This window comes from Muntiacus reevesi, chromosome 2, assembly GCF_963930625.1.
Source record: "Muntiacus reevesi chromosome 2, mMunRee1.1, whole genome shotgun sequence".
Taxonomy (NCBI): domain Eukaryota; kingdom Metazoa; phylum Chordata; class Mammalia; order Artiodactyla; family Cervidae; genus Muntiacus; species Muntiacus reevesi.
Window position 1 is genome coordinate 120,196,608 of NC_089250.1, and position 119,499 is coordinate 120,316,106.

Here is a 119,499-nt window from a genome sequence, read left to right on the forward strand (position 1 = left end):
TAAGGGCAGTGTTCTGTGCCCTACCTTTTCATTTAACAGTATTTTCTAGAGAAATTTCCATATCAATATATAAAAAGGTTTCTTGACCTTTTTTGAAAATACCTGCCACTATATGGATGAACCATTGTTTATTTAATTAAGAACCCACAAATGGACATAGGAGTTCTCAATATTTACTGTTAAAAACCATCTTATAGTAAATTAAATTACAAACACGGAATTTTAATTTTTAATTTCAATTTTAGTTTTAATGAAACTTTAATGAATCTTAATGAAATTAAAAGACGCTTGGTCCTTAAAGAAAAGCCATGAACAACCTAGAAAGTATACTAAAAAGCAGAGACATTACTTTGCCAACAAAGGTCCATCTAGTCAAAGCTTTGGTTTCTCTAGTAGTCATGTATGGATGCTTTTGAACTGTGGTGTTGGAGAAGACTCTTGAGAGTCCCTTGGACTACAAGGAGATCAAACCAGTCAGCCCTAAAGGAAATCAGTCCTGATATTCATTGGAAGGACTGATGCTGTAGCTGGAGTTCCAATACTCTGGCTACCTAATGCAAAGAACTGACTCATTGGAAAAGACTCTGATGCTGGATAAGATTGAAGGCAGGAGGAGAAGGGGAAGACAGAGGATGAGATGGTTGGATGCATCACCGACTCAATGGACATGAGTTTGAACAATCTCCGGGAGTTGGTGATGGACAGGGAAGCCTGGTATGCTGCAGTCCATGGGTTGCAAAGAGTCGGACACGACTGAGTGACTGAACTGAACTGAACACAGCATTTTGTCTATATGTAGGAACATCTGTCAGATACATTCTCAGAAGTGAGACTGCTGGGTCAAAATGTATGGCACTTATAATTTGGCAGATATTGCCACATTCCCCTCTTTGGGAAAGGTGCCATTTTGTATCTGAACCAGCTATACTTGAGCTGCATATATATGTGACTCTCCTACACGACTGCTTTCCCACGGTCTCAGCAAATATGTTATCGGTCTTTTGAATTTTTGCCAATCTGATAGGTGAGAAATGCAACCTCAGTGTGGTTTAGGTTTGCATTCTCTTTTTATAAGTGAAGTTGAACATTTTTTCATATGTTTGAGGGCAATTTGTATTGCTTTTTCTGAAAGCTATATGCATGCCTTTCAAACATTTTTCTGCAGAAATTTTTTGCATAAATTGTTGGTCCTTGACTTCTTAATTTTCAGAAGTTCCTTGTTATTAATTAATGAGAGAATGGCTTTGTGATCTGAATTTGCTGTACCTCAAGGCTTGTGGGATATTAGCTCTTAGTTCCCCAATCAGGGAGCAAACCTGGGCCCCCAGCAGTGAAAGTGCTGAGTCCTACCTATACTGGGCTGCCAGGAAATTCCTTGAATTGCAAATATTTAAAAAATCCCAAAATAAGCTCAATTGACACATAGTTTACATACAATAAAATGTTCCTATTTTGAGTACAATCTGATGAGTCTAGAAAAACATACACACAACATGTAACCAGTACTGCAATCAAGATAACAGAACAATTTTATCATACCTAAACATTCCACTTGTCCATCCCCAGGAGATCTCCAGCCACTACTCTCAGATCCAAGAAATCCCATCTCTTCTTCCTCTAGCTATAGATTTGTTTTTCTTAAATTTTATATAAATAGAATGTACAGTATGTACCTTTTTGTCTGGCTGCTTTTGCTTAGCAGATTGTTTCTGATACTTAACCATATTGCATATCAATAGTTCATTTTTTTCTTTTTTCCCCCTTTTCCTGCATAATATACCACTGGATGGATACCCAATCATATTCATCCATTTACCTGTTGATGGATATTCATATTGTTTCCATATTCTGACTAGTATGACTAAGAATAACATGAATGGCTTCCCTGGTGGCTTAGAGGGTAAAGAATCTGCCTGCAATACAGGAGACCCAGGTTCGATCCCTGGGTCTGGAAGATCCCCTGGAGGAGGAAATGGCAACACAATCCAGTATTCTTGCCTGGAGAATCCCATGGTCAGAGGAGCCTGGCAGGCTACAGTTCAAGGGGTCACCAAGAGTTGGACACGACTGAGCAACTAACACTTTTACTTTCATAACATGAATATTCATGTATAAGTCTTTGTGTAAATATATATATATTTTTTCTCTTGGAAGTACAATTCCTGTATCTTATGGTAAGAATATGATTCATTTTATATATTTTTAAAAACTGCCAAAATGTTTTCCTATTGGTTTTAGCATTTCATACTCCTATCAAAAACAGATGAGAGTTCTAGTTTATCTTTATAACCATAAATACTTGGCAGTCTTTGTAGTTCTAATTGACCTACTGGGTATGTAGTGGTATCTGATCATTGTTTAACTTTGTATTTCTCTGATGATTGCAGATAGTGAGCATCTTTTCCTATGTTTTTTGACTGTTCATATATCTTCTTTGGTGAGGTTTTTGTCCATATTTCACCAGGCTTTTCTCTTTTTCCTTGATGAAAGAGTACTTTATATATGTTGAAAACAAGTACTTTGTCAGGTTTGTGTATTACAGATATTTTCCCAGGTCTGCGACTTGCTTTTTCATTTTCTTAATGAGGTCTTTCAAACAGCAGTTTTACATTTTTTTTGAAATTTACTTTATCATTTTTTCCTTTATGATTTATGCTTTTTGTGTCCTATCTAAACTCTATTTGTCTACCCCACGGTTGCAAAGGTTTTCTCTTATGTTTACCTCCAAATGTTTTATAATTTTAGCTTTTTTGTTTAGTCTACAATCCATTTTTTAATTATAGCTTCATCAAGATATAAGTCACATACCATAAATGTCACCATTTTAAAATGTACAATTCAATAATTTTACTATATTCAAAGAGTATACTACAAAAGTTTTGAACATTCTTATCATCCCTCAAAATAAACTTCACATGGGGTCAGAGGGAAGGCATATGTTCCTCTTTAGGAGACACTGAGAACCTTTCTCCAAAGTGTGTGTGTTGTGTTGTTAAGTCGCTCAGTCGTATCCGACTCTTTGTGACCCCTTGGACTGCAGCCTGCCAGGTTCCACTGTCCATGGAATTCTCCAGGCAAGATTACTGGAGTGGGTAGCCATTCCCTTCCCGACCCAGGGATTGAACCTAGGTCTCCTGCATTGCTGACAGATTCCTTATCAACTGACTGACCAGGGAAGCCCAAAGTAGCTGTATTAACTCACTTTCCGACCAGCAGTGAGAGCTCTAATTGCTCTATATCCCTGCCAGCACTTGGCGCCTCTGTGCTCAGCTGCTTAGTCATGTCTGACTCTTCGCAACCCTGTGGACTTTAGCCTGCCAGGCTCCTCTGTCCATGGGATGCTCCAGGCAAGAACACTGCAGTGACTTGCTATGCCTTCTTTCAGGAGATGTTCCTGACCCAGGGATCGAACCCACATCTTCTGCATTGCAGGTGGATTTTTTTTACCGCTGAGCCACCCAGGGAAGCCCCAGTATTTGGTATTGCTAGTCTTTTTTATATTAGCAACTGTAGGGGTATAGTAATATCTCATTGTAGGTTTTATTAGCATTTTCTTGATGAGCAATGATGTAGAAAACTTCTGTTTGTTTTTTGTCCATTTGGTATCTCCTTTTTATGATGTAATTGTTTAAATCTTTGGCTAAAAAAATTGGGTTATCTTTCTTAAAAAAAAAAAAAAAGCTCCATATGTAATTAATAGCAGTATCTACCAGTTACTCCCAATTCCCCCCTCCTCAGGTCCTGACATCACTAACCTACTTTCTCTATTTGGGATTTGCCTATTCCAGAAAAGTCATATAAATGGAATCATACAATTTATGACTTTTTGTAACTGACTTTTAAAACCTAATGTAATGTTTTTGATGTTTATTCATGTTGTAACATGTATCAGTAGATCACTCCTTTTTATTCCTGAATAATAATCCATTGTAGGAGTTCCCTCATGGCCTAGTTGTTAGGATTCCTGCTTTCATTGCTGGGCCCGGGTTCAATTCTTGGCTATGGAACTGAGATCCTGCAAGCTGCTCAACAATGGCCAAAAGTAAAAGTCCATTGTAGGTATGTACAACATGTTGCTTATGCATTCATCAGTTGATAGACATTTGAGTTGTTTGAACAGTCGTGTTTAAGTTTTTGTATGAACATGTTTTCAGTTCTTTTGGGTATACACTTAGGAGTAGAAATGCTAGGTCAAATGATAACTCTGTGTTTACCTTTTATATGAATTGCCAAACTGTTTTTCACAGTGGCTGCACCATTTACATTCTTATCAGTAATGAGGGTTCTCCACACTCTTGCTAACATCTGTCATTTTCCATTTTTAATTTTTTTAAAACTTCATTGGCTCTACCACGTAGCATGTGGGATCTTAGTTCCCTGACCAGGGATCGAAACTGCACTCCCTGAATCGGAAGCATGGAGTCTTCCCTGGACCATAAGGGAAATCCTTTCATTAAAAAAAAAAAATTAAAGTCATTATAATAGATACGAAGTGGTAATTTATTGTGGCTTTGATTTGCATTTTCCTACTGGCTAATGATGTTGAGCATCTTTGTATATCTGTTTTTGGAGAAATGTGTATTCCAATATTTTGCCCAATTTTAAATTGGATTTTTTAAATTGTTAGGTTATAAGAGTTCTTTATATATTCTGGATATAATTGGTCCTTTATCAGACATATAATTTACAATCATCTACTTCCATTCTATGGTTGTCTTCACATTCTTGATGGTGTTCTTTGAAACTCCAGTGTTTAATTTTAATGATGTCTAATTTATCCCTACTTTGTTTTCTTGTGTTTTGGGGGTTATACCCAGCTTAAGGTCATGAATGTTTTTTTGTTCAGTGTTTTCTTCTACATGTTTATAGTTTTATCACCAACAGTTAGGTATATGATCCATTTTGAATTAGTTTCTTTCCATATGATGTGAGCTAGTTCATTTGCATGTTGATATCCAGTTGTTGAAAATACTATTTTTTCCCTTTGAGCTGTCTTGGCATCTTGTCTAAATCAATTGACCATAAAGGATTATTATTCTTGGACTCTCAATTCTACCTTATTGATCTATCTAGCTAAACTTATGCCAGCACTACACTATAGCTTTATGGTGAATTTTAAAATTGAGAAGTATAAGTCTGCCAAATTTGTTTTTTTTTTTTCAAGATTATTTTTGGCTATTCTGAGTCTCATTCATTTCCATATGAATTTTAGAATCATCTTCTAAATTACTGAAAAAAAAGTGAGACTTTGCTAAATAGTGTATTGAATCTTTAGAACAATTTGGACAGTACTGACATCTTAATACTGTCTTCCAATCCATGAGATTAGAATGTCTTTCCATTTACTCAGATCTTCATTAATCACCTTAAACAATGATTTTGCAGTTTTCCATGTACAAACCCTACATTTCTTCTGTGAAATTTATTCTAAATATTTTGTTCTTATTGCTGATATTGTAAATGGGATTATTTTATTAATTTCACTTTTAGATTATTCATCAGTAGTATATAGAAATAAAACTGATTTTTGCAAATTGAGCTTACATCATGCAACTTTTCTGAACTTTACTAGTTACCAGTTTTTAGTGCAATTTCTAAGATTTTCTATATAAAAGATCATGTCAATTATATATAAAGATAGTTTAATTAGTTCTTTTGCAATCTGAATTTATGTTATGTAACTACACAGGCTAGAACCTTCAACCTTTAATGTTGTTGCTGTTGTTTAGTCATTAAGTCATGTCCAACCCATGGACTGTAACCTGCCAGGTTCCTCTGTCCATAGGGTTTCCCAGGCAAGAGTACTAGAGTGGGTTGCCATTTTCTTCTCTAGGGGATCCCCTCAACCCAAGAATCGAACCCAGCTCTCCTGCATTAACAGGTGGATTCTTTATCACTGAACCACCAGGGAAGCCCAGACCCTCCCATTCAATATTAAACACAAGTGGGGAGAGAGAACGTTCTTACTTCTGATCTTGGAGGGAAAACAGTCTTTCACCATTAAGTATGTTTGTTACCTGTGGGGTTTTCATAAAAGCTGTTTATAGCCCGAGGAAATTTCCTTCCATTCCTAATTTGTTGAGTGCTTTTGTCATGAAGGGTTGTTCAATTTTCTCAACTCCTTTTCCACATCTATTCAGGTGAGCATGTATTTTTGTTCTTTATTCTATTAAATATGTGTATTAGGGAATTCCCTGGCTGTCCTGTGGCTAGGACTCTGAGCTTTCACTTTTGAGAGACTGGGTTCAATCCCTGGTTGGCAGAACCAAGATCCAGCAAGCTTCACGGTGCAGTCAAAAAAAAGTGTACTACTGTTTATAGTATTCTCTTAAAGTACTTTTTATTTTTGTAAAGTTAGTTGTTTGTGATGTCTCTTCCTTAATTCCTGATCTTACTAATTTAAGTCTTCTCAATTTCTTGTTCATTCTACCTAAAGATTTGTCAATTTTAATGATATTTTCAAAGGAAAAAGTTTTGGTTTTGTTGTCCCTATAAAAATTCTCTATCTCTTTAGTTTCTGCTTTGATCTATATTATATCTTCCCTTCTGCTTGCCCTGGGGTTAGTCTGCTCTTCTTTTCCTATTTTCTTTTCTTCCCCCCACTGTATTATGATATAATTGACATATAACTGTCTAAGTTTAAGGTGTACAATGTGTTGATTTGATACACTTATATCTGAATGCAGAGTTCCAAAGAATAGCAAGGAGAGATAAGAAAGCCTTCCTAAGTAATCAATGCGAAGAAATAGAGGAAAATAATAGAATGGGAAAGACTAGAAATCTCTTCAAGAAAATTAGGGATTCCAAGGGAACATTTCTTGCAAAGATGGGTACAATTAAGGATAGAAATGGTATGGACCTAACAGAAGCAGAAGATATTAAGAAGAGGTGGCAAGAATACACAGAAAGACTGTACAAAAAAGATCTTCATGACCCAGATAACCACGATGGTGTGATCACTCACCTAGAGTCAAACATCCTGGAATGCAAAGTCAAGTGGGCCTTAGGAAGCACCACCACTATGAGCAAAACTAGTGGAGGTGATGGAATTCCAGTTGAACTATTTCAAATCCTAAAAGCTGATGCTGTGAAAGTGCTGCACTCAATATGCCAGCAAATTTGGAAAACAGCAGTGACCACAGGACTGGAAAAGGTCAGTTTTCATTCCAATCCCCAAAGAAAGGCAATGCCTAAGAATGTTCAAACTACTGCACAATTGCACTCATTTCATATATTAACAAAGTTATGCTCAAAATTCTCAGCTAGGCTTCAACAGTACGTGAACCGAGAGCTTCCAGATGTTCAAGCTGGATTTAGAAAAGGCAGAGAAACCCATGAGATCAAATTGCAATATCTATAGGATCATAGAAAAAGAAAGTGAAATCCAGAAAAACCATCTACTTCTGCTTCATTGACTACACTAAAGCCTTTGACTGTTTGGATCACAAAAAACTGTGGGAAATTCTGAAAGAGATGGGAATACCAGACCACCTGACCTGCCTCCTGAGAAATCTGTATGCAGGTCAAGTAGCAGTAGTTAGAACCAGACATGGAACAACAGATTGGTTCCAAACTGGGAAAGGAGTATGTCAAGGCTGCATATTGTCACTCTGCTTATTTAACTTATATGTGAAATGCCGGGCTGGATGAAGCACAAGCTGGAATCAAGGTTGCCAGGAGAAATATCGATAACCTCAGGTATACAGATGACATTACTCTTATGGCAGAAAGTGAAGAGGAACTAAAGAGCCTCTTGGTGAAAGTGAAAGAGGAGAGTGAAAAAGCTGGTTTAAAACTCAACTTTCAAAAAACAAAGATCATGGCATCCAGTCCCATCTCTTCATCATGAATATACAGGGAAACAATGGAAACAGTGAAGACTTTATTTACTTGGACTCAAAAATCACTGCAGATGGTAACTGCAGCTATAAAATTAAAAGACGTTTGCTCCTTAGAAGAAAAGCTATGACAAACCTAGATAGAGTATTAAAAAGCAGAGACGTTATTTTACCAATGAAGGTCCGTATAGTCACAGTTATGATTTTCCCAGTAGTCATGTATGGATGTGAGAATTGGACCGTAAAGAAGGTTGAGTGCCGAAGAATTGATGCTTTTGAACTGTGGTGTTGGAGAAGACTCTTGAGAGTCCCTTGGACTGCAAGGAGATCCAGTCAATTCTAAAGGAAATTAATCCTGAAAATTCACTGGAAGGACTGATGCTGAAGCTCCAATACTTTGGCCACCTGATGCGAAGAGCTGACTCAGTGGAAAAGACGCTGATGCTGGGAAAGACTGAAGGCAGGAAGAGAAGGCGATGACAGAGGATGAGATGGTTGAATGACATCACTGACTCAATAGACATGAGTTTGAGGAAGCTCCAGGAGTTACTGAGGGACAGGGCAGCCTGGCATGCTGCAGTCCATGGGGTCGCAAAGAGTCAGACATGACTAAGTAACCGAATGACAACAAAATAGATTTACAGGGGCCTATATTTTAGGGCAAGTTTAGTGTTTTTACCAAGGCATGGCCCACTTAGGACACCAAGGAATCGATTAGGCCTCTCTGTTCTGGCTGATCAGAACTCAAGTGTGTTCCAGTGTTTTTGTGAGTTTGGGGAACCATTCAGCTCATAGATTTCTGGCTGGTCTTTATTCAGCCTCTTGAAGTTTCATTCCATATATGCACAGGCTAGTACTCAGCAAAGACTCACGGAGGTACCTGGAGATTTCTGGAATTCTTTTCTTGCATAATCCACTCCTCTCTGAACTCTGCCCTGCCGTTTCTAGTCACCTCAGTTACCCTGAACTCTGACTCTTCATCTAAACAAGATTGCTGGGCTATATTTGGATTTCTCTTCCTTACTCCATAGTTTGAAATACACCTCCAAGCAGAAAGCTGTGGTGATCACAGGGCTCGACTCACTTGTCTCCTTTCTCTCAGGTATCACAATTGTGTGTTGCCTGTGATTTGAGGTCTGAGGTCAGTTTCACATATTCTGTCTAGTGTTTTGCTTATTTGTATTTTGGTAGAATGCTAAATCTGGTCCTTTTTATTCCATGACAGCTTGAAAAGTGGAAGTCTGTCATTTGTTTTCACAATTTGTTTCTAGAGTTTTTGTTTTGTTCTTTTTTCCATACAGGAATGTCTAGATTTTATGTAATCAAATTTATTGAATTGTAGTCTATGACTTCTGGATTTCAAAGAACTTTAACATTAAAAGAGATGTCCCCACTCCAAGTTTAGGAGGGCATTCTAGGCCATTTCTTCATGCTGATTCTAATCTTGTTTTCCATGCAATTCATGTCCATGTAATCTTGACTTGAACCCTTCTAATCTCTTTGCCAGGTAATATTTGTCCTGCCTGTTCCCAGGGAAGTGGAACTTTATCTCAAATGTGTGAGGTGGGATTAATTTGGTATTTTACACATAATTCCCCCAAACCATTATTTTATGACATAAGTTAGATGTCCTGAATTCTTTTGGCCTTTATTTTTTATATCCAAGGCACCAGAAAGCTTTGGGAATTCTAAAACCCTTTCTATCAAAGTGGAATCTTTGTCACAAATTTTAAAAGCTTATTTTAGATTTCAAAGAGTTCTTTGATGTCTATACCAATTTGAAATAATTGACCTATCTTGACCCAGGATTGGGAGACAGGCCTGGATGATTGACCTGGGAAGGGCCATGAGGTACTAGAAAGTGAAAAGGGAAAAGCACAAAAATTAATATTTTAAAATATATTTCTACAATGTCCTCTGTCTTCTGTACTTTCTGACACACCAGCAGAGTAACCACCATCAAAAGAACAAATAAAGTTAGCCTGTCACTGTCTCTTCTTCATTCTGGGATTCACTGCCTTTTTGGGTCAGCTCACAAACCAGCCTTTCCAAAAACGTGGTCTGCAACATGACCTTGGGTCTGCATGAAGTTCACTACAGAGAAATCTTCTTTGGAAACTGGAAAAAGTAACAAACTAGTTGTGTGAGTTTATTTGTAACTTTTCCAGAATGCAATTCACCAGATCAGGAAACCTGTGTTACAATATTTAGAACCATTTTCTTATTAATGCTGTTACTCATCTTTGGATCAACTTCCTTTTGATGAACTTGGTTCTGTACTTCTTACTACCATAAACAAAGTCTCTCTTGCAGTCATTTACCAATATTATATCTTCAGTTTACAACAGAAAACTCCATTTCTTGATCCAAAAATTACTTATAATCAAGTTTGGTATTACCTGTCTTATTTGAAACATCAGTTGAATTTACCATTTTATATGCCTTTTAAAATATTAAGGTGCTTTTCCTTCCAGGGGCTAGATTTTTTTTCACTAGTGGGCAGACCTCTTCCCATTAGGAAAAGTGACCTATTAGCATAAAACTGAAGCAGGAAACTTATCCTGAGCTTGAAAACTAAGATACTGAGTGCCCCACTGTTGGCAGAGCTATCAGAGGATTTCCTGACTTGGCAGCACAGCCATAGGAGTCTCAGGCAGAGAGCCCTGCTGCTGGACTCAGAGTCTAAGGCAGCAACGGGACTCACCTCCCACCCAGCACCCCATTCTGGCTAGCTAACTGCCTAGCCTTTCTTTGCTGTCCCTGAGCAAGGGTCAGTAAAACCAGTCTGTGGTCAAAGCTGGCCTGCTACCTTTTTCCAAATAAAGTGTTACTGGAATACAGCCACACTCGTTCCTTGCCACATTATCTACGACTGCTTGCATGTGACAGTGACAGCGCTAGGCAACTGCAGCAGAGACCATATGGTCCAAAAAGACGAAAATATTTACCCTCTGCAGAAAAAGCTTGCCAAACCCTGTCCTAGCACACTGGAATTGTGGGGGAATTTTGGTATTCTCCTTTTTTTTAGGTTATTCCTAACTTGACATCAAGATGTGATTATTGCCCTCGAGCAACAGTTAGAACTGGACATGGAACAACAGACTGGTTCCAAATAGGAAAAGGATTACCTCAAGGCTGTATATTGTCACCCTGCTTATTTAACTTACATGCAGAGTACATCATGAGAAACGCCGGGCTGGATGAAGCACAACCTGGAATCAAGATTGCCAGAAGAAATATCAATAGCCTCAGACACAGAAATGACACCACCCTTATGGCAGAAAGTGAAGAACTAAAGAGTCTCTTGATGAAGTGAAAGAAGAGAGTGAAAATGCTGACTTAAAGTTCAACATTCAGAAAACTAAGATCATGGCATCCGGTCCCATCACTTCATGGCAAATAGATGGGGAAACCGTGGCAGACTTTATTTTTGGGGGCTCCAAAATCACTGCAAACAGTGACTGCAGCCATGAAATTAAAGATGCTGACTCCTTGAAAGGAAAATACGACCAACCTAGACAGCATATTAAAAAGCAGAGACATTACTTTGCCAAAAAAGGTCCATCTAATCAAGGCTATGGTTTTTCCAGTAGTCATGTATGGATGTGAGAGTTGGACCATAAAGAAAGCTGAGCACTGAAGAATTGATGCTTTTGAACTGTGGTCTTGGAGAAGACTTTTGAGAGTCCCTTGGACTGCAATCAGATCCAACCAGTCCATCCTAAAGGAAATCAGTCCTGAATATTCATTGGAAGGACTGATTTTGAAGCTGAAACTCTAATACTTCACCTGATGCAAAGAGGTAACTCACTAGAAAAGACGCTGATGCTGGGAAAGATTGAAGGTGGGAGGATAAGGGGATGACAATGGATGAAATGGTTGGATGGTATCACTGACTCAATGGACATGAATTTGAGTAAACTCTGGGAGGTGGTGATGGACAGGGAGGCCTGGCATGCTGCAGTCCATGGGATCACAAAGAGTCAGACACGACTAAGTGACTGAACTGAAATGATTGCCCTCAAACCTCTTGGCTTCTCCATCCTGGTTGACTCCCATTTCCTACTCGCTAACAAAACACAGCATCTTAGTTTGAGTAGCCCCAGAAGCAGATTCTGACATAAGGATTTAAATGAACATAATTTATTTCAGAAGGGCTCCCTGAAAATTCCATTAAAGATTTGGGAAAGTAAGATAGGGAAGAAGTCATATGTTATCAAGCAAGTTACCAGAGATCAGTCCCCTAAGGAACTCTAGAAGCCAATGTAGAACAGTTGGGTCAGCGTGCCACCAGCTGAGGAGTGAGGGAACTGGGATATTTATACACCCATTCCTGCATGTGATTAAGTAGAGGGCTGGGACCATGAAAGATGAACTCTGTGTCACTTCTGGACTGTTTTTGGAGGCAATTAGATACAAGTGCTAGCATTCAGAAGCCAGGCCAGCAAATAATAAAATGATAAAATTAAGAGTGTATAAGGTAAGGTATCAATAGCACCTGCTACAGGAAAATACAGAATACCAAGGTGACTACTTAAAGATCTTCAGGGCATAGGGGCTGGCTCCCATAAAAAAAGAAAAACAAAAAGTGCCTTGTGAAACATCTAGTTGAAGAGAAAGGAGCACATACTTCTGACTGTGTGATGCTGGCCAAGTTCCCTATAGTCCTGGGGGTTCAAGGTGCCCATCTGTAAAACTGAGGTGAATCTATTGCCCTCCTCTCTGACCTGGAGAGGGGCAGTGTTTTATATTACTTTACTATGGCAAAATTAATGCTCACCAATTTATTTAACATAGTTTCACTACGGGAAGCTCAAAGCTGAGTATACAGGGTAATGTCTCTTTAATAAGCCAAAAAAAGAAATAACATATTTCAAACCGCTGATAGATTAATCACTGTTGTTCCAGGCAAGGGGAGAAGAAAGGAATAAAGTCCAAACTTAGCTTGTGATGTACCTCTATACAAGCTGGGAGGGGACAGATGCGTTAGCCAACTGCTAACTAACATCCAGCTGCCAGCACACGAGTCAAAGCTCCTTCTCACTAGAGCACATTGCTAGGGAACGAAGGTACTGTTGTTGATGGGTGGGATGATCTCCTTGGAGGAGCTGAGGACAGGCTTTCCCCACTGCCAGTAAAAGACAAGCCCTTACCTTAAAGAAGCTGATGTCTAATAGTCTCCCAGACTATTTAGATCAGCAAAGGGCCGCCTGCCCAGACACTCAGTATTTACGGGCATGCCTTGTTTTATTGCATTTCACTTTATTGCACTTGGCAAATATTTGCATTTTTTTAAAATAAATTGAAGGTTAGTGGCAACCTTTTGTTGTCAAATGATGATTAGCATTTTTAAGCAATAGAGTATTTTTAAAGTATGTATGTTTTTTAGACATAATGCTATGGCACTTAATGAACGTAAAAGTTAAAGTCGCTCAGTCGCATCTGACTCTTTGTGACTCTATGGACTATACAGTCCATGGAATTCTCCAGGCCAGAATACTGGAGTGGGTAGCCTTTCCCTTCTTCCAGGGATCTTCCCAACCCAGGGATTGAACTCAGGTCTCCCACATTGCAGACAGGTTCTTTACCAGCTGAGGCACAGGGGAAGCCCATTGCAGTTAATAGACAACAGTATAGTGTAAACATAACTTTCATAGGTACTGGGAAGCAAAAAAAAAAAAAAAGTATCACTTACTTTATTGTGGTGGTCTGGAACGGAACCTGCAATATCTCTGAGGTGTGCCTGTTCTTCACATTTCTTATCAGTAAGCCTCCAGTGAGGCCCCTCAGCAGCTGAGCCAGAGTGCTCACCTGTGACAACAGACCAAATGATGACCTCTGGACTTACTTTGTATCTATATCAAAACAATTTTACCTCTAAAAACAATTTTTAAAAAATCTTTGCCATAAACATGTACATTAAAACAACTTCAGTCATAAACAAGTGGGTTTGAAAGTATATCAAACCAATACACAGCAAGCAGATAACTCATGAAACATCCAAAGATAGAGGGATTAAAATGTTGGAATATTTGCTTTTTTCCCCAGATAGAAACTCTATTATTTTTATTGATGCTATGAAATACTAAGTATATTTCTAAGAAATATTATAAAATACTAAGAAATATTATGAAAGTATTTTTTAAATCCAGAAGAGTAGAAATAGGAAATTTGAAACCCTTCCCAAAGCTAGCCAATTGTAAAGTTTAATGTGCTGTATAACTTTCCAGATTTCCTATGTATACATAGATTTCTATTTTTACATAGAAGAACTCACAGAAAAAATACTAATTTTTAATCTGCTTTAACTTGATAATATATTGAGGATATATTGATATATTGGCATACATTAAGAAATACAGATCTACCATATCCTTTTTAATAGTTATATGGTGTTCCATTGTGTGTTTATAACATAATTTAACCAAGCTACTCCTTTTTTTGAACCATTCTACTCTTGATGTAAAATGATTTTTCCAATTTGCCTATATATAGTAAATAGAACTACAAGGAAAATCCTTGTGCATCTCTCTCTGCTTAGCTGGGCAGAAGTTTCTACAGCATAAATTTCTAGAAGGGGATCGCTTAATCAAAGAGTATTCACATTCAATGATTTTGAAACTTTTCTCAACTGATAGATTGCATAAAATGATATGCCTAATCATAGAAGGTGAAGTCCAGTTTCAGCTAACACTGGGCGTTTTAACCTTTGGTGAAGTGTATTTTTCATGTCTTTTGCTCATGTTTCAATAGGGGTACTCATTTTTTATTTAATCTATATGAGTTCTTTATGTACCAAGGATAATTCATCACCAAGATATTGTTGACAGTCAAGAGTAATAAGCTCTTTCTGATGGAATGACCAGACACAGCATCACTTGCATAAATTTACATATCTAAAAGTTACAATGGCTTCCCTTGTGACTCAGTTGGTAAAGAATCTGCCTGCAATGCAGGACACCTGGGTTCAATCCCTGGGTTGGGAAGATCCCCTGGAGAAGGGAAAGGCTACTCACTCCAGTATTCTGGCCTGGAGAATTCCCATGGGATTGCAAAGCGATGGACATGACTGAGAGACTTTCACTTTCACAAGTTACAAAAGGAACTCAGTGGTGCCAGGATACAACATAAAGAGATTAGAAGCATTCTGCAGAACAGATGAGGGGTAGATAAATTCCCAGTTTTCCCCCAGATCATTTCCTGGAACACACAGTTGCAGAAGATAAATCTGTGCCTGGGAGTGGCATCATGCCCTGGAAAAGTCAATTGCCCTTCCTCCAAGACCAGCTTCAGTGTTGAAGCATTTTTGCATCGAGTCTGGTCTGAGCTGAAAGCTCCTTATTAATTTCGGGACAAAATTACATATACTCTCACTATAGGGTATGGTACCCCAAAGTCTGGGCCAAGTGTATCCTTAGCCTTCTTGCTGCATGCTGCCTAATCTGTAACATTAAAAAGTAATTGCTTAGGAGCAAAAGGGCAAGGGCAGAGAAGACAGGACCAGAGGGCTGTATCTCCCTTAATCCCCATCAACTCTCCTCAGGCCATCTTCCTCCCCTCCCCTCATCATTACTCAGATAGTTACATAAATGTTCTGTTGTTTTACAGTGAAATGTACAATTAAAAGCAACTTTGGAAAACTGCAGTTTGTATGAATCTGTAATACACTGTTTAAGTGAAAAGACAGTACAGCACTATGCACGTGTTGCTTGCAGCAAAGCCTCTTGTGGCCTCTTCTGGAGTCTCTAAAAGGTGACCTGGGTTTCCCAGCTCAGGTGGGCAAGTCTAGCTCTGGGGTTGGAAACTGGTGGAGAGAAATGTGAGGAAGAGCCTTCTCCTTGGCAAACTCTGGGAGCCTCCAAGCCCCCTTATCGTCTCTCACCAGTCACTTAAAAATGACAAATGAAGGGGCAGAGTATCTGCTCTAAAAGATACACTGGGTCCTGCCCTGCAGCCCCACACCTAGGCTGTCCTGCTCGTGCCTGTGGTAGGGTTGGGGGAAAAAAACAGGCAGCCTCTTCAAGTGATGGGTGTGTGGGCTAAGAGCCCCCTGACCCTGATGCCGACCATCTGCAATGTGCAGGTTTGGTCTTCAATCACTAACCTTGCTCAACCAGTCCATCTTCACTCGAGTTTCACTTTAGGCAGTTGATTTTAGTTCAGCCATTTGAACGTGGCTTTCAACATCATGATGGGTTAGTTTCTGAATAGAAAATTTGAAAACAGAAAGTCTTTGTTCCATCTTTTAAAAGTTAATGAAAATATATCTAACAGATATTAAACCATTTATTTCCCTGCTGCAAAGCTCAGCCTATCAAATTTTACAGACTCTGTGGAGATAAAGGTTCTTCAAGGACAAAGACATACTCTGGTTCTCCAATGGGCCCTGGCCAGGCCTGAAGCGAGCACAGGGAGTCTGCTTCCTGCAGCTGCCGCACCTCCCAACAGAAGACCAGGGCACAACTTCAGGTCCGCAGGAAACCACATGGGTTGTTCTGTTGCTATCTGACTGATTTCCCCCCTCTCTGTGGCTTCTGACTTTTTTCATTTTCAACATATTTTTGCACATGCAAGACCCCTTTTACAGATGCAGTCATTGAGCCCCAAGGGCTGCAGGGTCTAGGCCCAGGTCCTGTAGCAAGGTGTCACCAAGGCTGGGACTGAAGGTCGAACTCCAGGACCTCCAGGAAGCAAGAGGACAGGAAGCTGCTCTTTCATCTTTGCCAGGGGTTTCCAGCATTTTCCAGTTGTCCTAATACCAGAGGCGTCTCCATGTCCCTGAGTTAAGTGCTTCATGGAGATAAACAGCATGCCAAGATGAGAGGGGGCATAGGGAGTGGCACTGAAGCTCCTGTGCATAGAGGCCCACCCTTCCTTCCGGCCCCCCAGGGCAGGCTGCTGACCGAGGCCTCGGCCCCTGCCTGCTGCACTCCTAGCGATTCTGCAAAACCCTCTCCCTCCACCCCTGTGCGTGCCGCGGTGCCCTGGGAGCCAGCACCACCACAGCCATCTTATCCCAGAATAGCCTGTCCCAGAATCCGATGTCAAAGCTCAAATTCCTCCTCCTCCCTTGGGCCCTTCAGTTGGAACCATTTGTCAGAACAATTAATTAGTTATCCACGTGTCTATCTGTCTCACCACGGACTCTTCGAAGGCGGGAACTATTTCTTGTCTCTCTTGTAAGCCCAGCGCCCTAGAGCCCAGCAGCACTCCACTCCTTATCGTGGCCAGTTCCCTTTCTTGAGGAGCCTCAGCGCCACCCAGTGGCGGGATGGCTGTATGTACGAAGGCTACTCGCCGAGGGCTCGTCCGCTCTGTCCCCTGCTCGTGGACACCAGTTACTGCAGGAGATGAAGGTCATCAATGGATCAGCTTCTTGGCGGGGGCCCTCTTGCACTTTCCAATCAAGGTTAAAATGGTGTTGGAATGTCAGAGAAGCAGGCTCAATGCCTTTGCAATCCTTGGGCACAGAGACTTGGCTCTAGGTCGCTATATATGCCTGAGACTCACGTTGTTCTTCCTTCCTACTGTCCATTCTCCCTCCCCACTCTACTAAAATGCACTTTCAGGCTCAACTCACACACCACTTTTTTTTAAATTATTTTTTTAGTTGAAGGATAATTGCTTTACAGAATTTTGTGGTTGTCTGTCAAACTTCAACACGAATCCGCCATAGGTATACATATATCCCCTCCCTTTTGAACCTCCTTCCCATCTCCCTCCCCATCCACCCCTCTAGGTTGATACAGAGTTCTTGTTTGAGTTTCCTGAGCGATACAGCAAATTCCCGTTGGCTATCTATTTTGCATATGGTAATGTAAGTTTCCGTGTTACTCTTCCCATACATCTCACCCTCTCCTCCCCTCTCCCCATGTCCATAAGTCTATTCTCTATGTCTGTTTCTTCATTGCTTCCCTGTAAATAAATTCTTCAGTACTATTTTTCTAGATTCTGTATATATGCTCTAGAAGATGATATTTACCTTTCTCTTTCTGACTTACTTAACTCTGTATAATAGGTTCTAGGTTCATCACCTCATTAGAACTGACTCAGATGCATTCCTTTTTAGGTCTGAGTAATATTCCATTGTGTATATGTACCACTACTGCTTTATCTATTCATCTGTCGATGGACATCTAGGTTGCTTCCATGTTTTAGCTATTGTAAATAGCGCTGCAGTGAACAATGGGATACATGTGTCTTTTCCAATTTTGGTTTCCTCAGGGTATGTGCCTAGGAGTGAGATTGCTGGTTTATATGGTGTTCTTATTCCTAGTTTTTTAAGGAATCTCCATACCATCTTCCATAGTGGCTGTATCAATTTACATTCCCACCAACAGTGCAAGAACATTCCTTTTTCTCCACACCCTCTCCAGCATTTGTTGTTTGTAGACTTTTTGATGATGGCCATTATGACTGGTGTGAGGTAATATCTCATTGTAGTTTTGATTTGCATTTCCCTAATAATGAGTGATGTTGAGAATCTTTTCATATGTTTGTTAGCCATCTGTATGTCTTCCTTGGAGAAATGTCTTTTTAGGACTTTTTCCCACTTTTTGATTGGGTTGCTTGCTTTTCTGGTATTGAGTTGTATGAGCTGCTTGTATATTTTGGAAATTAATCCTTTGTCAGTTGTTTCATTTGCTATTATTTTCTCCCATTCTGAGAGTTGGTCTTTTCACCTTGCTTATAGTTTCCTTTGCTGTGCAAAAGCTTTTAAGTTAATCAGGTCCCACTTGTTTACTTTTGTTTTTATTTCTGTTACTCTACGAGGTGGGTTACAGAGGATCTTGCTTTGATTTATGTCCTCGAGTGTTCTGCCTATGTTTTTCTCATAGATGCAAAAATCCTCAACAAAATTTTAGCCAACAGAATTTAGCAACACATCAAAAAGCTCATAAACCATGAACAAGTTGGGTTTATTCCAGGGATGCAAGGATTCTTCCATATATGCAAATCAATCAATGTGAAACTCCATATTAACAAACTGAAAGATAAAAACCACATGATAATCTCAAGAGATGCAGGAAAAGCCTTTGACAAAATCTAGCATCCATTTGTGATTAAAACTCTTTTAAAAAATGGGCATAATGGAAGCAACCTAGATGCCCATGAGCAGACGAATGGATAAGGAAGCTGTGGTACATATATACCATGGAATATTACTCAGCCATTAAAAATAATTCATTCGAATCAGTTCTAATGAGATGGACGAAACTGGAGCCATTATACAGAGTGAAGTAAGCCAGAAAGATAAAGACCAATACAGTATACTAACGCATATATATGGAATTTTAAAAGATGGTAACAATAACACTATATGCAAAACAGAAAAAGAGACACAGATGTACAGAACAGACTTTTAGACTCTGTGGGAGAAGGTAAGGGTGGGATGTTCAGAGAGAACAACATTGAAACAAGTATACTATCAAAGGTGAAACAGATCACCAGCCCACGTTGGATGCATGAGACAGGTGCTCAGGGCTGGTGCACTGGGAAGACCCAGAGGGATGGGATGGAGAGGGAGGCGGGAGTGGGGATCGAGATGGGGAACACATGTAAATCCATGGCTGATTCATGTCAATGTATGGCAAAAACCACTACAATATTGTAAAGTCATTAGCCTCCAACAAATAAAAATAAATGGAAAAAAAAAGGAAGAAACTGGAAAGAATCTTAAAAAAAAAAAAAAAAAATGGGCATAGAAGGAACCTACCTCGACATAGTAAAGGCCATATATAAGAAGCCTACAGCAAACATTATTCTCAGTGGTGAAAAACTGAAAGCATTCCTCCTAAGATCAGGCACAAGACAAGGGTGTCCACTTTCACCACTATTATTGAACATAGTCCTGGAAGTCCTAGCTACAACAATCAGAGAAGGAAAAGAAATAAAAAAGGAATTCAGATTGGAAAATAAGAAGTAAAGCTCTCACTGTTTGCAGATGACATGATACTGTACACAGAAAGACCTAAAGATAGTACCAGAAAATTACTAGAGCTAATCAGTGAATTTAGCAAAGTTGCAGGATACAAAATCAATACACAGAAATCACTTGCATTTCTATACACAAACTGAAAAATCAGAAAGAGAAATTAAGGAATCAATCCCATTTACCACTGCAACAAAAAGAATTAAATATCTAGGAATAAACTTAACCTAAGGAGACAAAAGAACTGTACACAGAAAATTATAAGACACTAATGAAAGAAACCAAAGATGACATAAACAGATGGAGAGATATTCCATGTTGCTGGGTTGGAGGAATCAATATTGTGAAAATGACTACTACCAAATGCAATCTACAGATTCAATGTGATCCCTATCAAATTACCAATGGCATTTTTCACAGAACTAGAAGAAAAATTTCACAATTCATACGGAAACACAGAAGACCTTGAATAGCCAAAGTAGTCTTGAGAAAGAAGAATGGAGCTGGAGGAATCAACCTTCCTGACTTCAGATTATACTACAAAGCTACAGTCATCAAGTGGAGAAGGCAATGGCACCCCACTCCAGTACTCTTGCCTAGAAAATCCCATGGACAGAGGAGCCTGGTAGGCTGCAGTCCATGGGGTCTCTAAGAGTCAGACACAACTGAGCGACTTCACTTTCACGTATTGGAGAAGAAAATGGCAACCCACTCCAGTGTTCTTGCCTGGAGAATCCCAGGGACGGGGGGAGCCTGATGGGCTGCCGTCTATGGGGTCGCACAGAGTTGGACACAACTGAAGCAACTTAGCAGCAGCAGCAACAGTCATTAAGGCAGTATGGTACTGGCACAAAAACAGAAATATAGACCAATGGAACAAGATAGAAAGTCCAGAAATAAACCCATGCACCTGTGGGTACCTTATTTTTGACAAAGGAGGCAAGAATATACAATGGGGCAAAAATAGCCTCTTCAATAAAGGATGCTGGGAAAACTGGACAGCTACATGTAAAAGAATGAAATTAGAACACTTCCTAACACCATACACAAAGTTAAACTCAAAATGGATTAAAGACATAAATGTAAGACACCACTTTCTTCTATCTAGCTTATTCAGCCTAGATTCATGTTCCAGTTTTGCCCATTATCTGTTGTTGCGACTACAAGCAAGTTTACTTAACTTCACTGGCCTCTGTTTTTTTTATAAGATTAATAATAATTTTTATTGCTTACAACCTGCCCTGCTGGGTTGTAAGAAATAAATGAGTCCATACAGATAAAAGTATGTGCAAATGTTGTGCCCTGTTTAGTTTGCACTATTATTCCTCAGTCAGTTGTACCACCTGGGGGCAAGGGCTGGGTCTGATCCATGGCATCCTCACAAAGCTGGTATATGGCTGGAATTCAAAAGGTGCTGCACCTGCCACATGCATGGAAACAGTCAGTCTTTGACTTTGGTCATAGGGAGCAGTGGGGATGGGGAAGGCCCTCATCAGTCCTGGCTGTAGCACTTCTTCACTGTATATCCTTAGATGTGCCACACCCCTCCCTGGGCCTCAGTTTCCTTATGAGTGAGTTACAGGCCCATTCTGATCAGGGGCCCCAAGAATCCTGATCACAGATGAGGATGCAATTTTCCCTTTCTGAACTCTCCCTACCCTCAAGCCTTTTTCTTTTTTTTTAAAGCCTTTTTCTTAGATTGGCATGACTTGTAGTTTCAGGATAAGCCTTCCCTGCTCAGGGAAATAGATAAGAGTTGTATTCCAGAGGAGTAAGGGTTGAGAAAGGGAGGAGCAGCTCTGAGATGGGGGACTGTGCCTCCCCAAGAAGGGGGATCACAGGGAGATACCGGGGAGCAGACCCCTCCAACCTGAGTCCAGATGGGAAGCAAAAAGGGAATGGCGCTACCCTGGCACCCCAGGGAAGAGCAGAGGAGGGGGGAAAGGAACAGGAACACAAAAGCAACTTTAAAGCTTTTGCATCCTGTGTCTGCCCAACAACTATGTGGCTTTTCTCCTGACATCTAAGGGACTGAATACAAAGTCAAGTAAATGGAGTAATTCTTCACATAGCAGTGGGAGCTCCTGCTCTCTTGGAAAAAATGCCAGAATATTACAGGTGGGAAGCCCTCAAAGATTAAAAGCATATTCGATAAACCTGGAATTTTAATTAAATAAACATCCAAAGGCAAAACTTAACCAGTTTTCTTGGAGATGCATAAAAGCTAGAGTAAGAAAGCGTATGATTAGAACCTTGGTTGAAATTCTGAAAAGGGATACTCTAAATCTAAAGAGTTCTGGTCATGTTCCTGAAGATTGTTGACAGCAGGAAGGCCATGCGTGCAGGCCAGTAAATCACATAGGGTCCAAACTCCCAGCTCTCTTTGAGGAATCAGTTAACCCCTAATAACATGACCCTTTACAATTATACTTGTGTTTTGTCTTTAAAATTCTGCTTCTAAGAATCTCCTCTAAAGAAATAATGGTAGATGTGCACTGAAATTTCTCTTTAAGGAGATTTACATTAATGTTCTTAGCAACAGTCAACAACTGTAAGTAATCAAACAAGTTAGCCATGGGAGATAGAAATGAATCCATAAAATGTTACATTGGACAGCTATTAAAATGGAGATGGGAGAGAAATGCATGGGAGTTTGCAATATGGTTGGGCACAGTGACTTTTTTTTTTTTTTTTTGCTTATTTGTACTTTTCTGCCTTCCCACATTTTGTGAAATAAGGTTGTACATTTTTTGTAATCAAACAAATAATTATTAAAAGCAATTTATTTGTGGTTGAGGTCAACCGTCTGAATGCTCATCAGTAAATTACACATAGTCAATACGTGGCTATTATCTAGTGAACTTTCACTGCCAGCTTGTTTTCCACCCACCCTCTCCTTTCACCATCACAATACTCCTGGGGAGTTGGTATTATCCCAATTTTACTGATGAGAACTTAGACTCAGTGGGTGAGTGATTTGACCAAGGTGACAAGACAAATTTAAGGGAAGGAGGTATTGAATACCTTGACCTGAAATTTGGAGCTGCAGAAATGTTTGTTAGAAGAGCTTAAAATGCATCTTTTTGTTCCAGGAGCCAAAAAAAAAAAAAAAAAAAAAAAACAACCCTCAAAGCCATGTAGGAGAGTTATGGAGCTGGGACCCTGGAGAGTTTTACTGTGGCATCAGGTGGGGCACTGATAGTTTCCCATCAGGGTCTGTTATTCTTGCATATTTGAACATTATGAAGCTGTTTTTCTAGCTCAAAAGCAACAGAATCTGTCACTCCTGTCCTCTTTTCTGTTTCCCCTTTCTCCTATCACAGGCTACATTTATAAATCCAAAGAGGGCTCAGCTTGATATCAAATATAAATGTTAAAAATTTTTGGTCATGTGTGGGAAAACTGAAGATGGAGGAGGTGGGCAAGGTAAAAGAAGAGAGAGAAATGACCTCACAACTAAACACCAGCCTAAGTGACTGCCTCTGGGGAACCATCTCAAGCCCTATTCCCTAGAAGTCTGCAGCTTTCAGTAAAATTAAGTGTGTGAGAGAGGATGTCAGGAATATTGGTTTAAATGAGAGAAAGAGGAGAAAGACCTACAAAAAGAATAATGAAAAAAAAAAAGAAAAAAAAAAAAAAAGAATAATGATGCAACTTCCTTTCAGAAAACTTCCAGTCACTGCAGAAGGTAGATAACAGGGAATTCTGAGTTTCTCTTGGAAACCAGTAGCTTTTTTGATCTCTTCATTTAAATTTTAAAATATATTTCAATGTTACCAAAACAATATAAGCGTATTGTCCAAAAGTTGGAAAATAGAGAAGAGAAAAATAAGATTTCTAACCAATATCTAATGTAATGACTCTGTTTATATGTTATGAATTATCACCCAAATATACCCATCAGTTTCCCTGTAGTTATACCTGGTTTGAATCTAGACTTTGCCACCTGTGGGCTGAGTGACCTTGGATAATTTACTTCATGTCTCAGTTCTGGCAACTTAAACTGTCTATGGGGAAGGCCTGGGGGAGGCAGTGAAGGTATGGGGGCTGGAGGGGACCTGCACTTGGATGTGACACTAATAGAAAAACCACAGCTTTGACTATATGGTGAAAGCTTTACTGCTAAGTCACTTCAGTCATATCCGACTCTGTGCGACCCCATGGACAGCAGCCCACCAGGCTCCTCTGTCCCTGGGATTCTACAGGCAAGAACACTGGAGTGGGTTGCCATTTCCTTCTCTAATGCGTGAAAGTGAAAAGTGAAAGTGAAGTCGCTCAGTCATGTACAACTCTTAGGGACTCATGGACACAGCCTACCAGGCTCCTCCATCCATGGGATTTTCCAGGCAAGAGTACTGCAGTGGGGTGCCATTGCCTTCTCTGATACGGTAAAAGCTTTAACCATAGCTTTAAAAACCATAGCTTTGACTCTAGGTTTGTCATAGGTTTTTTCCCCAAGGAGCAAGCGTTTTCTAATTTCATGGCTGCAGTCACCGTCTGCAGTGATTTAGGAACCCAAGAAGATAAAGTCTGTCACTGTTTCCATTGTTTCCCCATCTATTTGCCATGAAGTGATGGGACCGGATGCCACAATCTTAGCTTTTTTGAATGTACTTTGCTAACAAAGGTCCATATAGTCAAAGCTACAGTTTTTCCAGTACTCATGTATGAATGTGAGAGTTGGATCATAAAGAAGGCTGAGCCCTGAGGAATTGATGCCTATTATTGACATTTGGGCCTGAATAATTCTCTTTTGTGGAAGCTGTCCTGCAGACTGTAGGATGTTTAGCACTATCTACCCACCAGATTACCCAAAGCACCTCCCTCCCCCAATTCTGACAACCAGAACCATCTCCAGTCACAGCCGGGTGTCCCATGGTTGAGAGTCATTGGTTCAGTGGCAAGATTCTGAGATCTCTTTTCAAGGGGCCATCTCTGTCTCAAGTGGAAACAGCACTGTAATTGTGATCATTTTCAAGACAAGCAGCATAAGGCACAGTTCTAGCCAGGGCATTAGTGACGGACAGGAGCTCAGATGGCTGGGTCCCTCCTTTCTTCCATCTCCCTGGGGACCTTACCAGTCTTTGCCAAGGGGGCTTTTCTGGTGGTCCAGTGATAACAAATCTGGGCAGAAGAATTTAAGGACATGTTCCTCCCTGTGGACTGGGAGCAAGCTGGTGACCTAATGCGAAATTCATGGGCCTCTGAAGAGGACTCTGGAAGGCTGGGTGACACCACCCTGTTCCCCAGATGACCTTTCTCTTCCCTGAGGCCCTGTCCTCATGCTGAATGGGAAGAAAGGAGCAAGCCTGGTAGTCATTCAACACCCTAGTCTGGGTGGGAGGTGGGGGATATTTCCCTATGCCGTTTTACAGCCAGGTCTGTGGGTTGAAGCATAAGTCCCCTGATACTTTCACCTACAGATAGGCACAGAGACCTCTTACCTGATGTCAACCTAGCCAGCCCTGGGGTTGTTTTCAAATGAGTCTTTCTCAAGATGAGGAACAGGGAGGCACCATTCTCTGAGTTCCTGCTACAGGTAGACCCTCGGTTGCGCATGTAACCCACGTACTCACTCATCCCTAGAGCTGCTCTGGCAAGCCTGGTACACCCTTTGGCTCCAACTCTACCTCCATGGGGTGGCAGAAACTTGGCCTCCTCTGCTGGTTTTTGCTGAGTGCCTGAACCCAGGCTTTATGATATCACCAGACCACCTACAGCAGAATCCATCTTCCCAGTGATGTCTCCACCTCAAACCAACACCAAAGGTCGAAGCAGTACCTGTGTCAGGAACCAGAAGAATGGTGAGACTGTCAAGGGACCCTGGAGCCCACAGAACCTCACTGCCCTTTTCAGTGGTTTGTTGGAGGAAAGAAAGTTTGGTGACAGGAAAGAAAAGCCACAGGGGATATTTCAAATTCATGAAATGCAACCACTTTCTAAACCCCTGGAGGGGCACCAGTTGAGTGGAAATGCTGAGAGGGTGGTTGGGATCAGACACGGCTGAAGCTGGAGGTGTGGGGTACAGATTGGCTGGTGTCCTCAGGGATCTTTGCTGTCAGCTCTGGCTCCTCCACAGTGTGAAGGGAGAGAGTGAGAAGCGGTCAGGGGCTGAGAAACAGTGGGGACAGAGATGGGGGTGGTGGTGCTGGGCAACAACAACCAAGCAGAGGCGTTTCCTCTAAGGGTGGAATACTTGGAGGGTAGGGTTGAGTGTCCAGTCAGGAAGGTGTGGGGTCACCAGGGGCATCTCTGGAAATGTATTAGTCGTGGTATTAATGGGAAGGAGAAGCCAATTCTGGTCTTGACAGGAAAAGGAATTTTGTTCATTGGAACAGTTTCTAGAGATAATCTTATAAAGATGTGGAGAAGATTTAGGAAAATGAATGAGGAATGGCAAATCACCAACTGGCATATCAACATCCCAGTGACTAGGGGGCTTAAACAATAGAAATTAATTTTCTCATGGATCTGGAGGCTAGAAGTCCAAGGTCTAGGTGTCAGCAGGGCTGTTTGTTCAGAGCCTTCTCCTTGGCCTATAGATGACTATATTTTCCCTGTGTCTTTGGGCAGTCTTCCTTCCATGTGTGCCTATGTCCTAATCTTTATAAGGACACCAGTCCTGTTGGATTCAGTTCAGTTCAGTCGCTCAGTCATGTCCGAGTCTTTGCAACCCCATGGACTGCATATGGCAGGCCTCCCTGTCCATCACCAACTCCCGGAGCTTACTCAAACTCATGTCCATTAAGTTGGTGATGCCATCCAACCATCAAATCCTCTGTCATCCCCTTCACCTCATGCCTTCAAACTTTCCCAGCATCAGGGTCTTTTCTAGTGAGTTACCTCTTTGCATTATGTGGCCAAAGCATTGGAGTTTCAGCTTCAACATCAGTCCTTCCAATGAACACCCAGGAATGATCTCCTTTAGGATGGACTGGTTGGATCTCCTTGCAGTCCAAGGGACTCTCAAGAGTCTTCTCCAACACCACAGTTCAAAAGCATCAATTCTTTGGCACTCAGCTTTCTCTATAGTCCAAGTCTCACATCCGTACATGGCTACTGGAAAAACCATAGCCCTGACTAGATGGACCTTTGTTGATAAAGTAATGTCTCTGCTTTTTAATATGCCGTCTAGGTTGGTCATAACTTTTCTTCCAAGGAGTAAGCGTCTTTTAATTTCATGACTGTAATCACCATCTGCAGTGATTTTGGAGCCCCAAAAAATAAAGTCTGACACTGTTTCCCACTGTTTCCCCATCTATTTGCCATAAAGTGATGGGACTGGGTGCCATGATCTTAGTTTTCTGAATGTTGAGCTTTAAGCCAACTTTTTCACTCTCCTCTTTCACTTTCATCAAGAGGCTCTTTAGTTCTTCACTTTCTGCCATAAAGTGTTGTCATCTGCATATCTGAGGTTATTGATATTTCTCTTGGCAATCTTGATTCCAGCTTGTGCTTCATCCAGCTCAGCATTTTTTGTGATGAACTCTGCATATAAGTTGAATAAGCAGGGTGACAATATACAGCCTTGACATAATCCTTTTACTATTTGGGACCAGTCTGTTGTTCCATGTCCAGTTCTAACTGTTGCTTCCCGACCTGCATACAGGTTTTCTCATGAGGCAGGTCAGGTGGTCTGGTATTCCCATCTCTTTTAGTATTTTCCACAGTTTATTGTGATCCATACAGTCAAAGGCTTTGGCATAGTCAATAAAGCAGAAATAGATGTTTTTCTGGAACTCTCTTGCTTTTTCGATGATCCAGTGGATGTTGGCAATTTGATCTCTGGTTCTTCTGCCTTTTCTAAAACCAGCTTGAACATCTGGAAGTTCATGGTTCATGTATTGCTGAAGCCTGGCTTGGAGAACTCTGAGCATTACTTTACTGGCATGTGAGATGAGTGCAATTGTGCAGTAGTTTGAACATTCTTTGGCATTGCCTTTCTTAGGGATTGGAATGAAAACTGACCTTTTCCAGTCCTGTGGCCACTGCTGAGTTTTCCAAATTTGCTGACATATTGAGTGCAGCACTTTCACAGCATCACAGCCTCTGACATTAAGATGTTTAATTGTGGCCAAGAAAATGTGGGTTGATGTGGCATGTGCCTTTTCCAGAGCTGGCCCTCAAACTTCTAATGTAACTCTCCACATTCCTGCATTGCACATCAGTGGCCAGATTCAGAATTCAAGAGCTCTGGGGACTCTGGAGTCACTGGATACAGACAACCTGACCCCTTAAATGCTTTTGAGAAAGCCACCCAAGAAGGCACCTCTGGGTTGGACTTGGTATGAACCAGAAAGAGACCTTTGCTGGGTTGAGACTAAGTTTTGGAGGTTTTTTCATAATGGCTAGCATATCCAGATGTCTTCAAGAAAATTAGAGAAACCAAGGGAACATTTCACGCAAAGATGGTCACAATAAAGGACAGAAACAGAATGGACTTAAGAGAAGCAGAAGATATGAAGAAGAGGTGGCAAGAATACACAGAAGAATTATACAGAAAAGATCTTCACAACCCAGATAACCACAATGGTGTGATTACTCACCTAGAGCCAGACATTCTGGAATGTGAAGTCAAATGGGCCTTAAGAAGCATCACTACGAACAAAGCTATTGGAAGTGATAGAATTCCAGCTGAGCTAATTCAAATCCTAAATGATGATGCTGTGAAAGTGCTGCACTCAATATGCCAGCAAATTTGGAAAACTCAGCAGTGGCCACAGGACTGGAAAAGATCAATTTTCATTCTAATCCCAAAGAAAAGCAAGGAAAAAGAATGTCAAACTACCGCACTATTGAGTTCATCTCACACACTAGCAAAGTAATGCTCAAAATTTTCCAAGCCAGACTTCATTCAACAGTATGTGAACCATGAACTTCCAGATGTTCAAGCTGGATTTGGAAAAGGCAGAGGAACCAGAGATCAAATTGCCAACATCTGATGGATCATTGAAAAAGCAAGAGAGTTCCAGAAAAACATCTTCTTCTGCTTTATTAACTATGCCAAAGCCTTTGACTGTGTGGATCACAACAAACTGTGGAAAATTCTTAAAGAGATGGGAATACCAGACCACCTGACCTGCCTCTTGAGAAATCTGTATGCAGGCCAAGAAGCAATAGTTAGAACCAGACATGGAACAATGGACTGGTTCCAAATAGGAAAAGGATTATGTCAAGGCTGTATATTGTCACCCTGCTTATTTAACTTATATGCAGAGTACACCATGAGAAATACCGGGTTGGATGAAGCACAAGCTGGAGTCAAGATTGCCAGGAGAAATATCGATATCCTTAGTTATATACACAAATAACACCACCCTTATGGCAGAAAGTGAAGAAGAACTAAAGAGCCTCTTGATGAAAATGAAAGAGGAGAGTTTAAAAGCTGGCTTAAAACTCAACATTCAAAAGCTAAGATAATGGCATCTGGTCCACTTCATGGTAAATAGATGGGGAAACAATGGAAACAGTGAGAGACTTTATTTTCTTGGGCTCCAAAATCACTGCAAATGGTGACTGCAGCCATGAAATTAAAAGATGCTTGCTCCTTGGAAGAAAAGCTATGATCAACTTAGACAGCATATTAAAAAGCAGAGATATTACTTTGCCAACAAAGGTCTGTCTAATCAAAGCTATGATTTTCCCAGTAGTCGTGTATGGATGTGAGAGTTGGACTATAAAAAAAGCTGAGCACAGAAGAATTGATGCTTTTGAACTGTGGTGTTGGGAAAGACTCCTGAGAGTCCCTTGGACTGCAAGGAGATCCAAGCAGTCAGTCCTAAAGGAGATCATTCCTGGGTGTTCATTGAAGGACTGATGTTGAAGTTGAAACTCCAATACTTTGGCCACCTGATGCGAAAAATGACTTATTTGAAAAGACCCTGATGCTGGGAAAGATTGAAGGTGGGAGGAGAGGGGATGACAGAGAATGAGATGGTTGGATGGCATCACTGACTCAATGGAGATGAATTTGAGTAAGCTCCAGGAGTTGGTGATGGACAGGGAAGCCTGGCACGCTGCAGTCCATGGGGTCACAAAGAGTCGGACACAACTGAACGACTGAACTGAACTAACCATATCCAGACTATCACAGCCACCAAAGCTATACATGTTTAGGGGGAAGCAATTTTCCAAAAGAAAACCCAGAAGCTATATATATTTTAAAAAAAGAGAAATGAAGTATTGGTCATGTCTTTTACCTTACAGCAGATAAAACAATATTTCTTTTATGCCTTCTGGATTCACTAACATGCTTAGCTACCAATTATAAAAATATTTTTCTATATATTTTCTAGGAGTTCATGTGGTAAGCAGCCTCCAAGATGACCTCTGTGATCCCTGCTCCTGGCACTCACACCATGGCATCGTCACCTCCTTCATTGTGCAGGAGTTGGTACAATGTGACCAAAAGAATATGAAAAGTGATGGTCTGTCACTTCTGATAGTAGGTTATACATGACTGTACCTTCCATTTTTCTCTCTTAGGTCACTCACTGTGGGGCAAGTCAGCTGCCATATTTTTAGGGCATTCAGATAAACCACGGAAATGCCCCTGGCAAGGAACAAGGTCACTAAGAGATTGAAGACTGCCAACAACTACCTGAGTGATCTTGGAAGTGGATCCCCCTCTAGTTGAACATTTAGGTGACATCTTGACTACAAACTCATGACAGACCCTGAGCCAGAACCATCCAGCTAAGTTACTCTCAGATTCCTGACCCACAGAAGCTGAGATAGCAGATGTTTGTGTAAAGCTGCTAAATTTGGGACTAATTTGTTATGTAAATCTAGAGAACAAATCCATTTTGTTGTTTGTTTTGTAAAATTAGTAAATCTTGGATCCATTTGAAACCTATTTTCATTCATAGTATGAGGTGTAGCTCAAACTGTTGTTTTTTTTTTTCAAATAGATAATCAATGGTCTTGACATCATTTATTGAATATTCCATCCTTTCCACTCTGATTTGAAATGCTGCATTTTAACTTATTAACTTACCATATTGTAGTGAGGTTCTTGATGTCTAGAGTCCTTTCACCAGGCTGGTACCCCCATCTTCTTGCTGCTGGGGTCCTTGACTGCCAACAGCTCACCCTTGCATCATTCTTGGGAGGGCTGACCTCGACTGATAGGAGCTGCCTTGCCTAGAGATGCTTGGGAGGTCACACCCCACCCCATGCGTTGCCACTGATGGACGGATGCAGGGGGTACTAGGTTGCTGATGCCTGGGACAACCTCTGTGGTGCCAGTCATGTTCCAGAGTCCCTGAGGGATCAGGCTGAGTCTCGGCTTCTGAGCCCACAGCCCTGCCTCTTCTCCTCGCCCATCTGGTCCTGCTTTTTCCTCACTCCCCGAGTTCTCCTAAGAGCTCTCCCTCAGCAAGTCACTACAGGAGGATCCCAGAGTCAGGTTCTGCTACTAGGGAACCCTCCCTCAGTCACATGTACCCAGGGCTCTATTTCTGGACTGTTTGCTCTGATCCGTTGATACCATTTACCACCTGGTCGCAGTATCATACTGTTTTGATTTGTTTTTGCTTTGGGGTGGTCTGATCCAATAATTATTTTGCCACTCAATATTTTTAATGAACTTTAAAAAACAATTGTGGTAGGGACTTCCCTGGTCGTTCAGTTGTTAAGATTTTCTGCTTTCACTGCAGAGGGTACAGGTTCAATCCCTGGCTGGGGAATGAAGATCCCACATGCTATGCAGTGCAGCCAAGAATTAATAAAAATTCTTTTAAAAATCATGGTAAAATGTACATAATATTCATCCTTTTAAACATTTGTAAGTACAATTCAGTGATAGTGAAAACATTCACAATACTATGTTTCCATGACCATTATCTACACCCAAAATGTTTTCATCCTTCCCAAGATAAATAATATCCATTAAATAATAATATCCACTTCCAGTTATCCTCCAGCCCTTGGTACCCTCTACTCTGCTTTCTGCCTCTCTGAATGTGCCAATCTAGGTACCTCATATAAATGAAATCATACAATATTTGACTTTCTATGTGTGGCTTATTTCACTAAACACAATGCTTTCAAAGTCTGCCATGTTGTAGTATATATCAAAATCCCACTCCTTTTTATGACTGAATAATCTTCCATTACATTTATATATCACATTTAATTTATCAGTTTACCTGTTGACAGATACCTGGGTTGTTTCTGCTGAACAGTGCTGCTATGAACACTGGTACACACACACACCAATACTCTGTTGGCGTCCCGGGAGGATGTCACACGTAAAAGGAAAGAGAATCGTGTGATTATTGCCCAAGTATTCATCCACCAATTATTAGCTGTAGCTAATCTTGTTTCCTCTTTATTTTCCCCTTGAACACACACACACATACATGTACATGCGCGCACATGCGCGCGATTCCTCTGTCTCCTCCCCAGCCACTGCTGCTGGGTTATTTTAAAGTAAATTCTAGACATTATATATCTTTAAGAAAAGGATTCCTTTAACATAAACACCATACCATTACTTCATCTTTAAAACAAATAATCATTTCTTTGAAACATCTAATATCTAATCAGGGTCAAATTTCCCTGATTGTCTCCAAATGTTGGTTTGAGTCACACATTGCATTCTGATGACATGACTTATACTTCCTTTAACCTATCAGAGTACCTCCTCCTTTTTTTTTTTTTTAAACCTAAGAAATTTTTTTAGATCCTTTGTTCATAACTTAACCTACTGTGACCATGTCACAAGTCCCAGGGTCATTGCTTTTCCCACCCTTCAGTAGACAGTGCTTTGGGTGTTCCCCTGGTGTTACACCAGTCTCACACCTCCACAGAGTGGTCAAGTGGGTCCCCATTTCCACCTTTAGTAAGTGTACCATTTGAAAACTTATTTCCTTGAGACCTTTTTGATGGTAAGTGGGGAGTTGGAATTCTCAAGGCTTTTTTGGTTTTCTGTTATTAAGAAATGACCTTTTCCAAGAAACCTGTTGGATGACTCAACAGGAGGCCCTAGGACTAATAAAAGACACCAAGTTGTTTCACAAAATGCATAATGGAACAAAGAAACACACATCACTTTAAACTATGGTTTAAAATATGAGTGAATTATTGAACTAGATGAACACCAGATATAACTATTCTCTCTATATCTCAAAAGTTTTATATATATATTCATGATGAACAGAAGTTGAAAAATTAGAGATATTTTGGTGACAAGTTATCATGCATTGAGTTGCATAAGGTGATTTTCCAGTTATAGAAGGATAGACTCATTTCCAAAGAAGTCTCTGCCTCCCCTTGTCTTTTTTTTTTTTTTTTTTTTTGGTGAAGTTGCTCCTTCCACTGCCCTTGATCAGGTATCTCACTTCCTCCACAGAAGGGACTCTCTGAATATGCTCTGAATTTTGTCTCTGGTTATTGGCCATCTTTGGGTACCTCCAGCTATGCCCCTAGTCTCTGCTGGGTTCTCACAGATTCATTTCCCCTAGGTGCAGGCACTCTTCATGCTAGCTGGTAGCAATCACTGAGGCACAGGAGACAAAACAAATGCAACACCAGGAGTCTCAAACCATAGGAAGCAAGGAGCTAACTTCTTTTTGTTTCCTCTTAGGCCAGAAGGGATGCTCCAGTGGCTTCTACTTGGCTTTTCCTATTACAATAGACTTGCTCTTTAAGTCAGGGAGCAGTTCCATGGCAGTCAGGTCATCTGCTCCATCTACACAATCAGAAACTGGGGAAATGACTGAAGATTGCTGCTTCATAGGGCCTGCTGCTGACAGGGGCCGAAGTTTCAGTAATCACCTGATGCTCTTAAAGTCCTGACTGGAGGACCAAGCTGGTGGTCAACACATCAAGGAATTGGTTCTATTGACTCCAGGGTTGTTGGTTTTTGTTTTTTTGTTTTTTGTTTTTTTTTTTTTTGAGGTTTTATTGAGCCAGGGTCGATTGTAACTGAAAGTTTTGGAGGCTCTTCTTTACCTGGCACAGATACCAGGCAAAATCACCACTAAGTTCTTTGGTGGAAAACTAGGAAATTGGTGCATAGTATATACTTGTGCTGTTAGCAGTGTCTTAAGTCTGGAAATGGGATTATGAGGGACTGAAACTCTAGTAAAACTAGGCCTCTATTCCCTAGATCCAGAGAGCATTCAATTACATAATTCATATGCAATTGAATTATGTTGTTCACCAAGTATTTCCTGCTCTCGGCCTTCAGGGCTCCTTGTTGTTTCACAGCCCCCTTGTGATTGGGTGGGGTACTACATGACTAGTTCCAGCCAGTCTGTTATGAGCGAAATGTATGTCCCTTCAGGGTCAGAACATCTATCTAATTGCTGATTTGTTACCCTCTAGATCAATTCTTTCACTTTTGAGTTTGGCAGTGTTCAAGATCATGACTACTTCATTAGCCTATATCCTGGAGTGAGAAGGTGTAAAGCGAAGAGGACCCAGCAACTTGCAGTACATATATACGACATAAACAAGAAGTAAACCTTTGTTACTTCATGTCGTTCAGATTTCGTCATAATCTAGCATACTTTGATTGGTACAAAAATTGCTGCTGGGAGATGGAGGTTATTTTAACAAAATCTGACTTTTGTGGCATTGACTTATGGGGCAAGGAAGATGATTGCGGAAGCTGTTATACATGAGTATATATGATAAAACTGTCACCTACAATAAACTGGAAGGAAGACAATGAACCTAGTAAGCTTGTAGCTTCAGGAGAGTGAGACTGGAAAACAAAATGTTAATAGCAGTGTTGGTCAGTGTTGGCTGCAGCCTGATATCCCCACATCCTTGAGGCACAGTGAGTGTTTGGATCTTCGTAGGAGGGAGTTGCTGAACTGGGCACAGCCTTGTGGAACAGGCCAGGTCTGCCTAGTGACCCCTGCCCAACCACCTGACCCCGTGGCACACCTGTGCCTGCTCGGTCACTCAGTCATGTCCAACTCTTGTGACTCTACGGACTGTAGCCCACCAGACCCCTCTGTCCATGGAATTCTCCAGGCAAGAACCCTGGAGTGGGTTGCCATTTCATCCTCCAGGGGATCTTCCTGACCCAGGGGTTGAACCTGTGTCTCTTGCCTCTCCTCCTGTTTTGGCAGGCGGTTTCTTTATTACTGAGCCACCTGGGAAAACCTGTGGCACACCCACCCCCCACCCCCAATTCATGCTGCGTGTCTCTTCCTCCTATTCTGAAGCTTGTTCCCATGAAGACACAAGAAGCTGCAGGTCTGCCTGGCATCTCTGTTTGCTTGTTGGCCAGCCTGGGCAGCCTGCAGAGTTGCAGGCTGCAGGAGAGCCGGTGGGAAGTGCCACTGGCTTCTGCCTATTGCCTGGCTTACCCTACAAGCTGCGGCCGTAGACCGCCATGCCTGTTATCCACCATGGTCTTGAGATGCAGCTCTTCCAGTGCTTGCTGAGGCCACGGGGGCAGCACGCATAGTGCAGGGACAGAAAGCACCTAGTAAGGCCACCCAGAAAACACAGCAACTAGGAGGTGGGATCCTGTGGATCTATTCTTCTCCCTCCCTCCCCTGAGGCAGACTTCTTGGCATCATGGTGGTTCCTACGGCCTCTCTGAAGATGTATTATGCAGCTGAGCAATCGCTGTGCTTATCACAGTGCTATGGCCAGCTCGCTCCTGCCTTCCCTCCCTCTTTGCCTGTCTCACTCCAGCTACCCTGGGATTCACTCCCCCCAAAAAGTGTTAACATCTAAACTTTTGCCTCAGACTTTTCCAGGGAAATCGAGGCTGAGGCAAAGCTCATTCTTCACACTTTGTTTTACAAAAATCACTCTGTGACATCAGTTTTGCTCAGCACATAGTCACTTAGCACCTCCTCCTGTTTTCTGGGCACCAGGAGAAACTTTGGGGATGCAGTGCTGAACACAACAGGTACAGTCCTTCCCCCAGAGCCTTTGGGGTACAGGCACCAAGAGAGACACAGGGAACAAATATCCCATTATCTAGAAAGCCAGAAAAGCAAATTCTAGAAGCTTTTATGTCTATTGCAGGTCAATTCTAAAACCTGTGAACAAGGAGAAAGGGAACAGTGGCTAGATTTATAAAAATTCTGCACACCAGATAATCTCTTTCCTGAAAGTCGACTACAGTAGATGGACAGGGGTGCTGGCGAGGTGGTATTTGGGTCATAGTAGTCATCTGAGAAAATATTGGCCTAAGACTCTTCTAGCAGCTTATGGGTCAGTCAACTCTGCAGACTGGAGGACAGGATACTCTGGTGGACTCAAGAGAAGATGACAAATTTGGAAGGTTAAACCTTGGAGAGGAAGGGATTCTCCCTCAGAGAGGGTGGAGCAGAAGCTGAGAGTCCACTTGTAACGATCTCTGAGCTTCCTTCTCACTCAGGGGTCCTGTGCCCCCACTGAGCACCTGTTGTCTTTTGGAGAATTTTATTCAAATTATTTGCTCAGTGTAGCAGGAGTTTTTTGGTACTCTGCCCAGGTCCTGTGACCCCCATTCACCAGTCCTGTGCACTCACCCCCTTCTAAGGGCTGGCATCTGGGTTTCCTTGTTCCTTGGAGTGAACTGCAAATGCCTAAGTGTTTCTGTCCCTCCAGAGCAGCCTGTAGCCAAGAACTGCTAGTGGAGGAAAGCTAAATTTCCCTTCCTTGAGGTTGGGTCAACTGTCAATGGTAACTTACACACCACACTTCCCCCCAGAATCAGGTGAAGGCTAGGACTTTGCCTAAGATGGTCCCTTTGACTGCCTTTCCCCTTTCCCACTCTGCTCACCCCACTCCCAGGACCAGTTGAGTCCTTTCCACCCAGTGTTCTTGGATCTGAAGTACCAGAAGTTTCTAATCAAAAGTGGCAAGGAGAAAAAAAAAAGTGGCAAAGGGGTTGTCTGGGTGGGCCCTCAAGAACTGGATGGTCTGGTTAGGAGCCATCTCTGAGCACAGGAGGGCTGAGACCAGGCCCAAGAGCAGGGTGGAGGGGGAGGCAGAAGGGTGGGGCAAGGAGCTGTTCTTCAATGGGATATCCTCCTGCTGATACGGCTCTCAGTGAGGCACATACGTGCTCAGACGAGCATCTGCACCCTTCTCAGGGGCACAGGAGGTCTGATGCACCGGGGAGGCTTTGTTATTGTGAGGCCAGCTTCCTCCTCAAGGCTTGGCTCCTCCCCCACTTCCTGCAAACACCTGTCTTTGTGTCCTCAGCAGGTGCTGGACCAGGATGGAGATCTGCCTCTGTCAGGGGCCTCAGGGGTACCCGAAACCTCACACCTCCTGGACTGCAGCCCCTCCGGGGACACTAACCTGAGGCAGGCACAGCAGAAGCCAGGATGGAGAAAGACGCAGCTCAGTTTTCTTCAGTGAGTTTGAAAACAGTGCTTAGGGATCCCCAAGCCCGGATTCTTTCTCATGGGGAAACATTTTTGTGCAAGAAGTCTAAAGGTCAGAAACTTGAACCCGAGGAAGCTAATTCAGGGCTTGGCTACTTGGGGGAGGGGTCTGAAGTTCTGATTGTGCTTTTTAATTAGACCTGGGATTAGAGGAGGCCCTGGGGAGGGGTGGGGAGAGTGTGGACGTACTTAAACAACTTTCAGGATTTTATGCTCGGGGTTCTGTAAAATCAAGTAATATTTTTATTTCAAGCCCCTAAATTAAGGTCATTTGCTCTAATTTAGGCTTTTCCAATTGAGAGTAGGAATCTGAGAAAATTTTAGCTGATTAGGGAAAGGCTAGGCAGCCTCTGGGAGTGAAAAGAGCAGAGGGGCAGCCTGGCTGGAGGGTCTGAGCTACGGGAGCGTGAGTCTGGGCCTCCTTTGTGTCAAAGGGCAGGGGAGCAGGGACCCCCTTTCCCCACCCATCCATGCTGGAAGTCAGTCCTGCACTCTTAGCCTGTCTCCACCTTCAGCCTCTGTCTAGCCCTCCCCGGAAGGCCCAGCAGCTTCAGTATCTCCAGGCAGGCATGGTCCCAAGCACAGCTCACCTGCTCAGAGTCCCCTGCTTGGGACTGCACCTCCCACGCTCGGACTCTGTCTTGGGGCAACTGCCACGCCCTGGGGTCCTCTCATCTCTGGGTGGCCCAGGCCTCCCCCAGACTCTGCCCTCCCTGTGTCAGTCAGCTCTGCTGGCTGCCAAGATTGCAGTTTATCCAAGGAAAGGCAAGGCAAGACCTGCAGCCAGGTGTCGGGGCTCAGGGGTTGGGATGGAGAGTGGGGCCTTGAAGTCAGGAAATTCCTTCCAGACTCTGGCTGGCTCAGGGGACCCAGGCAAAGCTGAACGACCGGGCCTGGCACAGACCAAGTCTCCCAGCAGAATGGATAGCTCTCAAGACTTCCAGGTGGCCCTTTTGGGGGACCCAAGGGAGGCTACCCCTAGTCCCTGGAATCATGTCTCCCACCTCCTGGTCTCTGAACACCCCCACCTCATCTTCTACTCCATGTTTCTTAACCTCTATTGTGCCAGGGACCCCTTGAGGGTGCTATGCAGCCTAAAATGAAGCCCTTTTCCAGAATGCTTTCAATGCATGAAATAAAATACACAGAATTACAAAGGGAACTGATTACTGTGAATCAGTTAATATTAATTAATATTAGATAATGAACTTGCAATGGAGTAATATGTGTGCTTCTTAATAAATCAGAAATAAGACCTAGTGGAGGCTTTAAGCAGGCCCATGGGCTTCCCCAGTGGCTCAGCGGTAAAGAATCTGCCTGCAATGCAGGAGACATGGGTGTGATTACAGGGTCAGAAAGATCCCCTAGAAGAGAGCAAGGCGACCCACTCCAGTATGCCTGCCTGGGAGAATCCTATGGACAGAGGAGCCTGGTGGGCTACAGTCCATAGGGTTTCACAGAGCCAGACATGACTGAAGTGACATAGCGTGCACATACAATTCTGAAGCAGTGATGAGCAAAGCCATTGTCTGCAACAACTCTTCTGTCATAGAAAAGGGGCAGTGATTTCCACCCATGACAGAGTCACAGGTAATAGTACATGGGGTTTTGTCCATGTTCATAATGAATGTAACGCTAAATTTCAGCTAGAGGTTAGTGCAAACAACAGTATCCTTTTTTTTCTCACCCAGTTCATGGATGCCTTAAACTCTACCTGCAAACTCCAGGCTAAGAACCCTGCTTTTTGCCTGGCCCCCTACCTCGTGGTATCTGCTTTTCACACTCCTTGCCACCAGGCTCCTCTCTGTGCCTCTTTGCCCCTCAGTATCAGGTATTGGACCTCCTTTCCCACCCCTTTCCCCCACTTTTCAGGGGCTCGAACAGGCTGGTTGAGGTCTGAATCCAGACAGTGCCCTGAGCAAGTTGAGTGTTGGACCACACCCCTCAGGCCTGTACTTGCCCAGGAGTCAGCAATAGAGACATCAATGGTTTAATGGATGGGAGGGGGATCTTACCTGTCTGAAGCAAGGTCATGGAGTGACAACATAGTGTGTGGCAGACGGTGGATAAAACATGGCAGCAGTCTTTGCTCCTGGGGGGCTGGTGGAAGGAGAGATTACCAGTTGCAGAAGAATTGACTTCAGGTGGGCTCATTAGTTACCAGGGAAACTAATAGGAGGTCACGCCCCTCACTGCCCTCTTGATGAGAACTATCACCAGCTGGGGCCTGGAGCAAGTACATAGGAAGGTCAATCATATGCCTAAGATCTACGTGAAGTAGGCACTGGTCGGGCAGGGAATGTACAGAGAGCAAGAGATCCACCATCTTGAGTGGCTTGACCATACAGAGGGTTTGCAAAGCAGTAGCAATGAACAAAGGAGACAGAGCAGAGAGCAGGAGGGAGGGCAGGAGTGTGTCCAGACGTGTGCACGGATGGCACTGACATAAAGACGGGGCTTGGTGCCTACCACTTTGTGTTCAGCAGCGTTTTTAAAAATCCCAATGCCTAGGCCACACCCTCGGCCAACTAAACCCGTCTCTGGGGTTGGGCTCCAGATGTCGTAATTTATTAAACTCCCAAGCGACCCCCGTGTGCCTTGGGGGCTGGATGTGAAGGTAGAAGACAGAGAACTGGGTGGGAAGAAAGAGATGAGGGGCCCTAGAAGTCTCACGGAGGTACATCTGTGTGCTCAGCCCAGAGCCCGAACTGGACCAAGTAGGGAAGAAAAGACAGGACAGAGGACTGAGGTACCCTGCAATTTTCTGCTGAGTTTGAGAACCCTAATGTGGAGGGCACCAGCCAACACCAGCCCCTGAGTTTGGCTGCCTGAAACTGCTAGCATCTCCTGGGATTAGCTGGTTTTGCGAAAGTTGTGAATGAGCACCTTCCCCACCAATGCACTCTCTGCCCTGCAAAGAACCAACCCCTGTGGCTCCTGAAGACAGGGGAGCTGGGGCCCCTGGAGGCGGTGGGGCTGGCCGTGCTTGGCTGCAAGCTCCCATGCCAGCTCACTTCCCCACACTGGGAAAAGGGCTGTGGTCCACATGCCTGCCTTTCCTCCTGTTGCTCCTCTGCCCCCTCCTGGAGGGTCTGGGTAGGGGTTCACTCTGCCACAAAATGGCCTGTGACAAGACCTGCCTGGGCCCCAGAGAGAGAAGGGAAGGCCTGCTAACCACCCCTAGCCTCAGCAACCAGGTGCAAGACACGGGGGCTGGCCCTGCCAAAGCCTACTGAGCTCCGGGCACTGTGCCAGGTGATTCAAGTCTCTTGTCAATTTAATCATTGCAGCCAGTGAGGCTACACTGCTGTCCCCATTTTATAGGTAAGAAAGGAGGCTCAGAGGATAAGAGCTGCCCAAAGTCACAGAGTTCCACACGGTGGTGCAGGCCTAGATGATCCCATTGTTCTCTGGTGATAATGCAAATGTTTGTGCTGTCCAAAATTTGCAGCTTCAGGCAAGACAGCCCCCGTTAGCCTGGGGCGCTTACCCTGAGGGTAGCATGCTAGTGTCCTCTACACACTTCTTTATGAATAAAGCAGTTTTAGTACCTCGTTCTGGGAGTGAGGAAAACTGAGTCTCAGAGATGTTGCTTGTTACTTCCCAGACCCTTACAGATAGGAGCAGCGCTGGGCAGATGTGAGAGGAAATTCACAGTGTTTACAGTTTTGGGATTCTGCTCCCAAAGCTGACACGTCTACAGTCACATCAAAAGACGAAGCCAATTTCAAGGCAGGATTTTCATTCAAAAATCTTCCAGTGCTACTCATGCCATGCTTAGATAAAGGAGGGCTTGTGGGGTGGTCACTGGGAACAGACCCAGACACACATCATATCCAGAATCACTCTTCACTAAGAACATCTCTAGCTTCTTGTAGATTTCCATCCTGTCGTCTACACCTGTGTGCTCTGAGCAGTCAGAAATTGCTCCGGACTGTCATAAGTCAAAGTGTGTACCTTCCTCCCTTCCTCTCGCCCTCAGAAAAATGCTCCACTCCATGGGGAACAGCTAAGGAATGTGGTTAAGATCAGCTAAAAAAAAATTTTGTAATAGTCTTTTCCTTCCTTTTATTTCCTTTTTTATCCCCATTCTCCACTCTCATGACCTCCTTCCCCACAGGAGGCTATTCTAATATATTTAATGTGTATTGCTTTCTATATATACATTTTTATAAACATGCACTGTTTGGTAGAGTTTGCTTAAACAGATACAGAACAATTTTTAAAAAATATTTACTTGGCTGCATTGAGTCTTAGTTGTGACATGCGGGACACTCTTCATTGCGGTGTGCATGCTTCTTTAGCTGTGGCACACAGGCTTAGTTGCCCTGCGGCATGTGGGATCTTGATATCCCAACCAGGGATCGAACCCATGTCCCCTGCATTGGAAGGCACATTCCTAACCTCTGGACCACCAGGGAAGCCCCCAGCTAAAAATTTTGCAGAAGAAAATGGTTTTTCCTGCTGTTCCAGCATATCACCAGAAGATCAGAAAAAGTATATAGTAATTCCTAGGGTAGATCGAGCCTTTCTGTGTGCCGATATTAGAGGGTTCAACTAGAAAATGTCAAAGGTGCCAAGGAATAAATTTCATGTTTTTTTAAAAATTGAGATACAATTGACATAACCTTATATTGTTTTCATGACATAACATTATATTATACAACATAATGATTCAATATTTGTATGTATTGCAAAATGATCACCATGATCAGTCTAGTTACCATCCATTACCACATGTAGTTACAAATCTTTTTCTTGTGATGAGAACTTTTAAGATCTAGTTTCTTAGCAACTTTCAAATATACAATACAGTATTATTAACCATCTGAACCCTACATCACAGGTCTTAGCTATTTTATAACTGAAAGTTTGTATTTTTTGACTACCTTCACCCAGTTCACTCACTCTAAACTTCATTAAGTCCAGTAGCAAATTCTTGATTTTGATGGGCTTCTGTGTGTGCCCAAGGTATGTGAAATACTTTGGATGCCCAAGGACCACCCACTTGAAGGGTTTTATTTTTAACACCCACGTGCCCTTCTAGGGTTTGTAATCACTTCTCTAGTTAAAGATTTGTTCTTTTGGCCTTATGTTTTCCGACTCATTGGAAAAGACCCTGATGCTGGGAGGGATTGGGGGCAGGAGGAGAAGGGGACGACAGAGGATGAGATGACTGGATGGTATCACCGACTCGATGGGCATGAGTTTGAGTAAACTCTGGGAGTTGGCGATGGACAGGGTGGCCTGGTGTGCTGCGATTCATGGGGTCGCAAAGAGTCGGAAACGACTGAGCGACTGAACTGAACTGATGTTTTCCATGACTTTTTGTTTCCTGAGTCCTCTCTCACATCTATTAACTGACCCTGACTCCCTCAACAGAAGCTTCCAGCTAAAGCGGGGGAAGGGACCACTTTCTGAGGGGTGACTGTATTACCCAGTAGCCTTGCCCGGGACGGCCGCTGTGACTGGTGCCAGCTCAGGGTGCGGCACACTGCTATAGTTGTTTGATGAAGGCATGGCACTAGGATGGGTATGAAGCTGAAGACTCCACGGCCGGACTCACTGAAATGATACACGTGGATCAGCAGGAATGGAACGTGGACTCAGAGGGGACAGCCCTGAGTGCCTGGGCCAGCAGGACCAAGAAGTGTCAAACCCAGGAACCAGCCACAGAAAACAGTCCCACAGTGCTGTGTAGACTTTGCCCTATAACTCTCCCCGACCTGCCCTGCCCCGCCCCATTTGGCTAGCATAGGCTGCGTAGAAGAGAACTCAGTGGGAGCACCCAGAAGGGAAGTAAGGGTGGAAAGAGCACCAGAGAGAGAGGTTGGCCACAGAGACATTAATAGGACCACCAGGTCAATTGACTATCTCCCAATGGGCAGGTATATGCCAGGTTGGGGGAGGAATGAATGGCACTCTCAAGCCCAGGGCGGTTAGAAGAGCAGAACTACACCTTCTGCTATATGATGCAAGGTAACATAAAAGCAAGGATTTTCTGAGCTTCTGCATTTATGGTCTCTCCCTCAGGCAAGGGAAGGAAGGGCGGCCCTATCCTATCAGGGTTTGCCTGAAATCCAGCAGGTTCTTGGTGAGGGAGGGTCCAGGTGAGTGGTTGGCCAGGTGCCTACAGGAATGTGTTCATTGAGACATTTAATATTCCCCTGGAAACAGCTGCAGGGAGTTTCCCAAGAGTCTGTGGGTAACCAAATAGCCCTGACCAGCCCCAGGATGAGGAAACTGATCCCCAGGAGTGGACAGGATGGGAATGGCCAGGCTGGAGGGCAGGAAGGCCTGCCTCCCTCCCGGGATGCTGGCTGCTATGGCCAAAACCACAGAAGTGAAAGACCGTGAGGCTTTTCTGACAGGGACTTTTACAACTTCTCTGCAGAGGACAGGAATTCTGGAACTCAGGAGACCTGTATATAAAGTCGTCATCAGGGCCCTGTGGACAGTGTCATGATGCTGGCTGATCACCATCCCTCAACAAGTGCAGTTACATGTCTGCTGAGGGTCCACTGTTGAGATGTTTCTAACTCCTGCGTGATCTAACATCAAACATCATACCCTTGCCTCCCTGGCTCCTGGCTGCGCAGATGCTCAGGCCTTCTTTGTCATCCCAGAGGAGCTCTCAGGCCTCCCCCTTCCTAAGTCCCTGGTACTTCCCCATGGGTGAGGGGCCTGGAAAGCTTTTCCCACCTCCAGTCACACCAGCAAAGTGTGAAGAGCAGAGAGCAAATCAGTGTAGAGCTGTGGGCAAGGGCTCTGGGTACCACAAGGCACATGACACATTCGGATCTCCCTGGCATGGCAAGTGGGATGGTGGGGGGGATGGGTATGATCGTCCATAAACTCCTAGGCCAGGTTAAACAGAAGGACGGCTTGCACTGGTCCAGGGGAAACATGGAGGCTGAATAGGCAGCTGGTACCACAGCCCACCCAGGGCATGGGCCATTTCTCCATGAGCAGCCCCTGGGATGGGGTGAGAAGTTAAAGAACAACATGTACAGGTGAAGTGGGAGGGCTGATCTCCTGGCAGGTACTGGGACTGGAGGGGACACACACTGTCAACTGGCTACTGTGGCAGTTGGGGGTGGCGTGGAGGGATGACACATGTGGGCTCCTTAACCATTCCCTGCTCTGCTTTGTTGGAGAGAACCTCATCTCTCAGGCCCCCCTACCTCTGGCTTCCAGGTAGGTTTGGCCACTGCGAGACACCTGAGAAATACAGATCAGAGAGGGGAGTGGTGGGCATTTGGACCCTGTGTTCTGCTCACCGTGGCATCTCTGCTGGCAGCCATGTCCCCACTGAGGCTCCAGCTCCCCTGCCCTGCCGTGAGCCCCCTCGCCCTGGGGCACCCTGGGGCAGTTCCAGCCCCTGGAATCCCTGCTGTCCTCCCAGCCTCGGATGCAGTGCCCCGCTGTTGCTAATCCCTGGATGCCTCAGATAGGCTTCCACTATCTGTCACCAGTCCCTATGTCGTTTGGAAAATCTAGATCAGCATCTTTCCCATTTAATGTATAGGTGGATCACCTGATTGAGTAGGTCTGCAGCATTTCTAACAAGCTCCAGGTGACCCTGATATGCTTGGTCCTTGGACCACACTTTGAGAATCGAGGACCAGGGAGGCTTTTACATTACTGAAACAATGTGCACTCTGCTGGGCATTAGGTCACAACAGTGAAACAAATAGACCTGTTTTCAGTCTAGAGAGGGAGACAGACACAATCAGACAAAATAAACAACACCACTGGTAAGTGCTTCAAGAGATGGACAGGAGGCTGTGACCAATTGGTTTCCCAGGATGCCTTCCTTGACAACTTGAAGAGGTGGTGTTTGAGCTGAGACCCAGAGAAGGGGCAGAGGAAAGTTCCAGAGCAGCATGTGAGCATGTGACTGCAGGACTGTGTGTAGTCTGTGCTCTGAGAGGCCAGCCCAGTCAGAATGCAGGGACGGTAGGTGGGCCCAGAGGCTCAGGTCACCAGGCACCAAGCTGGCTCCTCCTCACCTGGAGGAGAATCTGCACCTGAACTTGACCGCCTCCCATGATCAGAACTCCCCTTCCCCCAAGATCTGAATCTAACTTCCAGTAAGGTCTCCAGGTGCTGGCAGCTGGCGATCTCAGACACTTCCCTGCTCGGCTGGCAGCCACACCCAGACTGCCTGGCGCCTGAGCTTGGCTGCTCTTTCTTGAGGCAAGGTTGTTGTGGAGATTGCGTTCAAAGGGGACAGTAGCAGGGGAGGCGGGTCTCTGCCTGGGCACACAGTCCCCTGTGAGGACGGCCTGACATGTGCACACAAATACTGCGTGGGGGACGGCACACCTCTTCTTGCTGACTCTTGGTGGTTTAGTTTCCCCAATAAAACCCACTTCTTATCTCTATATACTGGGTGACGTTTGTAGTATTTTCCTCACCACCTTGCCACATTCAGTCTTTATCTATGACTTTAGAGCAACGGAAGCCATCGAAGGGTTAAACATAGGATTATCTGATGGAATCTGTATTTCCAAACACCTTTAGGGTTGCAGCAGGAAAAATGGATTGTAAGAAGGTGGGCAGGAGAAAGGGGGAAACCTTGGAGAGAGGAGCTGTGCATGTGCATATGTTCTGTTGTCAACTCAGGGGACCCCGGGGCCATAGAAGCACCAAGAGTCAGTGGGTGTTACTGAGCCCTGAGTTCAGCTTCAGCTCTAGGAGAGGAAGAATGTTAGGTCAGTCTCTGAGGGCATGTGCACTAACCAGGGTGGCAACTGGTGGGTCTGGTCCTCAAAGACCCCCACCCTGTTTGACCCTGCACTGAGCTTCTTCCTCCAGCCTCCCCCATCACCATGGTGAACCTGTAATGAGGGGCCTCAGGAGGACACGCATCTAAACCATGAGCTGGCACCTGTTGGTAGGCATCGCTCGCCCTGGTCACCCAAATCTGGGGCTCTCATAAAACTGATTGTGAAGACGAGGGGGTGAGGAAGAGGACATGGCATCTCCCTCCACTCCAGGGCTCCTCAAATCTTGGCACTGTGCCTCAGGACGCAGTGACCGCAGAGGACATTCCTGGAAGCTGTGCAGATGCCCTGGAAGCAGGGCACGCAGCCCCCACCCACTCCACTTACAGGGCTCTCACTCTGGTCTTACTCTGAGTGTGGCCCTCTGCCTCTGATCCTCACTCACTTCAGGCCGGGCCTGTAGGCCTGGGGAAGCTCCCAGGTTTCTACCAGCTTGGTGGGGGTTTTGTTTCTTTTCCCCTATTTACACTTCAATAAAACAGTTTGGGATCAAAAAGCAACCAACAAAAATTGCCTTATGATCTGATCCCCACCCCCCACCCCTGCCCCCAGTTGTGTTATATTCTGGCACATCCTCTTAGCTTCTGCGTCTGTGACCTCAGGTGACCAGCCTTGGGCCTGTACAGGATGGCTGTGAAGGGGTGATGGGTAATGTGGGTGGACACGAGAGTAGGGTGCCCTGTGCAAAGGCTGAGTATAGGCTCCACAGACAACCCTGGGTTGGGGGTCTTAGGGGTGGCAGAAGCTGTATTTGATGAGCTTGGGGGAAGAGAAATTTGGCCAGAGGGAAGGACGAAGCCCAAGAGCCAGAGCCTAGCAATCTCTTCTGTAATATACACATACACACACATTCACATAGAACATACTCTCAAACTCCTTGCACACACATACACACACACACACACACACACACTTGCACACATTCACACATGCATACTGCCATCTTCAGGGACCTGTGCCTGAGGGAGCCGAGGCGCTGAATGACGGCATGTGCACGCCCAGCTCCGCTACTTAAAGGTGGGGACGGACCCTGTGACTGAGTCGCCATAACTGTGACACGCTCTCCTTTGTGCTTCACTGGACACAGAGCAGCCACCAGCCCCAAGAACAGCTCCAGGCTGGGTCTGCGCTGGACATGGGAGCAGACAGCCAGCAGACCAGGAAAGGGTGCTGAAGATGGGGGAAAGTTGGGAGGCTGGGCACAGCTAATGTTCTGAGCTCCTGCTGCCCTTGACGTCTCTGTGCGTTTGAGAAAGGACCAGCCCACCTCAGGATGAACCCTCCTTCAGGGCCAAGAGCCCCGCTGGGCCCAATGCAGGAATCCAGCTGCCTGGCCACCCCAGCCTCCTCCAGCAGGTGGGACAGCTCCCGGAGCAGCGTCTCCAGCCTGAGCCACCCTCCGTCCATCAGCCCCACGGTAAGCCTGCGGCAAGTGTGTGCATGCAAAACCTCCCTCCCCTCCCCTGGCACCCTTCCTAGGGACAACAGGGGCTTTGACAGGGATATAGAAAGGCCTGAGCTCTGCTCTGGGATAGTGGGCATGTCATTGAACCTCTCCAAACCTGTCCTATGCAAAAAGACCAATAGAGGACACTGTGGCAAGTTTTCCTTCACTATGGAGAGCATCTGAGGAACAGAAAGGCCAGCCTTCTGGGACAAAGGGCTGGAATGGCCCATTCATTTCTTTCTGGAGGTGGTAGGATGCCCCCAGAGCCTTCCTGAGAGGAAGGCATACTCTGGGCCTCAGGATTTGTCCCAGTCCAGAGTGTGGTGTTTGGTGCCTTCGCCTGCCTCCATCCTCCTAGCCAGGCCCAGGGCCATCTCCCAACATCCCCACCGCTACCTGGGGAGTGATGAGCCTGCCCTCAGGGCTGTGGGATGCTGGCCTAGGTTCTGGACAGGAAGGGGAGGCTCCAGTAGCTATAGGAGCCAGGGCAGGACAGAAATGAAGCTACTCCCATCCCTGGAAAGCATCTGTGATGGGAGGTCTTTAAAGCCCTTTGTTCTGGCCTCATAGGCTGATGACCTCCTTGCAATGACTTGGGAGGGCTGAATTTTCTTTTTATTTTTTAAATTTATTTTTAACCACACAGCATGCAAGATCCTAGTTCCCTGACCAAGAATTGAACCTGTGCCCCCTGCAGTGGAAATATGAAGTCCTTAAACATTGGACGGCCAGAGAATTCCCCATAAATTTTCTGTTTTAAAAAACATTATTTTTAATTCAATCATTAATTTGACTGTGCCTCCACACAGTGCAAGGGGACTGGAATACATCTGCTAACTGTCTCAGATGTTTGAGATGGGGCCCATACAGAGGGGAGGAACCCACCTAGGAGAGGGCTCTACCTTTTCTAGGAAACATGGAGTCACTCCAGCCATGTCCGTGCTTGCCAAACATGTGTCTGTCTGTCCTACCAGCCTCCAACAGATAATCTGAGCATACTTCTAGAAGACTTTTGCCTCTGGACCATAGGAGCTTGGGCTCAACTTTAGGGAGACCCACGTTTCCATTCCAGCTCAGCTACCTGCAAGCTGTGTGAGCAAATGGTTTTGCCACTCTGAGCCTGCCCCACTTGGGGCAGTTTTTATCTGCCCCACTGGGGCCCCTAACTCTTCTTCTCAGGACTGTTTGGAGGTGATGTGGTCATGGGATGCCCTTATTTCTCTGTCTCTTCACAGGCAGTCAGGGCTCAGGCTGCTGCCTGGGTCCCCTTCCCCACGGTTGATGTTCCAGACCACGCCCACTACACCCTGGGCACGGTGATCCTCCTGGTGGGACTCACAGGGATGCTGGGAAACCTGACAGTCATCTATACCTTCTGCAGGTGCCTGGTTGGCAGGGTGGGATCCTGGGCACTGAGGGCAGCCAGCCAGGAAGAGATGGGGCAGAACACAGGACTGAAATTCTGGTGCCAGCTCTGCCAGGGCACTGTTGAGCCTAGCCTTCAAAGCCAGAAAAGGAGCCCAAAAGCAGTCCAGGGCAACTTGAGTGGCATATCCGATTGGGCCCCAGGTGCACCCCCCTACCCCCTGTGGCGGACACACACATCTCTGCCTATTTGCTCTGCTCTCGGTTCACCTCCGCCATTACCTGTGCCAGTGGGCATCTTCCCTTGCCTCAAAGAGCAGCCCTGGTCTAGGGATCCTGAGTCCTCCAGCCCTTCAGCAGCCAGACCTGCCCACCACCCTTGGCTTCCTTCTCTACCTGCCCCACTCACCAGCTGAATGGCTGAGATGGGCATGTGGAGGCGTGACTAACCCTTAGCTGAAATGACTCTAAGCAGATTACTTATCTCCTTTGAGTCAACTTTTCTTATCTGCAAAATGGAGTTGTCACTTACTTCATGGAATTTTTAGTTTTTATATGTGTGGTGCCCAGCAAGTGAGTGAATCCTGACTGTGCCACTTACTGAGTCTTGGGACCACAAGCTGCGTCACAGGTGGGAGCTTCAGTGTGCTTACTGGAAAAGGAAGGAGGGGGGACAGACACAAAGATGGATGATTATAAGAGACAAGGTTTGTGGAAGTACCTGACCCGTGGACACCATCGTCAGCTCCTCTCCCCTTCACCAGCTCCGAGGGTGAGGACTGCAAAGATGCAGGGAGAGGAGGACAAGAGAGGCCTGAGTTGCTGCCTTGAGGGGGTCTCACTTCTCTGCCCATAATGCCAGGCTCCAGAGCTGTTTGGCTGGTACTTGCTGGGCAGCAGGATGGTCTGTGGCCCAGCAGCTCATGCCTGAGTGCAAGCACACATGTATGCATGGGTATGCATGCATGTGTACATGTGTCTGAGGGAAGCTCCCCAGCAGAAGCTCCTCCTGACAGCATCTGACCCCTCCCAGGAGCAGAGGCCTCAGGACTCCTGCCAACATGTTCATCATCAACCTTGCGGTCAGCGACTTCCTCATGTCCTTCACTCAGGCCCCCGTCTTCTTCGCCAGCAGCCTCTATAAGCAGTGGCTCTTTGGAGAAGCAGGTAGACACTTGGAATTCCCTTCTGCTGGGGGGAGGAGGAGGGTTGGGGCAGGGGATGTCCACAGTGGAGGGTGGCCCAGATGAGACGGTGATATGCTCTTCCTGGGCCATGGGATACCCCTCGGGTATCTGATCGGCTCCCCGCCAAGGACTGAGGTCAGGGAGCTATGCCCACAGGCTGTGAATTCTATGCCTTCTGTGGGGCTCTCTTTGGCATCACCTCCATGATTACCCTGACGGCCATCGCCCTGGACCGCTACCTGGTGATCACACGCCCACTGGCCACCGTCGGGATGGTGTCCAAGAGGCGGGCGGCGCTTGTCCTGCTGGGCGTCTGGCTCTATGCCCTGGCTTGGAGTCTGCCGCCCTTTTTTGGCTGGAGTAAGTGGGCTCAGGGAATCAGGGGATGGGAAGATAATTTGGGAGGGGCATGTTCAAGGGGCAGGTAGGTGGACTTGGGTCCCCAAGCTGGCAGGAGGGGCCAGGGGACTGCTGAAGCCTCAAGTAAATGGACATTCAGGGGGCATGACTAGCAGCAGGGGGAACTGAGGCTGCACCATCAGTGATCAGAGGCTAACCTGGGCTCCCATCCCCAAGTACAGAAGGGACGACCATGTGGTCCCTGACTGGCAGGAAGTGACAGGTACATCTGATGCTGAGTTTGCAATACATCAGACAGGCAGGGGTTGGGATGTGAGGCCTCAGTTGGTAGAAGGGTTAGCAGCAGGCACTTACCCTTCCAAGGCAGGACCAGGAAGCTGGCTCTTAAGTCTGAGAGAATAAGACCCTGGGGTTGTGGTGAGGTCTACCTTCCAAACTGGTAAGATTGGGCAGCAGTGGGCTTTACCAGCTGTCTTCTAATAGCACCAGCTTGGAAAACTCCCCTTTACGTGCCCTAGTTTCTTTGCTCTGCGGTGCAGGGCTGGGGCTGGGGCCGAAGCCGGGGCCAGTGTTTGAGACGCTCAGACCCCACATCCAAAGCCCCTGCTGGATGAGGAATCTGGGTCAGCACTGCCCTGAAGGCTGAGCACCCTGCCCCTGGTTCCCAGGTGCCTACGTGCCCGAAGGTCTGCTGACCTCTTGCTCCTGGGACTACGTGAGCTTCACGCCATCGGTCCGCGCCTACACCATGCTGCTCTTCTGTTTTGTGTTCTTCCTCCCCTTGCTTGTCATCATTTACTGCTACGTCTTCATCTTCAAGGCCATCCGAGAGACGGGCCAGTAAGAGCTGGGCACAAAAGAGGGGTTTGATGGGAGGAGGACTGTGCCCCTTCACCAGGGCTGCCCGTGGCTCAATCTGTATCCAGCCCCCCAGAGCACTCCCAGACTCAGATGGGCAAAGACCAGTTCAGCACATGTGCTTATGGGGTGGGTTCCCTGCAGACTGGTGCAAACTCGGTGCTTGGAAAAGTCTCAGGAGATAGCGTCTTCTGAAGAGAGGGCTTCAGACTTCGCCAAGGGATCTGGGGGAAAGAGAAAACACCACAGGTAGAAGCACAGGGAGGCAGCTTAGCCTGGATATAATGGGGGACTTTCCGGGTATCAGGGGTGCCTGGATGAAAAGGATGGCCAGGTCCAAGAAGGCTCCCTGATAGTAGCCATGGCCCTGGCACTCACTGCAAGCTGAGTGGGGTCAAACCCAGACTCTGTACACTTCCTAGAGCTCTCCAGACTTTCGGGGCCTGCGAGGGTGGCAGTGAGTGTCCCCGGCAGCGGCAGCGGCTACAGAATGAGTGGAAAATGGCCAAGATCGAGTTGCTGGTCATCCTTCTCTTTGTGCTTTCCTGGGCCCCCTACTCCACGGTCGCCCTGATGGGTTTTGCTGGGTGAGCAGTGGCTGAGGGACTGGGGCGGGGGCTGGGAGGGTGGGAGAAGAGTAAAGGGACCCTGGGGCAGCCTCCTCTTCCCCAGTCCAAGCCCAAGCCCGCCATCCTCACACTTTAGGTCCAGCCTTGTAGCCTTACTCTCCCTGTTGCTGTGAGATGCCCCCACTGGAGCTGGGCCTGCCTCATTCCTGGAGGCACTAGGGCACATGGGGGAGTTCTGGGCCACAGTGGGTTTGGCCTGAGGGCCTACAGGGCTGTCAGGTCCTTCCAGACCCCTGGAGAACATGCAGCTCTCCCAGAGTTTCTGGTTTCTTGTGGCTAGTGTCTGGAGACTTTAACACATGCAACAGCGTGGATACTGGCAAGACTTCATGAGCACTGTGAGACAGTGAGAACTATGAATCCTTTCAGCTATTTGGGTATGAGATCTTTTCTGTGCAGGAGCTCCCTAGTCCCCTGTTGGGCCCTCCTATGCAATAACTCCCAAAGAGCCAGGGGAGCAGAAGGCATCAGGGTTTGATGGGGTGTGGGGAGGGCTGGTCAGAGGGCCAGAGTCATTGGGGGTTTACTGCCAGCAGCACAGTCTCCAAGGAACTGTGGGACCTGGCGAGACCCCCCCACTTTGGCACATCTTCTCAGCACCCCTCCCTCAACTGCTCCCTGGGTTCCCATTCACTTCAGATCAGAATTCTCCTTGGCATCAGTGCATCTCCTGGGAATGACTTAGTTATGCCGCTTTGGACCAGGCTGGGCTGTGCCCTGGCAAGGCTCGGTTGGCCTAAGAAGAAGGTGCTTGAGAGGACGGGTGGGTTGTGGAGTCTCCAGGGAGGGTCAGCTGGCAGGGGAACCTCAGCTTCTCTGTCCTAGGTATGCACATATCCTGACGCCCTACATGAACTCGGTGCCAGCTGTCATTGCCAAGGCCTCTGCCATCTACAACCCCATCATTTACGCCATCACCCACCCCAAATACAGGTGGGACCCTCCACCAGGACCCAGGACCAGATCCCCTGGCCCACCCTCATGGGCATGGAGGGCCTGGGCCTATAAATGGAGGCAGAGGCATTGGGTGGGAACTCTAGCAGCTGAGAACAGCTCATGACCCTGAGTGGGATCTGGAGCTGGTGTGACCCCTTCCGCTGCCCCAGTTTCCTAGGGGGCTCAGCTTGGGGGGAGATATGAGCTCCCTGGGCAGTGTCCAGTACTAACTGGGATTTTCAGAACTGAGGCCAAGAGGCAGCCAGGATGGCTGATCAGCAGGGCTGCCTGCTGCAAAGAGAAGCCCCCAGACAGTGTCAGCCTGGAAAGATTGCAGCAGCGAGAGCTCTGTTCTGCTTCAAGGGCCGTGGTAGAGGCCTGGGACTGGTTCTGACCCAGAGTACTCTCTGCTGATAGAATCCCCGCAGGACTGGCCTCTTCCACGAGGGGGCCTTCAGTGCTTCCTTTTGCCTGGTGGTGTCAGTAACTCAGTGGCCCTGTGGAGGCCAGCTGCAGGCCTTAGCCCAAAAGTTCAGAGGCAGCTCAGGAGTGTTCTTGGTTCCCATTTGCAGAGTTATGGCTTGGGCCAGCCACTTGAGGGCTAAAACCAAGCATCTGGCTGAACCTGACACCCTAAGGCTCTGCGTCCATGTTCATGGACCCAGCATCTGTCTGTCCATCTTCATAACCCCAATGTCTGAATGTCCCCGACTCCCCAGTGGCTTTTGGCCCACTTCCATTTGCCCAGTGTCAGTCTGTCCATCCACCCCATCTCCTCAAATCTATCTGTCCATCCCCCTAACCTGATGTGCTGTCCTTCCAGACTGGCCATCGCCCAGCACCTGCCCTGTCTGGGCGTGCTGCTGGGCGTGTCAGGCCAGCGCACTGGCCTGTACACCAGCTACCGCTCCACCCACCGCTCCACGCTGAGCAGCCAGGCCTCAGACCTCAGCTGGATCTCCGGACGGAGGCGCCAGGCATCCCTGGGCTCTGAGAGCGAGGTGGTAAGGAGGCTGGGCCCTCACTGGCTGGCATCTCACCATCTTTCCTCAATTAGTCCAGCCTCAGGCCTCCAGGCAGGCCTGCTTCTGAGACTCAGGAACCCTCAGGAACCTGGGACACTGGCAGGAAGAGCCCCTCACCACCTCCACATGGCCTTCCCACATATAATCCTCCCCGCCAGGCAGGGGCACTAGAGTCTGGGAGGCAACATGTTGGCCCAAGGTCACTCAGCACCAGGGCCAGGACTGAACATGGGTCTTCCCACTCCAGGCCAACTCTTTCCCCTACCAGCACTATCCCTGGGCCTTAGAGTCTCAGATTGAAAAGATGAGCATTTCTTCCCTAGATGGGCTTCTAGAGAGACAGGTAGGTATGAGCTCAAGCCCATCATCCTCATTGTTAAGCCCACTCCTCCTTGAGGAGGGAGACTTGAGGAGCTCAGAGGGTACAGTGGAAGGAGCACTGGCCCTGGAGCCAGGGTACCTGTTTCAAGTCTTACTGTGTGAGCTTATGCAGGTCATTCACCCTCTCTGACACTCTGTGTCCTCTCCAAAACAGAAAATCATCATCTCTACATACTAGATAGGGTACCCATGAATGACCCCACCACGTTGTGGTCAGCCATAGGAGTTACCAGTCTGCCAGAACCTACTCGGGGCCTGGAACTGTGATGTCCCCTGAGGTCCCCAAGAGAGTTCCCTATGCCATGGGCTCCTGTCCCAGCTCCTCCATCATTGTGCCTATAGGGCCCACTGTGACCCTCACCAAGAGCTTCCGCTGACCTCCTCCCACTGCCCCCATCCCTGCGGGTCTCAGTTGAAGGGGCTGAGGGAGGAGCTGTCAGAATCCCTGAACTACTGTAGTGCACATCAAGGAGTGAATCTTATCCATTAAGAGAGGCCTAAAACCTCATGAAGACATACTCGTCCCATGTGTTAAGAAATGAAAAAAGCATGTACACACACACACACACATCCTAGCACATGCACTCACAATTTGCAAGGGTTTGGTGACCAGCAGCCTTGCAAACAGCATCATGGTCTTCACCCCAATGAACTATTGTAGGGAGAATGGAGAAAGGCCTGGCCAGGAAGGGGGCAGAAGCAATACTGCAAATGCCCCCCTCACCTCACCGCTACTCTCCCCCTTCCCCAGGGCTGGATGGACACAGAAGCAACAGCTGCTTGGGGGGCTGGCCAGCAAGTGAGCGGATGGTCCCCCTGCAGTCAGGGCCTGGAGGATGTGGAAGCCAAGGCCCTTCCCAGGCCCCAGGGAAGGGACCCAGAGGCTCCCGGGAAGGTAACTGGGTCTGACACCTGCCAATCTGTGAAAAGGTGGGACAGGAGCAAGTACCCCAGGGAGCTGTCAGGAAAGGGGGGCAGGCCCAATGACCTCTGGGAATCACCCCCTCCCTGCACCTCCCAGCTTTCCCTTGCCCACCTGGGGGTCTTGGGGGGAACCTCTGTGACTCCAAGATGTTCTGAGCAAGCCTGAGTGTGACTGCACCTGACAGCGTGTGTGTTTGCATGACCTTGTCTGTGCACGTACATAGCAGATGGTAGTGACTATATTGTGATGAACGTATATAGCATGTATGTGAATGTGTGTGACCATGTGCCCGGCACATGCTTTCTGTCTGTCTGACATCACAAGGCATGGGTTTGAGTTCTGCACTAATGTGTCTGCTCTAAGCTGAGAATGTGACCAAGTGTGAGTGGCATGTACCTCTCTGCGATTGGAAACTGGATGTACCTGAGGGGGGGGGGGGGGGCGCGGGGCTGCAAGCTGTGTATGTGCTCGCTATGAATGCCCTGAGATTAGGATGTTGCCCAGAATACTTGTGGCTATTAAAAGAAGGCCAGCTGTCAGCCCAAGTGCCTATGGAACGGAATGTCGATGGTGATTAGAGAAGACCGAATTCTGGAACGCTGGAAATGCCGTGTGCACAGGCCCCATGGCTGCTCTTCCCCCTCAGATGACAGCTCCCACCCTGCCCCTCCACTCACACACACACACAACACCCCCAGTTCCTCTAGGCTCTCTAGGGCAGCAAGACTAGGACCAGAGGCACTTTCCTGCCTTCCTTCCTCAAGGCTGCTCCCCTGCCTGTCCCAGAGAGGGGGAGCCCTGGGCTGCTCCCTACAGTTGGGGGGCTTCTATCTCTTCCAACCTGGCCATGCCAGGGAATACCACTCCCCAGCGGCTCCAGCCCCAAAGAGGACTCACTTCCCAGCCCTGAGGCCGGGCATTGTGCACGACCACAGAGGCTGGGGCAAAGGCTGGCAGCATCCCCCAGGCTGACCGGGCAAGGATGAAAGGCACTGCACCTCTCCTGGAAGGAAAACTGGCCTGGGGTGGGGCAGGGGGCAGAGAGAGGCAGCACATCAGCAGTCACCTAACATGCGTGATAAGCACTGCCATCGAGGTGTCAGCACACAGGGTGCTGAAAGCAGAGGCAAGTCCCCGCGGGATCCTGGGAAAGGTGAAGGTAAACCAGGATTGCCAGGCGGGATGGGGCCAAGGAGCAGGGATCGGGCGGTCCAGGCTGAGGAAACAGCCTGTACAAATGCAGTGGGGCACAGGGTGTCCTGAACTGACAGACACAGAATGTCTCTCTGTGACCCTAGGAGCTGCCAAGGGACTCTAGGATCTGGCGGTGAGGATGGAGAAGGGGCAGGAGGTGGTAGGAGCCATGGGGAGGCCCAACCAGGTGCTGGCATGCGGGGTCTCCAGTCAGGACCCTGAAGGACAGGAAGCCCTTGGAGGACTTATTGGGGCACTGAGGTAGGCTTGGTCAGCTTGGCAGAGTAGACTGGGCCTCTCCACAGTAGCTGCGGAAGGACAGGTTGCGTGGAATGAGCCAGCAGAGAGAAGATAGGAGGAAGTCGGTAGATAGGCAAGAAATGAGGCATCTAAGACGACAGGGAGAGAGGAGACACCCAAGCCTGGGAAAATGGAGAATTGGATGGTGGGGGTGAGGAGAGCTCAGTCTGGACCCCAGGAGTCTAAGAGTCTAGGACAGGCCAGTCTGCGGGACCGCCTGGAGGCAAACTCGGCCATTAGCAGCTCCATTTTCCAGCCATATGGCCTGGAGAAGTCCCAACTCCCAGCCAGGACAAAACCTGCCCCCCCCACCCCGGCCCCACGCAACCTCCCTTCATCATGAGGTGCCCCTAAACACAGAGGGTCCCTGAGCCACTACTCCCAGTGGGACACTCTTTGGGCTAAACTGATGTCTGCTGCTTGCTTTCAGGCCAAGGGGCTGCTCCCCAACCTGGACCCCAGGATGTAGGGTGACCATCATTCCTGCCTTCCTTCTGGGACACGTCCAACTCCTTCATGTCTCCTCACACACACAGACCCAGCATTACCCGTGGGCTTGCAGGCTTTGGAAGCGGCCGTGTCACCCATGCTGGTCTAGATTCATGGCCCCGTACCGCGAAACTCCTGCTCTGCAATGTGGTCTGCACCCACTTCTCAACCCAATAGCCTGCACCTCAGGCTCAGACGGAAGAGTGGGCGCGCCCTCCCACTGCCTGGAGTCGTCCGCCTCTCCTCAGATGCTGTGTGCTGTGATTGTCCAGGCGATGACAATAGCGATGGCTCTGTCAGACACCCCAGCTATTTATGAGCTGTCTCTGCACCTGGGCTGGGCATTTCACTGGCACAGAAAGGATAGCACTGTGTCTCCCGCGGCCGGCAGTCAAAGCTGAATACAGACCTTCACTCGCTGGAAACTGTTACTCACCTCTGGCTTTCCCCCCAGAGTGCTGTTTCCACCATGGCCCACCCTCTTGTGCACATGTTCATTTTCCAGCACACACTCCTGTGTGGACATATTTGCATGCACATCAAGCACACATGTACACACACCGCGCCTGCAGCTTGTTTTAAATCAGTAGTCTAAGTTCATCCCAGGGCTGTGTGCGCCTAGAGGGATGTAGAAAAATAAAAAGCAGAGAAGGTCTCTGACAAGCAGTCTCTACCTATTGGTGCCGCCATGGGAGAGAGAGACCCAAGGGCCTGGCCTCTGAAGCCCACAGCAGCCTCTCTCTTCCTACTCTCCTTTTGTCCTCCACCTTGTGATTTTCACGCCTAAAACCCCATCCCAAACTGCAGGGAGGTGAGTGGAGGAGGGGAAAGACCAGGCTTGCCCCCATCCCTACTCCCCAGTGAGCTGCTGTTATTGGAAAGCAGCTCACGCCCAGCTTGTGAGTACCAGCTGCTCTCTGGCTGGCTTCAGATCTCCCAGGGGAGGCAGATGGAGGGAGGCTGGCCTTCCCCTTTAAGAGCATCCTTTTCCTTACGCCTCCCTTTCCCCAGAGGCGGCATGGCGGGTGCCTGAGTCCAGAGAAAGAGCCTGCAACTCCAGGTACAGCCTAGCTCGGGGCTCCCTCTCCTTGTGCGGGTTCAGCTCCTTCCTTCCCCCACACTGGTCATGCCCTGCTGCTGGATCCTCTCTGGCCTGACCAGACAGATGCACCTCCCCCCACTCGGGGAAGGAGATAAAGCTGGAATCAGGGGTGGATGGGATGGGACCTGGGGGAGGGGCAGGGGATGGGACGGGGGAGGTTGGAGTGCTGGCCATGAGCTGCTGGACTCCTGGGCCAGGCCTGGGCAGGGAGGACAGCTGGGCAGCATGACACGGAGCAGAAGAGGTGGTGAAATGGGGGAAAGAACACAGGTCCCTCACTGGCTTCTTCCACTTGATATTTCTGTGACCTTGGGCAAGTTACCAAATGCCCCTGTGAAGTGGGGACTCCTTCTTGCCATTCATCTTGTGTGTGCTAGGCCCAGAGTGTGAGGTTGGGTGCTGGCAGCTGGGAAATTACCCACACCCAGTCTTCCTCTGAGTCCTCAGGGCCCAGCTGAGGCTAGAGCTCTCCAGGAGTGCAGAGAACAGCCAGCCCAGTTGCCTTCTCTGAGCTTTGGTTTCCAGAGCAGGGAACTAGGTGGTGGGCCTTGATCTACCTCCAGACTATGTTGAGCCTGAGGTCTCTTCTGAGAAAGGGCTTCTACAGGTATCTTGGCTCAAAGACCACACTGGCAGGAGGCCTGAGGGGTCTAGGCACCCACCTAGAACACACTGTCTCTGGGTTATGGGCTGACCACATCACACACATTTTCCCCTTCCTGCCCCTTCTGGCCCCTTGCCCCAGCAGTTGAGCAAATGGCCTCCCCTCCCCTCTTCCCTGGCCCCTGCCATTCCGGCACAAAGGGCACGGGGGCCTGGCGTGCGACACTGGCAGCTGGCACTTTCCACACTGCTGTCAAGTTTTCCAGAGCACAAATGAGACAGGAGAGCCAAGAATAACTGTTGGGCCCCCAGAGGGTCTGGAGGGTGTGAGGCCTGTCCCAGACCTGCTTCCAGATCCTGGGCTAAGGGGACCTTTCAGCAGGCAGGGCCTCCCCAATTCCAGGCTTGAGCATCAAGAGGTACTGCCACTACTGGGCGGAACCTGTTATCTGGCACAAATCCCCATAGGGATGAACTCAGGCTCCAGTCTGGCCTGGGTCTACCTGTGTGACCTTGGGGAAGTTAGCTAACCTCTCTCTGAGCCTTGGTTCCCACGAGACAAGTGGCAGCCTCTCAGGATCTGAGAGGATAATGGTGTGGAGGGCCCAGAGCTGAGCTTGGCTGTGCCCAGAGCTGCTGCTATTACTATTACTGTTCTGATGGGGTTGGACAATTCTGGGCCCTGAAGTTGTCGTTTCTCTTGGGGATAAGAGGATAAGCGGGCAACTTCAGGGTCTTCTCCAGGGATCACAGGGCTGCAAACACCCAAGTCACAAAGCCCTTAGCCAAGGGAGCTTAGCCATGGTCTTCTGGGCAAGAGAGTGAGTACAGTAGGCAGAGAGTGTAACCGGGCAGACCAGGCTCTCTAGAGGGCAGAGGAGCAAGGAGAGGAGAGCAGGGAGGCAGAGCATTATCACTAACCGCCCAGGCCCCTCTCCTGCCCCCTGGGGGGTACTGGGAGCTGGACAACCCTCCCCAGGGGCTATATTAGCCGCGTGAGTCACGGTGGACCCGCTGGGAGGCTGAGGGCGGGCGGGCACAGTATAGGGTTACAGTCCATTTATGGGCGCAGCGGAGGGCAGATATCAGTGTCGATGGCATTCGTTCCCAGCTATTCTTAGGAGCCTCTCAGGAGCTCCACACAGCCCGGCTGGGCAGCAAGGCACGGAGCAGGCAAGGCCGGGGGTCGGGGGCTGGGGCTGAGGTCTGGACTGGGGAGGCAGGGGGCACGAGCGTCCTCTCACTCCCCTCTTCTCTGTCCGCAGAGGCCGCCGGCGTCAGCGCCAGCATGTCTTACAGCGTGACCCTGACGGGGCCTGGGCCCTGGGGCTTCCGCCTGCAGGGGGGCAAGGACTTCAACATGCCGCTCACCATCTCCCGGGTGAGTGTGCATGGCCCGCAGCCTACCACCCGTGGGGGCGGGGCATGCTAGAAGGAGGGTGTGTGCGTCCATCCGTCCATCTGTCTGTCCTCCCTGAGGCTCTTGGAAAGCAGAGCACACTTTCCTGGTCTGGGGGCTGGGACTGGACCTAACCTGATCCTACCTGCCCCAGGCCCCTGGTCTCTGCCACAGCTGTTACCCACCTGGGTTTGCTAGCCTATTAAGAGTATGAAACACAGGCAAGCGGCTGGTGTTTTGAGTAGAGCAGGAAATGCTAAGTTTGCAAGCAGGCAGGTAAACAGACAGTACAGCACCTTCCTAAGCCCTTCTCCAGGTGGGCTGGGGTACACCCAAGCCTGGAGCGTCTGCCTGGAAGTAGGCCACGGCTTTGGGGAGCAAGCGCTCCTATCATGGAGACAACAGGTGACAGACTGCTGACCTTGGCTGTCCTGCAGTCAGGGCTCAAAGCTGGGCTGGGCTGATAACTGGTCTCCCATCCCAGATCTGAGATAACAGCCCTCTTCTCCCCCTGCCTCCCTGGGCCTGCTGGGGGAACTCCCACTGGTTGGCTTCATAGAGCTGGGCCTTCCTCCCCTGCTGGAATACCTAGCCATTCACTTACAGCTGCTCTGCCTGCTGGTCTCATGTCTGGTTCCCCATGCTCATCTGGGGAAATGGACTGTGTGTCCTGCCGTGCCTGTGACCAGGGGACAGCACTGCCTGATGGGGAAGTCAGAGATCTTTGGAGATTGTCTGAGAAACCTTATTGCCCAGCTGGAGACACTGAAGTTCAGAGAAGCAAGAAACTAGATCTGCTTGAGGCAAAGCTGTCTGTAAGATGGAACTTTGTTTTAACCACTGCTGTGTCCCTGGTACCTGACCAGTACCTAGGTGCTCAGGCAACACTTGTCAAGTAAAGGGAAGTCCAACAGAGCGGGGCTGAAGCAGAGCTATGCTCACAGTGAACTGTGAAATGTTCCAGAGCAAAGATAACCCCCACCTGGTGGGGTATGTCCAAGGCTGAGCCCCAGCCGTGCTGGTGTGGGCGCAAGGGCACAGGCTGAGGCCCCAGGCTGTCACTGGAGGGTGATGGATGGGCAGGGGTGTCTGGGTCACTGCCCACCTGGAGACAGGGAGACTTCTCCAGGGCAGAGGAAACTTGCCTTGGGCCTAGGGTTGGGGTGGGGGAGATTAGGGGGGAGGCACTGAAGTAGGTAGCCAGGAGAGGCCTGAAAGGTGCTTGGCAGAGGGGCAGGGAGCCAATGTCCCCGCTGGAGGCACAATCCTGGCTGTGGAAACTAATGTGGACACTTGGAGGGACACCACAATGGAAAACCCCACTCAGGGGTGGCTATGGGAGACTCACAAGAGCAAAAGAGGCCATATTTCTCTGGGGTGCTGGCCTGGCTCTAGCGCAGGGAAAAGGCACTGTCTCCATCCTTCTGTTGGAGGTCTGGTTTATTCTCACCTGAGTCTCCAGGCCCCCTGCCCTGGAGATGGCATGGTCCCACGTACTAAAGAATACTCAGAGACGCACACACTGTCTGATGATATGGTGACACATGGGCATTTGAGCCCCAGTGGACACACCCCCCTTCTCCCCCAGAACCCTGCACAGCTCCCCACCCCCTGGTTGCAGGTCTCCTCCTTGTACAAGGCAGGACCATGGACTCTCATGAGTCTGCCAGCTTCCCACACCTGAGACAGCCCAGCTCTCCCTCAGTGCTACCATGCCCAAGGCCTCCTAGCACTGGTCCCGACCCCATCCATGCGAATGGATATTAGCCCTCCCAGCTCAGTGGCACCCAGGATAGCCAATGACTTCACCCGGGGTCTATGTGCCACCTGGCCCCAGCCAGGCCAGGGCTTAAATTGCAGCACAGAGGCCTTAAGCTAGACAGCAGGAAGAATGTCCTCACTGTAGGCAGGGAATGTATTGGGATGTACTAGGGCCAGTGATTAGGGGGTACTTTTAAAAATAGAACGGGCAGCTCAGGCAGACCATCAGGGAATGCCCCAAATCACCAAGGCCATGAAACATGCAGGGCTGGGTGCTGGGGCCTTCCCAGGGCTTGGAGCCTTTTGATAAATCCTCTGGTGAGCCGCTGATAACCCTGGGCTTGGGCGTCCCAGTCTCAGCACAGGCCTTGGAATACAGAGCCCTACCCTCCCAACAGTACTGTGCTATTTCCTGCTGGGGCACTTAAGGTCCTTCTGCAGCAGAAACTTCTTCCCTAAGGGAACAAGGCCAGAGCTCTCTGGAAGAATCCTATTCCCACTGCAGCCCTGACCCGCTTCCCATAGCGGGGCAATAGATGTCGTGACCTGAGTCTTTGCAAAAAACAAGGCAATAGTGGCGTATGGCGGTGGGGGGATAGGCAAACGCAGGGCCAGCTCATTCTCAGCAGGGGCACACACACTATAACCCTGAGGCCTGTGGTCCCTCGGACAGGGCCAGGATGGGCATCTCACTTCAGAGCCAGACTAACTGAGGTTCAAACTTGCTCACCTGCTCCTGTATCCTTGGTAACCCCTAACTCCCGTGGTTACAACCTCATCCTCTGGCTAGGGACTAGTAGAAAAGCCCTGAGTAGGGCCCGTCTCTGCTGCATCTCCTCCTGTAAGAAGGCTGGCCGCCTGCAGCCTGAGTAGTAGCTCCCGTACCCACCCCATTTTGCCCACCAGCCCCACAGAATCAACCTTGGAGCAATAAGAGCCCCTCAAGTCCTCCCTTCCGTGAGAGTCTCAGCCTGAGGACCCACAGAGAAATGGGTTCAGGAGAGAGGCTCAGAGGGTGGAGGGGAAATGCCTTTATTTATCCTGGACAGGTGCGGCTGGGCCTGCAACATGAGCTGCCCTCTCACCCCCACCCTCCCCCAACCCCAGCCAGTTCTCCAGGAAGTGGGGGAGGGGTGGGAGCAGAGAGAGAGAAATTCCAAAGACCCAGTCCCAATACCTGAGCAGCTAGGCCAAGGCTAGGGCCACGGTCTGGGACTTGCCTCTTGGTGCGTGTTGCAGTCCTTGACTTTATGGCAGAGACGTTAAGATTTTGTTTGGCTCTGCTACTCACAGCTGGGTCACCTTAGAAAAGTCAGTTCACCTGCTCAGCCTCAGTTTTCTCATCTGTCAAATGGGGCTAATGCATCAGTGAAAGCACACATGTGAGAGTGCTTTCTAATATACACTTATAAAAATACACCTGTGTTTCCTCATGGGCTGCTTGTGAGGATGGGGGAGCTGAGCCTGGGCCCAGGGAGGTCCTGTCTCTCTGCTCCAAGGCTGCCACTCCTTAGAGCCTCACCCACCCACCCAGCAGGCTCACCTGGGGCACCAGCCCAGTGGCCTCCGCCCCTTTGCTGAGCTCCGTCCCAGCATTCGTCAGACTCTCTTGGCTATGGTGGGGTGGACGGAGGGTCCCCAGGGACGGGAAGGAGGACAGGCTGAAGCTATTCTGGGGCAGCCACGCCGACGATCCCTGGAATTTTAAGGTCGTGGTGCTGTTTCTCGGGCCGCACCTGGCAGTGCTGACAGCCGTGCTGTTTATAGCTGCGCTGAAGGTCAGGCAAGCCTCCGGAGGGCTGCTGCGGGGCTGGCAGGGCCTTCCCAAAGGAACGAATGGGAATGGGGAAGATAAACTGACAGAGGCCACTGCAGGGAAACGCACACATAGAGGTCGCCGGGCCAGATTCTCTCCCAGCATGCTCCCTCTCCCTGGTGCTCAGAGCTGTTCCTGACCCCGGGAGGGCCCCGAAGAAGGTGGGTATGAGGCTGGCTAGGTCCTGGGGAGTGGGCCTTCTGAGGTCCTGGGCTAGGACGCAGGACAAGGGCAACTTCACTGGCAGCCCCCAGGGCTCCTTGGGCTGAAAGCGTGGGAGAGGAGCGAATGTGAGGAGAGTGGAGCTTCCTGGGTGAGGTCTGCTAGGTTTGCTGGGGCAGCCCTCCTGCCTGAGAGATGTCTCCCCAGTTCCCTGAACCTTCCTCTCATCCAGGGGCTAGCCATGATTGCAAAGGCCCCCACGAAGGGCCCTCCTGTTCCCAAATACAGCATCTCTGTGCCTTTGAAGCCCGGATCCACCTCTTCCCAAGAACCATCCTAAGTGGCATGAAGCAGACTTCACCACGTCCCAGGGCTCTTGGGGACCCACTGCGTAACATTTTTGACATAGAACTGTGGGATAAGAGGAGAGACTCAGAAGGCCAGTAAAGTGTGTGGCCAGCTGGAAAAGGGACCAGTGATCCCTGGTTTTGGCACAGGGAGGTCACTGGTATATGTGGAGTGGTGGGGGCCAAAGTCAGATGGCTGACGCGAGGGGGATGGGAGACTGCAGACGCAGGGACTGGGGGTCACTCTTGGGAGAAGCCTGGCGGTGAAGACAGGGGGACATGGGAAGGACTGACTGGGGCGGCTAAGGCATGAACAGGGAGAGGTTGTTTCTTTTAAGTCTTAAGTTTTTTTAGAGCAGCTTTAAGTTCATAGCAACATTAAGAGGAAGATATGGGGATTTCTCCTATCCCACACCCTGCCCCCCACACATACATGCACAGCCTCTCTCATTACCAACATCCCCCACCAGAGTGTACATATATTATAACCAATGAAGCTACACTGACATGTCATTATTATAGAGAACAAATAGTTTACATTAGAGTTCACGCTTGGCGTGTACATTTTATGGTTTTGGAGCAATGTATTCTGACATGTATCCAGCATTATAGTATCAGAGAGAGTATGTTCACTTCCCTAAAAATCCTCTGTGTAAGGAGAGGCTTTTTTTTTTTTTTATTAGCCAGGGTGGAGTTGGAGAGCAGGACCATGGGAAGACAGAAGTGAGAGAGTGAGGGATGGAGGCCCCAGGGGAAGCCAGATGGAAAGGGAGCAGAGCGTGGCATGACAGTAATTTAATCACACAATGTAAAATGCACTTAGGGCTCCATGGAAATCCCCTGGGGCGTCAGCCTCAGTGGGGGTGTCAGGAGGAGGTGCTGGAAGTTGCACAGTCCACAGCATCCACTGCCTGCCCTGTCCCCCTATTCCTTGCCACACCTACACTGGTAGGTCTAGATGGAAAAGAAGGCACGGCCTATCTGGCTTTTAACACTGGAAGTGATGTCCAGGAACCTCTGTGGAGCCCAGGGGCTCCCTCTGATATCAGGAAGCTGGGGAAATAGGAGCCAGGTACAGGGGTAGGTCAGAGCCTCAGCCGGCATCTTGCTTCCCTGGGGCCCTGGAGAGGACTTTTCTCTCCTCCAGCTGATGCTCAGGCCCTTCTAAGGATAGAAGGTTGGCTCAGAACTGATCAGGGCTGGGCCCTCACACACCACCTTCTGCCAGCTCCAGAACTTGTTTCCTGTGGAGCCGGAGGCTGCAGCCTCCCAGACTCCAACTCCTGCACACCCCAGGGCAAGGGGCCGAGGGCAGCACCCACATCTCCTCCTTCAGGAGCTTCCCTGAAACTTTCTCAGCTCTGTACTGTCCTTGTATAATATCCCATTTAATGATGAAATCCTCACCAGAATCCCAGGAGAACAGAATCATTGCTGTCTTTACACAGAGAGCATGGAGGTGGGCGCTGCAACCCCAGGTCTGGCTCAGACAAAAGTCCGTGCCCTTTGCTCTGCTGCTTCCCCCCGGCACCTGAAGGTCACGGGAACCACAGTTGCTCCCTGGCACCAGCTGTCCTGGTGCCCACTCTGGGATGCCCTAAACTATGGCCCAGCAAGGAGGAAACACTCCTGTGGGCTAGGTGGCAATCTTGGCCTCTAAATACCTAGAGCCTATCCTAGATGCTTCTGAGACAGAACCCCGGTCCTGGAGCTCTGCCTATGGCTGGGTTCCCCCACTGAGAGCTGGCTGGCAACTGGAGAAGTTGAAAAGTGAAATGAGGATGAAATAATCATTACAAAGAGCTTTTCAAATTCTCCAAGGGGGCTAGGAAAACTTTAAAGAAAAAAAAATATATATCCTTCAAGGATTTAGCAGCTTTGGGTCTTTTCTGGGACAAGGAAAGTAGAGGGAGGGGGCTAGGGAGTCAGACAAGAGACACATGGGTGCCTCATGCCTGGACTGTACTCTCCACATGCCTTGGGCTCTGTGCGATGGTTCAAGGGTGGCCCTGCCCTTCTGCTGGGCAGAATGCTCCTTGGGTGGAGCTGAGGGACAACCTCCTTAGGGTCCCTGTCTCCACACTGCCTTATTCTCTAAGGAGACCTGGGCAGAACTAGCAGAGCACTTTCCTACAAGAGGATTACAGCATCCTCCACCCACCAGCTTGAGGGATCTTGAACCCTGCTCAGGGCAGCCAAAGGTCAGGCCAACTGAGCCCTGATGAACAGACACAGGTGCAGAGAGAGAGGCGCCAGGGGCAGGCTGGAGCCAGCTAGGCGGCTCTCCTCAGGGAGTTTGGCTCTTGACCAGGCCCAGGGGAAGCTGGGCTCTTCCCCAGGAATCACTTCAGTCCATTACCTGAGGATGAGGATGAGGCTATGCCAGGCAAGGGGAAGGTGGGAGCTCTTTGGGAAGGTATTGTGTTAGCGACCAGGGCTTGAGGGAGAACGATGTCCTCAAGGCATCTTGGAAGGGAGAGCATTCCAGATGGCCGTGGTCCATTCCAGCTGATCTGGCCCCAGCATCTCTTGGATGTCATTCTGTTGTCCTTGTTCACACTAGTCCGTGATCTCCTAGATACAGATCTGGTCCTGCCTGGCAGGCATCACTTCTGTAGGCATGAGGCCCCCTCCTCTGGGGTCTGTACCTACCCTTCCTGGGAGCTCCCTGTTGCAGGATGATGGCCCCCTTCTCTGTAGATTCATAGAAGCATCTGGGGAAGCCCTGGGTTGAGAAGTCCCAACACAGGAGTTTCCTGCTGTGGGGGAGCTCTGTGGGCAGTTCACTAAGACAGCAGAGGCATTGCACAGTTTACCCTGAATAGGAGCATGCTGGCATCAGAAACCTTCTCTGAACTGCTTCAAATATGATATGGATTGATGGATGGTGAGAGGGATGGACACATGATCAGCAGGTTGAGTGAAATGCTACAGTAGAACCGCAGCGGCGGGCATTTGAGTTTTCACTGTAGAATTAGTTCCTCCTTTCTGTATTCAAAGTGAAGAAAGTGAAGTTGCTCAGTCGTGTCCAACTCTGAGACACCATGGACAGTAGCCTACCAGGCTCCCCCATCCACCAGATTTTCCAGGCAAGAGTATTGGAGTGGGTTGCCATTTCCTTCCTCCAGGGGATCTTCCTGACCCAGGGATCGAACCCAGGTCTCCCTCATTGCAGGCAGATGCTTTACTGTCTGAGCCATCAAGGATGCCCTTCTGTGTTCAAAGGTGTCTATAATAAAATGCCAGGAAGAGCAGAGGTCTGAATGTGAAGCTAGAAGGTATAGGGGGGAAGGTAGCTTTCTTGCAGGACAGGCCTGCTTGGGCAACTCAGCTTGCCCTTAGGAATCCCCTCTCAGTCTAGAAAGTGTTTTGCTTTTCTTTGTTATCTTTTTTTTAACCCTTTGTTCAATCATTTAAATCAAAGGAAACAACAGACTCCTGTCACTAATAGAGGCTCTGCATGGCCATTGATTCGGGACTAAAGGCAACATGTGTTTTGAGACAGTCCAAGTGGTTCAAGGCACCCCTATGGGAGCCTGGAGAGCAGGTGGGACTTGGCAAACTGGATAATGTGGCTTCCTGACAATTAAGGCATTTGTTTTTCTGTTGTCATTGCCTCATCTCAGCAGATTATGGGAGTGGTAAGGAGGTTACTCTGGGCACAAGGTGGTCAGTGTTTAAGAAGGTACCACAGTTCTTGTATCTGAAATGGCAAGACAATGGCAATTAGCAAGAACTCGCCTAGACTTGCTATAATCCCTTCTGGCCTACCCTAGAGCCCATCTAAGAATGGGTTGAGGGCTGGTGACTGCAGAGCCATTCATAGCGGCTTAGCAGTAGGTTTCCATCCATGTCTGAAGTCCAGAATCTGGCCAGAGTTCCATGAGGTCTGGTATCCAGGGACAGTCCCCAGGTCCTCTTAGGGCTCCTTCTAGGATGGTCCCCAAGCCTGGCCAGATAATGGCTTCTGCCAATGTTAGAAGCCAGCCTTGTCCTTGGGGTATAGCCAGAAAGGTGACTACGATGTACCCAGAGAAGCCAGGAGGCCTGGCTGGTGGGCATGTCGGGGAAAAAGAGCCAAGGGACACCCTCCAGGCACAGCTCATTGTGGTGGTGACTCCCAGGGTCTTCTCTTTCCTATGATGTCATTGGAGGCAAGGCCTGCCTGGCATCCCATGTGATGTCACAGGGGGCTTCCTGATGATGTATTAGGGTCAGGTTACAAAGTTATTCTATGTGATGTCAGCAGGGGGTGGAGTCAGAGTCTCCACGACACCCCATGAGACACTTTTAGAAGAGAAGTTTTATGACACTGTATATAATGTCACTAGGGACTGGCCCACAAAGCTATTTTAGGTGATGTCACCAGGCCCTCCAGATTTTCACATTTCATGTGATGTTACTGTAGGGGAGGCCATCATAACATTCAGGGTGGTATTATTGGGGGACTGGACATGCAGAATTTGGCATGGTATGTGATGTCATTGGGAGTAGAGTCTCAGCCATCTCAGCATCACAAGTAATGTCCCTGGGAGTGCAACCTTCCTTATATTACGTGTGATATTGATGGGATGGCGTATGCATGTTATCCTGCATGATCACACTGGGGTGGGGCCCCCAGACTCTAATATTCTGTAGTGTCACTAGAGTGCAAGATTTGGGAGCTGGCCTCTGGAAATATGAAGCCAACCACAGAGCATTGAGCTCCATGTCCCAGCTGACCTTGTTCCCCCAGGCAGGTTGACACTCTGCCAGCCTTCTCTGTACACCTGTCATGGTAGAGCACTAGGCACTTAGGATGCTATTGTGAGGATGCATTTGGCCTGCCTGCTGGCCTGGCAGCATCTGAGTTCTTCTGGAGCCTGGAAACATGCCATGGGTTTTCAGGGTACAGATGCTATAGTAGGCTAATTGGTGTAACAAACAACCCCCAGATCTCTTGCAAAACTTTCTCATTCATTCAACATCCAATTCAGTGCTCCTTAGTCATCTTTCCTCCAAGCAGTGACTCCAGGATCCAGGTCCCTTCCAGTTAGTGGCTTGACTGGTCTCCTCTGGGTCCTTTATATCCAGTAGGCTGACAAGCAGAGAGAATTGAGGATGGCAAGATGATTGCTAGGGGCAGGCCCGGAAGTGATGTGCATTGCTTTTAACTACATTCCACTAGCCAGAGCTAGTCTCGTGATCACACTCAGATACAAAGCACTAAGAAATATGTCAGTTTTGTGGCAAGAAGAGGAAGCAGGCTTGGTGGCTACAGTGAATGAAAGACGAAATGGCAAGCCTCTACTGAATGATTCCCTGGTGATTCTTCTCTGAGGACTGTCCCCTCCTCAGGTCACCCTTCAATGCTTACCCTCCATTTGCTATCCTCTCAGATCACGCCGGGCAGCAAGGCCGCACAGTCCCAGCTCAGCCAGGGTGACCTTGTGGTGGCCATTGACGGCGTCAACACAGATACCATGACCCACCTGGAGGCCCAGAACAAGATCAAGTCTGCCAGCTACAACCTGAGTCTCACACTGCAGAAGTAGGTGGGAGCTCTCCAGAGCAGGGGGTGGAGGCTGGGTGTGTGTACCAGGTATCCCGGGGAGAGGAGCTGTCTAGCATGGGCCAAGTCTTGTGCTACCAGACTGCACCGGGAAGTGAGGACAGCCCCTGGGCCAGAGTCAGGACAGGCCCAAGGCATCAAGCACCACCGTGTCTGTGCCTCACTTGACAGAGGAGCTCATAGAGGGTGGGGCACGGGGCTGCCAGAGTGTGGGCAGCTGGGCCTGGAGGCCAGGGTCTTCCCTGCTTTCTCTGCCACAGGCAGCCTCCCTGGGACTTGGCAGAGGTCCACGGCTGCTAAGTACCCAAGAGACGTGACTTCTCCATGCTGGTCAGGCTCAGGGGACACCCAGTCTCCCTGGGTTTCAGATGTTCTCCCCTCACCAACCCTGCCCAGGTGGGTGCTCTGGGCCCCGAGAACAGCCGTCTTCACCTGTTCCTATTTCTGGCTTTTCCAGGTCAAAGCGCCCCATTCCCATCTCCACGGCGGCGCCCCCAATCCAGTCCCCTCTGCCAGTGATCCCCCACCAGAAGGTAGGTGCTGACTGTGGGTGGCGGGCTCCACTTTCAGCCGTGGTTCCTGGAGTGCAGCCCTGGCCTGCCTACCTGAACTTCTGCTGGCCCCACTCAGGCGGGGTGGTGGAATCAGTGGCAGAGCTGGGGCAGGCCCCTGGAGAGATGCGTTCGAGCTCTGATGAAATGCTGATTTCGTGATAATGTAGGGGTCTCCACCTGGGTGCTTAGCCAATATCTGTGCCTCACGGTTGGGCTGATGGGAAATCTACTTAGTCCACAGCGTTTTCAGGGAAGGGACAAGTCAAGTAGGGACAAATCCCTACTTGTCCCTCCCAGTCAAGTAGGGACAAGTGTCCAGAAGGCTCTGACCCTCATGCTCCTGAGGGCACTAGCAGGGGCCTGACTCTGGCATGAAGCCAAGGCCCCAGTTTGAGTCAGTCACTCCAAGAAAAGCTCTCAGCCGTGGGGGGTCTTCCGCCCCTCAGGGTTTCTCCTCTGTCACAGGCACTCTTCCTCCAGTTTTCCCTTCTCCTCCCAGTTGCCTGTCCCTTGGCTTCCTTCACAGCTCAGTTGGTAAAGAATCCACCTGCAGTGCAGGAGACCCCAGTTTGATTCCTGGATCAGGAAGATCCCCAGGAGAAGGGATAGGTTACCCACTCCAGTATTCTTGGGCTTTCCTTGTGGCTCAGCCGGTAAAGAATCTGCCTGCCATTCGGGAGACCTGGGTTTGATCCCTGGGTTGGAAAGATCCCCTGGAGAAGGGAAAGGCTACCCACTCTAGTATTCTGGCCTGGAGAACTCCATGGACTGTAAAGTCCATGGAGTTGCAAAGAGTCAGAGACAACTGAGCCACTTTCACTGTGAGCCACTTTTGTACTGCACTCAGGGCTGCCTGGCAGGCTACAGTCCACAGGGTCACAAAGAGTTGAACATGACTGAGCAACTAAGCACGTACTGCACTCAAGGGCTTCCCAGGCAGTGCTAGAGGTGAAGAACCTGCCTGCCTTGTCTCCTGCAGGAGACAAGAGATGTGGGTTTATCCCTGGGTCGGAAAGATCCCCTGGAGAAGGAATTGGCAACCCATTCCAGTATTCTTGCCTGGAGAATTCCACGGACAGAGGAGCCTGGGGGGATACATTCCATGGGGTCACAGAGTCAGACACGACTGAAGCTACTTAGCACACATGCATGTACTGCACTCAGAAGTGCTGGTGAGGTCCAAAGGCAGGCACACCTCACCCCAGGCCCCTTCCTGGCTCCCTCTAAGCAGCTCAGTCCAGAGGGACCAAGAGCCTAGGAGGCCCACCCCACCATTCCTACAGGCCCACACACTCCCAACACTTTCCACCCACCCACCTGAATGACCTCATACTGACCCTGTCAGTCCACAAGGGCAGAGTGGGTGATGGGCGGGGTGGGGAGAAGAGGCAAGAAGAGGATAACGGGGGTCTGGGGTGGGCGACAGATTGAGGAAGTGGGCAGAGTGCTTCTCGGGAGAAGCTGCAGAGGCAGACTGAGGGAACCAAATGTCAGCCCCGCTCCTCCCTCAGTTTCCCCTCGGCACGTCTGCCCTGCCTATTCACCACCAGCCCAGGAGGCTCCATCTCACTGGCCATGTGCAGCATTACAGAGTGGGGTCACATAGCAGGGGGCAGGGCTGTGCTCACCAGGTGTCCTCATACAGGGGAAGGGGGAACAGATGTAGGATAGAGGGGTCTCCCCCCAGTTCCCTGAGACCACACCACCCTTACCTCCAGTCCCACAGGCAGGCTGGCTTGGCCTAGCTTTCTGTGTGGGGCTTTGCATTTTGTCTAGTGTGATGATAGCATCAGGGCCAGGAGCCATATACCTCACCCCGCTTTTTTTTTTAGAAAACTCTTCTTTTCCAGGTGTCCGGGCTGTCTCCCCACCCCAAACTCAGTGCAGTGGGCTGCAGGCGGCAGGGTGGTGGGCTGCTGGGCGCTGGCACTAACCCCTCTATTTCAGGTCCACGTGGAAGTGCTGGGCGGGCATGGCCTCTAACTGCTCTTTTCTCTCTCCCCTGCATGGCGCTGCCCTGGGCCAGGACCCTGCTCTGGACACGAACAGCAGCCTGGCAGCACCCAGCCCCCACCCCGAGGCGAGGGCCGGCCCGGGCACCCCAGGCACCCCGGAGCTCGGGCAGACCTTTAGCTCTTCCTTCTCTCAGACCTCCGTCTTCTCCTCACACATGGAGGCCTCTGACCCCGACCCTCCCCGGGGCAGCCCCGGGGCCAAGATCAGCCTGGAGGGGGCCCTGGACTCACTCAGCCCGAAAGCCCCACCGGGCTCGAGCCAGCCAAGGCAGTATAACAACCCCATTGGCCTGTACTCGGCAGAGACCCTGAGGGAGATGGCTCAGATGTATCAGATGAGCCGCCGAGGGAAGGCCTCAGGTGCTGGACTCCTAGGAGGGTAGGTAACGGGCGCACAGCTCTCCGCTGGTGATCAGGGGCCACCTGGGTCCTCAGTGCTCATAGAGGCCTGATCAGGTTAGAGTGGGGAGCTGGTCTCATTGCGGCCAGCTCCAAGCCCATGAGGCAGCACAGGCTAAAAGCCCTGAAAGTAATCAGCCTATTGACACTTGCCCTCATTACTTTACGCCAGCCAGCGTGGTATGTCAGATTTTGCAGAGAGGAAAACTGAGGCTCAGAGAAGGTTAGGGTCCAGTTGTCCAACTCCTAAGTGGTTGAGTTGGGCCTGAATGCAAGAGACTCAGACTCCCAAAACTTTGACATCAGGTCACCCACCATGACAGGACAAAGCCTGTCCTAAAACCTCCAAGAACTCTGGGGCCAGGGGATACACTGATCCCACCCCTCTGGGAGCCCTGAGAGTTAGGAGGGCAAGTTCTCTGGGTCTGGTAGTGATCTGGGAAGGCTGCCTGGAGGAGGGAGTACCTGAGCTGGGTACAGAGAGATTGGGCAATGGGGTGAGGGGAGTGGTTGGCAGTGCCAACTCTGACTAGGGTGGGAAAGCAAGGGAGCAGGACTCTGAGGAGAAAGGAGCCATGCAGGAGAACAGCATGCCACCCCCTGGCCCCCAAGGTCTAGCTGATGGGACTCTTGGCACACAGGAATTTAAAAAAACCTAGAGCTGCGTGGGCACTGTGGAGAGGGTGAGGGAAGGGAGCTGCCAAGCAGAGCATGCATTAGCTGCCAAGCCTGGCACATTTGTTATCTCATTATAATTTCTCCCATGGCCCCATGCAATTGGTGTCATCATCTCTGGGCTGGAGGCAGAGCAGGCTGAGTCAAGGCATATGGCCCAGTGGTTAGGGGTTCAGGGCTCTTCCATGAGACTGTTCATACACCTGGACTATGGGGAGGACTGAAGGAGACAACACATGTGTAGTGCTGAGCTCCGTTCTGGCACACTCTCTACATGCTACCTGACATCACTGCCTGGAGTCACGCAGCAGGTACATTGATGAGTCAGCCTGGCAATCTGGGTCAGTTTGATTCACGCCCACACCCTTCCTGTGACCTTGCTGCAGACGGTACCTGTACTCCACCCACTTGCTCCTTCCCTGGGGATCTCCAGCTTCCCCAGAGCCCCGAGCTCTTTCTGGGATTCCGAGTGAAGCTGGGCGATTCATAGTCTGAGCACTTGGATCCTGGCTTCCCTGGACCAAGGTGGCAAAGCCTTAGGACCCCAGGCCTTTTCTAGTAAAGGCCTTCTGCTAGGAGGTTGAGGGAAAGACAGAGTAGAAGTGGCACCCTTCTCCTGCCTTGAGAAGGCTGGCAGGTCCTCCTGGTCCTCTTTGGGACTAGCCCCCCAGCAGACCAGGAGGTCTGACCTCCCTCCAGCCTGACCCAGGAGGTCAGGCTCTGGTGGATCCAAACCTCCATGGGGCCCACCTGCAGTGATGGTAAGGTCTCTGCTCACTGAAGCACCCATGGAGGCTGGGGGCTGATTAACAGTCCATATGCTTTGTCTAACACAACTCTCAGCAACTTCAGAGGTGGGCAGCGTTCCCTCATTTGATAACTGGGAAGTAGAAGCCCAGAGAGAGCAAGTCATTTGCCCAAGGTCACACAGATATTGAGTGGCAGACAGGACTGGCACTCAGGTCGGTCTGACTTCTCCCCGCATGGAGACAGGGGCCTACCTGCCTGCCCCACTGCTGCTTCTCATGACTCCCGAGGTGCCCTCCCATTGGTGCAGTGGCTTCTCAGAACCTGACAACTATCAGATTATTACTTGGCACTCAGAGCAGCAGGGCACAAGAGTTTCTTTGAAGAAAAAATGGGCTAGAGAGGGAGTGTGGTGCATGCCTCACTTAAGGCAAAAGCTGATGCTACGGCCCCAGCAGGAAGGTTGGGGTCTCTGACCAGGGGTAGTCGAGGGCCAAGGCCACCACTTTTTGCTGTGTCTAACTGCTCAGGGGAGACAGGGTTGGCAAATGCTAAGCCCTATGTCTGTTCATTGCATACTTAACCCATGCTGAGGGTTTTACATTCAGGCTTCTGTTCATTCTGCGGTGGGCACCACCCTCTCAATTTTATAAATAAGGAGACGGAGGCTAAGACAGGTAAGTAACTTGTTCAGAATCATAGCACTAGGAAGAGGAAAGGTCAGGATTTGAATTCTATCCTGTCTGGCTCCACAAGGAAGCTACTTCTCATACTCTCTGGGCAACCTGCAAGGTGATTCCTTGGCAGCTTGTATTCCCTTAGGAGGAATAGAGAGGAACAGAGTGGGTGCAAGGACAGCGGGGCCTGCAGCCCCTGCTCCTCATCCTCTCTGGGGCTGGTACTGAACAGCAGTGTCCCTCCAAGGGCCCCCCTCCCTGGGGTGGTCTTACAGCTTTGGCTCATTCTCCCCAAGACCTGGGTGCTCCTCTCTGAGCTGTCTGCTGCAGGCATCCCAGCTTCCAGGTTCTCAGGTGAAAGTTAAGCAGGGGGGCTAAACAAGGAACTGGCTACATGGGCGGGGAAGGGCAGAAGCCTCCCCTGAGGCCAACACTGCCCTCTACAGGGGACACTGGGCCGGTCAGGGCAAGAGCTGACCCTGCAGCTGTCAGCACTGGCCAAAAATGGAGAAGGAATGGGAGATCTGTGCTGGCCCTTTCCTAATATAGCTCCACTGACAGCTATTTTGAGCCTGGGAGATCAGAGGGAATTTTATCAGCTCTGAGACAGAGTTGAGCCTGGCACTGGGGGATCTCCCTGACTTTGGTCTGGATCCCCAGGATCCTGGCCAAGAGATGACCAGGCTAGGCCAGGCCAACAGAAGCCCAGGTTCTCCCAGTCAGATCCAAAGTGGTGGCAGAGTGTGGGGGTAGGGACACCACTGTCTACATTCTTCTCCCCTCCGATTTCTGACCAGGGTCTGTCACTGCAAGGAATTTTCATCTAAAGAAACATAAGGCAGGCAATGCCTCTTCAGATAAGAGTGAGGGTGGAGTCCCTCTTGTAGTATCCAAGCTGGGCTGTCTTGGTTGGGGGCCTTCCTGCAAAACACCATGGCCCACACTTCTCCCAGGCTTCCCCACCACTCCATCCTGCATCATTGCCCATCCACAGGCTTTTATGGGTGGTTATTGGCAACTGCACAGCTCCCTTACTACTGTGCCCCAGGAGGAGGGTCCAGAGCTGCCTGCCCCTCCTCTGGGAAAGAGAACATGTTCCCAGGGCTTCCTCTCCAGGGTCTAGAGCCAGGTTGTATGTGGGAGATTCATGTACATGGTAAATGAGCAACCATGAAGATGGACCAAAAAACCCCTTCTCCTAGGCAAAGCTTGAGGTACTGTGGACCTACACCACAGTTGGCATCTCTGCCCCAAACTGAAAGGCTATGATCCAGACTCTGTGCTTTGCCCACTCCTCTCTCTGCGCTCTCTTCACCGAGTGCCTGTCTGGGCTGACTCCGCCTCCACACTGGCCAGTTTGAGGACCATCCCTACATCCTTATGCTCAAACCCTCTGTCAGAAGCCTCACTCTGATAGTCCTGTCTTCTTTGCTCTTTCTCTCCTCCCCAGGTGGTAGCCAACTCTCCAGCCAAGTTAGTATCAAAGGAAAGCACGCATGTGCGCTTGCCTGCCTATCCCAGCATGCGCCCGCGTGTCTGGGGGTCTGAACAGTGTGCGCCTGTGTCAGCATGTGTACATGTATGCGCATGTGTGAGTGAGGGTGCATTTGTGTCCCTGCGTGAGGCTGCATGTGTGTGAAGCTGCGAGGATGAAGTGGAGGCGTTGGGGGGCTGCTGGGGCTCTTTCGGATGCCTGGGGTCATTGTGTTCCCAATTCGTTGCTGCAGCTGCTTAAGAAGGCAGGTTGGCTCTGACGGGCTGTTGGGTGGAGTGTGTGCTGACGCTGGTTCCCAGTGAGCCTGAAGACATTTCTAGCCTGGCCAGATCCCTCAGAAGGGCTGGGCTTGACCTTGTCCTTGTCTGTGGAGCGCACTTAACATTTTGAAGGGGAAAGTCTTGATGGGTAGAAGCTGGTGGGCCGCCCAGCAAGTTGGACTTGGGGGCCCTGAGCACCTAAACCCTGCTCCGAGGAAGAAGCACATGCACTGAAGAGTCTGGAGGAGCAGAGCCCCCGGGGAGTCCAGGATGAGCCCCTTCGTGGAGAAGCCAAGCTCAGAACCCCCACGGGTGCCCAGTGGGGCTGTTTTTTGCCTTTGGGGCCTTCTGGACTCTGCTTTGGCTGCCGCTGCCTTTGACTCATGACCCAGCTCTTGTCCCCTAATCCCAACCCCCACCCCACCCCCCCAACCTTTGCAGTCTGTTTCCCTGGGGGAGTGGTGAGAGATCTTTCCAAGCCCCCCAGCTCAGGCTTAGTGGGGGCCTCCAGTGATCTGGGAAAGTGCAGAAACACCTTCTGCAAAGGGCTCTGGGGAGGGTGAGAGGATCTTCCTGACCAAACCCAGCCAGTCCAAGTGGATCTGGGTTACTTGGTTAGCCTTCCTAGGATCAGGCTTGGGGAGATCTCTCTCCACATCCTCCACCACCAGCCTTCACCTTCACCGGTGTAACACCACCTGTTGCCCTTCTCTCCTTGCACCTCCCTCCCTCACTCCCCTCCCCCATACTCCCCTCCCCCATACCCCCTCCCCCTATACTCCCCTCCCCCATACTCCCCTCCCCCATACTGCCCTCCCCCAGCGCCGACTACCAGGAACGCTTCAACCCCAGCGCCCTGAAGGACTCGGCCCTGTCGACCCACAAGCCCATCGAGGTGAAGGGGCTGGGCGGCAAGGCCACCATCATCCACGCGCAGTACAACACGCCCATCAGCATGTACTCCCAGGACGCCATCATGGATGCCATCGCCGGGCAGGCCCAGGCCCAGGGCAGTGACTTCAGTGGGTAAGCGCCTCCCCGCCTCCACCGGGCGCTCGCCGACTCCACCGCTTCATCTCCGCGGAGGGCACCGGGCCGCTGAGCGCCACTGGAGACTCTTAGGCATCGGGACCAGTCTTCCGCCACCGTCTTGAGCTTCCCAGGGCACAGCCCTTGGAAGAGAACCAGCCTTGACTGGGCCTTTCAGACAGAACATGGTGTTCTCTCTTCAGGGTCGGTTTCATGGTCAACTTTAGGAGAAATACCGCATGTGGTGGTTCCTCCAAGTGCTTTACACAGCCTCTGCATTTTCCCAGGCTCCCTGAGGGGGCTGGTTTAGAAAGAGACTTCCGGAATCTTGCTAACCGGGGTCACATTCTGGATACCCCAGGTTCTCACAGCTAAGCCATTCTTTGAGGGGAAGTTGTCGCTTTCTTCTCAAATACATGACTGGGTTTCTTGTTTGGGAAGGGGCCTGCAGACCAGTCACCCACCGTGCTGTTGGCAGTCAACCCTGCCGCAGAGCGTGGGGAACACCCAGGACCTGCCTCCTCCTGTTTGCCCCAGAGAAATCCAGGCTCAGGTTGGTGGGACTTAGGACATCCTTGGTTCCTGAATTTGCTTGTTAGCAGTGGTTGAGGAACTTGAGGGCTGAGTAGGGAAAGAGTTGGCTAAAAATCATTTGTGGATGAAGCTGGTAATCGTGCAAATTTTAATGGGGACCTCACTCCCTCCTTCTGAATTTCTGTCTCTGTTTATCTTAGTCTCTCTCTTTTCTGCCTTTCTTTCCGTGTATGCCTCTATCTCTCTTTCTGTCTCTATCTCACTCTTTTTCTGTCTCTGTTGTTTCTTTCTTCCTTACACATACACACACAGAACCCATCCTGTATTCTACTTGGGAACACCATTAGTGTTGACTTTCAAAACTGATTATCTCTTTGGGTAACATGTTATCCCTGAGTCAAGATCTACAACAGCTCAAGGCAAGAAATCTTAAAATGATTGTACTTTTTTCCGAAGCTAGAAAAACCAGATGTTGTAAGAGGGATAGAGGCATTATAAAGTCCCGGATAACTCCTGTAGTGTTTGGCCTGAGCAGAGGCCAGTCCTCGTGGCCAGGACGTGTGTAGGTTTAAAGTGCAGCCTCCAGAAGGCAATGGATGGAAAATGGTGCGCTCTTCCTGCCTCTCCTTATGCAGGGGAGCCTGTCCCTCTCAGGCACGCAGTACTTCCTTTGGGCCACCAGGGGGCGGAGGTTGCTTTCCCTGGAGCAGTGAATCTCAAATCCCATGGACTCAGGGCTTTAGTTCTTTGTGGAACTCTCAGGGTAGTGCTGACTTATATAATCCCATCTTTCAAAGCAGAAAATATGACCATGAGAGGTTAAAAAGATGCAACCATTAGCTCATGGGTGCCCAGGAAAACAAGACTGTCTGATTCAGCCAAAGAGTGAACAGGGATTTCCTGTTAATATTTGCTTGCCATGTGTGTCCTCAGTGTGATCTTCATATGGTAATATTCGCCAAAGGGAAGCACAATGGAAGAAAGCAAAGAACTGCTGTTCACTGATTTATGTTTTCTGCACCTTGGGAAAAGACTGCAGTCATTTGGTTTTACCTCTAGGATGGCCATGATGTAATTTTTTTTTAACATGATGCACCATTGATCTAATCTAGGCTTCTCCTTCCTGCCACTTTCCCTCCCATCCTTTTCCTCTCCCTTGCGAGCCTGGGAGGCAACACGCTTCCTTTTCCTTCTAACTCAGCCCTGCTGGGTTGACGCTGCCGTGGTGCCCCTGTCTGCCATAAGGTGTTCCATTTCTGCTGTTAATTTCCATGATTCCTTCCTCACTGACAGTTTTCTTTTTGTTTCTCTCTCTTCCTCCTCTATCCACCCACTCCCATAACTCATTTCTGATCCTAACCCTGCTCCCTTGTGTATGCGCCGCCCCCCGCCCTCCCATGATGGACACGCACTCACTGCTGGGCTTTCCTCTGCTTGGCAGGGCATCACCACTGGCGTAAGTAGACCCCACAGTATTTGTTCCGTCGTCCGTCTGTCTGGTTGCGGGATGGTGTATGGGTTTGGTGGGATGTGCCTGAGGACAGTGGCTCTGTCCACATTCTTCCTCACACCCACCTCACAGGTAAATGACATGCCCTGCGGCCTCTACAGGCAAGTACTTGTCTTTGGGGGTTTTCCCCAGATAACATCACTACAGACACAGAAATCAGAGCAATGACACCACCCTGGCTAGGGCTGTGTCTCATGTTCTCCTTGCTGTGCTTTTTGAGGGCTCCCCCCAGCCTTTCTGGCCTGCACTGGGACAGTGGAGACCTGAACATCAGAATCTACATCAGGCCGTTACTCAGGGAGAGGGTGATGAGGGGGCCTCTTGGAGGCCACTCCCCAGAATCCTCATGAAAGATGGATCTGAAGAAGCCAGCCCTCACCGGGACCACCCATAGGAGGCGAAACCTCAGTCAGACTTGGGGGCAGTGTACAGTGGAGTGAATGCCCACAGGTGACCTTGATGTTGTAGTGACTGTGGAGTGTTTTTGGTGGTAAGAAATTCATGCTGGGAGTGGCTCCAGAGAGTGGCCTCGAACCCAGGGTCCTAAAACTGCAGGGCCTATTCTATCCCCTCTCTGTATGTATTATGTCTGGGCCCCAGAATCTCAAAGGGCACAGCAGTTCCTTCGTCTGGTTCCCAGTGTCTGTTGCAGCAGCACCACAAGTCCCTGGTCTTTGCATAGTGTTGTGGGAAGGGAAGCCGACAATGGGACTCCTAAGGGATTCACTTCTGGGGCTCTCTTTCTTGAGCCCTCGGAGCTATGGAAGGAACAGGGAAATATGTTCCCTCAAGGGAACATTCCAGGGAAATAGCAGCAAAAGCCTTCCATCTGATTCAGGTCCCCTTGAGACTCCTCCCTGTGCTAGAGATGACCTCCCCAGTGAGATCCCAGCCTCTCCTCTCCTCCCAGTCTCCTCCCTGGCTGGGACCCCCTAGGGATCTGTTGGTTTCCCTATCTGATCCAAGCCACAGGCTTCCAGGACCTGTAGCTGTCTGGGCCAGAGCAAAACCTTCAGGAAAGTAGGGTAGCTCCACCCTGCCTTGGTCAGTTACCTTCTGCCATCTTTCTCCTCCTCTGCTCATGTAGCCCACTCTGAGCTGACACAGGGGACCAATCCTGGGAGACTAGGCCATTTCTTCTGTCCAGCTTCTTGCAGAGAGGGTAGATGATGGAAGCACTGGGGAAGTTGTCTTTGCAGCTAGCCAGTGCCCGGGGGTTGGGGGGAGAGGTCAAGGTAGCCATAGCAGCAGGCAGGGTGCACCTAGACGTGGGGAGTGTTTGGGCTGGGCCATGTCTCCAGGTGGGGAAAACCTGGGGTGTGCAGATCTCCAGCAGGCAGAAGTGGCCTTCCTGAGCCTGTTGCTGCAGAGGGTCTGATGGAAAGGAGTCTGAGCTGGGGGCTGGGAAGCCTGGGTTCTAACTCCATGGTGGTCCTACATGACATAACCTGGAACTAGCCGACCTCTCTGGACTTCACATTCAGCGTCAGTAAGAGGAGAGAGCTGGGCCACTGGTCCACAGGCTGGGGAAACAGGCTGTTGTTATTCTGAGCTTCTCCTGAGCCGACCGTGACTCCCGAGAGAGTGGGCTGGGCAGCCTGGCTCCCCCAGCCCTCTCTGGTTGGGTGAGTGGTCATCCACAAAACTTTTAATGTGTCTTGCCCTGCAGTCTGATCAGGATTGATAGACCTTGTACTCAAGGGGTTCTAGAGTTCCTTCTGGTTCTGATCAAGGATTTGTTCATTCAACTAAGTTTTGAGCACCTACCATATGCCAGACCTTAGGGGTCTCAGAGAAGGTCACCAGGCCCCCCTCAAAAGGCTGTGCTCCCCTGGAGCAGAGGACTGGTGACCCTCCCCACAACTCCACTCCCAGCTCCCTTGGACGAGAAACCCCACTATCCCTGGGTGATGCTGGGCCTCTGGGGCCCAGTTGTCATTTCTCCAACCACATCCTCACTGAGCTTGCTTATATCTGCTGAACAAGAGCCCACAGTCCTCTTCCAGAGAAGTCACGACAGTGGTGGCTCCCAGTTTGAACCCCAAGCTTTGAGGAGGCCAAGGGACTGACCTTAAGGAAGCCTCCGAGTCCCCAAGTAGCCTGTCCTTACCCAGCCCCAAACTCAGGAACTGCTTAGGGAAGTCAAAATTACTTCCAGAAGACCTCTTCGGCCTCTTCTTTCCTTCAAGGAGATCCAGCTCCTGAGGGGGGAGGGTATCTTCAGACCTGTGTCTGGAGACAGACTGGGGGGTGGGGTGGGTGTTGACAGGAGGGTCTGAGCCTCCTGACCCTCCATGAGTGGAATTCGCTGACTCACTATGACCTCCCTGAGCACTGAGGATCCAGGCCAAGCCCTTGTTGCAGGCTCTCAGATGGCAGTGGGGAGAGGCAGCGGTGGGCTCAGACAAGTAGGGGGCTGCCAACAGGCTTGGGGGGTGTTGGGGGGGCGCGCCAGGGGAATGTGACATGGGGAAGGTGCAGGGGCCAGGAGCAGGGTTCCAGCCCTGCCCTTGCCCACGGCCTCTCTCTGCATTGCAGGAGCCTCCCTATCAAAGACCTCACCGTAGACAGTGCCTCTCCCGTGTATCAGGCTGTGATTAAGAACCAGAACAAGCCGGAAGATGAGGCCGACGAGTGGGCGCGCCGCTCCTCCAACCTACAGTCTCGCTCCTTCCGCATCCTGGCCCAGATGACGGGGACAGAATACAGTAAGGGAGGGCTGTCGAGGGTGGGGCAGGAAGGGGTGACTTTGAAGGGCCATGAGAGTCCTGGGCCCTACGCCATGGTCCCACAGAAGCCAGGGAGCCAAGCCCCCTATCCTAGAAGACGAGCTGGCCTTGATAGATAGTGGCCTCTTTTGCCCTTTCTGGGCCCCTGGGGCAGGCACATTGACATCAGCCTTCTGCTCGGCTCCCTGACTCCAGCAGCACCTGGATTGGTTTAAGAGGACCTGGCGGAACTTTCCTGGTGGTCCAGTGGCTAGGACTCCACTATTCCAATGCAGGGGGCCCAGATTTGATCCCTGGTCAGGGCACTAGATCTTACATGCTGTAACTAAGACCTGGTATGGCCAAATACATAAATAAATAAATTTAAAAAAAAAAAGAGGACCTTATAGGCCACGCCTCTGGCCACTCCATCCCAGCTGCACCACTTCTTCTAAGGCCTGTTTTCTCCTCCTTGCCTTCTGCCTAGCACACAGCCTTTTCCTCCCAGAGGTCACAGGTAGGAGGCAATAACTGTCCCATCATGTGTGGGGACTCTGCCCACTGAGCTCCAGTAGCTTTTGTTCCTGATGTTCCCTGTGATTCCTCCTGACCTGCAACTTTCTACCCACAGTGCAAGACCCTGATGAAGAAGCTTTGCGAAGGTCAAGGTAAGTGCCTGGACTCAGGTTCTGTGGCCTTGTCCCTCCTAACCCCATCCCTCCCAGGGCAGCCCCCAGGTCACACAACTCACAGAAGGAACATCTCAAGTTAATGCATCTGGAAACTCCCAGCCCCTGCGGGGCTCTGGCAGATGCTGGCTTGGGGTGTGTGTGTCCCAGGTCAGTGAGGTGGGTGCCTGGAGCTGAGTCTCTATCCCCCTGATCCAGGCTGCACGAGCAACGACTCTGGGCTCTCCCGGCTCTCTCCCTGGGCAAGGGGCAGGGCTGCTTTGGCCTTTGCTGGGCTGTTGAGAATGAGGGCATCTCTTCCTGTGAGGCACCAGGCTGGCTGCCTGGCCTGCCCACTCATCTCAGAGCCTGTCCCCTGTGAGTCTGAAGGGTAGGCACTGGGAAGCTAGCTGGCACGCGGAGGGCTATGCTGGGCTGGGGCACCTGGCCTTTGGACTCACTTGTCCAGACCCACGTTGAGGTATCAGTTCCACAGACGGCTCACAGCACCACAGCTGCTGCAAGGAAGCAAAGCCCTGGGCATGAGGTGGGCACACTGCCCTGGAACCCACTGGAACCCACTAGGGCCTTCCATGGGCAGGCATGGGGCCCAGTGTGACTGTGCTTACACTTCCAGAAGCAAATGTGTTGTCTGCATGTCCTTCCTGGGAGAGTCTGCCTTGGGCTGGCACGTCCCGTGGTGGCCTCCGTGTGAGGGGCTGGGGCTCAGAGGTGCCTTTCCACCCTGGGCCAAGCTTTCTATCTTTGCTAACCAGCGTGTAGTGGCCACGGGACCACATGGAGAGTGGGACTCGGGGGTCAGCTCGAGTTGATGTGGATTTTCTTTTTGAACCTGTTTCTGCCAATTGAAGTTGCTCCCACTCTTTGGCTGGGGCGTCTAAGCCTAAAGTGTGGTCCTCCCCGGCCTGCTAACAATGGCATGCGGTTCCAGTGATGGTTCTTAACCTGTCGGTGCCTGCAGTGTGTCTGTAAAGAGCCTGAAATGAGATGGTGTTTGATTTAGCACAAAAGGTAGTATCGAGCTATTTGAGGCGTAACTAAGCTGTCAGCTCTCTCCGCCCGGTGCTCCTCTGCTCCTGCGTCATTTCTATGTTTATCCCACCTCCTCTTCTGAGTGCCGCTCAGAGATACTCCAGTGAGCAGTGTGGTCTTTCCTGAAGATTTGATGGAGGGGTTTTACAGCACACACCACAAATTGCTCAAAAATTTCCAGGTCCCTTCCATCAAGAAGCCAGTAGGGGCCTGCCCTGCCTTTCCAGCCCCTCATCACCCCTTCTCAGTACTTCTGGACACTTTATGTTTCTGGGGCCAGCACTCTCAGTTGGCATCTCAGTAACCAGACTCCATTTAGAAGGTGGAGTTCGACACATTTAGTATGGGTCGAGAACCTTTGTCTCACATGTTCTCCCTGGAATACTTGTAGGCTCTGCGATGTCATTGAGTGAGAACACAAAAGGTGGTGTTCACGGTGGTCCGGTGTGGGCCCTCCCCTCCCCTCCTTTCAGAAGCATCTCTTGGGGCCTGTTCGGCCTGGTTGTCTTTCCCCACCAGGCCCTTTCCCCACCCTGGGGTCTAACTGCCCACAAGCTCCGTTCAGATCCCCTCCGAAGGCAGGGTGTCTTACGAACTCTGCGGCAGGTCTTGGAGTCTCTCCCTCAGCCCGGGAGGGTTTCCTTGTAGAGAAATCTGGAAGAGAGGGGCCCAAGAAGAAACTTCAGCCTGCTTCCTCCCTTGGTCAAAGACCTTGACCCGCCCTAAGAAAGCAGCCCTCCCTCCCCACACACACACACAGCTCTGCACGCCTGTCAGCCCCTCCCTCTGAGTCTGCAGTACAGGCTCTGAGGCCCCCAGGAAGCCTCTGTCTGGGACTGGAAGAGCCTTAGCCTCCTGCCCTTCTCCCTTTTCCTGACTTTAATTTCTGGAAGGTTGTCCTCACAGCTACTCCACCAAATGCCCCTTCTCCCCATGGCCAAAGGAGGACAGTAGGCTTTTTTATTTTGCTGAATGGCACGCAGCTTCTGGCCCGGGGAGCAAGAGATGGGGGTACAACAGGTGCTGCGGTTCAATTCTGTTTGTGATTAATGCCCGAAGTTGTGACTTTGGCCACTGGTCCCAGCTGGGGTCCCAGGCCAAACCGAGAGGCCATCTGAGCAGTAGGGAACACACTTACCCCTACCCTGAGTCCAAGCTGGTCAGAGATCTTGCTCCCTTGGGGGACTGAGCCCCACTTGCATCCTTCCCTCCTCCCAAGTTGGAATCTGTACCCCCAGACCTTGCTGATGCATCGTGTTGGCTGAGGGTAGACACGGCCTCTGTCCTTCCCCCTCCCAGTGGAGTCTGACTCACAGTGGGGGATCTGAGAGTCTCTCACAAAGGCTGCACTCCCCAGGAAGGCTTCACTGCACCTTGCTTCCAGGGAGCTCATTCCAGCATGGCCTGAGTTTGCTAAATCTGGGGCCCAGCAACCTGGGCACCGTGGCAGCCTATTTAGGCTTGTATGTCTGCTGGGATGCTTTTTCCTTTCTGTTGCTGTGTGCTGGGAAAGCTGGCAGGGATGCCAGTTGTTCTGCACCAGGCAGGGCACTGGGTGGCCTCCAGGACAGGTGTAATCTGCATGTCAGAGGACCTGCACACTTGTCCCTAACCGTCCCTTCTCCACCTTTGGGACAGCCCCCACCAAGTCCCAGGGCAGCTCAGAGCCCCACCCCGCCCTCCCCTCCTCTCCTCTCGGGCCCTGGCTCCTGGCACTGCGGCGATGTCTTTGGTATCTGGTAGCAAGTAGGGCTTCCCTGGTGGCTCAGACAGTAAAGAATCTGCCCGTAATGTGGGAGACCTGGATTCAATCTCTGGATTGGGAATATCCCCTGGAGGAAGAAATGGAAACCCACGCCAGTATTCTTACCTGGAGAATCCAATGGACAGAGGAGCCTGGTGGACTACAGTCTATGGGATCGCAAAGAGTCAGACACGACTAATTGACTAACACTTTGAACTTGAACTTGAGCTTTCCTCCAAGGCTCCAGGGCCCCCTTGCTGGCCTAATCTCCAGGGACTCTGTCTTTACAGGGGAGGTAGGGTGAGCCACAGAGCAGTCTGAGTATCAGCTGAGGATGTGGTTCCTCTCCCAGGAAAGGCCATCACCTTAGCAAACTGTCAAGTGGGCTTAACCAGCAGCCTCCTGCCAGCTTCCACGTAGGTACAGGTGGTAGTGTGGCTCCCAGCCTTCATATGAAGTAGCAGAGCCTATAATCCCAGAAAGGTCACCACACCTTCCATCTGACCTCAGGAACGCATTCCAGGGCCTAGATGGCTCGAAGGTTGGTGGGGCTGGGAGTCCAGGCAAGCGTAGTTTCATCCTAGGCAGGGCTTGACTCTGCCAGGCATATGGATCCCACCGCATGGACACAACCTTCCTGCAGCGCCGCAGTTAAGAGCTCAGATCCCACCTCCTGACCCAGCCCCCCTCTTGTGGTGCAGCTGTCTATCAGTTCAGTCTCTGTGTTTACCTGATGCTCACCTCAGTAAAGAACTCTGCATCTCTTTGTGGTCTCCATGTGTTAAGGAAAAAGTTGATTTTAGTGCTCAGTTCCCCTGTGTGTCACCTGAGCAGCCCTCATGGGTTTCCCGGGACCTCTTTCCCTTTTGCTCTCACTCACTCTGCAGTCTCTTCCCCTTTCTTCTCTTCCTCCATCTTCTTGCTCCTCTCTGGCTGGCTGTGAGTTTCCCAACAGCTCCAAGCAGAGCAGACTCACAAGCCTTACCAACTCTGTAGGACTGTCCCTGACCATGTCACTGAGCACTGATGATAAAGGCTTGGGCCCGGCTGGACAAACTGGCTGCGACTGTGTCCTGGGTGGGCTGTGTGTGCTGGTCGATAGTTGCCGCCCATGGTGCTGTCAGCAGGCGGGGCTGTGTGGGCCCTATCACAAGGCCTGGGCTTGTACTATCTTCACCCCCTTTTCCCCACTCTCGGAGAGGCAATAGCAAGGGACGCCTGGCACTTAGATCATGGTTCTGCCTCTGAGTTTCCATGTGACTATAGGCTATTCATGTGAGGTATTTGCGCCTTGGCTTCTTTGTGGTCTTAGGAAAGTCTGGACCAGTGATTTTCAAATATGTGATCAGGAGACCCCTCTTGTCAAATGGAACCTTTACGCAGGGACCCACTTGCAGGCCTTAAGGTGTAGAGGGGGAGTCTGCCAGGTAATACAGATGTGGGGAGGTGACCAGGTGTACATGTGGGTACACAGGACTGTTATCATGCAGAAATGTAAGTCCAGCATCGCCACATCCTTTGATTTTTAAAGACCTAAAGCCAATCTTTCTGATTTTTATATGCTGACAATTCATTTGTTAAACTATTTATTTTGATACAATTGCAGATTGGCCTGTGGTTATGAGAAATAATACCGAGAGAGCCTATGTAGCCTTTACCCATAATGGTAGCGTCTTGCAAAACTAGTACCACACCATGGTGTTGACACCTGTACCATCCAATGCAGAATACTTCCATCCTCAGATGCCCCCATCTTGTTTTTCCAGACCACTCTCAACCTCCCTATTGCACACACTCTGTCCTTAACCTGTGGCAACCACTAATCTGTTCTCTGTTTCTATAATTTTGTCATTTCAAGGATGTTATGTAAATGGAATCATACAGCTTGAGGCTTTATGGGATGGGCTTTTTCAGTCCTCCTAGTTCTCTGGGAACTCATCCAAGTTGTGGAGTATACCAGTGGTTCATTCATATCTTTTTATTGCCGAGTAGTAGTCTATGATCTGGATGTAGCAGTTAATTTTTTAAATGAATTTTCAACACTGTCCAGGTTGAACACACTGTGTTTGTGACTAGATGAGGCCCCTGGGCCACCAACTTGCACCTCTATTCTGGAAGATGTTAGAGGTCCCTTGGTCTGGAGGTTTAGGATTTTGGCCTTTCCCAGGCACAATCTCCCCTCCATATCTATATTTCTGGCTCTTCCTCGCCTGCTTTGTCCTATGTCCTCGGCTAAGAGAGCTGTGGGCTGAGCCCCAGAGGCCTTGCTGGCAGGAAGTGGCGGGAAGTCCGGGCCCCCAGTATATCTGTGCCAGCAGCCTTGTGAGTATACATGTGCACGTGTGTGCCTGGCTGTGCTCAGGCCTAGCTGGGTGGGTAGTCAGTGGTGTTCGGAGGCTTCTCTCTGGGGACAGAGAACGGTTGGCAGAGAATGGGGCAGCACAGGGAGTTGGCAGGTCTGCTCACCCAGCCTCGTCACGGGGACAGGCGTTCCTTCTTCTTGATGCCCAGCTGGGGGACAGAGACCATGCAGGCTCGCCTGCCTATGGTGTTCAGTCCCAAGAGCCCACAGCCAAAGCAGCCCTGCCAGCCCTAACCACATGGGCCAGGGAGAACCTGGAGACCCCCCATCCACCCCTGTGCCCAGCCTGCCCTCAGGTCCTCTAGCCAGGCCCCTTCTCCATGACTCACTCGAGTCAGGGACAGTAGTCCATCCATTCTGGTCCTTGTAACTCTGGTCTTGCCCCAAACCAGGCCTAACCACCTGGAAATTACCCCATGGGTGGCAAAGCCTCTCCAAGCTGAACCCTCCCTCCCATGCCCTCTGCCCCAGCTGTCAGACAGGGTGATGGCGGACACGTCCCCTAACCCCTTCTTTCTTCCTCTCTCTCTCTCTGTCTCTGTCTCTCTGTTTCTCTCTGTGCCACAGGGAAAGGTTTGAAACGGAACGTAACAGCCCACGTTTTGCCAAATTACGCAACTGGCACCATGGCCTTTCGGCCCAAATTCTTAATGTTAAAAGCTAAGAGGCTGTCTGGAATCCCCCCATTCCTTGCAGGCCTGACTCCTCCCGCCTTCCCCCCCACACAGATCTGGCATGTGAGCCCCATGGTGATGCTTGAGAATGTATAGCGTGCTGGGGGGCACCTTCGCTAGTCACCTGCAGCAGTTGTGCTCTCTGCCCGGCCCAGAGCTGACGGCCCAGGCCCAGCCCCACGCAGCACCCCTGCCCTTCAGTGCAACCCTCGCCACCCCCCAAATAGCCCAAACCTCTGCTCCCCTGCACGGGGCCTTCCTGTAGATCAGAGAGGACGTGATGGGGTTTGCTGATAGGACATCCCAGAACCAAGGGAAACAGACTGCCACTGGTCCATTCTCCCACCAACCTCAGCTCCTGGGAGAAGCAGCCCGGCCTAGTGCCATCCTGGAATGAGCAGCCCATAGGTCAGGGTCCTAAGAAGAAGCCAATTCCCTTGCCCCACTTACTCCCTCGTGCCCTCTGGAGCCAGGCAGCCCAGGACAGGGCTCCCTGCAGAGGAAGAGGAGGCCCCAGGGTAGACGAGGGAGAGGCCCCTCCTGGCCGTGGTGAGATCGGAGCGTGTGTTCGCCTCTCTGTGCTGTGTGTGCTGGCTCCCTAGTTCTCTCTCCTGTACATATAAGCATGCTCATTCTGAAATAAAGAGGCTTTGAAATGAACCAAACCTGCCCCAGTCCTGCTGTACCTGTGTGCATATCACCCAAGGGGGCAGGTCTGAGATGGGGAGAGGACAGGTGCCTGCAGAAGAGGGGCAGGGGCAGTGTCCCTCAGGGCTGGGATTTGTTGTTCAGTGGCTCAGTGGTGTCCGACTCTTTGCAACCCCACGGATTGCAGCATACCAGGGTTCCCTGTCCTTCACCATCTCCCAGAGTTAGCTCGAACTCATGTCCATTGAGTCGGTGATGCCATCCAACCATCTCATCCTCTGTCATCCCCTTCTCCTCCTGCCTTCAATCTTTCCCAGCATCAGGGTCTCTTCTAATGAGTCAGCTCTTCACACCAGTATTGGCGTTTCAGCATCAGTCCTTCCAATGCAAACACTGTTTCCCTGTCCCTATGGCCCTGCCCAGGGCTCCAGAGAGCAGGCAGAGAGGACAGTGGGTGAGAAGCTGTTCTGTGGGCTAGAGGGCAGCCTTAGACTCCTTCGGGTAGTGTGTGTGAATGCTCCCCACCTCCCCTCCCACACCAGCCACAGCCGGCAGGCCAAGCCAGCCCTCCTTCCCCATCGGAAAGCGCACCACAAACCCTGGTCCCAGGAAGGCACTGTGCATGCTCAGCCCTGGCCGGGAGGGAGAGAAGTGGCTGAGGTGGACACAGCTGGACTAAGGAGTGGCTCACAGGGAAACCGCAGAGGTCCCTCATGAGCAGGCCACGGCTCAGGAGGGAGGAGCTGGAAGGCGTGCCTGGTGGAGGCTTGCTCGCGTGGCAAGGGGGCAAGGAAGGTTCTCATTCCTGGCTTCCACACACCTATGGCCTGTCCCAGTCCTGAGCGTTTAGGAAGGGCCAGTCTGGCAGGCTAGTGTCCTCCCTACTCACCTGCCTACTCATCAGCCTCCTCCCTGACTGAGGGAGCCCCAAGCTGAGAACATGAGATCATCAACACTTGACAAATAATGACAGGTGTTGAGGCCTATCCTTCAGGACTCCCCACCACCCCTGGGACTGGACTGGGCCAGAGCCTTGCTCTCACTCCCACTTCCCTGGGCACAGGCTTCCTTTCTGCCTCCAGGGACCTTGGAAATCCCATCTAGAAGGGCTGGTCAGGGAGTGTGTTCTATCCTGTCCACCACCCTGAGATGCTCCCAAAAGTGCCCCCCCAACCCCCCCACCACACACACCATCTTGTTCCAACTTGACCTCCCATCTCATCCTGCCTCTAGCAGTCTGACCCCAGGGTCAAGTCAAGGACCAGGCAAGGCAGGCTGGCCAGGGGATCAACAGGGGACGTGCCTGCATTTAGGCATCCTAGGGCATGCTCATATTTAGCTGACCTTTTATTGAGGACATCCAAGACCAGAGGTAGGTTGGAGGTTGAGGGCTTCCAGGCAGAAAGAGGCCCCAGGTAGTGGGTGTCCTAAGACTAGCAGAGGAACTGGGCTAACCCATCAGAGCTGGTGACCTTCCAGTCCGCTGTCCCTATCCCCCTAGCCTGTCAGATGGAACCCTCTTGGATCCGCCTAACTGAAGTCCTGGAAGGCTATTTTGCTTTCCAGCCCACCTGGTGCCTCCCCAGTGACCCCAGGCCACTGCAGGCCGCACTTTGGGTGGCCCCAGGCCAGGGGTCTGTGTGAAGCACTGTGAGGTAAATAGGAGAGTGTCCTTATTCAGCATTCCATGTCCATGGGCATCCGTCGAGGCACTAGGTTCCTGGCCACTGTGGGTGCCCAAGGAATCAGAAAAGGCTGATGTGGTTGTGACTCACCGTGATGAAAGGCTGATTGTGTGAGGTCCATAGAAAGGGATTGTTTTTCATCTGGAGTATCCAGGAAGGCTTCCTGGAAGAAGGGGTCTGTGTGTTTGATCTTTGGAAACAGACAGGAGTGGGGCATGCACAGTCACAGAAGGCTGCATATGTTATTCTAAGCAGAGAAAGCAGAGGTGCTGATGAGAAGGAATGTCCCAGAACCTTGAGTTAATTATTTTGACTGGAATGGAAGACAGGCAGAGGATGTTATGGTTAGCAGTGGTCCGGAGCTGGAATGCCAGGCTCTGGATTTTGACTCTGTTCTGAAAGCAGTGTGGAACTAGTGAAGGTTGCGGGGCATCATTCACTCCACAGCCTGTGGGGTTGCTGTGCTCTGAGCAGTTCTGGAGGGGTGTCACTGCATAGACCACAGGGTCAACAGGCCTCCTGGAGTCGTGCCGTGGGGCAACCCTGCTGCAAATTCACATGATCAGGGCCGCCCTGAGCAACTGTCGTCAGGTTGCAAGGTGGAATGCTAACTAGGTGGGTGGCAGCATGAATAGTTTCAAGGCCAACCACTTGACTGGCATTCTATCATCATCGAATCAACAGAGATGTTCATACTCCATTCTTTTAGCTAATACAAATAGCATCATCACCCCAGTAAAGGCAAACACCGCCCAGCAGCATCAGTCACGGCATGCCCACAGCATGCATTGCCAATAGTTCCAGCCTGAGCCCAGTGACCACAAAACCCCCCAGGCCCCTACTACCGCCGGTACCATCCCCTTCCTTTCCATGCATAGTGTCATTGTCACCAGTAGGAGCAACAACTAAAGGCCACTTCAACAGAGCAGGGCACAGGGTTGGCACACTGCAGCCTGATGCCAACGGGGTGGAAGGGAGAGAGGGACTGAAAAGGGGACTGTAGCCAGGCTGTGCTTCTCCTCTGGCAACACCCTTCCCAGGCAGCCCCCGGCCAGTTGATATAGTTGGGTTGACTTGGTTTTTGCTTAGATATTTAAGGTGAATTATGAACCAGGCCAGAGTCCTTGACCAGGCTGGGGTGATCTAACAGGCACTGTCTTTAGGACTGAAGCCAGGGTCTAGTAAGAGCTTTGCAGTGCTTGATTTCTGAGGCCCCCCTCCTCAGGGAATTTCAGGCATGAACTGACCTGGACAAGACCCCAAGATCCTTCCGGATGCTCTTCAGTGCTGCTCCTACCTCCCCTAGGCCCCGGCTGCTTGGTGTCTGTAGCCAGTAACCCAAGATAGGAGGCTACCCAGTCACAGCCCTGAGCAGCAGCCTCATAGCGTGCCCTTTGTCCTGCCCTGTGGTAGATGATGGGTTTTCCCAGGGCCATATCCACTCCAACTTCACCCCCCAAGAAGCCAGGATTCATGTGGAGCTATGCCTGGGGAGAGCAACAGGTAAGCTGGTCTGACAGGGGATTGGAATACAGGAGACAGGTAAAGCCAGTTTCCTATTTGTCCTGCAGAGAATATGTTCCCAGCCTGGGTGTTTTTATCACTGTTGTCTGCAGTTCCCAGAAGTCCCCGGGAAGCAGGTGGCAGGGTTAGGGAGAAGCAGCTAAAGGAAATGGGGTGTCCTTTGTCAGACAGGCCTTCCCAAACATGTCCACACCATGGGGGTCTGAGCAGCCAGCTCAGTGGTGGTGTCAGGGCATGCAGCTGCTTCTCTGAGGCAGCCACTTCATAGGCATGGCTTCAAGAAGCCACGTTCTTTCATGAGGGAGGCGTTGAGTGGCCTCATGGTGGGCCAGGACTGGGCACCACCATGAGCCTGAGAGCTGGGGTGCCCGTGGCTGCCTCTCTGAACCACTAAGCTGTGAAAGGGCTGGGCAGGGCATGGCCGCTGCCCTTGTCCACTCTAGATGCTTCCTGTGTAGTCACGGAGAAAAATGGTGCTCCCGCCCATGTGACAGTCAACTTGCAGCCTCGCCTCTTCTCCAGCCCCTTCTTCCTTGACCCTCTCATGCCGTTTCACACCTTTCTCTACCATACGCCTCCCTGGAGGGAGGAGGGCACGTTGTGATGCTCCGGTAAACAGCTCACGCCCCCTGGCACTCCTGTCTGGGACAGACCTGTGTAGCACCCTGTTACTCAGTGTGGTCCACAGACCAGCAGCATCAGCATCCCCCGGGAGCTTGTTAGCAGTGTAGACTCTCAGCCCTGCTACCCACTTTCTGAGCCAGAACCTGCATTTTTAACAAGATTTCCAGGCCACTGTGCCCGCATATTCAAGCCTGAGAAATGATGTAGTGGTTAGGGATCACATCCGTCCCTGGCACTTGGTGACAGAGTGATGTTTTAGTGGAGATTCAGTCTTTCTGGACCTCAAGTTCCCCATCTGTAAAATGAGGATCTTGATACCAGTTGCCCAGCCAGGTTGAAAGGATCAAATGGAGTGACGGGGTATGCTTATATAGCTGTTTAGTGCAAGGCCTGGCATATGATAAACACTTAAAGAGGGAAAAGGATTATTCTAATTATTTCAAGTAAGAATAGTGCCTTTTGCTGGGGAAAGATTCTACTTGACTGCAGGAAGAAGGTTCTTTCTTCCTGTTTGAGGGGCCACTTGTACTGGGTAAGGCTTCAAATCTATCGCCTAAGTCAGATTCTGCTGTCACTACCAAGTTCTAGGAGCTCCAGCAATTGAATTCTCTGCCTCCATTTCTTCACCTATTAAAAAGAATCTGTAATACCCACATCAGAGGGCTTTTGTGAGGATTTGAGACAGGCCTGGCACCTAGTGGGAGGTCAATAATTGAATGTCATCGCATGAGGAAAATCATTCCCACCCATAGGATTTGCAATATCCTGGGTAACAGGGGATGAGATGGTTGAATGGCATCCCTGATTCCATGGACATGAACTTGGGCAAACTCCAGGAGATGGTGAGGGACAAGGAAGCCTGGCGTGCTGCAGTCCATGCGGTTGTGAAGAGTCGGACATGACTTGGCAACTGAACAAGTTGCCGTCGTAGAAAGAACAGATCTTAGTCCAGTAACCCAAGTGAGCAAAGAATGTACATTTCTTTGCTTTCCTATCATTTAATTTTTATTCTCAGCCTCATTTCACAGGGGGCAGAAATCTAATCCCATTGACTCAGGCTCTGATGCTCCTCTTTTGTCTGGGGTGGTTTTGGGGAGGAGGTGCTTGCAGAATGCCAAGGCAGGTGGGATGGGGAGTCTGGGCACCTGGTCCTTGATCACGATCTAGGCATCTGCTGGGATATCGCCCTCCCATCTGGTCACAGTGGTCTGTAGTGGCAGAGGTCACAGTGGTCTGTAGTGGCAGAGCAGTCACCTCTCATGGTCTCAATTACAGGGACTTCCACATGTGCAGGCACTCAGGGCCACGTCCATGTCACTCTTAGGGGTGTAGGAAACTGTCTATAGCCCCCAGGCCACAAGATGGCCTGCAGATCTTTGGGCTGCCTCAGGCCTGCCTGCCCCTTCACCAGGGCCCTGAGCACAGGGGACCCTGTGGTGCTGCCACTTCCGCAGGGTTTGCCCAGAGAACAGGCACAGCTACCTTTATTCTTGAGTCCCTCACTCCATGTTGCCCCCTTTCTTGTTCAGATGACCTTGGTCTGCCTGGCATGGTAGCTTTTACCCATCTTCCAAATGTACCATCAGTGCTCCGAGTCCTTCGCAGCCTAAAGCCCAAGTTCTCACAACTTCAGAACTTAAGCCCTTGACCACAAAATACCTTGCCTCTGTTTTCTTCCTTGTATAATCCCTTCGCAAAGGCAATGCTTATCTCTGACTGAACAGGAAACAGTGAAAGGAGGAGGAAAACAGGATGGGGGAGAAAACTTGGTTGATAATTTAGTCGACTTTTTGACCACACTGATTTTATAATACATGTTGAGAAAGGGGAATCATGTAGGGGAATCTCAGTAGGCTTGAGAATATTTTTGAAGTTCCTGTGATCCGCCCTGTGGTCTGAGCCCTTCCTTCTGGGAGCCCTGGGTTGTGGGGGTGCTCGTTCGCTCAGCCTTCTGGACGATCCGGCTCTGTTCACAGTAAGGCTGGCGACTTCTGCCCAGCCTGCCTCTGCTGCGGCCACCGCCCCCACCCTGCAGAGTGGCGCCCTTGACCTGTTGTCTTTCTCGGTCGCCTCATCAGCACCCCTATTGAGCATGCTCCAGTGTGCACCAGTCAGGCCGCCACCCCACTGCTGCCCGCTTCTGCCCAGTCGCCTGCTGCTGCCTCTCCCAGCACAGCCTCGCCACCCCCGGCCACAGCCGCTGCCCACGCTGCCACCGCCTCTGCCACAGCCCCTGCCTCAAGCCCTGCGGACAGTCCAAGGTAACTGGCCCACAGGTGCCGGCTCTGCCCGTGGGGAAGGGAGGCAGGAAAGGCCTCCCCTGGGTCCGCCTGTCGGCAGCTGTGTTGGGCCCTCGGAAAGGCCCGTCCAAAGTGGTTACGACCCTTGGATCCTGGGCTGAAGGGGATGCTGGAGGCGCATTTCAGGGAGATGCACTGTGTGTGTGGCCGAGGACAGAGGCTGGACATGTCACCCTGCCCCAGGGGCACATGCTCTAGGGAAAGAGGTAAAAGTCTCTCTCTCTCTCACTCACACACACACACACACACACACACACACACACGTAAGGTTAAATAACAGAGAGAGACTGTGTGGAAAATCCATGTTCCTGGAATTGGGATTACAGAGAAAGAAAGGAAATCAAGGAAGCCTCCGTGGAGGAGGGAGCGTTGACCTGAGCACTGAAGGTGGGTCCGACTATTTACAAACTACCTCGCCCTTGTCCCTTACCCTCTGTTCTCTTGATGGAGAAGCACCCTAGCTCCAGAGACACCTGGTGCAGTGGGACTCACATCTCTGCTCTACCACTTACTGTCTGTAACTTTCTGAAAGTGACTCAACTCTGCAGAACCTTAGGTTCCTCATCTCCTAAGGCATTAATGCACAATGCATTAATGCATAATGCCCATAATTTTATAGGGTCAGGATAGAAAAAGTGTACATAAAACACCCAGCACATAAAATACTCTCAAGTATTGCAAGTTACTGCATTCCTGTCTGCCCTCATGGATACTCAGCAAAGGCAGGGGAAGGGAGGTGTTGAAAAGGATGAGGGGAGGTGTCAGAAGGCAGAGGGGAAGGCTGGACAGGTCATTCTGGAGTGGGCAGGCAGTGTAACAGGCCGGGCAGGCCCAGCTCTTCCTGGGCTGTGTGGAGCTGCCAAGTTGGTGTTTGGGGTCAGAGCCAGCTTTCCCAGTCTCCACACTCCCCTCCCAGGGTTTTGCTGAAAAGGACACCTTTTCAGCAGGTCAAGGTACATGGTTCCCTGTTGCAGCCTGAAGCCAGGATGAAGGATGGGCAGAGTGGCCTGTGTGCCCAGCTTCTGCCGCCTGGCTTCACAGTGACCCAGGTAATGCTGAGCCCAGCCTTTCCCCAACCCAACTCAAGTATCAAGGGTGAGCCTAGCCCAGGCTTCCAGGGTCCTCATATCCCAGCGTCCTGGGGGCACTTAGCAAGCTGCTTCCCTTCTGCACGCCAGAGTCTCTTTAAGTAACGGCCATGCTCCCTGCACAAAGAATAAACTTTGAGGGGGATAAGACAGGTCCCTACTGTCTAGTGAGAAGATGCCGCCCCAGTGTGAGGGGAAGACTTTAGATGCCTGAGCTCCATGGACAGTCTAGCCCCAGCCCTGCTCAAAGGCGCCTCCAGCACCACGTTCCAGGCCTCCTTGTCTGGGGGGCCTCGGGACCCCCTCAACAGAGCAAATCCTCCCTCCACTTTGCCTTACAAAGAGATGTGAAGCCTGGGTGGAGAGTGGAGAAAGCCATGGAGGGCTGCCAGCATCAGGCTAGAGCAGAGGGGGGCAGGGAACCTCATTCTGGCCCCAGCTATCTGCCCTCCTTGTTACATGGGCTGGAGTGGTGCTAGAGGGAGCCAGTGGGAGACAAATGGACACCCAACATAGCCTCAGAATTCTTGCTGGCTATCTTAAGCCTCTGCTTGCTCCCCCAGCACCAATCTCGGACAGATTACCTGTGGCTCCTGGGGTGTTAGGAAAGCATCTTCCACTGGTGGGAGAGTCTGACTAAGACCAGCTGACCCTTGGTTGTCTTCCACCACAGTGGAAGCTGGGCACCATTTGGACATGGCGTTTTCCTCTTCCACTGATACATCAGAGAAGGGCAGGCCCAGAGAGGGGAGACAGTGTTCTCACTCAACCAGAAATACAACAACTTGGCAGGACAAGCCCCCAGGTCCAGCACATTGGCTCTCTGAGACGCATTCTAACTAATTGTCTGGGGCAGCACCCGGACCCTTCTGGATCCATTCAGGAGCTTGGTGGTAAATTCTAAGCTCAGGGCAACCCCCTCACAGAGCCCCAGAGAGGATGGTACTCCCTTATCCTATGACCCCAGCAGAGATGGGCAGGCCCTGGGCCCATAAGGGGGAAGGAAGACAGGAAGCAGGAGGCAGTATATTTCCAGGGGCTCATTTCTCCACACCCCTGTCAATGTCCCATTTTCCCTGGGTGTGGGTCATGTCATCCCCATTAGTGCATGAAAGATGCAGAGATTTTCTGCATCTTTCAGACATGTTCTGTAAGGTGTTTGTTAAGTTTTGGGTTTTTTTTTCCGCCCCGCCCCCCCCTTTTTTTTCTTTTTTCTTTTTTTCTTTTTCTTTTCTGTTAAGTTTTAAAATGAAGAAAAGATGAGGGATTTCACAGGCAAATGGAACTGGGAAACATTGAATCAGACAACATTGAACAGGCTGCTTAGCTGCAGGAGCTCTTGGAGTCTTTAGTTCTCTAAGAGGAGAGGCCAAGCACAGCATCTCCTGAGGAGATACATTACTTTTTTCCATCTCTTTGGTCCCAGGGTCCCTGGGTCATAAGTGGGAAAAGGCCTGCTTTGGGCCTCTTGGCAGCTAACGCAGTGGGAGGAGGGCAACAGGAATTCTATACAGAAGAGCCTCTGTGTATGTTGGGGGTTGGGGTGTTCTCCAGACCTCCCCTCCCTGGAGCATTCTTACCCAGAAACCTGAGATTTTGCTGCTCCCTCCACAACAATAGAAAGGGGGAGGGGGAGGAAGCCAGGTGGTCTGAGGCTGTGAGGTGCCCCCAAAAGATTGGGAAGTAGTTTTGACTCTCTCCATCTTTCCTCTTTCCTGCCTCTACCTCCTTCCCCGTCCCATCTTCCCACCCCCATCCCTCTGTCCCTCCACAAGGGGTGATGGGTTTCCCATCATCCTCTTGTCTGACTGGTACCTTTCCTCCCTCTGCTAAGGTGGTAGCACCAGCAATGGGCTGTAATTTTCACAGTGTCTCTGCTGCTCTCACCAGACTCACCAAGACTTAGCACCCAAAGAGCAGTTTTCTCCCTCTAAGACCTCCTGGTCTTTTTTTCACAGCCTCCGGCAGCTCCCCAGGCACATCTTTGTCAGGTTTCCTCCTTACAGAGCCTCTTTAAAGATCAGGGAGCCAGCCTGCCATGGCTGTAGGCTCCAGGGCCTGGGAGGGGTTGTCCTTCTGGCTGCTAACTCTTCCCCACTTGGTTCCAGGCCCCAGGCCTCTGCCTACAGTCCTGCTGTGGCCACCTCTCCAGCACCTGCTGCCCATACATACAGCGAGGCCCCAGCTGCCCCTGCACCCAAGCCCCGGGTTGTCACCACTGCCAGCATCCGGCCTTCTGTCTACCAGCCAGGTGAGAGGCAGATTGGGAAGGGAGGCTGTCTAGCCTGGGCATGGGCTCCAGGGGTCAGCTCTAAAGCCACATCCCCCAGAAGGATGGTGGTTAATAACATTCATCCTTCCTTCTTCCAATTATGGGCCAGAATCCTACTGAAGTTGTCTCTGGCATTGCAGAGACAGATGGGCAGTGTCAGGCAGTGACGGAGCCTCCTAGATCTCAAGACATTTCCTGCCTGGGGAGTTGCAGGCTCCAAGTGAGCAAGAGAGGGTTTAGTGGGGAGGATCTTGTTCCTCCAGGAGTCTGGGTCTGATTGAAACCAGTGGATGCGGAGCTATAACAAAAATACCACGGGCTTTGGACAGACCTACTGCATAATGTGATGCTGGGCAAGCTGTTCACCAGTCTGGTCTTTGGTTTCTTCAGCTGGGACAGGCTAACTAGAGGCATGGAAAGCACATGTGACAGGCGGGAGAGGGACCCACACGGGGTCTGCCAATGGCTGGCTTCACTGGTTGTCTCTTCTATTGCTTTGGTCCCCATTCTCGTCACTGCAGAGCCATGGGCTCAGCCTATGTCCTCCTTTTTCCTAGGCAAAGTTGGGTCGCTCCCCAGAGCTCCAGGGCAGTTCTCAGGCTGGCTTTGGTATCTCCACCGGCATGCCCCTCCGGCATGCTCAGTGAACTTAAGGGAAGATGAGACAGGGACTGAGACAGGAGGAGCCTTGTTTGGGGCGTTAACCTGATGTGTAGGACAGAGGAGCCATGAACAGCCATCTGTTTCATAAAACACACTCTGACAGCAGGGTCGAGTGTGGGTGGTAGAAGTGGCTTTAGCATCAGACTACATTGCCAGGTCCTGCTCGGCGATCCAAGGTAAAGTACTTCATCTCCCAGGCCTGTATTTCCTCGTTTAAAAAACAGGCATGTTATGTACACCTGATGCTCTGGGGATGAAAATGAAGCCCCCAGGACAGTGCTTGGTACACAAGAGGTGCCCTGCGCTATCTCTTCAGAAGGGAGAACACAAGGTTAAAAGTCCACACTATTAGGGAGCAATTTGCAGCCGGCTGTGAGGGTAAAAAATCTCGGATGGCGCTGGAGGAAGTAGTTGCTTTGCAGCGATGGGGAGCACAGGAGGGAGGGTGATAAGGAGTTTGGAGGAGCAGCTGCGAAAGGAGGTGAGGCTCTATCGGGGCGCAGGGTGGCTATTTCCGCTCTGGCCCGGGCTGCCCTCCCAGGTGGGTCCTTAAGGGCATCTTCCGGGGCGGGCCCTGGGCTTCGGCGCCCCCGCCCGGGCCGCCGGCTCTCTTCTGCAGGCCCGCCAGGGGGCGGCACGGCTCCAGTGGCGCGCGCCGCCTGGCTCGTCGGGTGCCCCCCGCCCTCCTTCCGGGACTGGAGCCCGGGGGGGCGAGACGTGCCGGAGCCCCGGAGCTGCGGGCCTCTGCCGCGTTCCCAGGCCGAGCAGACGTTAACTCATTCCTGCCCGCGGGGGAAGGAAGCAGCCAGGCGGGCTCGCGCCGGAGCCGGCCTGCCTCCGCCCCTTCTCCTGAGGGTGGAGTCCCCGGGAGGCTGGGAGGCGGCCCGGGGAGAAACGGGGAAACATGGGCCCGGGGCCTCTCCCCATCTCGTCTCTGCCGACCCCGGTCCCAGGGAGGGCGGAGAGCCTGTGGGCAGCCCAAGCCGCAGCTCCTCACGAAGGCTCCTCCGGGCCGACCGTGGCGTTCGCGACCCGGATCCCATCGCCGGCGCCGAGACTGGGCGGCCGCTCCCTGGAGCACCTGGGGCCCGGGAGGGGACCAAGGGCGGAGGGGCCCCCACACGGGCCGGGGGAAGCCACGTCGGCCCGCGGGCCGGGTGGGGGCCAGGCGCTCGGGGGAGCCGGGCCGACCTGGAGTGAGTCAGAAATCACCTTGTTTAATTACACATTCCCGAGCCGCCGAGTGCGATAGGAGCCTTTTGAACTTGCCAATTAGAGATGAAATATCACCTTCTAATTTGGACGGGCTTCATTCCATCAAGCAGAAATAGCAACAGCCTCGGGCTCGGAGATGGGATATCAAGTCTCTCTCCTGGCACATTGGGGATGGCGGGGGCAGCCAGGCTGAAGGGCGCAGAGGGAAGAGAACTGTGAAAAGCGGCTCCCTGCGCCCCGATCTTCACCGGGTTCCTGATGGCGGAGGGAAGCTGATGGCCTGCGCCGGGAAGAAGGGAAGGCCTTAGCTCGTAGCGGGGTGGGGGGTGTCGGGGGACTCTTCGGCAAGGAATCAGCCCACTGTGCCCAGATGCCAGCGTGCCTCTGACCTGCTGAGACCTTCGTGTTCTTGGGGTTTAGAAAAAGGGAGTGAACCATGGAACTGGAAGGCGTTCCAGATGAGGGAAGAGAAAGACCGCCTAGTAGAGGCAATAGGGTTAGTATTGCTAGAGAGAAGTTGGAAAAGTGGGCTAGGGCCAGATTTGGAAGGGGCGTGCTAAAGCCTGTTTTTCTGCCTGGGGAGTGGTTAAGCAGGGATCTGGGGTTGAGTCGTGCAGCCTGAGCGCCAGTTTCAGCGCGGTGTTGCATAAGCTCTCCAAGCCTCAATTCCTCTTCTGTAAAACGGACTAGAGACTATTATCTGCCTCATTGGATTGCAGCAAGTATTACATAAAATAGTGCACATAAAGGCCCTGGCATGTGAAAGTAGGCAGTACTTGGTAACTATTGTCCAGATTAGGATGGCACTATCTGGTAACAATACATTTTCTAGTAGCTACATTTTTTTAAAAAGTATATATTCAATTAAAAATAAATTTACAAGAAGTATATGGAAGCAGGTGAAATTAATTTTAATATATTTTATTTAACTCAGTATATTCAAAGTATCACTTTAATCAATATAATCAATCAATATAAAATTATTAGTGAGATATTCTACCTTCTTGTGCTAAGTCTTTAAAAATTGGTGTGTATTTTATATTTATAGCATAGTTTGGACTAGCTGCATATCAAGTGCTAATGGCCACATTAGGACTATGTACTAGATAACACAGTATTAGGATTAGGTCACATCTCCCATCCTCTAAATCCTACAGTCTGCCTGGGCTGGGGTCCTTCAGGTGATGTCACGATCAAGCAGTGAGATGAGCTGCCAGTTCATCTGGACCATGAGACCCAGAAGTCACTCACCTCACCATCCTCACTAACATGTAGTGACACATACACAGTGCCAGGTACTAGGCTAAGTCTTTGTGGTTCTTATTTCCCTTAATCCTCCTAATAAGGTACTAAGAATTATTATTGCCATTTTTAGACGAGGAAATTCAGGCCTAGAGATGTTAAGGAGCTTGCCCAAGGACACACAGCCAGGATGTAGTAGAGTGAGGCCCTGAACCCAGGGCTCTCGGTGACTGTGCTACATTGCCAGACCAGGGGGTTTCCTCCAGGTTGATAGGTACTCCTATCAACATGGTACACCCAAATCTTCTGGAAATCAGACTTGTGTTTTTTTTACAGAGGCAGCTTGGGGTGATAGAAAGAATGGTTTTGGAGACTCACTCTACCGCTTACTAGCTCTGTCTGAGCCTCAGTGACCTCAACTGTAAAGAGGACTACCCAGTTCACTTGTTAGGTGCCTAGCCTATCCTCTTAGTAAGTGGGAAGAAGATTCCTTATGGAGAAAGTTTAACCTTTGGAAGCCAGCCTCACTCCCAGGATGGCTCTAGGGCAGGGCTGTGGAGGGTTTTATCCCTTCTGCTTTCAATATCACAGGCCTGGTCCCTACCCATTCCCAGCAATAGGGTTTCCATGTCACCCAGCTCTGAAGGGCCAATCATCTGCAAGCAGAAGGTACAGGGTTGGAGCAGCAGGCTAATCCAGGGGAACCAAGTGGGGAGAGACCAGAGGCCAGGCCAGGAACTTTAGCCCTGAGAATGACCTTCCTTTCCAGGCTGGAGCCTGCTGAGGGCTGTCTTTGCACCTATCAGCATAGGCCATTCACCAGGCCTGATGCAGGGATGGGGAGGGAGGCTGCCCTGACATACTTCCTGGGGTAGAAGGAATAAGGCCTCTTTCTGAGGAGCAAACTGTGAGCTGAGGTGAGGCATCCGGAACCTCCCTCTCTCGGAGTGAAGGCTGGCTAAACCAGGTATGCCAGGCGCAGCTGGATCTGCCCCTGCTAGCTTCACAGTGAGAGGCAGAACTTAGAAACCTGGGTTTTGAGGCCCAGACCTTGGAGGGCTTTGGGTGAGCAGCTGCTTTGCTCCTTTGTTTTGCTACCCTAAAAGGGTTTTCAGCTCTCAGTGAGCTGGAGGAGGGGGTTCCAGAAACAGGGCAGAGAATTTTCCTTCTGCACTGGAAGGTAACCTCTAACAGACACTCAGACACACTCTCAGTTTCCATCAAAGTGGGGCGGGGGAGCTTGGGTCCCCCAGAGGCAACCATAGGCTGAAGAAGCAGCTAGACCTGGGCCATGTCACTTCAGCATCTCTGTCTAGCCTCCCTCTGAATGATGTCTTCAAGACCCACCACCCCAATTCAAACCAAAATGGACTTTCCCCCATTACACATCGAACCATGCTTTTAAAAAAACAAACAAACAAAACACAATTGCAATTAAACCTGGAATCTAAACTTGAAAACCTAACTGTCCAGTCATCTGCTTTGTCTCAAAGACTGGACTAGGTCCAGGTTCAGCAAACATATACGACTGAGGTGTTTCAGGTGTCAAATCACTGGTCAGAGTGCAAACAAAAGCATCTTCCAGTCAAGGCCAAAATAACCCACTCTCACCCTCTCCAGCCCAGGGGATCCAGATACAAGCCTTGCCCGCACCCCCTGCCCCCACTCACTGTCTCCGGCAGGCTCCTGGCAGCCAAGGCCTGACTGAGCCCCACCCCGCACAGCTGCAGATATTTATAGTTCTATCCCTTCCCAGCCCAGTCCAAGCTCCCTAGGGCTCTGCTCCATGGCTCTTTATCTCCCTTGGCTCCTTGCTGCAAATTCAAATCAAGGCCATGAAGAAGCTCGGGACGCATCTTTGTAAAAACTGGAATTGTGCCGCTCTAATATTAAAGTTGTCTTTTGCAGTTCTCTGGCTGGGGGTGGGGGAAGCTGGGAGAAATGAATTCCTGACACATTTTTCTTTGGATATTTTTGGCTTGCAGTGCCTGCATCTACCTACAGCCCATCCCCGGGGGCCAATTACAGTCCAACCCCCTACACGCCCTCCCCTGCCCCTGCTTACACCCCATCCCCTACCCCTGCATACACCCCTTCCCCCGCTCCCACCTATTCCCCCTCCCCAGCACCAGCCTATACCCCCTCGCCAGCCCCAAGCTATAATCCTACACCCTATAGTGGGGGCCCTGCGGAGTCTGCCAGCCGTCCCCCATGGGTGACAGACGACAGCTTCTCTCAGAAGTTTGCCCCTGGCAAGAGCACCACCACTGTCAGCAAGCAGAGTCTGCCCCGAGGGGCCCCTGCCTACACCCCCCCACCACCGGCCCCCCAGGTGTCCCCCCTTGCCAGGGGTACGGTCCAGAGGGCCGAGCGCTTCCCAGCCAGCAGCCGGACTCCGCTCTGTGGCCACTGCAACAGCATCATCCGGTAAGGTCAGATCCCACTGCGCCCCTGTGCTGGGGTCCTGGCAGGGCAAGGGGGACGGGAGGGAGGGAGGCGCAGAGAGAAGGTTACATGCAGGGCAGCCTCAGGTCCCTCCTGCTAGCCGTCTCTGGTCTAACCCTCTGTGAGCTTTAGCTTCTATACCTGTGTGACACCCACTTCCCCAGGGAGTTGGGAGGATTCCATGAGGTAAGTGGGTAAAGCTCCAGTGTGGTGCTTGTGCCAGGCCGCCCCCTTGGGCTAAGGCTGGGTTCTGAGAATTGCAAGTCTGGTTGGTAGGTTTATTAGGCCTGTTGCAAGCTGGCTGACAGTGCTGGTTTTGACCCAGCTTTCCTTTGGGGCTGTTTCTGACTCTGTTCACAGTCAGGCCTGTGCTGCTCAGGGTTTTGGTGGCCATCTGCCACACTGAAAGGAAAACAAGTCATTTCATACTTAGAAGCCGAGGATCATGGGTGGTACTTTTTGAATATAATATGTTTATAGTATGTGCATGTGTGTGGGGGGGAGGGTGAACATATGTATATGGAAAATATACTTTTGTTTAAAAATAAAGTATCATTACAAAGAATATGGGGCTTCCCAAGTGGCTCAGTGGTAAAGAACCCACCTGCCAATGCTTGAGATGTGGGTTCAATCCCTGGATCAGGAAGATCCCCTGGAGAAGGACATGGCAGTCCACTCCAGAATTCTTGCTTGGGAAATCCCATGGACAGAGGAGCCTGGCAGGCTACATTCCATTGGGTCACGAAAGTGTTAGACACAACTTGGTTGACCAAACAACAGCAGAAAGTATATACTCCTTAGAGAAGAATTAGAAAATTCAGAAAAGTAAACATTAAAATATAAAGCATTTCTTTAGTCTCATTGTTCTGACTACTGATGTAGGTAAAGGGTTGTGTCCTGGGTCTACCATAACAGCCCTATAAGCCTTGAACAACTTACTTAACATCTGGACTCAGTTTTCTTATCTAAAAATGGGTATCATGATAGTACCTGCTTCATAGAGTTGTTGTGAGAGTTAAACACACTAATAAATGCAAATTTCTTCTTGAATGGTGCCTGGCAGAGAGTAAGCACTTAATAAAAGTTAGCCATTAGCACCATCATCATGGCTCTTCTTACTACAAGTATTCAACTGAATGGATATCCCATAATACACTTACTGGGTCCCCTAGTAGTAGATGTTTGAGTTGCCTCCCCATTACTCTTTTTTTGAAAGTGATGCAACCTCATCTTTTTTCATGGAGCTTTATCAGAATTTCCAGTTATTTCATTAGAACAGTCACAAAAGTCGGGTTATCAAGGTCAAAGTGTGAATATTGTTGGGAGTTTTTGAAATACCTGGTCTTAAGCTTTTGGGGCTGCTTAGGAGATACTGTTCTCTGCTTTCCCAGGGGCCCCTTTCTGGTAGCCATGGGCCGTTCCTGGCATCCAGAAGAGTTCAACTGTGCCTACTGCAAGACCTCCCTGGCAGATGTATGCTTTGTGGAGGAGCAGAACAACGTGTACTGTGAGCGGTGTTATGAGCAGTTCTTTGCCCCAGTCTGTGCCAAGTGTAACACCAAAATCATGGGGGTAAGTGGGCAGCGTTCTTCTCCTCGGACCATTGTCTGTTTTCCAACCAGTCTCTCCTCCCCAGTGTTGTGGGGTCCCATTTGGAAGCCAAGCAGTTGCTGTGCTAACAGAGCAAGAACAACTCCATTTCTATCCTAGAAGGGCGTTGGTTTGCCACCAGTGAACTAGGGAACAAATGAACTTGAAATGAGAGATGATTGTATCCCTGGGCCACATAGCTTGAAGTGGCTTGGGGAGCTTTTGAAAAGCAAATCGCCTCACCCTGTACCTCTGTGTGGCTTTGACACTTGATGCTCCTTTGGTAAAATGGCAGTAATAAGCTGCCTCCCTCCCAAGTTTAATGGGAGGAGAAGCATCACAGCTTATGTGAGCACACACAGAACCTCGCACCCAGCATGCGAGTAGGAGCCCCTCGTCTGCCACCCCTAACCTTCCTCGATGTGTCTGAGGCCCGCTTCCTGGGCTGCCTGTCCTGCTCCCTGATGGGACATTCTTGCAGTGACCGAGGCCTGGTGTGGACGTCAAGCCTGCCTCCTTCTCCCCGCTGGATCTTTCTGTCCTGAACTGAGGCTCTTTTCCCCAGGAAGTGATGCATGCCTTGAGGCAGACGTGGCATACCACCTGCTTCGTCTGTGCAGCCTGCAAGAAGCCCTTCGGGAACAGCCTCTTCCACATGGAAGATGGGGAGCCCTACTGTGAGAAAGGTAGGACCTCTGTGCTATGGGGAGGCCCCACAGTCTGGAAGAAAGAGGTTAGGAGTTCCCTTTCACAGACATTCAGTCTCTGCTACCTTCCCTGCACCAAATATGTGGACCCCAAGTTGGCATCTTGTGACCGTTTAGGAAACCTTTCAGATGATTTTAAACTGGAGACCACGAGGCCTAATCTGAAAAGGCTTTGGCTCTGACCTTTGTTCCAGGTTCCACCTCAGGCTGGTTTTATAAATGTAAATGAGTTACTAAAATTCTCTGAGCCTCACTTTCCCCATCTGCAAAAGGGGAAGATCAGCACCTGCCTCATAGAGCTGTGGTGAGGATTAAGCTCAGAGAAATTATGAAATTCGTCAAGTAGCAAGTATGTGCAAGTCCCCTCCCAGCTCCTATGATGTTTACCAGACTTGGATGTTCCTTCAGGGTCCTGCCATCTGCTGTCTGAATTTGGAGTTTCTCTAATCCCCCAAAATACTATATGTTATCTTAAAACTTGGAGTCAGTTATGGTAAATTCTGAAGACAAAGCATTTTGTTAGAGTTGGGCATCCTGGTTAACTAGCTATTTATTCACTCACTGACACTTACACACTCATTTATTCATAGCCTGTCTCAGGTAAAGATTTGAGGCAGGTTCCAGCAAAGGTAACATAAACATGAAAGTTAAGACAATAGAACTTTAGCAGATCAGCACCAAGTAGAAGAGGGAAAAGAAAACATGCTGATTATGACGAATAACAGAGCTGCAGTGACTGGGTAGCAAATTTGAGGGCAAAAAAAAAAAAAAAAACATGGTAAGTTAGTTTACTTTAAAACCAGAAAGGGGAAAACATTTCAGTTCTTCAAGGGGAAAAGTAAAACAAAATAAAACATTTTTCCTCCCCTTGACAATAAATTATAAAAGAAACTTCTTGGTTTCTGAGGTACTGGTGAATTCCCTTTCTAGCTCTAAGGTTCATTGGATGACTTTAAATGTCACTCAGTCATTCTGGCCTCAGTTTCCGTATCAGTGAAAGGAAGAAGGTCGCACCTGTCTTTTCCCTTCTTACAAGGAAATGATGATGGTTGATAATTAGTAAAAGTGCTGTGATACCAGGACTTCCCTGGTGGTCCAGTGATTAAGATTCTGTGCTTCCACTGCAGGGAACACGGGTTCAATCCCTGATCTGGGAACTAAGGTCCCACATGCCGTGGGGTTGTCCAAAAAAAATGCTATGGTACCAGTACAAATTGCTATTATTAGTCAGCTAAAAGCATTATAACTTTCATAATGTGTGATAAGCCACAATTTATATCTGAGGCTTGTGAAAGAATAATAGATCTATACTCTTCCCACTGCTCTTCTAGCAATCCCCCCAAAAAGATTTTCAAAAATAATATTTTGAGTAAAAAGGATCTTAAGGTGTTAAGAAAATACTGCAAAGAAGCAGATTTAATTTCAACCCCAGGTACCCCCAGAGACCCTGACTGAAGTCACTCAGGGGCCACTTCCAGGCAGTGTGATGATGGACAAGACGCTTACCCTTTCTGAATCTGTCCTTCCCCACCTAACTCGCAGAGGCTGTTGTGAGGATTAACTGAGATAGTCGGTACAGAGGTCTTGACAGAACACCTGCCCATGGTGAATGGGCAATAGGCATCCTCCCTCTAATGGCTTCGGGAGACCCACACCTCTCCAAGGAGCACAGTTTGAAACCAGGCCCTTAAGAAGTGGGAGTCACTGAGATGTTTTAAAGTAAAGAAGTAACACAATCTGATTTTTATTCTAGCAAGAGCTTTAGAAATTTAGTATGCTTGTTGAATGTGATAGTGACACTCTTAATGAACAAAGTAATGAAAGGAGAGCTAGATGGCCTAATAGTGCAGTAAAATCAAGCCTGGTTGGTTAACCTACCCTTGAGATAAAATACCAGAGTCAGTCTTGAGGAAGATCCCCAATATAATACCACAGGATATTATGTTTGGTTCTGACCTTGTCATTTTTTTATTATTATAGGGAAATATGAGGGAACTTCCCTGGCGTCCAGTAGTTAAGACTCTGTGCTGCTCATGCAGAGGGCACAGGTTCCATCCCTAGTTGGGGAACTAAGATCCTACATGCCACATTGGCTGTGAGGCCAATAAGTAAATAATTAATTAACAATGTATTAGAGTCAGACCTGTGATATCAAATTCCAAAACAAAGTGGCAGTTCTCCAGATAGTACCAAGATAAATTTAAAACAAAACAAAGCAAAATTAATCAGTAGACAGGACTAGACATTCCAGAAGTAAATTCAAGCCCTTGCAAGAGCTTGTGCTGTCACTGTGCTTAGTCGCTCAGTCGTGTCCAACTCTTTGGAACCCCATGGACTGTAGCCCACCAGGCTCCTCTGTCCGTGGGGATTCTCCAGGCGAGAATACTGGAGTGGGTTGCCATTTCCTTCTCCAGGGGATTTTCCAACCCAGGTTGGAAATCAGATCCAACCAGGGATCAAATCTGGATCTCCCGCATTGCAGGCAGATTCTTCACCGTCTGAGCCACCAGGGAAGCAAGAGCTTAATCTGTGGGGGAAAAAAAACAGGCTGCACAACAGAAGAAAGAATCAAATTTAACAAGGTTGCTTGAAACGTATCTTTGTCCGTTCATCATTTAACCATCAAATGTGTGCCAGTTGCCATAAAGGGCCCTAAGCATAGAGAAGAGGGTCGCTGCCCTGAAAAACCTCAAGCAGACCCATCAACGTCCGATATGCTGGCACGTAAATGGACAGTTAAGAGATAATGAATAGATGGGTGGATGACGAATGAATGGGGAGGGAGAGAAGTCCAAGAGAAGCCCTCAGGAAGGCTGTCTCATCTCCCTTGGGTGGGAGGGGAATGAGGTCTTCCTAGAAGGAAGGCTGCCCGAAGGATTGCAGAGATTCAGGTAGACAAAGTGGGGAGGGATTTCTGAGCGCAGGACCCAGTTCATAAAGAGGCACGAAGATGAAGGAAAGAATCCAGGGCATCTGGAGACCAACTGGGCAGAATGAAAGAGAACTCACAAGTGGGGTGCAGGGCTTGCTCTCAAGTGGAGGTAGGTTGGCCTGTAGTCCTGCTTCTCATCACACACTTGTAAGTTCCTACAGAGCACAGAGTGAACCATAAACTTGCCATAACTCTCTTAAGGAAGCAGAATGATGTGTTCCTCCCTTGGTGAGGCAATCGAGTTTTGCCTACTAAAGAAATTAAGTATTCTGTCAGAAACAAGGTTGATGGCTTGTGATGTATGTAAGAGTATTTGCATGACAAAGTATAATTAAACCCCAAAGAGGAAACCATACATTGGAAAAAATATGCAAGAGATATAACTTATCAAAGCTTCATGGCACATAGATAACTGGAAACAGTGTGAAGTCAGGGAGAAGGGATGACCTTTGGAGTCCAGCAGGCTGCTGACCACTTGCGTGATGGAACTGCTACAGCCAGGTTCATCGTCTTTAAAATGAAAATAATAGTTCATTGCAGAGCTACTGTGAAGATTAAACGGGAAACATAAAAAAGCACTTGTACTAGCACATAGTAGGTTCTCAAATCATGTTCCCTTCCCTCCTTTCATCATCTTAAAGGCATTCAAAATAAGAGCCAACATTTTTGGTGCCTAGTACTTCACATACTTTATTATATTTAATCTGTAGTTATTCACAATATATAGATGAAAAAGTTGAGACACTAAGAAGTTAGGTGACTTGCCCCAGATTTGAACAATTCCTGTATAGAAGTGGGATTTGAGCCCAGGTCTGTCTTTCTTCAGAATCCAAGTTCATAGCCCCCACTACATGCTGACTCTAAGTAGTGGTCTAAGACAGTGATCAGGTACACTTTCCACAAGGAGATCAGAGCAGAAAATCGCTATGAGAAAAAGCCAACTGTGGCAGAGCTGGAAAGACAAGTCTACTTCTAGGGGGACTTTGTAAAAGGCATCAAGATTTTCTAGAAGAATCTGGAAGAGTTCTACTGTGAGTGCAGTGGGAGTGCTGCTCGTGACCCAGCCAGGACAGCCTGTGGCTGAGAAGCTCGGGACCTGGCTTGCTGTCTCATCCATGTGGCTCTGACTACAGCCTTTACCTCCTTGAGCCTCAGTTTCCTCACCCTAAAAAACAAAACAAAAGTAATCTTGCAAAGATTAAGTTCATTCATTGATTTATCTTTTTTTTCCCAAGTCATTGATTTATTGATTCATTCATTCATTTGACATACATGTGTTGGGTACCAACTTGTGTGCCAGGCATTGTGCTGGGAGTACAAAGAAAACTAATACATAGACCTTGACATTGAGATACTAGCAAATAAGACCATCTATGTGAGGATTCCTGGTAAACTGTAAAGTATTACATAAGTAATATTTGGTATTATTATCCTCTTGGCTGGGGGAGGGGAATTACTTCTGACAAAGTAACTCAAATACTGTTTCTTGTAGTGAAAATTTATTATCAACACAGATACCTCATGACAGAAGAATAACCAAGCAAAGAACATTCCCTAACTCTAAAAAAATGTTAAAGGCTCTCATTTCTCCAAAATAAGCATAGTTGCTGGGAAATAGGATTGCTTTTTCTTTTGGGGGATTGGTCTCTTTGGGCCATAAGACGTGACAGAGGCAGAGGAGAAAATCACCCTGCAGAAAGTTAATGACAGTTCCAGAAAGTGTTTGCAAATTAAACCAGCACAGGGTGGTGACTAGCCTGAATCTGCAAAACCCCTGTGCAAATTATTGGAAAAGGAAAAAACCAGTCATGTAACTGAGAATTTTGTGTGTAAGATGACAAGTAACCAATTAGGTTTCATCACTGCCTCAAGCTCAGTGATCTGGGGTTGTTCTGGTACTGGTCCTTACTCTGCCTTTCATTTCAGACTACGTCAATCTGTTCAGCACCAAGTGTCATGGCTGCGATTTCCCTGTGGAGGCTGGTGACAAGTTTATCGAAGCCCTGGGGCATACCTGGCATGACACCTGCTTCATTTGCGCAGTATGTTTTTAGCCTGGTGTTACGACTTTCTGAGAAGGGATTGGAGGGATCAACTGGGGCCAGATGGCAAACCCTCCACATAGCTTTCAACTGTTATTCTAATGTTCTATCTTCTTTAAAAGCTGGCAAATGCCATGATGCCTTGATAGGTCACAGTTGAGCCAAGCTTTATTACTAATAATGATTTATAAACCAACATGGCTTTGTTACTCTCCACTTCATTAAGGACGGAGGAGTGTCTCAGGATGTGGCAAATCAGTAGCTTGCCTCACCAGCAGTGCTCTCAATAAGTGTGAGGATCGAATGATGTTTGGATTTAATAGAGGCAGATGACTTCTCATTGTTATAAGTTGTTTAAGATACAATGACGTGATTCAAGGGTTTTCCCCCAAATATTCACCATGAACATTAGATCAGAGCTTATTGATTAATCCTATGAAAAGCTGAGATAAGATTTCTTTTGATTGAACCTTTAGAAAGCAGGACTAAATATAATTTCATTTTCCTACATGGTACTGTTCTTGATATGCAGTTGCCAGGAGATAAGTCCTAGATTAAGTATTAACCACATGCAGTTTATTTCTGCTGAATAGTCAGGTCATTTTTACCATGAGACTGACATTTTCTTTACAAGGGCTTTGGTTTAGGGAAGGGATATGACAATGAACATGCCAACACTTAGACTCCACATTAGAGTTAGAAAATAGTTATCCCTGATAAAATTCCATAATATGAGTTTGTAATTGACTCAACTTTATTTGGGAAAGTTAATGTGCTACTAGTGCTTTTCTTTTTTTTTTTTACCAGAGCTGTTCAAGATAAATTTTAGGAATATGTGAAAGATCTATATAGTTTAAACTTGAATACTTTTTATAGACTTATGACATAAAGCAACCCTAGTCATAAAGTTCACTGCAATTCACTTTAACTTTTACACTTCATGTCTATATCCCCTCCCACTTGTGGGGTGCATTGTATTCACTCTGTATATTAGTTTGCTAAGGTTACCATAACAAAGTACCACAATATGAACAGCTTAAACAACAGAAATTCTTACTCTCTCCCAGTTCTAAGGGCTGGAAGCCCAAATCCAAGGTGTCAGCAGGGCCCTACTTTCTTAAGCTCCTGGTGCTTACCAGCAGTGCATGGAGTTTCTTGAGTTGTAGTTGTATCGCTCCAATCTCGACCTCCATTTCCACACGGTTGCCTTCCCTCTGTGTGTCTGTGTCTTCACATGACATTCCCCTCTGTACAGGTGTCTGTCTCTATGTCCTCATCTCCTCTTCTTATAAGGAACCGGTCATATCGGATGAAGGGCCCAACTTACTCCATATGACATCATCTTAACCTCCACCTTAATTAAATCTGCAAAGACCCTATTTCCATAAAAGTCACTGCTTTCCCTGTTCTCAGTAGGCTGGAAGTACTCAGGGTTGGGACTTGAACGTGTGAGTTTAGTGGTGGGGGGACAATTCAGTCCATAGCACTGATTTTCCAACCCTTTGAACACCTCTAATCAGCTTTTTGGGTCCTATAATTACATCAGGACCTCCCCTCCAAAAAGGGGCAACAGTATAAATATTACTGGCTTTGGGGTTGTCCCCTGCAGAGCCACAGCTCAGCAAGCAGTGTACAGGGCTCTCTTACCTTACCTTCAAGCCATAGCTTGTCTAATCCTAAGATGCTGCCTGTAAATCTGGTTACCCAACTTCCAGAAAGATCTGAGAGACTTGGAAGAGGTTCAGGGAAGACAGTGGTGCAGAAGGCTTGTTCTCTAAGGGCAGGCTGATGAGCAGTCTGTCATGTGCAGAGGAAATCACACAAAGGTGAGCATGGGTCTGCTCCCTCAAGCCTTCTGTGTTTTTCTGAGAATCATGATATGGTGCAAGTCCCAGAGAGAGAGACCAGAAGATGCAGTAAAGCTTGGGGTTGCTCAGTCTGAGATTACAAATAAGTTCCAGTCTGGTATGAAAGACCCACAGCACTGCCCACAGGATCTACTCAAAGAAACCAGGCCACTCCCATCCTCTGGAGAATTATCACAGAGAACCATTATGTCTTCCCCCAATGTAGCACTCAATGCCCCATGAGCCTGTCTATATCTAAGTGGAACATGGTTTTAATTTTTGGAAAGCAATATTTTGAATGGAAAACTTTCAGGGATTTTTTGGTCCTCTTTCCATCACTTTGTATTTCCAAATCACTTTTTTTTCCCCCAAATCACTTTTAATGAGCATATATTTTCCCATGACTTGAAAAAGAATTAGTAAGAAAGGAAGATCAGGACTTGCTCTCCTACTGACATGGGCTTAGTGAGCTACCCTGATACAAGTCTGTAAACCCAGAACAATTTCAAGTAAACATAATCCCTCTCTGCTGTGAGGTATGGGGAAAATGAGCTTAGAATTGGAGTCTTGCAGACCTGAATATGGATTCCTAGGTTCTACAACTTAACTAGGTCTGTGACTTGAGCAAGATACTTGGCCTTTCTGAGCCTTAACTTTCAATTGTGAAATAGAGAAGAGTCATACCTATCCCATAAAGTTTTGTGATAATTAAATGAGATCGTGTATACAGTGTCTGGTATCTTATTTGACCACATTGACAAATATTACTGATCTCCTTCCTTTCTGCTTTGTTTCCATCTTTAAGCTCCACTCATATGTTGTCATCAAGGGGGTATATAATTTTGCCTTTTTTTTTCATGTACTATTTTCCTGCATATACTTTACCATATTTGATTTACATTTCATGGTGGCATTTCATTGGAAAAATGCACCATAAAAATTAACTTAATCATCATCCCTTTGAGAGAAATGTTAGTGACTACCTGGTTTGTCGTTGAGCATATATTGTTTCTTGTTCTGTGCAATAGTTGCTGCAAGATGAAATTACCCAGAGTGGTGTTACTGGGGTACAGGGCAGGCACCTCTTTGTGGCTTCTTTTCAGTGATGCCACATCCCTTGCCAAAGGCTGGGCTGATTCACATGTCCCTAAACAGTGACAAGTAGGCCTGATCTCTTTTGATATTGTTGTCTTTTGACTGATCACTTTTTTTTTACTTTCTGGCTTTAGTCACATGAGGCTAAAGGTGACGAGTTTTTTGAGGTTTTTTGTTTTGTTTATTTTGCTAGGTTAACAGGTATCTCATAGAGGTTTTAATTTATTTTTCCTTTAATTCCACGTGAGGATCATTTTTCTGGCATTTTATATTTCTTTAAATATTAATCACCTCTGTGGATAACATCAGTTGATCATCTTAATTGTTGTTGTTCAGTCACTTACGTTGTGTCCAACTCTTTGCAGGCCCATGGACTGCAGCACGCCAGGCTTCCCTGTCCTTCACTGTCTCCCAGAGTTTACTCAGACTCATGTCCATTGAGTTGGTGATGCCATCCAACCATCTCATCCTCTGTTGCCCCCTTCTTCTCCTGCCCTGAATCTTTCCCAGCATCAGGGTCTTTTCCAGTGAGTCAGCACTTTGCTTCAGATGATCAAAGTGTTGGAGCCTCAGCTTCAACATCAGTCCTTCCAATGGATATTCAGGGTTGATTTCCTTTAGGATTGACTGGTTTGGTCTCCTTTGGTTGCCTCAGATGGTAAAGAATCTCCCTGCAATGCAGGAGACCTGGGTTCAATCCCCGGGTTGGAAAGATCACCTGGAGAAGGGAGTGGCTACCCACTCTAGTATTCTTGCCTAGAGAATCCCATGGACAGAGTCATCTGGTGGGCTACAGTCCATGGAGCTGCAAAGAGTGGGACACAACTGAGCGACTAAGCAAACACACACAACATTGATCACCTTTATTTTGAATATATTCTGTATGCCATTAATTTAATTTAATTTAACTTGAGTTTATTCCACGTTCCTCTTTGGAAGTCTTTACTTTAATAATAGTTCAACCCATCTATACCGCTTTGGGCTTCCCTGATATCTCAGTTGGTAAAGAATCTGCCTGCATTGCAGGAGACCCCGGTTCAATTCCTAGGCTGGGAAGAGCTGCTGGAGAAGGGATAGGCTACCCACCCCAGTATTCTTGGGCTTCCTTTATGTCTCAGCTGGTAAACAATCTGCCTGCAATGCGGGAGACCTGGGTTCCATGCTTGGGTTGGGAAGATTCCCTGGAGAAGGGGAAGGCTATCCACTCCAGTATTCTGGCCTGGGGAATTCCATGGACTGTATAGTCAATGGGGTTACAAAGAGTCAGACACAACTGGGTGTAAATGCTGTGCATATACTGCTTTAGTTGTGAGGAGAAGCTGGCTGTTGCCTTCTCTCCCATCTGTCTGTGACAGTGCTTTGTCTTAAAAGGATGGCTGAAATCTTTTGCTCATGTCCCCCTCTCTCCTGGACTGTTTCATGCCTATCTGTTTTCTGTCTCAGGTCTGCCACGTGAATCTTGAGGGGCAGCCATTCTACTCCAAGAAGGACAAACCCCTGTGCAAGAAGCATGCACACGCCATCAACGTGTAGGGAACCCAGGGCATCTGATCCGGACGGGCAGGGAGCTGCTCCTGCTGCTGGCAACAAACCATTGAAGGAGGCTGATGTTTCTTTTTTGGGGGGAAAGGGAGAAGACAGGAAGCGACTGAGCCCTTTTGAAGTATAATTTTAGTCCTTTCTTCTGCACACAGATCGTGCATTTGCATAGTTCAGACTAGAAGCCAAATGAAGATTCCTGACCCAAGCTAGTAATTAATCCAAGACTGGAATTGTACTTCAAACGTTGAAGACAGAATTCCAAGAACTCAAAAGTGAAAAAGAAAAAGTCACTTTCCCAAAGCGATACACTTCCCTGAGGTCACCAGAGCAGGGACAGAGCTCAGAGCAGTTATGGAGAATCTGAAGCTTTCTGTGGAGTTCTTTAGAGCTCCTCTGACAAACAAAATGAAGTGCCAAACAGTTCTCACTGCAGGGTATTTTTAGAGCCATAGCTGAGAGCTTGTTAGCTAAGACCGATTGGGCCTTCCTCACCAAAAAAGGAAGTGTTATTCCCATTCCTCGCGTCATGGAGCTACCTTGGCGCATCAGACTTCAGACCTTGCACGGGCTTGAACATTCTCACGGGAGCCCAGACACTGGAGGGATGTCTTCTGGAAGCCTCTGGGCAATCGACAGGGCTTCGGGAAAGGATCGGGCTCACGCTGCAGACAGCTGAGGGAAAGAAAGGCTCTTCTGCCACCCTCTTTTAGCCTGAAACAGCCAATGTCCCCAGAAAGCTTAGCTTCTTTTTGACTTGTGGTGGGCAAGTGGAATTGGGTTTTTTTCCAGTTTTGCTTTGCTGTGTGTGAGAGATTGCACAATAACTCTGGGCTGTGTTTGGCCACTATATGGTTTCATGAGGCTCATTAGCATGAATGTCTAGTCTTGTGCATGTATTTCACTCCCAATCCTATGAGTGCTCACTGCTGAAGTCCTCTTCAACATCCCTTCCCTCAACAGGCTTAATGACCTGCAGAAAAGAAGAGAGACAGTGTTTGAAACGGGATGGCAGAACAGGCTGAGGACATGCCCTAACTCCGGGTGGGAAAGAGAAACCTTCCTTTCTGTCAGCCTCAGTTAAGAACACTCGAGCTGGCAGGCTCCCACTTCAGAGCTGCTCCATCATTCTTGTGTCTTCCTTTAAATGCAGCACATTGATTGTATACAATTGTGTTGCCTGCTGGAAGGAAAAGATGGCATGATATAGACAGTCTGCCATTTTGGCTAGTATTTTGAAAAAAGTATGAGCTGAGTTGACCTAGCAATTATAGACTTGGATCTTCAAACTTCTTTAAAGTATTAGTGATAGTTTGAGTTAAGTAAGCATTTTAAAGCTGTTTGGTAATAAAGAGAGAAGCTTAGTTTTTGAGGTTGGAAATGGTTATCGTCTCTCCCTTTTAGGAAGCGCTGCTATGCTCACTGAACGAGGCATCAAAGGAGATGGTTTGAGTGGATGTTTCTCACTTGAGCACAATATTTAGGCCATCTTCCAATCACCGCTACCCTCTCCTCACTCCTGTTTTGGATTTTCTCTTTGCACGTTTGAAATGTTTATGAGAATGCATTAGACTACTTTTTCTTCTGAGAACTGAGGCTTCCAGGGGACTGCCTTTCTACCTGAGGGAGAAAGAAGCAGCTAGATATGTCTCTAACAGAAGGCCCGTGTTTTTTTTTTTTCCCAAGAGTGAAGCCACTAACGTCCCCCAGGGAACACCAGGAGGGACATAAATGTGCTCCTACCACAGGGCCCTTCTTTAGCTTTGGTGCAGGGAGAAAGTGAATATAAAGCACCAGGCAGAGTAACATCTGCAGGGAGTGCCTGGAGATTTTTCAGGAGTTGCAAGCAAGCATTCTGTTATTTTTGGAAAGTTCAAATACACAGGGACAAGGAGGTTGCTGACTGTACAGAAAGGCTCTAGGCAGATTTTCTTAAAAAACAACAACAAAAAACTATTAAATTATCAGGGACTGGTGTCAAGGAAAGGGAATAAAGTTCCCTAGAGTTTTTTCCCGAAAAATATCATTTAAAAGATTTTACACATACACACACACAAGTGTGGCCATTAAAAAGCATATGATCATTAAAAAGAAAAGTGAAATCTCAAAGGTGAGCTTCATCATAGTCATTTATTGAAGCAGTTTTTCTACATTTCACAGCTAGTGTATATTCTGAGGGACTCTTATTTACCAAAACCCAAAATCAACAACAAAAACATTTTAAAGGTAGCAGGAAAAGGAGGTGATTTTTAATATGGTTCCCTCAGTGTTTTTAAGTTTGGCATAGTGTTGGGTTAAGGTTGTAGCTACTTCAGATTAACATCATGGATGTTCTACAACACCAAACACAAGTTTTAATAGTTCATGGTGAGGAGTACACTTTGGATCTACAGTTCTTGTCTCCTCATTGTTGACATTTATTTAACATTTATAAACATTAACTTTTTGCAACTGAGTGACTTACGTCTGCAGTGTTTGTGTTAGGAATCTAGCTTTTATAATGTTAACTTTTCAACCCAAGTACTTTTGCTTTGGGATTTTTAATTTTAACATTTCAGAAGTGGAATATAGTGTGGTAAAAGTGTGCACAAAAATGTTTTGCATGGTTTTTTGTTTTTGGCCTGTGTGAATTCTTTTTAGCAAAATAAAACCCCAAACAGATGTGCAAATGCAAATTTTTCTGTGTAAAGTTTTTTCATGTGATAACCAGAAGTAGGTTACTTCTCTATGACTGCAAATATAAGTTTGAGAGAAAACAAAATGCCTTAAGGAGAAAAAACAAATAACTCACTTGCTCTTTTGACTGTGTGGTCCAACAGCAGTTTGAACAAGAAGGACACATGAATAATACAAATGTTCTGCATACAAAGTGAATTTACCAGTAAATAATAACCTAAAGACCAGGTTTGGCCTTTTCCTTTTGGAAAGATTTATTTATTTAGCTATTTAGTATTTATTTCTTTTTATTCTGTTCTAAATAACTTCATTTCTAGAAAAGTATATTTTCTTCCATGCCTTTTGTCTTAAAATAAACTCAGAGTAACATCCCCTCATGGCATTTTTTTTAAGAATCATGAAGGCCCCTCTGAGGGGCCTTTAGCGCAACCAATTCATTCTTTTCTGAGATGTTCTGTTTCTAGGCATTACTTTAAAAGAAAAAGATATTTTTTATAACTTATTTGACTTTTAA

At 49.0% G+C, this 119,499-nt stretch overlaps 2 protein-coding genes across 7 annotated transcripts; both read left to right on the forward strand.

The window, feature by feature from the left end:
* The first annotated feature begins 47,183 nt into the window (after nucleotides 1-47,183).
* On the forward strand, nucleotides 47,184-56,986 carry OPN4 (opsin 4). Of its 2 annotated transcripts, none has more exons than XM_065919924.1 (10): nucleotides 47,184-47,327; nucleotides 48,593-48,754; nucleotides 49,739-49,889; nucleotides 50,066-50,269; nucleotides 50,938-51,109; nucleotides 51,550-51,714; nucleotides 52,582-52,689; nucleotides 53,516-53,696; nucleotides 54,850-54,993; nucleotides 56,948-56,986. In XM_065919924.1, exons 1-10 carry the CDS (start codon nucleotides 47,184-47,186, stop codon nucleotides 56,984-56,986), a joined length of 1,470 nt encoding a protein of 489 aa, XP_065775996.1. The 2 variants fall into 2 exon arrangements, with proteins under 2 accessions (XP_065775996.1, XP_065775997.1); XM_065919925.1 differs by having other exon boundaries at nucleotides 48,593-48,738; nucleotides 49,756-49,889.
* Nucleotides 56,987-59,731: 2,745 nt separating this feature from the next.
* Nucleotides 59,732-118,984, forward strand: LDB3 (LIM domain binding 3). 5 transcript variants are annotated; one of them, XM_065922731.1, is made up of 15 exons: nucleotides 59,732-59,873; nucleotides 59,977-60,092; nucleotides 69,575-69,726; nucleotides 70,205-70,280; nucleotides 76,265-76,287; nucleotides 77,392-77,595; nucleotides 79,574-79,588; nucleotides 82,181-82,350; nucleotides 82,982-83,018; nucleotides 98,829-98,971; nucleotides 104,098-104,539; nucleotides 105,949-106,129; nucleotides 106,713-106,833; nucleotides 111,713-111,828; nucleotides 116,214-118,984. In XM_065922731.1, exons 1-15 carry the CDS (start codon nucleotides 59,774-59,776, stop codon nucleotides 116,301-116,303), a joined length of 1,986 nt encoding a protein of 661 aa, XP_065778803.1. In that variant the 5' UTR covers nucleotides 59,732-59,773; the 3' UTR covers nucleotides 116,304-118,984. The 5 variants fall into 5 exon arrangements, with proteins under 5 accessions (XP_065778803.1, XP_065778808.1, XP_065778804.1 ...); XM_065922736.1 differs by lacking the exon at nucleotides 79,574-79,588 and adding an exon at nucleotides 95,411-95,593; XM_065922734.1 differs by having other exon boundaries at nucleotides 59,738-59,884.
* Nucleotides 118,985-119,499: the final 515 nt, after the last annotated feature.

What these genes read in the sequence shown, in the direction of transcription:
- LDB3 (XM_065922736.1), top strand. Translation starts at nt 59,774, where the DNA reads ATGGGCGCAGCGGAGGGCAGATATCAGTGTCGATGGCATTCGTTCCCA. An exon ending in CAGCCCGGCTGGGCAGCAAG is followed by an intron (nt 59,874 to 59,976) that starts GCACGGAGCAGG and finishes CTCTGTCCGCAG; the next exon opens with AGGCCGCCGGCGTCAGCGCC. An exon ending in TGCCGCTCACCATCTCCCGG is followed by an intron (nt 60,093 to 69,574) that starts GTGAGTGTGCAT and finishes CTATCCTCTCAG; the next exon opens with ATCACGCCGGGCAGCAAGGC.
- OPN4 (XM_065919924.1), top strand. Translation starts at nt 47,184, where the DNA reads ATGAACCCTCCTTCAGGGCCAAGAGCCCCGCTGGGCCCAATGCAGGAA. An exon ending in CTCCGTCCATCAGCCCCACG is followed by an intron (nt 47,328 to 48,592) that starts GTAAGCCTGCGG and finishes GTCTCTTCACAG; the next exon opens with GCAGTCAGGGCTCAGGCTGC. An exon ending in ATCACCCACCCCAAATACAG is followed by an intron (nt 52,690 to 53,515) that starts GTGGGACCCTCC and finishes CTGTCCTTCCAG; the next exon opens with ACTGGCCATCGCCCAGCACC.